This window comes from Cryptomeria japonica, chromosome 11 (assembly GCF_030272615.1).
Source record: "Cryptomeria japonica chromosome 11, Sugi_1.0, whole genome shotgun sequence".
In the NCBI taxonomy this organism is placed as follows: domain Eukaryota; kingdom Viridiplantae; phylum Streptophyta; class Pinopsida; order Cupressales; family Cupressaceae; genus Cryptomeria; species Cryptomeria japonica.
Window position 1 is genome coordinate 628,353,021 of NC_081415.1, and position 144,179 is coordinate 628,497,199.

The 144,179-nt window shown below is 37.2% G+C and overlaps 1 protein-coding gene across 2 annotated transcripts; it reads left to right on the forward strand.

Annotated features, from left to right (window-relative positions):
* The first annotated feature begins 12,651 nt into the window (after positions 1 to 12,651).
* On the forward strand, positions 12,652 to 113,755 carry LOC131063147 (mediator of RNA polymerase II transcription subunit 15a). Of its 2 annotated transcripts, none has more exons than XM_057996917.2 (11): positions 12,652 to 12,757; positions 31,879 to 31,990; positions 32,563 to 32,683; positions 32,885 to 34,027; positions 40,340 to 40,410; positions 40,778 to 40,852; positions 41,142 to 42,536; positions 85,640 to 85,984; positions 112,656 to 112,850; positions 113,139 to 113,227; positions 113,345 to 113,755. In XM_057996917.2, the coding sequence occupies exons 2-11, from the start codon at positions 31,880 to 31,882 to the stop codon at positions 113,547 to 113,549; spliced, it is 3,750 nt and encodes a 1,249-aa protein (XP_057852900.2). In that variant the 5' UTR covers positions 12,652 to 12,757; position 31,879; the 3' UTR covers positions 113,550 to 113,755. The 2 variants fall into 2 exon arrangements, with proteins under 2 accessions (XP_057852900.2, XP_057852899.2); XM_057996916.2 differs by lacking the exon at positions 12,652 to 12,757 and adding an exon at positions 12,784 to 13,108.
* Positions 113,756 to 144,179: the final 30,424 nt, after the last annotated feature.

Below are 144,179 nucleotides of genomic sequence, written 5' to 3' on the forward strand. Positions count from 1 at the left end.
TTCTATATCATGTGGTCAGGAGTTCTCAGCTTTTGTTCTTTTGGCAACTGTTTTATTTTCACCCGATGTCGCGATGGGTGATATGAGGGTCCTTTTCGATAAGGGTTTCAATGGTGACATGAGGGAAAAAGGGTGTTTGGTTGAAAGGCCATGTTTTGTCAAACTCCAATTGAGGTGGGACCTCCATGCCATGTCATCCATAGGGCCTAGTTACAAAAGGAACATCATTGTTTCACAATGATAATTTTATAAAGGGATTTCAAAGCCGTGAAATGGTGATGGCTTTTTCCATTTCACGAAGAACATAGGTGCTGACTTTTCAACCCCCATGAAGCGGCAAAAGAGAAAAGTGGACCCGACTTACCACATGGTACATCTAGGGTCATGGATTTTCACTTAAAGGGGTGATCAACGACAACATTTTAAACTTCAATTGAGCCCTTTGGAGGGCTATGTGGTGACATCTCACACGTCCATCTTCATGCTACCTCCATAATCAAACGACCATGATTCAAATCTCAAAGACTCGTTTGCATTTAAATCTTCTGTGCGGCGTAGTTGCCGATCAAGCAGTCAAATCCATTTTTTGGCTCAGTCGATGCCCCCAATCCAATTCAGATTTTTCATCCAATCGTCAGATTCTTTCAATATTACTCTAGATGGAACCTTGAGGCTGATTTTTTATGCCACCCATGCTCATTCAATACGGATTGAGGACTGTTGTGCCTGCAAATGCCATCCCAATGCATTCAATTGCAAAGATTTCCTCTTTTCTATAGGGATTTTGCTTTTCCAGAGGCAGTTGACATTCTCAAAACCTGCTTTCCATATGCCATCAGGTCAGTCGATATGATCTTCTTCTCCTCTTTTCTATTTAGTAACCTAACCCTGGTAGGGTTAGGATTTCTAGATTTAGTTCATTTTGAGTTATGCCTTAGCTATAAAGGAAATTTTTTTGTATCTTTCAAAAGGATCTTCTTCTTTTCTTATCAATAGAATACTTGTTTTCATGATTTGTAAAAGTTACCTTGCCTCTACATGAGTAAAATTTGCCTATCTTGTCTTATTCAGTTTTCACAATTTGTTTAATTCTTACCTTCATGTGTGAATGCATCCCCTTTTGGTTGTCTTAGGTTACATGTGACCGTGTTATTCTCCTCTTTGGATTTCATCTGTGAACTAAGTGTAGTTCATCTTGTTATTCATAAGAATCCTAACCTTCACATTTCCTTAAGTGATAGATTTGGATAGAATTTGTGCATACCTAGGGCAATTCTATTGATGTTTTTATGCAGATATAGATAGGAAGATCAAATTTTCAATCTAGGTGTGAACCTTTTTTCCTCTTTCAAGCATCCCTCTTTCTCCATTTTCCATATCAAACCAATAGAATAGATATTCAGTGTTGGGTTAGTCCAACACGTGCACTCGGATTGGAAAGGAAGCCGACCTTCTTTGGAGACTCAACCTCACTTTTGCAAGTCCCACACCTGGAAGGTTGTTTCCATATTTCACAAGGTTGATGATCAAGGTTAATCATCACAGGGTGCAAATTTTGTGACAACAAAACTCTAGTTCAAGTCTCCAATTTATAGAGATTTGTGAGGATTAATACCACCATGGTATCACCAAACAATAGGCTACAAAACCACCTTGAAAAAGTCACGTGTATCTCCTTGAAATGAGTCAATAACACCCAAAAATAGCCTCTTATAGATTCTCTTACAACTATCATAAGCCATCTCCCATGCATGGGCACGTGCATAAGGATTCTATCATAAATATCAATAATGATTGTCATAACCATCATAGATTCTCTTACAATCCCTTATCAGTGTCCAACCACCTCAAAATAGAAGCTTTCAAAAGGTGTCACCTAGATATTTTGTCCTTTTCCCCAAAGACAAATGGTAAAAGTAACTTTGCCTTTACATGGTCTCTTTCACCACAGTTGGTTAAATGGTTTAACCTCTTATGGGTAATTACAAAAGATATTAGGAAAATAATGAATTAAATGATTTACAAGGTTGATGACACCTAAATCCTAAAATTTTCCCACTTGACATCATACATTGTAAATTACCCCATAGAGATACAAAAATACCAATGATCCAAGGCCATGGCCTTCCTACACCAAGAGAAATTATCTGTGGTCACTAGCTTTATGAGAGAATCTACAACATTATCCAAAGTGTCAACTTTTTCAATCAAGACTTGTCCACTCTCAACCATCTCTCACACAAAGTCATACTGAACATCAACATTTTTAGTATGAGCATGATACATAGGATTTTTGGCCAAACATATGACACTTTGACTATCACATCCAATCCTCATTGTCCTGCAATCAAAACCAATACCATCACCAAATCTCTATAGCCAAACCACCTCCTTAGAGGCATGTGTAGTGGTCATATACTTTGCCTCAGTGGTCGATAATGCAACTATAGGTCATATTTTCCTCATCCAACTCATTGCTCCTCCAAACAAAATAAACACATAGCCACTCGTGGACCTTCGACTATCCAAGTCACCTGCTCAATATGCATCAACAAAACCCTATATGTCCAATGACTTATCCACATCATTAGTATATTAATAAACCAAATAGTAATCAAAAGTACCTCACAAGTATCTTAATACCTTTTAACAAAAGTCCAATGCTCTTTACCTGGGTTAGACATAAACATGCTTACAACTCCCATTGTTTGGGCTATATCTGGTCTAATACAAACCATTGCATACATTAAACTATCAATGACACTAGCATAAGGAACATTAGACAACTCTTCAATATCATCATTATAATTAAGACACATGTCTAAAATCAACTTAGTACCAATAAAAAATGGAATACTTACTAGCTTACATTCCTGCATTTTAAATCTCTACAAAATGGTGTCAACATACTTACTCTAACTTAACCAAAACTTTCTGTCAACCTAATCCCTGCTAGTTTCCATCCCAAGAATATATCTAGCAACCCCTGAATCCTTCATATCAAATGAGCTAAAAAATAAAATTTTGAGCTCTCTAATCATCATTGTGTTGTTACCAATAAACAACATATAATCAACATAGAAGACAATAATTTGTAACTAAGCATCAATGACCTTAATATAAACACAATGATCCTCTTTGCTTATAACATAACCCAACTTTCATGCAAAAGCATCAAACTTCTAGTACCACATGTCAAACCATAAAATGACCATTTTAACCTGCAAACCAAGTTTTATTTAAATCCTTTCTCAACAAAACCATCAGGTTGTCACATATAAATTTATTCTTCAAGATTCCCATGAAAGAAATAAATTTTAACATCCATTTTCTCTATCTCAATATCACAAGTAGCAGTAATAGATAATAAGAATCTAATAGAAGTTAGCTTAATAACATGAGATAATATTTCACCGAAATCAGCTCCATCTCTCTAGGAGTAGCCCTTGGCCACCAGTCTGGCCTTGTACCTCTCTAATTGACCATTTACTTTGAATTTGTTCTTCAATACCCACTTGCATCCAATGGGATTTCTTCATTTGGACAAAATAACAAGATCCCAGGTGTCACAACTATCCAAAGTTGTCATCTCCTCCTGCATGCCCTGCATCCAAGACTCACTTTCCTCGAAGGAGAGTGCTTCCTTGTAAGATCTAGATTCATCGTCAATACTTATATTCCTTTGTCTTGTGGACCTCCTCAAAGGTGGAGTAAGAGGTTCTTTGTCTTGTTCTTCTTCATTAATTTCAATTTCTTCTATTACAACAGATTCTTTAGAACTTTCACTTGAACTCTGTTCTTATTCTCCATCTTCTTGTCCATCTCTTTGTTCTTCCACATGTGCATCTTCTAGCTTAGTTTCAAAATGCATTGTCTCCAACTTTTCCTTTGGTTGTTCTTCATTTGAGTCAGCTCTAAGTTCCCTAAAAAATCACATCTCTAGAAAATATCATTTTACAAGTTAGAGGATTTTGAAGCTTATAACCTTTTATATTCTCACCATATCCTACACAGATGCATTTTTGAGCTTTTGGATCCAATTTAGATTGCTTCTCTTGAGGCACATGAACAAAAAACTCACAACCAAAGACCCTTAAAAGTGAAACTGAAGGCTTTTTACCCAACCACATCTTATAAGGTGTTTTATCAACAAGAGCTTTACAAGAAGATTTATTAATTAAATGAAAAGTAGCATCAATAGCTTCTACCCAAAAACATTTATCTAGCTTAGTGCTACTTAACATGGTCCTAGCTCTTTCCATTAATATACGGTTCATTCTTTTTGCTACCCCATTTTGTTGGGGAGTGTAAGGTGTAGTTTTTTGTCTAAGAATTCTTGCATGTTTGCAAAACTCATCAAATTCCCTAGAGCAATACTCAACCCCATGGTAAGATCTCAATTCTTTTATCTTATAATCTAATTAGTTTTCAATCAATGGCTTAAATTCATTAAACTTTGTGAAAACTTTAAATTTTGAATGCATAAAATAAATCCAAGTATATCTTGAGACATCATCAATGAAGGAAACATAATACTAAGATCTATTCAAAGGGCCAACATTTATTGGACCACATGCATCCGAATGAAAAATATCTCTAAAATTCTCTTAGATTTTAACTCCTTTAGGAAATGAAGATCTATTTTGTCTATCAAACACACAGTGCTCACATAAATCACTTTAACTAACAAAATAATCAGAAATATCCTCGACTAGTTTCTTATCTAGAATGGTCTTAAGGCCTTTTTCACCAATGTGACCCAATCTATGGTGCCACAACAGACATGCATTTTTAGTCCTAGTTACAAAAGCTAAATTACAAAGAGTGGAATCATGTAGCTTAAACAAAGTCCCTGTCTGAGATCCTTTAATAATTACCGGACTTTCTTTTACCAACCTACAACTAGGCTTATCAAATATCAAATGCATTCCAAAATCAGTCAACTTGGAAATCGAAAGTAAGCTTCTTGCAAGATCTGGAATATGAAACATTATTAATGGAAATAATTCTCCCATCACTAAAAAACAATTTTACCTTTCCTTTGCCAATAATCTTCATTGAGGTGTTATTATCAAGAAAAACTTCTCCTCCATCATATCCTTTATACTCAAAAAACCACTCCTTGCGAGGAGTCATATGGTAGGAAGCACCTAAATCAAAAAGCCAATCATCATTACTAATAAAGTTAGCTGAAATAAACAAAGCATCAGAATCATCATCATTTGAGGACTTATCCATGGAAGTATCAATGCCCTTTTTCTTGTTTCTACACTCCTTCACATGACCACAATTCAAACACTTTACTCTGCTCTTTCTAGGGGTCTTAGAACGTCCTTTTGACTTATCCTAGGCCTTCCTCGAACATGATATTGGGAGCCAACATTTATGGTTTTTCTCCTCATCTCTTTTGAAAGAAATATCAAAATCACATTGTCCATCTTAAGCTTTACACCACCACTACTTATGGCAACAATTAGATTTTCCCAAGAATTAGGCAAAGAGCAAAGTAGAAGAATACATTTATCTTCATCTTCAATACTAACATATATTGATGCAAGTTGACTTAAAATCAAATTAAAAGCATTCAAATGTTTAGCAATAGAATCACCATCCCTCATTTTCCCAAAATACAAATGTCTTTTTAGATAAGTCTTGCTAGACAAACTTTTAGTTTGATAGATATCACCTATTTTCCTCCACAACTTGTATGTACAATATCTTCCGTAGAGACATTTAGAAGGGCATAGTCCGTGAGACACAACCTAATGGTTCCCCATGCCTTCTTGTCTATTTTTTCCCACTCATTATCTATCATGGAAGAATCCTCTAGCTTCTTTTCTTTTAAAATTGGCAACCACTGATCTCTCTCTTCTAAGAGATCCTCAACTTTTAACTTCCACATCTCATAACTAGTGTCATTGAACTTCTTAATATCTTGATGAGAGGTGGAGGCCATGGTATACAACCTTTCTCAAATTTGCAAAATACCCACAAAACAAAAGCTCCCACTATAGCAAAAACCTTCAACTCTTATAGAGAAAGACATCCTTTCCTCAATAGAATTGTTAGCTTTGATACCAAATGTTGTAAAACAATGTGAAGAAAGCTTGCAATATGAACTTTAAATGAATATTATTGCAAATCTAAAACTAAAAATAAACCCTTAACAAAGTGATTGTAGAATCAAAACAAGAAGAAGAAAACCACAACACACGAAACACCAAAGGAGAAATACTTTTGGGAAAAAACTCCACCACTAAAAGAGAGGCAAGTATATTACTAATCACATGAAGATTACAACAACAATACACTTTTCTTGTAGACCTTTGTAAAATCCGACAACACTTCATTATCCTGGACACTAAGTTCAAGACTAAATGAATAACTCTAGCTCAAGTCCCTAATTTATAGAGATTTGTGAGGATGAATACCACCATGGTATCACCAAAAAATAGGCTAAAAAACACCTAGAAAAACTCATGTGAATCTCCTTGAAATGAGTCAAAAATACCCAAAAATAGCCTCTTACAGATGCTCTTACAACTGTCATAATGAATCTCTCATGCATGGGGACTTGCGTAGGATTCTATCATAAATATCAATAATGACTATCATAATCATCATAGATGCTCTTACAACCCCTTACAAGTATCCAACTACCTCAAAATAGAAGCTTCCAAAAGGTGTCACCTAGTTATTTTGTCCTTTTCCCCAAAGACAAACGATAAAAGTAACTTCGCCTTTACATGGTCTCTTTCACCATTGTTGGTTAAACAATTTAACCTCTTATGGGTAAATTACAAAAGTTATTAAAAAAATATTAAATTAAAGGATTTACAAGGTTGATGGCACCTAAATCCTAACATACTTGTCAAATGGGTTCGTCCACTTTCATCCAATTTGGTCTACTTCATTAACTTATCATTCCCACTATACCATATCCTCCTCAAAAGGGACTCTTATCATGTTTCAAAAGAAATAGGTATCCCATTGCTAAAAAGATTTGTCAAAGAATGTATAATCAAGGAAAAGGGTTAGACCTACATGGATAAGGTATATCAAAATCCCTTTATATAAAATAAAATCCAAATGATCATGGCCTTGGCTACATAGATCACTCTCAAGATGTCGACATCCCTACCAAGTCTCACATTCCTCCATCTAAGTCCAAAGATACATATTCTCCATCCTTTAAATCCATTTTAGGTCCTTATACCCCAAAACTAAATCTTTCATCCCTTCCATGCATCTTAGGTCCTTGTATCCCTCCATCCACTATCCATATCACCCCTAGTTCACAATCCGCTTACCTTATCATAAAATAAGGTCAACAAAGGCACACATCCTTAAGAACTTTCCCATCATCCAAAATACCTCCATATCATTCCTATCCACCCATGTGTTAGGCCCAATATGGAAAGCTAATGTACTGAGAGGGGAGGGGTGAATCAGTACTCCAAAAATTTTCTTTAATAATAACCTTACTGTTATGCATAAACAGAATAGTGCAGTAACATAAAATAAAGTTAAAACAAACAGATAACAATCATACATGATTCACTCCATAACACATATATTTTGGTTACGTAGAAACTCTTGGTTAGAGAGAAAAACTACAGTGGGGATGGCACCCACAACTTCACTACTGCAATAATAAAGATTGCTCGGTTAGAGCTACATTTAGCTATTTCTGATAGCTTACCCTATTAGGAGTAACAAGATCTGTTAGATCTACCTTGCTAAAGGATTTTACAACATTAATCTGAATGTTGCACCTGGTTAGAGGCTTTACAATTTATAGACTTGGTTAGAGTCTTTTACCCTGTTAAAGGTTTCTCTTTCAACTTCACAATATCACAATAAAATCATTACAAATATCTGCAACTTTACATCTGAAATGTTATAGCAGATTCTATGTGCTCAGAATAAGATTACCTTGCTTATAGCATACCTCGGTAACCCAGATTGTAACTCGGTAAACCCTTCTGTTTACTCTGTTCTTCGATTGTTCTCTGATAACCTTCTCGGTGACTTCTCTGTGTCTCTATAACAGTCTTCCTTCATACATACATTCTCACACACACTTTTTTTACTCTCTTCCCATGCTATATAAATAGATCTCTTAAAGCGGTGATCTAATTCATTGCTTCGATCTTACAAACAAGATTCCTCGAATGAATAACTAAACAAAATATTTCATTGGTTAGATTGACCTTGCAATCATACACAATCTTCTAGTGCAATTTCCAATGTAATAACAGTTAGATGTGCCTCGATCTTGTAACATGTTTTCATGTGCATGTCCAGGTTCAATGTATCTGGTAACACATTTCACTCGGTGAATATCAACTCGATGTGTTAACTTTACTGCTCGGTAGCCATAAAAAGATACTCGGTAAACAACTCGGTGAACACTGCGTTCTGTGACTGCTTTCTTCTGTAACCGACTAGACTGTTCATACCGACTTCTCTGTGTGTACCGACTTCATGATTCGGTAATGCTAATCGACTAGAATATATAGTATGACTTTGAATATAAAAACTAATGGCAATTTGATAAGTAGTAACACCATGAACTCCAATGCTCTTGGAAGCAATTTGGATGCTAAGCATAAAATCCATAAGTCGACAAATCCACATACATCCAAGGATCAACATGTTCCACTTAAAAGACATGTAAAATAAAGCAAAATTTGATCTAAAAGCAAAAATAAATATCCAAATGGCCACCAAGGTCTATTAAGGAGAAAGGAAAATAAAAAACCATGTGGATTCCTAAGTCTCTCATAGAAGAAATACGTTACAAAGAATCACAAAGGAAAGTAAAATAAAAAACCATGTGGATTCCCAAGTTGCTCATAGAAGAACTACATCCTAAAGAAAAATCAAAATTGGTATCCAAGCTTCCTATTCAAAGGCTTCCTTCACTCCCCCATCTAAACATCTCCCAACTTTTAAATTTTTTTTGGGCCCCTATGTCCCAAAATCCACTATCTTAGATACCCCATCATCTCCTTCATCCATTTTGGTTCCTTATGTCCCAAAATCCACATCCAATTCGCCATCAAAATCTCAAAGCCTAAAATCTATTTTCCCTCCATTAGTCCATCACCCTTCAAGGTATGTGCCAAATTTGATCTTACCAACATTTCCATCCACCAATACACAAATCTTCCAACATCCCTTCCATTATCTAACACCTATTTCCATCCTTCCATTCCTCTCATCCAATTATTTGCACGACTCTTTACCTCATTTCAACCTATCATCCATTTCATCTCTCTTTACCGTCATTATACTAATGTCTTTGAGCATACCTTCAATAGTCATGGTCTATTGTAGAACATATTTTCAGGGGAACTATCCAAAGAATGAGATGCTTGAGTCCTTCCTCCATCTCTTATCATGCATCCATTATCTTTCAAAAAGTCAAAAAAAAAAGAAAAAAAGAAAAAAAAAAGTAAAGAGAAATAATCCATCTAATGGTGAAAACCACCTCTTGTGGTGCCTTGGGAGAGTACCATGATGAAAACTTGTCAAACAAGCGTCATGTGTAATCCATTTTCCTCTTGCAGTCTACTCTTGGGGGCACGTTTCATCCACGCTATCCTATACACCACATTCTTTGTTATCCCTCATTCACCTTACCTACATCCTATTCCTTTTTCCACATTTGATCTTGACAAGTTTAGGGATCTCCACAAGCATCATGCATCATATCTACTTCACCTTATCCATATCCTTTAGTCCATATCCATTATCTTATTTATTTGTTACTTATATCATCCATTGCCACCTTTGATCTTGCTTATCCTATCTATATCTTAGCTCCATCCAATCCATCCCTTGATCTTGATCAAAACTAAGGACATAAATGAACAATATATTTTCATAACCTTTTGATATGTCCATTCTTGTCGACCACATGCCATTCAAAGAACCTTGCCATCACCTTGCATTGCCATATCCAATCCTTTAGCTTGGATAAACATGTTATCCCATCATGAGATAGTCCTTGGAAACCAAATAAACCTTGATTCCATAATAAGTTGCTTCCATCCTTCACTTATTCATTTTCATCCCACTAGTTAATTCATCCATTGATAATGCCTTATGCCTTGCTAGACACTAGGGGCAAAGAAATATATCCTGCTTGAGAATAAATAATGATATATGTATTATAACTCAATCAATGATTTGGATAGCTTTCATGAATTTAAAAAACCCAAAAAATAAAAAAACTTTCCAAATCCAAAAATAAAGAAAACTTTCCAAATCCAAAAAGTCAAAATATTTTCAAAAATCCAAAATTCATAATAAACTATCTCTTGCTAAGAGCAACACTTTTAACAAGCACAATTAAAATATTAAAAAAATATTAAGCTTAACAAATCACGAATCAACAAACAAACTACCAAGCTAGACTATAACTTAATTGATCAATTGAGTAATCAACATCAGTAATCTTTACCAACTATCATTTGTCTTATATGAGTTGTTACATCCTCAAAATCAGACCTATCGCCTTATAGGAGATGTTTCATTCTCAAAATCAAACATTAACCTGTTGACCTATCATCTTATACGAGATGCTTTATTCCTAAAACCAGACACCATCATTATCATACTAGCAAAAACACTTAACTTTGGCAAGAAGATCTAAATGGTTGTTGACTTGTTTGGTCTAGTGAGTCTTATCTTATCTTTTATTTGATTTATCTTGTATCATGTTTATATGCTACTCGATGATATCCACAAGTGACTAAAGAAGTGAGGACGAATCATGATTTTTATCATTTGTTTGCAACACGTCTGTCTATACAAATGGATAACATCATCACCTTGGTCTTCCATACCTTGGTGCAAATTTATCCATTTGCAAAATAATAAGCTCAATGATGATATAGCACTATATTAAGCACAAGTCTTCATCATCCTCTCTATATCCCATATTTACTCTCATCCATAACTACTTCTATGACCATCAATTGACCATCTCCTTATTCATTTGCTTCTAGCTTTATCCCCCATCTTTCCTTTTGAGAGCACATGTGTGTTCTCCTAACCGACATGTCCTCTTAAGGGGGCATCATCCTACTATCTCATCATCCTTCCTCATCCTTCCCATGACTGGGGCATCGTGCTTCTAGTCCTAATCTCTTTCCTACCCACTATGTTTTAATCTTCTTTGAAACAATGTGATAAATTATTCTTTGAAACAATGCAATAAGCAAAACGTAGACACCTAAAAATGACCTTACTTAATTAAATAAAAAAGTATTATTTATTTAATTATTTTACCACTATTTTTTATTAATTAAATAAATATTTTATTTATTTAATTAATCTAGTCTATTGTTCCTCTATTAATTAAAATAAAAACTTTTAGTTGATTAATTCATTACCTTTTTCCTCTATTAATTAAATAAATACTTTTATTTGTTTAATTAATTCATTATCATTTTCTTTCTGATCTCATCCCTCCAACTTGTTCACATGGATCATGCTTTAAATTCACAGGCACGTGACAAGTGTTAAATTCCTTTTAACCACCTTTTCTTTTTCCTTATCTCCACATGACAATATGTATCTCTAAATTACCTACTCATTAATCTTATCCCTCCATTTCAAATTAACCTCTTAATCCTATTCACTCTTACCTACCACTCAATCTTATCCTTTTATTTTATCTACCCTTCAATCCTATTGATTCACTTTCATCTATGTGATCATGGCCATTCATCTTTTAACCTCTTAATCTGAACCCTTAATTCTTTTGGAGATTTCTATAAAAGAGGGGCTTCCTCCCATTTTCATCTATCAAGCAATCATTTGAGCACATACATTCTACCAAAATCATTATAAGATCATACATCATTACATCATCTTTGCATCATAGCTTACATCATCAAGCAACCGCCCTCCATTCTTTCATGACCTCTTGTGCATGTGGTCATAACCGAGAGCAACCACCCTCCATTCTTTCATGACCTCTTGTGCATGTGGTCATAACCGAGAGCAACCACCATCTATATAGAATCTTGGAGGATATGAGAACAATGGAGTTTGTAGATCTAGATCGGATTTACAAATAGATTCAAAATTCAATATTTACAATAATACAATCATATCTTAATAAAAATTTAATATTAATTAATATAATAATAATTTAATATTAATTACAATATAATATTTTTTAAATACAATAATAAACAAATATGATATCTTTCAACATACTTTACCTATATTCATAGTTTCCTATAACACACCAATCTTTTAAAATGATTTTTGACATATTAATTTTATAAAATTAAATTTTTTAATTAAAAATAAACAAAAATAAAATCTGATAATCGATAAAAAACCAATTTATTGATAACTACTTGTTGGTTTAGTATTCCATGTAACAAGTACTGATAAATAATAATAAAAAAATAAAATTATTAAAATATTATACCACAAAATAAATTCTACTACAAAAGGAATAATCTTGTTAACCATTACATAACATTTGTTAAAAAGATAAATAAAGATTAAAAAATGCATTGAAAGTCAAGCTTTCAATATTTAAAGTCCTTTCTAAAACATGCTAAAACAAAAGCCTTTAAATTATAAATTTAATAATACTAGCTGTTATAAAAGAGAATTTGGGTGGTAACTGCAGAGCCCATAAATACAAGAAACGTGCGAACATAGAGTGCCAGCTACTTACTGGGTCCCACCGCGCTCTACCGCGTCCAAAAAAAATATGGAAAAGGTAAAGGATCTCCGGTTCTCTGAGCTTTCATAGAAATCAACAGGTGTTAATTGACTGTTGTCAGGCACTTTAATTCTCCTTTCGTTTTTATGTTGCACCTGCTTTCTTCTTTCCAAAATTTGGAAAGGCTCGAAGAGAATTTTACAGAATTTCTACATTTGTACCCAATTCAATCCTGTGATACATATGTTTGTTTTCTATTCCCACAAATTTGTCCCAATTCATGCACAAGAACTTCAGCTGACAAAGGGCCCTGCAAATTACTTACGCAAACCAATACAATAATTCTCTCATGGAACACAGCAGCTGGAGTCTCGCCCCTAATGCCAGAAGCAAGATGGTTACAAAGATGTAATTCGTTTTAACTTTCATTCTTCTTTTTTCCTTGCCTTCTTTGGGCTGCATGTCGTTGTAGGAACTAGTTCTATTTACAACGTTTTTTTCCCTTTTCTGGGGAAGACCTTTTTCTGCATTTCAGAACTTCAGTTGCAATCATATGACATATATGGTTTCTTATGTTCAACCCACAGAATCAGATTATTCATTACTATACCCAACTTTAAGGAGTCAAGTCAAAACTGGAAGAATACCTCTGAATTTTGTTTTGAAGAATTAGGTCTTTGCCAAGAATTATTCAAAATGGTGTTTATTATGATATGGGAGTCCACAGAAATCAGAAAATGGAGGGGCTGGTTCTTGTTATACATTTACTAGCAGACTTGTTATCCTAAACTGTTATAAACACGATATTTTGAACGCTTCCTTTTCATATTAGCCGTCTCTAAATATATCCAGTTAGCAACAAGTTTAAAATTTGTCATTGTTTGTAAGATTAAAATAGAGGACAAGTGGGTGAGGGATAAAATTAGTGTAAGAATAGAGATAGTCCCATCTATGGAAGATTTATTAAGGAACTAGTTTATTGGAATCAAGGTTGAATTCTCATGGGTGAATTTCTGAGCAGACAGAAATTGGAAATTCCGTGGTCCACTAGGACGAGTCTCTATTATTTATCCCTTGCCCTTGTTTCCCTGTCCCCTTCTCCATGCTGTTCTTCTCTATATATGGTTTTAGAATTCTGGGGGTATTCTTAGGCTTACTGTTTTCATGGGACTTAGGTGATTGGAATATAGGTAATTTGCTCCGAGGATTTTAGTATTTCTTTAAGATTTATTCTTTGTAGGGGTTTGATTATTATAATTGGTCGATGCTCTGCTTTATTGCCAATCCTTTTGTCCGCATTGGTAAATTCTTACATCTGTATTGGTTGAGTTTCATCCACCTAAGCATAGAGAATCTTTGAGTGTTGAGCCAATGCAGTGTAATTCTTTTTGGTTTTAATAGAAGATACATACAGTGTTGAGGTTTAAGATTTATGAGTATTTTCTGTTCAAATTAATATTTTCAGCAATATATGTTCGTAGATTAGCATTACTCAGATCTGTTGTTCTAATTAGAGATTTTTGTTTAACTTACCATGCAGCTAGGTAGATTCCTGATTGCAGAATTTTCTTACCATGGTCTGAAAATTTAACAAGCACAGAAATAATGAGTGTGTGCTTCGTAGTTGAAGGTCTAACTGGTGTCTGGAAGATGTGTAATGGTTAAAACACAGGGTAAATTGAAAATGTTGTGTGCAAGTGTAGTGGAGAGAACAAGAGAGATGATGATTGTCGCTGGAATACGCGGAGGGAGGACAATGGAGATTGAATAAATTGATAGGCAGAAAGGAATGAGAAGGAATGTAGATCTCAGCAACTAGGCCTTTGGGAAACACTAGAAGACGTGTTTTGAGCAGAAAGAGAGCAATAGGCAAATAGTGATGAGAAGGGTGAGACAAAGGAAATGATGTTTATTGGGAATTTGGGAGTATTTTCAGCAATAGAACATGTGGAAGATGGCCAAGATGAATATTGAAACAAAGTTGCAGGTTTGCAGCAATGTATTCCAAGAGTAGAAAATAATCCCTGCAAACAGAGAGAGAGAGAGCGAGAGAGAGCGAGAGAGAGAGAGCTAGAAACCTCCTCAAAATGAGAGCCATGGTATGCTTATGTGATGTATAGGGCCAAATGTCCATTACTAAATGTAGGACATCATTAGGTTTAGCGTTTTGACCATTTGTGATTGCAAAATTTTGAATTTAGAAGGTGCAAAAGTATTATTGACAATAGCTTCCATATGCAAAAGTATCTTGAAAGAGTCAAGAGGCTAGATATCTTAGGTAGGTTTATGACAACCGAGATAGCCTAAATTGCTTGCGAATCGTACTAGTGACAGGTTTAGGCTGAGATATGGGGCAACTGAGTCCTGTGCATGTATGCAAGAATTTACACTAAAATGAGTTAAAAAATGTATGGTGAAGATTGTGAAGTAAGTAGATGATTGTTCACCATACAATCATAGAACTTGTGCCCACCAAACCAACATACAGAAGCGATTGTAGGGGGGATTACTAGGCAAGTAAATGAAAAGAACATGCAAATAAGGATAGCCCTTGCCACCGCCTTAAGATTTGGCTTGTCAAGAAGCTTGCACATGTAAGAATATAGAGGATGCATCCCTTATATGCTAAAAATAACTTGGCCTCTTCGTCAACAAAAATAAATGATGAATAAAGATGGCTGTACAAAGTACAAACCATAAATATGGCTTATGCATTATTATTTATTAGAAATACATTTCTCTCATTAGTTTAATAAATTATAAGCATTATGTGGGCCTTCAAAAATAGAGTGAAAAACCAGCTAAGAAAGCCCAAAGTCAAACATAGGGTGGTGAGTTGAGATTCAGAAGATCATCTAAACCATCCCAAGTCTCCTGCCTCTAACTAACCAGAGCTGAGAACAGGGGTTGATCAACTCCAACACTGGCTAAAAGATTGGCAACCTTATTCCATTCACCAAAATAGTGAATAAAACAAATATCCTTGAAGGACTTGCAGACCATAGTTGCATTATACTTAATGGCAATGGCATGACAAACTGAAAGTATAAATGGAATTTAATTACATCGTTTAAAATGAAATGAAACCAACACAGCAAATGAAGAAACACTAAAGTGTTCATAAAAAATGGGAAAAAAACTGCAATTGTTATTTCATGCCACAAAGAGTGATTAAAAAGAGAAACAAATTGCAAACATCAATTATAAGACATAAATGAAGATTCAATGTTACTAGTTTCCCTCGAATTCTCCTTATTGGTTTTTCAGTCATAGAGTATTACGTGGTCATATACAAAAAAATGGAGAATACAAATAGTCTCTAAGGTAGAGTAGCCAGAAGCTCCTTTGTCCCTCCATGGGCACACGTATCCCCCAGAGTAGCCGGAAACTCCTTTGTTCCTCCCTGGGCACGCGTATCCCCGTATTTGTTCCCGTATTCAAAACAAATACGTATCCGATACAGCCCGGATACACATTGAATAATGTACCCACATGTGCCCAAAAACCCTTGATTTCCAACCATGCTAGATACTACGTGATTTGGTTTTTTTAAAAATTGACGGAAATCTTTCTAGATTTAATTTTAAAAAACTTAATTCATGCACTTGTAAAAAAAAAAATTGGTATAAACAAAACCTACACCCAATGAGAAAGACAAATGAAATATTTTTGTATTTGAGTGACCCATCTTTTGGGTTATCTTCCAATGCAACTCTACTATTTTTGCATATTATAAAATGTTAAATCAAGTTGTCATTATTTATGTAGCAATTATGTGTCTGTATTGCTTTTGAAGTAATGAAAATCTCCTCAAATAACTTAGAAAACTGTGTTAAATATATGTGTATGTGTTTTTTTATGAATGACGTATCCAGCCGTATCCATATTGGGGGTCTTAAAAAATGGCCGTATCCATATCCGATACCGTATCCGTGTCCATGCAACTTTGGCATCCCTGCATCCGTTCCCGTTTCCGAAAGGGATACGTATCTGATACACCCAGATACACATCTAATATTGTACCCATGCGTGCCCAAAAAACCTTGATTTCCAACCATGCTAGATACTATGTAATTTGAATTTTTTTTTAAATTTGACTTAAATCTTCTTAAATTTAATTTTTAAAAACTTCATTCATGCATTTTTATTTAAAAAAAAATGGTATTAACAAAACCTACACCAAATGAGAAAGACAAATGAAATGTCTTTCTATTTCAGTGACCCATTTTTTGGGTTATCTTCCAATGCAACTTTACTATTTTTTCATATTGTAAAATGTTAAATCAACTTATCGTTATTTATGTCGCAATTATGTGCCTATATTGGTTTTGAAGTAATGAAAATCTCCTCGAATAACTTAGAAAATTGTGTTAAATATATGTGTATGTGTTTTTATGAATGACGTATCCAGCCGTATCCATATTGGGGGTCTTAAAAAATGGCCGTATCCGTATCCAATATTGTATCCGTATTTGTATCCGTATTTGTGTCCATGCAACTTTGCACTAAGGCAGCCATGACTAGAGATGTGAAACAGAAGTTATTAGAATATTTAACTATATTTTAGTCACCTATATATCGTTCCTTGTTTAAGGGTCATTTAGCTTTTTAGTTTTTAGCTCGTTAAGTGTAAACTATTGCTTCTTTATTAAAGATGCATAGTTAGCTTTTAAGCTTTATTTAGCGTTTAGTTTTTTAGTCTTTTACTTTAACGATTTGTTCTTTTTATAGAACATCGTCTTGTAAACTCTATATATATGTTTGTATATCATTTAATTAATTCACCCAATTATTTTTTATGGTATCAGAGCATGAAAATTAAAAAAATTTCGAAAGGTTTATTTTGTTAAAAATTTCGGAAGTTTTTCCTGGGTGTGCTAGGGTTTGCTGTTAGGAAGGTTTTTTTTGCAGGTCTGGCGCATAATACTTTTGCAGATTTTCTTGAGCTGAGGGTTTCCACACGATTTTTTCTGCGGATTTTGCGTTTTTATTCTGCAGGGTTTTAATCCACCATGAAAAATAATTGGATGAATTAATTGAACGATATACAAACGTATATATAGAGTTTACAAGACGATGTTCTATAAAAAGAACAAATCGTTAAAGTAAAAGACTAAAAAGGTAAACACTAAATAAAGCTTAAAAGCTAATTAAATAAAAGCTAACTATGCGACTTTAATACAAAAGCAATAGTTTACACTTAACGAGCTAAAAACTAAAAAACTAAATGACCATTAAACAAGGAACTAAATATAGGTGACTAAAATATAATTAAATATTCTAATAGTTTTTGGTTTCTTTCAGGAAAAATTCAAGGTTCAAATTTGCAGGAAATTTAATTTCTGGGTTTCTCCCAAACCTTGAAATTCGTGCATTGGGATTCGTGCCAAGAATTCCACTCCAGGGTTTCATTTTTTTTCATGCAACTGCTTCTATTTCGATTTTTTAATCAGATTCTTTTGTCTCTTGCTTTCACTCAGTTGACCTCGTTCAACCTCGATTTCTGTGATGGCATCTTTGACCAACATCATGTTGGAACATAGTCAGAAGTTCAATGGCTGCAACTACAACACTTGGAAACAACGCATGTTGACCATTTTTGAGTATCGTTGCCTTGATCATATTGTTTTGGGCAAGAAATCTCGTCCTACAACAGGTGATGATCAAGACAAACATGATGTAAAGAATCAAGAGGCTGTCATGCTTATCAAACTCTTAGTCACAGATGATCAACTCCATCAGGTGCCTTCAAGTAAAACAGCTAAAGAAATCTAGGATCTCTTGAAGGATCTTCATGAAACGTCCGACAAGAGCCGAGCTTTCTTTCTGAAGAATATGCTGTTTTCCATCATGATAGATGAGAAGTCATCTATCTAGGCACATCTTACGAAGATCAAGGACATTCGTGACTGGTTGGAAGCTATAGGCCGAACCATGGTGGAAGAGGATATGGTAGTGATCACGCTAAAAAGCCTTCCCAGATCCTACGAGCACTTCATTGATATGCTCAATATCTCATCTACTAGTGTTGATCTGAAGTTTCTTGATCTTTGCAACAAGCTTCTACAACAGGATTGATGGAAGTAGCGCTAGTTGGTCCATTGAACAGGCTTTCACAGCCTCAGCTTCGCATAAGAACAAGGGTAAAGCTTCGTCCTTCCAGCAGAAAGGACAAGGTGCATCTAAAATGTGCGATTTTTGTGGCTGGCTTTCTCTGCGATTTTATTTGGTCCCAGTTGTGTGCGGCTAGGGTTTTTTTGAACCGCGCTTTTCCTAAATTCTGAGATTTTTTTGGGTCGCGGTTGTGCTTGAACCTAGGGTTTTTTACCCTATTTTTTTTACGTTTTTTTTTATTAAAAAAATCCTCCTTTTTTTTTCAAACAAAAAATCAGAGGTATTTTTTTCTGATTACTTTCAGGAGAAATTCAGGGTTCAAATTTGCAAAAAAATTAATTTTTGGGTTTCTCCCAAACCTCGAAATTCATGCATTTGGATTCGTGCCAATAATTCCACTCCAGGGTTTCAATTTTTTTCATGTAGCTGCTTCTATTCTGATTTTTTAATTAGATTCTTTTGTCTCTTGCTTTCACTCAGTTGACCTCATTCAACCTCGATTTTCGTGATGGCATCTTTGACCAACATCATGTTGGAACACAGTCAGAAGTTCAACGACCGCAACTACAACACCTGGAAACAGCGTATGTTGACCATTTTTGAGTATCGTTGCCTTGATTAGATTGTTTTGGGCAAGGAATCTCATCCTACAATAGCAAGTGATGATCAAGACAAACATGATGTAAAGAATCGAGAGGTTGTCATGCTTATCAAACTCTTAGTCACAGATGATCAACTCCCTCAGGTGCCTTTAGGTAAAACAACTAAAGAGATCTGGGATCTCTTGAAGGATCTTCATGAAACGTCTGACAAGAGTTGAGCTTTCTTTCTGAAGAATATGGTGTTTTCTATCATGATGGATGAGAAGTCATCTATGCAAGCACATCTTACAAAGATCAAGGACATCCGGGACTAGTTGGAAGCTATAGGCCGAACCATGGTGGAAGAGGATATGTTAGTGATCACGCTGAAAAGCCTTCCCAGATCCTACGAGCACTTCATTGATACACTCAATATCTCATCTATTAGTGTTGATATGAAGTTTCTTGATCTCTGCAACAAGCTTCTACAACAGGATCGATGGAAGCAGTGCTAGTTTGTCCACTGAACAGGGTTTCATAACCTTAGCTTTGCATAAGAACAAGGGTAAAGCTCTGTCCTTTCAATAGAAAGGACAAGGTCAAGGTCAACCTCAGTAGTCTTCAAAGAAGAAGAGCTTACAGTGTTCCTACTGTCATATCTATGGCCATTTGGTGAAAGATTGCAGGAAATTGATAGCATCCCAGCAATCCAAACAAGGAGGGTCCAAGCAGAAAGCCAATTCTGCCACGCATCTTGATCCAAAGGAATCTGCCTTCTATGCGTTCATGGCCCAAACCTCATCTGATGATATTTAATCATCAACCTGGTACATTGACTCTGGAGCCTCTCGGAATTTCACACATCATTGGGATTGGTTTACCGAGTACTTGCCTTTCACTGATTTAGTGATCTTTGGTGGAGACGAATAGTATACTATTGTCGGCAAGGGCAACAATCAGATTTCATCTGGTGGGAGGGACTTGATATTCCTCAATGTATACTTTGTACCTGGTATGAAGCTCAATCTACTGCCAGTTAGTCAGATTATGCAAAATTCACCACAACCGGATGTCGTCTTCGGGTTGCACAAGTGCAACATTGTTGATAGGGAGACTCGTACTACTGTTGCAATTGGCATTGAGGATCAAGGTCTTTATAGACTTGTTGATTCTACTAGTTCTCAGGAGCTCGCCATGGCATCTAGGAGTACTGCCATCAACACTCTTTGGCATCAACGACATGGACACCTGAATGTTCACTATCTCTCTCAATTGGTTCGAGAGGATCTAGTTGGAGGATTACCTGAGATTCAAACTCAGATTCATGGAGTTTGCGGAGCGTGTCAAGCTGGAAAGCAGCATAGGACTCTGTTTTCAGATGGAGATGCTTGGAGAGCATCCAAGGTCTTGCAGCTCGTTCATGTGGATATCTGTGGTCCCATGAACACTCCATTAGTCACTGGATGCAGGTATTTTCTATTATTTGTTGATGATTTCAGCAGGTGCATGTGGGTGTATTTTCTTATGCAAAAATCAGAGGTGTTCACCATGTTTCAGAAGTTTAAGGCCTTAGTGGAAAAAGAGTTTGGCTGTTAGATAGTCACTCTTTGGTCTGACAATGGAGTGGAATTTTGTTCTATAGAGTTCACCAACTTCTGTGCATCACATGGTATTAAGCATCAGCTTACCACACCTTACACCCCTTAGCAGAACGGTGTTGTTGAGCGCAAGAACCGTACAGTCATTGAGATGGCTCGGTCTATGTTGGAGCATAGAAATGTTCCAAAACACTTTTGGGTGGAAGCAGTCTTCACTGTAGTCTACCTTCTGAATCGGTCTCCCACAAAGGCCGTTAAGAAGATGACTCCAGAGGAAGCTTGGTCTGGCAGGATGCCCAAAATCAGTCATTTGAAAGTTTTTGGCTCTACAACTTATGTTTGGATTCTAGATGCCAAGCACACCAAACTGGATCCAAAGAGTCAAAAATTGATGTTCACTAGCTATAGTGACAACCACAAGGCATATCGGCTGATTGATATAGACACTAATCGCCTCATATTCAGTCGAGATGTAGTATTTGATGAAGCAAGAGGGCCTTTTCAGCCTTCCTCTCCTGATTTGAGCATTGAGGATCAGCCTCCAAAGGCTCCAAGTATGGGTGTTCGCCTTCCCTTAGCTCCACCTGATGGGAGGGATTTAGTTGACTCTACAGTTGTGGGGTTTCCTAGGCATGACATTGCACCACCTGACTTTCCTCAGGACCTTCCGGATTCACATCTAGAGGAGCTTGCTCCAGATATTCCAGGTAATCTTCTTCATCTTGCAACAGATGTTGGTACTTCTACTCTCTGGCCTAAGTGGTGGGCCAAGACCATTGGTGATCTTCATAATGATGAGCTCATTGAGGGTAGATCATCTAGAGGCAAGAACAAGCAAAACACAGTTAATTTTGCTCTTATGGCCAACATTCATAGTATTTATGAGCCTCAGACATATACAGAGGTTAAAGGTGTACCTGAGTGGGAACAGGCTATGGCAGCTGAGCAACATAGTCTTCTGAAAAACAACACTTGGGTATTGTCAGATCTTCCTCTAGGGAAGAAGTCCATTGGCTGCCAATGGGTGTTTAAAGTCAAGTATAAAGCTGATGGAACCCTTGATAAGTACAAAGCTCGGTTAGTAACAAAAGGGTTTTCACAGAAGGAGGGCATCGACTATGAGGAGACATTTGCTCCCACAGCCAAGATGAGTACCATTCGGCTTGTCCTCGCTCTCTCAGCTTAGTTTGGATGGAAAGTCCATCAAATGGACGTCAAGTGTGCCTTTCTCGATGGTGATTTGCAGGAAGAAGTCTACATGACGCAACCTCCAGGTTTCAAGGTTGCCGGCAAGGAACACGTGGTATGTAGACTAGTCAAAGCACTCTATGGCCTCAAACAGGCTCCTTGTGCATGGTATATAAAAATTGATAAGTACTTGATTGATCAAGGCTTTCAGAGGAGTCCTTTAGATCCCAATTTGTATGTCAAACATACTAGTGATGATATTCTATTTCTAGTAGTCTATGTTGATGATCTCATCATTACTGGCAGTGCAGCACATTTGATCATGCAGGTCAAACAAAATTTGTGTAAGCATTTTGATATGACAGATTTGGTACTTCTCCATTATTGTCTCGGTGTAGAGGTTTGGCAGACTGATAGCCACATATTCATTTCTTAGTCAAAGTATGCCAAGAGCCTACTGGATAAGTTTCGAATGCAAGATTGCAAACTTGCATCTACACCTATGGAGATAGGGCTGAAATTATCAGCCAAATCAGATTCACTTGTAGTGGATGAGTCTTCATTCAGGCAACTAGTGGACAGCCTCATCTATCTCACCGCACTAGACCTGACATCAGTTATGCTGTGAGTATATTTCTCGCTTCATGTCAGCCCCAAAAGTTGAATGTTGGGTTGCAGCGAAGCGTGTGCTAAGATATGTGAAGGGCACTCCTGATTTTGGCATTTTGTACAGCAGAAGCAAAGATCCTAGGCTGGTTGGTTTCATAGACTTAGATTGGCAGGTTGTGTTGATGACAAAAAGTCAACTTCTGGGTATGTTTTCAGCTTGGGTACATGTGCAGTCACATGGACCAGCAAGAAACAACAGGCAATAGCTCTTTCCTTGTGCGAAGAAGAGTATCGGGGAACTGTTAAGGCAACATGTGAGGGAATTTGGCTACGTAGGTTGCTTGCAGACATGCAAATGTCTCAACCAAGACCTACTCCCTTGTTTTGTGATAATCAAGGGGTTCTGAAATTAGCCAAAAATCCAGTCTTCCATGAGCAGACAAAGCATGTGGAGCTTCATTGTCATTTCATCCACTAGCATGTTGAAGATGGATCATTGATACTGCAGTACATTCCTACAGAAGATCAGACTGCAGATATCCTCACCAAGTCTCTGAGCCCGACAAAGTTTCTCAAATTTAGAGGGTAGCTTGGTGTGATAGATAGAATGACCATTAAGGGAGGGTATTAGAATATTTAATTATATTTTAGTCACCTGTATTTAGTTCCTTGTTTAATGGTCATTTAGCTTTTTAGTTTTTACCTTGTTAAGTGTAAACTATTGCTTCTTTATTAAAGATGCATAGTTAGCTTTTATTTAATTAGCTTTTAAGCTTTATTTAGCGTTTAGCTTTTTAGTCTTTTACTTTAACAATTTGTTTTTTTATAGAACATCGTCTTGTAAACTCTATATATACGTTTGTATATTGTTCAATTAATTTATCCAATTATTTTTCAGAAGTCAATGCCCCTGTTTCCTACAACCTTTTGCTGCACATGAGCACATTCACGATCATTCGTAACCTCATTAAAGATATCCAAATTCTCTTTATTAAATGAAGGCTTCTCCTAATTGGCTGTGATTCATTCTAAATTGTGATCAGGTTTAAGTTCAGAAAACTACATGTTGAAAAGCCCCACCTCTGGCATGTTGCTACTATAAAATACATGAAATGAGGGTTTGAAGGAGCAATGCTCAATGTATGCTACTGTGCCCTAGTTTGATGATCTAAAATGTCTAGTTTGGTGTTATTGTTTTCTTGGGAAAGTCTGAAGAATTGTTTGACTGCTGTCTGAATGTGAAAAAATGACAAAAAAATGAATTTTCAGGGGTTTATATGAACCAACCCACTTCCATTTTGAAAAACCCAATGGTTTTTTAATTAAACATGTTTTGACTCACATCTTTTTCACATCCTCCCTTTTTTGCCAGTTTGACCCATTTGACCTAGTTTTGACTGTCATTGACTGCTTTATTGGTCAAACCAGGCATTCTGGTTTTACTGGCACGAGAAAGTTGCAGGTGCTGGATGCCTACAGTGCCTAGTTTTGCTTCTATGGTGCAGATGGCCAAAGCCTCACCCAATAAACTTATATTTTTCCAATTTGGACATAACATTTTGCTCAAAACCCTAGAATAACTACTGATGAATGACTAGGCTTTTTGCAGCCCAAGTCTGAGGCCCAAAGTTGCATGGACACGGATACAGATACAAATACGGATACAGTATTGGATATGGATACGGCCATTTTTTAAGACCTCCAATATGGATATGGCTGGATACGTCATTCATAAAAAACACACACATATATTTAACAAAATTTACTAAGTTATTTGAGGAGATTTTCATTATTTCAAAACCAATACAAACACATAATTGCGACATAAATAACGATAAGTTGATTTAACATTTTACAATATGAAAAAATAGTAGAGTTGCATTGGGAGATAACCCAAAAAATGGGTCACTGAAATAGAAAAACATTTCATTTGGTGTAGGTTTTGTTAATACCATTTAAAAAAAAAATATAACCAATGAATGAAGTTTTTAAAAACTAAATTTAAGAAGATTTATGTCGAATTTAAAAAAAAATCAAATCACATAGTATCTAGCATGGTTGGAAATCAAGGGTTTTTGGGCACGCGTGGGTACAATATTCGATGTGTATCTGGGTGTATCAGATACGTATCCGTTTCGGAAACGGGAACGGATACGGGGATACGTGTGCCCATGGAGGGACAAAGGAGTTTCCGGCTACTCTGCTGAGGCCAGAGAGAGGCCTTTGATTACTGCTGTCCTTTCACAAACGCCTTCTTCCTCTCTAGTTGATCCATGATTACCTCTAGAGGCACCATCAAAAATTTAATGGACATTATTTAACTACTTTCTTGTGTATCATCCCATTAATGGGGGAGTGTAGAGGAATATTATTGTCATGTAAATAATATAATGATGCAGGATATTGAAATAATTTTTTTCCCTTTATTAAATAGTAAGGGATCTATAGGAACTCTCACCCAAAAACAGAAGTAGTCATTCATTAATGGAATAAGAAAGCATGATGACAAAAAAGGGCTATAATATCTCCAAACTAACAAAAACCTAAAAATTGCCAATGGCTCAACCAAAAAAAATGGCTAACTGTCAAAACCGACATATAGCCCATTTTATCAATGAAATTGGGTAAATGCCACCTTCTGTGTTGGACTCTTTTGGAAAGGATCAAGTTTCTACAACGACAAATACAAAAAGGGCAGTATCAATGTATCATGAAAATATATGTTATTAGTAGATACAGTTGGGCCTGCCAATAAATGTGAGGAATATGGAGCGTACTAGTATACCTAGTACTATTGACCTTAAAATTAAAAAATGTGTAGTTTCTTGAATCTTGGCACCTGAGTTCCTGGAAAGGTTACCAACAGCAAAATTATTAGGACACTAACTGAAACCCTCTATAATTGCTATATATCAGAGTAGTTGGATACACCCATGCCCTTCCCTGGGTACGCATAATGCTATATCGGATATGGATATGGCTTGGATAACATATTTACACGTGTCCATAAAATACTAATTTTCCAGCTGTGTCAGATATAGTGTGATTTGATTATTAAAAAGTTTGACATGAACCTATCAAACTTAATTTAAAAAACTTCATTTGTACAATTTGTATTTTGTTTTTCTGTTTTTTTGTGAAATTTTATACTCTAATAAATGTGTATGTGCTTTTTATGAACGTCGTATCCAGCCGTATCCATATTAGAGGTTTTCAGGAGCCTTAAGAAATGTCTGTATCCGTTTTGAATACCGTATACATATTTGTATCCATATCCGTGCCCATGCAACTTGGCTATAAATCCCTAGACAGAAAGCTCATGTATAATAAGAAATATTGAACTGAACCATAAAAACAGAAAATCATAAGTTGTGAGTGCTTATGAAAATCTTTTTTGTTATGTGAAATGAATCATAAAAATGTTTTCTACTAGGAACAATTTATTTACTTAGAGATTTTATAAAGATCGGAACTGCAGCATGTACATATCATTTTTAAGTACTAGAATGGCCAGCATTAATGACCCTTAATATTTAAGAATGTGCAGTTTCTTGTCATCTGAGTTGCTGTATTGGGTACCGACTGCAAATTATCCTAACTGAAAATCACTATAATTGCTATTAATAGCTGGACAGAAAACTTGTGTATAATAAGAAATATTTTAACTGAACTGTAAAAACATAATATCATATGTTGTGAGTGCTTTAGCAATCTTTTTTCTAATGTCATGAGAATAAAAAAATCGTTTTTTGCCACGAACAAATTTTTTACTTGGAGATTATAAAAAGATCAGAACTGTAGTTGCTGTAAATATCTTTTTCAAGTACTAGAGTACGTAGTAGCAAGGATCTTGTAATAAAAAACTTTGTAGTTTCTTGGCACCTGAGTTCCTGGATAGGGTACTGACTGCAAAAATTAGGATCTAAACTGAAATCCAGGACAGAAATCTTGTATATAATAAAAATGTTAAAACTGAACCGTAAAAACAAAAAAATCATAAGTTGTGAGTGCTTGTAGTAATCTTTGTTTCCTTATGTCAAAAGAATAAAAAAAATGCTTTCTGCTATGAACAATTTATTTACTTGGAGATTTTGAAAGCACCAGAAATGTAGCAGTGTATATCATTTCCAAACAACATATGGAAGAGTGAACTTTCATGAGCAGGTATCGATGAAAACACAGGCCAAAGGAAGTCTCTAGATGCAGTATGTTGCAGGCTGCAGCCCTGGCCAACTCATTATCTTCATAGACTTGCGCACATAATTTATTTCTGAAGAACATACCTTACTCGAACATTTGATGGCTTAGTCTTTATTTATATTTAATAGCTTCGATTTAGGTCTTTTGTGGCGTTGCCCTATGATCCTACGCAAACACCTAAGATTTTATTTATATTCAATAGGTTCTGCTTTAGCTGTTTTGTCCTTCAGAATTTCTTACAATAAATGTATCTGAATCAGAAGAATAGATAAGATAATAACTGCCCTTTGCAACCTTCGACAATTCTTTTTCTAACTTCTACTTTCTTCTTTTCTTTTTTGGTTTTCTGTTTTCTTGAAGTCTATTTTGTATATTGGCTCTAATTAGCGTTGCAAATCTTTCTGGGTCCCCTCGATCTATTTATGGTCAGTATTGAGTATTAATAAATAAATTGAACTAATTCAATGAGTGAGGCCCCACTGAGATGCTATTAGATACGCAAGGTACTGATAACTAGTACTGAAGTGGATCATATCCAACCAACTAATAGGTTGTTTTGACTTTTCGTTGCAGGGCGAACAAAACTGAGCTATAAAGTATTTTAGATTATGCTCAACCAAGAGTGCTGATATGAGTTAAGATGTAGCATAATGATATAATTCAGTATTATTTTAGTTCTACATTGGTGACATTGGGTTACAACTTTTGCTGTAAACAACAACATCTTCAAGTAACATGAGATGACAAAATGGGTCACGACATATTCTACTTGCTTCTTTTCTTTTTTGGTTTTCTGTTTTCTTGAAGTCTATTTTGTATATTGGCTCTAATTAGCATTGTAAATCTTTCTGGGTCCCATTGATCTATTTATGGTCAGTATTGAGTATTAATACATAAATTGAACTAAATCAATTAGTGGGGCCCCACTGAGATGCTATTAGATACACAAGGTACTGATAACTATTGCTGAAGTGGATCATATCCAACCAACTAATAGGTTGTTTTCGTTGCAGGGTGAACAAAACTGAGCTATAAAGTATTTTAGATTATGCTCAACCAAGAGTGCTGATATGAGTTAAGATGTAGCATAATGATATAATTCAGTAGTATTCTAGTTCTACATTGGTGACATTGGGTTACAGCTTTGCTGTAAACAACAACATCTGCAAGCATCATGAGATAACAAAATGGGTCATGACATAAGATCACTTTTGAAAGAGGAATGCCATTCTACATAACATGCCAACTAAGTGAAATAAAGAATTTGATTGGTTTCCATTGTTTAGCTGGATGACAAGACTATTAAGAGCACAAAATTTTGTTGTTGAAGAGAAGTAACTTACATTTGAACTGGCTGATGATTCGTTAAAGTTTCACATTTGGATTTTTTTTTAACAGTATGCCATATACCTTAGCAATAGTTGTTAGGCTTAGTGTCATTATTTAAGTATTGCTTTGTCATTATCTATGATTAATGAAGACTGAGGTCATATGATAAGAGTTAGTCGTAGGTTAATTAGTATTTTCTTCCCCATTGAGTAAATAGTGAGCGAAACCCTCAATGACATATTTTTCAATCTTTTTGTGTTAGTACCATTGGATTGTAGTCAGATTTGCAGGTACATTTCATCATTTGTGAGCATTCTTTTGTATTCTATCATTTAGTACTTTTTGCTTTTGTTTTTCTGATGATTTACTTAGGAAAGAACAAGTGGTATTAAAGCTTTGGTCGGTCTTCTAGTTGCCATTTTCTAAAAATGCCAAGGTAGATTTATCGAAGAAATAGCTGAGAGTTTGTGACAAAACAGGAACCAATGAGATTGCTTGTAGATTTGTTATCTTTTGGGAAAAAAGTCAATGAATTCAGTGTCAGAAGATGATGTTAACCCTTGGGATGACTCTGACTTCATAGAGAGAAAGCTGGAGGAGTAGGCAGAAGGAAGCCAATAAAAATCCTCTTTTAAGTTTTAACATGTCGATGAAGATCTTGCAATATAACTTTTGGAAAGAAGTGGAGGTCCAAACATGGTGGAGTAAGATTCATTTAGCACTCTAGTGCAACTTATAACGTTGAGGAGAAACTAAATGTGGCTGCCCACTCATGGGGAGATAGATGGCCTGACCCAAATCCTAGGGATAGGTTTACATAGTTTCCTGAGGCTTTGACTCTAAAGGGCAGACCAAATCAAAGACAAGCCATTTCACACCTAGCTCATACATTTTTTATTGAAATATTATTATAGAGGAATATACACGAGTCTATTAAATCTTGTATTTGAAGGTTATACTACCAGGACATGTAGTGCTCGATATCTACATATCCAACTTGTGGTTAGAAATCTGAAAAGGATATTTAACAGAAGAAATTGTGAAACTGAAAATGCTATTTCTATGGCTAGGAAATCAGAAATCCATAAAGATGTTATAAGAAGAAATATTTTAAGCTTTGAGAAGAAGGGAAATACTGTTGGTAGAAAATTTTAGGAAAGGGAGAAGATTGTTTTTTCGTCAAAATACCCTAGCCATCCAATTGTTACAAGTCCAAGTGCCAATTGTCAAATCAACACTATAAATATTCCACCCCATGGAGTAAGCGTCGTGTATTTAACCCCAATTTTTTTATGTGGCTGAAGATGTGTCCTTCAGAGCTTCAAATTTCCGGGAAAATAACATTCTTCTGGCTAAGGTGATGCCGAGTGTGAAACAAAAATTCAGTCTCTTCCACTCGTTGAAGCAGGGGACTTTTTAGTATCCCATTCTGCAATGAAAAGTTTGGACTATCTTGACACCTTCAAGTTTTTTGCATTGTAAGGAATAATTTGGTTTTGGTCATGTTTGACCTTGGTAGCACCTTTAACATTCTAGATTAGAAACAAGTTGCAGGTTGGGTCTCCATCTAGACTTTTTTGAGTATTTTCCCGTATGGGTTTTATTTCATTGGAGCCTTGAATGCCTAGTAGTGGTACACAATGTGGAGCTTACAGTGATTATTTATACCCTTAGAGGATAAGTTCATGTTGCTGATATTGGAGGAGCACATGTATTGGGTGTACAGTGGTTGTATTCTCTGGAAAATTATTCCATCAAAAACCTATATACTATTAAATCCTTATGCCTGAGGAAATTAAGAACAATTGATTCAAGCCAAATGAATACAATTCTAAAGAAAGGTCATTTCGGATTTATGGCTCACTCGTATGTTAGGAATTTGATCATTCTGATCCACTGGCAAGCTACAAAAATTCAGAATTTCTTTGCATGTACAAGTTAGTGTTCCAAGATCTACCAAAGTGTTTATGACAAATAAAGACAGTGAATAAATTGTTGGAAGGGTATTTGAATATATATGGAGGCGATACATCAATTAAGCAGGTACAATGGCTATATCTAATTGAGTATCAATATAACACCACATACAACTCTGTTCTAAAGATTTCTCTATTCAAGGCATCAGATGGCTACTTAATCAAATTAACCATGGACTTACTACTTCAAGGTTGAAAGGTTCTTGTAGCAATAGAAACATCAGAAGAAATGTTGGACATAATAGTTGAAGAAAAATTTGGCCATGTGGTAAATCGGATGAAGCATTAGGAAGATCAACATAGGACAGAACAAAGGTTTGAAGTAGGAGACATGGTGTTTGTATAATTGTCGCCTTACAATTAAATGACCCTGAAGGAGAAAGGGAGGCAGAAGCTTTAACTTTAGACATATGGACCATACATAATTTGGGAAAAGGTTGAAGAAGTAGCTAAATAGGGAGGTGGCGGCAGAGATACCACAGACTGAAATCCCAACTATAGATGAATACACAAAGTTGGTGTCAGATCTTGAAGTTATAGTGGACATTGGAGAAGAGGTAAAGGTGCTTCGAATAGGGCATTCCAAGTTTGGAAAATCAAGTAGAAGGGATTAGGAGCGTGCAAAAAAAATTGTAAGACAGCCAAGAAATAAAAGAAAGCTCTCAATCTCATGTATGGGTTTTGTTAAGTTGTATTGTTTGGTGTGTTGGTTGGGGTTATATTTTTTCATTTGGTGGTAGTGGGGTCCGTTTTAACATCTTTACCACTTATATGCAAAGTGTAATTATCCGTTTTGTTCATTCCTAATTTTTTGCCATTTCTACTTTTTGTCTTTTACTAGTTTGTGTCTTTATTAGCTTTAGGGACAAAACACTTTAAGTGGGGTGGCATCTTGTTTAATTAAGTATTGCTATATGTTTTAGTCCCTAGCCTTAGTGTTATTATTCAAGCAATGTTTTGTCTATCTACGATTAATAAAGAATTATATCATGTGTTAAGAGTAAGTCATTGGTGAATTAGAGTTTCCTTACCATTGACTATAGAATGAGGAAAAACCCTAAAAGATATGTCTTGAAATATAGCGAGGCAAACAATTCCTATACAGATATGACCTGAAGCATTCTAAATAAGATATCTCATCCGTCTTATTTTGTTAATGCATATACAAAGAGTTGCCATTGTGCGAGTACTCTTGTGTTGCTGCTGGATCTGCAGGTGCTCCCATTCTTTGCTATTTTCGTCCTGTTATTCAATACTTTCTGCATCTGATTTTCCTGCAATTCATTAAGGGACACAGCACACTGTTTAACTGGTGGGTGCATATATATGATTAATGTTAAATATTGAATTGAAAATGTGTGTGTTTTGTGAATTCATTTTCTTGATGTATTCATCATTTCTAGATGCCTGGCTATATGACATTTTAGTCCTTTCTATGCTAGCAATTCCCCTCGCTTGTTTTCTCTTGCAAAGATTTGTTGCCTCAAGCAAATATATTATTGCATTCTTTTTGGCAAAAGTGCTTGCAGCTGGCTTGTTTGTCAGTGGAAATTAGTTAAGGTTGTGTGGATATTTATGTGCAGAATGGATACTCTTCAAAAACACATGCCTGACAGAGGTCCTGAAGGCATGGATGATCTGAAAAAGATTGCTTTGCGGTTTGAAGAGAAGATTTACTCTGCTGCTGCAGACCAGGTGTGTTTCTTCTGTTCCAGTATATCTAAAATTTTTTCATGAGTTTTCTGTGGAATGTATATTCCAGTTTGAGAATTTGTCAAAGTTTACTGTAATCAAGATTGCAGTGTTTTTTAATGCTTGTGTTTCTTTCTGATAGCTGCAGCCAATATCTTACATTTTTTGTTTCCTTAAAGCTTTCCTGCTGATAATTAACACAGTATGTTTATATCTCCATGTTTTAGTCACCATTTTAAAAAGAAGTTAAAATAACGAGTCTATAAAAGATGACACATTTCAAGTAGTTTAAAAATACAGGAAGACAAATGATAGAATTTAGGAAGCGACCAATTTATATATATATCATATAACATAAACTTTATATTCCCTTATCAATAATGTGATTAAATTTATCCTGATTTCAAGCTTAAAGCCCCCTCAACCTTAATCCCATGTTAACCATCTGACTGAATCTAATTTAATTTGAATGTTAATTCAGCAAGTCCCCAATATAATAATTGAGCTAGATAATCATGATGGATATTTCATTATCATATGCATGTGTTTATGTGCTAATATATTTAATTCTGCAGCAAGATTATCTACGGAGAATTTCTACAAAGATGATATCGTTGGAAACAAAAAGCCAGGTTTCTCAAGGGAATACTTTGCCAATTATTTCTGCTGGTAGCAGCCAGAAGCCTCTGGATCCTGGTGTGAACTCTCACAAAATGCTAATATTTAATCACTAATGGTTCTACCAGTTAACATGTCCTAAGATTTCTGTACCATTACTCTGATGTCTGTAACAAAATGCACAGTTTCATGTGTTAACATCAATATTTCACTGAGGGATTCAATTGACATTATAGCGTTTTTTTTTCTGCTCTTTTGAATATTTCAACATTGTGGCAGGACCTATGATATCATCACAGCTGCGAAACCCATCACAAACATTAGCAAATGATTTTCCACTGACTGGTCAATCTCAATTGCAACAGCAGCTACAACAAAATCTTCCAAACAGCATGAGTGCAGGTGGAATGCAGAGTGCAGCTCCCTTGTCATCTGCCATGTCTCCAGTTTCAAGCTTATCTCAAAGTACAGGTGGACAGTGTTTTGGCACTCAAAATGCAATACTCAATTCCACAGGCCAAGGTTTAGCTCAAAATGCTCTTCTTGCAAATGCTCAGAGGCAGATGCAAACAAGGCAACAGCAACATCAGCAGCAAGTGATTCAACAACAACAGTCACAGGTCCAACAGCAACTCTTACAGCAGAAACAACATGCTATTTTGAAACAGAGGCTTCAACAACAGTCACAACATGGACCATCAATGCTTCTGCAGAAGCAGCAACATTTTCAGCAGCCACAGCAACAATTTCAGCATCAACAGCAACATATTCAGAACCAACAACTTGTGCAACAAAATCAGCTCCCAACTTCACAACAGTCTATCCTGCAACAAGTACAACCACCATCTCTTCAATCAACTCAACAATCACTCATGCAGCATTCTCAGTCATCTGTTTTACAATCTGCTCAACAAACAGTCCAACAACAAACTCAACCATCCTCTTTACAACAAACTTCTTCGTCCCTCCTACAGAAGCACCAGCAACCTGTTGTCAGACATCAGCAGCCACAACAAGCTGTTACACAACAACCATCTATTCTTCAGCAACAACCACCTTCCCTTACTAATGTTTCAGATATGCAGCAGCAGCAGCAGCAACAACAACTACAGCAGCTTCTGCAAGCCAAGAATGCTCAACATCAACAAACACAGCAAGCATCATCATCCTTGTTACCATCACAGTCAGAGCAGTTGCAGCAACAGACACAACAGCAGCAACTCCTCTCCAAGCTCCAACCTCAACCTCAGCAATTGCAACAGCAGCAACCAGTGCTATTGCAGCCAAATCTGACACAGCAGGAACTTCAGCCAAGGCTTCACAGTTCTTCTGTTTTATTGCAGCAGCAGCAACAAAATTCTATTGAACAGCAAAAGCAGTTGTTACAGTTTCAATCCCGTATGATGTCAGATGCTGCTACAAGTAATTTCATTTACCTATCATTTTGCATCTCATATGTATATTTTATTCCTCGTTAAAGCATACTATAGACATGCTAATTTTATCGCACTATTGCAAGATTAATTTAATTTACTAAGAATTAAAGATACACTATTAAGAATCAAATATCCAATGTACAGAATAATGCTGAAATATAACCAAAATGCACAGCACGTTTGAGGTAGGTTTGCACGATGTGGTATTTGTAAAGATTGAATGATTCCAAGAGATATCCCACTGTTTGCCACATACGGTAAACGATTAAATGCAGAAAGTAAATGCACAGAACATAATGGAAATATATTAAATAACCAGTCTCTATATTAATTCAACAGTCCATGTACATCAAGTGCTTATAACATTACACCCAAATACCACTCTCATGATGATACTTCGAAGGAAAGGTATGCAATATATAATCCCTGAAGGGGTGCGACCAACTGTCGCGTCCAACTGCCCTTCGGGACGACCAACTAACTGCCGAAACTCATAATTACTGACGACAACATAACATAATACGACAACATGACATAATGATTATTCCCGGCAACACCCACTATGAGAGCCAAATCTACAATTCCATCCAATCTTAGAACTTAATTGATCTGATCTACGATATGTAATCCATGGTGTTTTACAATAATAAATGCGTTTATATATAGCTTCCTTTTCTACAATATCAGGCTTCTGTTATCCATTATAATAATTATTTATAGGGCCAATTTTTTCCAAAACAGACATGTTTCTCACAGTTTCACTATTCTTTAACCTCCAATACATCATAAAATCCGTAGCGACAAAAATCAAGACAACTGTAGGATCACTGGAAGATGGGCTATAGAACGAACAAGCAAACAAGCTGTTATGATGGGGTGCACTACTACACACTAGGAAGATCAATGTAAATGCAACAAAAGGGGTAGATCTGGGGTTTGGAAGGATGTGGTTCCAACTTACAACAATTATTCTTTTCTATAACATTTACAAATAATACTTCAAAAATAGTATATCTGAAGTAATCAGATCTGATTAACACTTTTTCTATTTTTTCATTAATTGGAGAAGTGTTAGAAAATGCACTTATAATGATTTTCTTATTTCCTATGAAGTATGGATTATAGGAGCATCTCTCAAGGTCAAGGTTGATTTGGTAAACCAAAAGTATAAATGGAATTCAATTACTTGAGTTTTAATTAGGAAAGACTTCAACTAAAAAATGCAAAATTATTCATAGAAATAAAGAAAGTGTTTCTTAATGCCAAATAAAGTGCATGGTGATAGAAAGTGAAGCAAAATAAGAGTTTAAGACACGAAATATGGAAGTTGTTTTTCTTTATGCCCAATAATGTGCATGAAGATAGAAAGTAAAGCAAAATAAGAGTTTAAGTCATGAAATGTGGAATTTATTCATTTATATCTGACTACAATGGATACATAATCTCTAAGTTTGAAGTTCAAACCTAGAATATCAATTACAACTTAGTAAATTACAATTTATAATTTAATATTGCAAAGGCTATGGTCCATTGGGATCACCTTTTGGCTTATACTTTGCCCTTAATCCACAAATCCAGAATGAAACAAGGGCAAAATATAGTTAGAGATATAATCTTCACTCAAGAATAAAATGAGATAAGCCTGTTTTGTAAACCTGCAACCAGATTAGACAACAATGTAGATACAACTCATGAAATACTTCCAATTCTAGGGTTATATATATATATATATATGTATGTATGTATGCTACAAATCTCAATGATTACACGGAAGTTCAAACATAGCGAGGGTTGTGTTGGGAGACATGATGAGGTGTTGTTGACACTTGATTGTACACATATATATATATATTAAATCTCAATGATTACATGGAAGTTCAAACATAGCGAGGGTTGTGTTGGGAGACATGATGAGGTATTGTTGACACTTGATTGTAGTCATTCTCATCAAATACCTCCTTCAGGATGGTGGCATTTTCACCCACACCCCCTCTCAGTAGTAAAACTTGTCTTCTACATATACTTGACACCACTTCAATGTAATGTACTTGTCCTTTACCCAAGCATCTATGCTCAGGAGTTGATGTCTCTCTACAAGAGAAACATAACTCCCTTGTGAAAAATGATTTTCTTGCCAATTCTGATGCAAACTGTAGCTGATAAATGGTTTCTTCCTTTCTGTCTCAGGGTTTTTAAGATCTGAAAATGGAATAATGGGTCCACTGGATAGGAAAATTCAAACTTAAATAGTCTGCTCAAGCCTAGTTCTGTTACCCTTTGTTTAACACAAAAGTCCAGATCACTAAAGCTGTTGCAACCTAAAATTGATCAGGCAGAGTTTACTAAAGGACTTGACAACTTTTATATGTCTTAGGCCCAGAAAATTTGTGGCAAAGCCACTCAAAAGGTACACCAGCATATGATCTCAGATTGCTTTTAGATCTGGGTGCACATCAGTTAACCTTTTGCTCACGTTGGTGGATAATATAGGTGGTTAAACCTACCGAAAAGTGCGCTTCATTGTTGATTGGCCCTTACAACTTGGGTGCAAATTAGTAACATATTTTCCACTTGTTAGTTACTTCACTTGGGCAGAAGAGACTATTGACATTGACAACCAACTTGGGTGCAAATTAGTAAAATATTATGGCAGAAGATGCACCTAGGAGGAGATTCATATGACTTTACCCAAAAGTGGGGATTTGGGTAGAGAATACCATTGGATCAACTATCCAAACATGTGCAGGCAGAAATTAATTAATGGATTTTCCATCAAAAGCACATATCAACTCCACTTAGGTCACACTCCCATTCTTGGGTGAAGAATCAAGTGGAACTTGCCATAACTATCACCACTTTGCTTTTAGTCTCCTTTCATTGCTGCAGTCATCATCAATTAGGAACCTCATCATTTTTAGTGCAACCTTGAACATCTTGCAACAATTAACCAAAAACCAGACCAAGACATGACATCCCTACAACCTGACAGGGGAAAGACTACAAGTGGTCCGACTTGACATGCAAATGGTGATTAATCGATGATAAGAACAGATTCAAAGTAAAATAAACATTGAGTTTGATATGGGTACCAGAAATATTTTTCCTGTTTTTGTTTATCAATGGTTAGGATAACTTAATTCCTTTTTTCTGCATGTTCTAATTTTTCTTTTAATTTTTACTTTCTCAACAAGGTAAGTCTATTTTCAATCGTCCATTGCGATCATATGGCATGTTTTTATTATTCTGTACTAGATCATCTGGGGATTAAGTTTTATTATTAAAAATAATATTTGTCTGGCTTTATTAATCGTTTGTAGACTTATTGATCTCTTTCTGGCATACATAGCCTTACTGTGTTCTCTATTTGGCTAAGAAAGCTTGTTTTATCACATCTCAACCAAGCTGTAAACTATTTTTCCACGGAATGGAGTTTTGGCACCAAATATAATTTTACCTAAGTTATTGGTTAGCCGTAGTCAGAAGTCCTAAGAACTGATGTTTTTTAAATCTATACTATCATCATCTTTAGAGTCCTAGAAAATAAAATATCTTTATGATCATAATTCATATAAAAACTAAGATTTCAAGAAAACATGCCTTTAATATGTCATCTTCCTACCAGAAATCTGAATAAGACGAAACATTTAGGCACGTATCTCTTAACATTTCCTTCACAATGCAAATAATGATAGTTTGTCTCCATACCTAGTTTGTGAGACATGAAGAATCTTTTTGTGAGGTCACTTTGCTTTCAATGCTGCATAGAATTTTTATTGAGAATCACTTTTTTCTAACACTTAACCCAATAGTTAGATTCATAAACATGTTAATAATAAACAGATTATTATACACATTCATATTACATATTCATTACATGTTACACATCACATATTAATATTCTTATTAATATTAAATATTCATTAATATTCTTATTAACATTCCGTATCCATATTACATATTCTTATTAATTTTACATATTTATTAGTAAACATGATTGATGGCTTTAATACAATATTCCTTATTTAATTACAAAGTATGAATAGGCAGATCACCATTGTCATCAAACATACTCTAATTCCAAGAACATCGAAGTTTGAAGAAACTAATCAAATTGAACAATACTAACAGTTGCTAATGGAATGGTTTTTCTAACCAACTTTATCAATGAAAAGAAATGGATTAAATAATCAGTTATGCTTTATTATGAAGGGGCATGATTAGAGTAGTGATTATTAGGAGACAAGAGACATGTCTCTTAAGTCGCCTTTTCCCAACGTATATGAGACAGTTCCAATCCTTTCAAAAAGCATGGGAAAAGGAAGATAAGAAAACAAGAGAGGAGCATGAGAGGAATTGCCAAGGTCTGTGGTAAGGAAAAAAGTACCGAAGAAAATACCCGTGTCTGCCAGTAAGGGGAAAAGAGCGGTCAGAACCAGTCAAAGGTACGTATAAGCATGAGTTTTCTGAGTTAGCATTAGAGTATATATCAGCCAGTATAATATACATATTTGAATCCAGATCTGTGCACTAATGACTATAAATTAAATAGAGATATTCTTAATCAAGTCAATGACAGTTAATATCATATTAAGTAAATGGATAAATTATATCCACTTATTCAAACCACATTAAAATAACAATACTGTTAAATATAACATATAAAATATATATGTGCACATAATCTCAGAAATACATAATACAATCAGATCCAGATTATACAGATTATGGTAATACTGTAAATTCATTTAATAAAAAGAATAACAGACTGGTTATAATGAGATAATGACAATAAGGGGTTAATACTGATGCAAAGTAACACTAACAGAAAACTTTGATGATAATCCAATACACAGCACTATTGTAATGTAATGTAAAATGGTAATCATGTCAGAAATAACTGATTATCATAATGTGATGAATTGAATAAATATAATAAATGATTCATTGTAAATGAGGGACTCTCATAAGTACGCCACTCCATAGTGGATGCCTAACACCTGCCACATGGAGCCAAGAGGGGTGAAGCACCTGCTCTTGGGCTTAAGAGGGAGGGTAGTTGTGATGAGGGGGAACGGCGATAGAACACCTCGCTGGGTATGCCACTCCATGATGGATGCCTAACACCTGCCATATGGAGCCAAGGGGGATATGGGTATTCTGCCCTTGGGCCTGGGAGGGATGGTTTCTTGGACACCCTATCCAACTAATGGACTAAAGGAATTGATTAGTAAATGATTTACAAACTGACTTAATATAACAATTTGATCTAATCTAGGAAATATAATAATCTGATTATATTCAACAAATATAATTCTAACAGTCATTAATATAGCAGGTTCGATATCATTTAATATAATTCATATTTTTAGTTTAAGTATTATTTCATATATGTTATCCAATTTTGTTGCAGGAAAACAGTATACTAAGGTACAGCTATAAAACCCAATTACTTATTTATAGATTTGGCCAAATTTAGGTTAATTTGAAGTATAACTAATTAGGGGACATTACAGTGCTAGATAACAACTACATTTTCATTTGATTTTTCTAAATTTTTTCAGCAAAATAATTTCATATCTGCAGACCCTTACTTCACCCACTCAAAACTGAAATCCAAGTTTTGATACTACTTGTTAAGAACAATATATCTAATAACAATAAACCAAAATAAAACCAAAATGCACAATACAAGAGGTATGATAGGTGTTGACATTCCCTAGTTTTTAATATATTTAGAAAGAGAAATACCCCTCCAGATGAGTACCTCAATTGGGAGACTTTACCTCATTTTTTGGATAGAGACAAGTCCTTGTTCAGAATGCTGGTATTAGTTTAGAGATACACATGGTTTTGAGACTTACGCAGAAGTTTTTCTCAAAGGTGAGGCAAGGGACTGCTGGGATATTTTTGAGGGAGCTGTCAAGTTCACTTGGGAAGAAGCTGAAGTAGACTTAGAAGATAAAGAACATCCAGTAGGAGAACATAAAGATGAGAAACACAGAAAATAACTTCAAGCTGTAGATATAGAAGTGAGAACATCTTTGGATCTCGTAACAGAAGATATTTTGTTGTGATTACCTAAAGAATTTTTTTTTGAACTTTAGGCTATTTCAATTTCTAAGTATTTTGGTTGTTAGGGCAATTGGTATGATATGCGTCTCATATCGTGCATATATTTTATTCTTCAGCAGTAATGTTTATATGGGATATATGATATCTTAACATATGCACTTGGATTACACATTGTATTATAAGATTTAACGCAGTCTAATATATCTGGAAACTGTGGTATTTCCAGCAAATATGGAGTCATTAGCTCAAACAGGACAAACAACTGTTGTTGAGATGCAGGAGAGGATTTATCAGAGGGTAAAATTTCTATATTCTATTTGTTGTCAGACTTTTAAATGTTTTTTTGAAACTCCAAAGCTTTACATTCCTTGATGAAATATGGTTTGATATTCTGTAGAAATGATTCTTCCTGTATGTTGATACTTAGTTGCTTATATTATAGATAAAATGACAATTTTTCATTTTCCCTGTATTGATCCCGTGTCTCAGTTTGCAACCTGATACTGTAGCATTGGCATTCATGAATCATACATACAAACAGATGCCTTGACAGCCCTTAAATGATTGGAATTTTATTTATCACTGTTTGAATTACCCTGATCAATTATGAGCTTAACAGAAGACATCTAATATTATGAAAAAGACTGAATTTTTTTTCTTGCAGATGCAAGTTCTCAAGGAAATGTATCTTCCGGAATTACAAGAGTTGTACCAAAAGCTTCATATGAGATCTCAGCAGGTGTGTTTATGTTTCTCCCTAATTGGTTCCTTGTTCCTTCATCTAATTTTTTCAAATGGAATAGTAGCCAAACTCGGATACAATCATGTAAGATGCACAGAGGGTGAAGTCATCTAGCTTAACAACATTGCAGATGCCTATTGTAATGAATTTCCGAACATGGTGACTAGTTGCTATATTTCAGCCATCAGAATACTCCTGTAGCATCTTATAAAGACACATTAATGGTTATGATAGTTCTACATTCCATTAATTTTGCATGATTTCTCACAAACTGTTTTGTTGGCAGGCTATGCCTCGTGATCAATTGGCTAAGCTTCAGCAGTACAAAGATTCGGTGAATGGTTTCATTCGAATTATTCAACATCCAAGGGGCAGTATTCTAGCAACAACAAAAGAAGAAAAGGTAGATGCCTTTGAGCTGAAAATTAAAACCATACTAAGCCAAGCTAGGTTAAGAAGACCTGCATTGCAACAAGAAGGACAACAGCAAATTCCACCTCAGACAGGAATTCAGGTGCAACCTATTCAGCAGTCGCAACTTCAAATATCTCAGATGCAACAAGAGAAGCATGTTAACCATCTCCAACAGATGAATTCACAGGTTCCAATGACATCAATGCAATCAAACACTGTGCCACCTATTCAGCACAGTTCCTCACAAATGATGCTTCAGTCTGGTCTTCAAACATCACAACAAAATATCCAAACTGCAATGCAATCTGTGGGCAATCTAAATTCAACACAGGGATCTGGTTTAGGCACCTTTCAGCAGAGTTCAGTTAGCTCCCTTCAACATAATAATAATAATAATAGTTATACTCTTCAGCAAAACAATTCCGCGATTCAGCAGAATAGCATCAACTCCGTGCAGCAGAGTGGGATCAGCACTTTACAAAACAATATAAATCCTGTACAATCGAATGTCAATGCTTTAAATCACCAAGCAATGAAACAAGAGATGTTACAAGTACAGCGGAAGATTATTCTAGCACAACAGCAGCAACAACAACAGCAGCCACTGCATCAAAGTCAACAGTTTCGGCAACAACATTTACAGCAGTTACAGCAGAAGCACCAACAAGCTGCTCATCTGCAGGCTCAGTTCCAGGCACAACAAATGCCACAACTTCCACAAATTAATGATATGAGCAATGATGTAAACTTAAAGCTAAAACAGACTGCCACTGTTAAGCAAACATTAATGCAGCAAAATCATTCATTAGCTCAGCGTACAGTTTATCAACAACAGCAGCAGCTGCTGCAGTTTAAGACAGGGACATCACTTTCTGTCTCTTCATCACCACTCCTCTCGACTGCTTCTCCTCAAGTCTCCCAGCAATCCTCTCCACAAATAGGTCAGCAAAATTTAGTCACATCATCAGTTCAAGTTCAGCCTGCTAAAGTTGGAACTCCCTTGCAGCAGATGACCTCAGAAGATGCTGAAAAACAATCGTCAGCACTTTCTTCAATTTCAAATGTTGGATGTGGTCAGGGAGTTCAGCAGACAGCTACTGCAATAGCTATTGGTGCACCAGGAATTTCTGCTTCACCTTTATTAGATGGTTTTTCGCCTACCCATCCTCACAATGTTGTCAACCCGGAGCAAACCATTTCAGCTGGGCTTCTTATCGAAGACAAGTCAAGTACAGAGGAACCCCCTTTTGAGCGCTTGATAAAAGTGGTTTGTATTACTTAAACTTCAACTTAGTGTTGGAAAGGATAGAGGTGGCCTTTGTCTAGCTGCTTATTGAAATTGGTCAAGATGGGCAACTTAAATGACAGTCTGTTCATTGTTACTGGTTAGGAAGTTTCAATTATGCTATTAGTTGGGCATTTGCAATCTTTAGTTTCAGGGGATTTTGTCCCAAAATAATAGAAGTGCATATACATCAGTCACATCCCTTAACTTTTCGGTTGGGTTTATCTTAATGCCCTTTTTTTGTTTGGAAACAATTAAATAAAGATCAAACTGTTATATCTACTAAAGCTTGGATTTGCCAATGTAATACTAATAACTAAAGCTCCTATCAACTTGAGCTTGTGTTTTCAGATTAAAAATTTTTCCCTCTATATTTGTTTTACAAACATGAAATAAACTGTTTGCTTTGTTTTTCTTTCATTTTTCTACAAATGTATAACCATGCTTAAATATTTTGAAAGAGGTAGGTTTTCTATATCTTTTTTTCTTTGTTTTTTAATTTTATTTATAATGTGTTGTTTATAGTTCAAGCTCCACAGGCCAAACTAAAGTTAAAAAGTTTTGTGTTGTCCTTATGGAAGTATGTTGATATGATACCACTGTTTCCAAGTGGTGTGGAGTATATTTGGATTTGCCAATGGTGTGATGCTAAATATTTAAGGTAACATAGTTGAGAGAAAACCCATTTATGCCATCAAAGCAAATGGTAGCATATATTAAGGAGCAAGTGCAAGTAGATGAACTAATATGCCATAGAGAAAATCATTTTTTAGCCAAAAAGAAGATCAAAAGGAATGAAGCCCCCATGCCCCCATCCAATCCCAATTTTGTGGTAGAGAGCCACACGTTTTTGGCCACTCCTAAGAGTGACGAACCTACAAATAAATAAAAGACCAAAAGGTCCTTTGGAAATTACATTTCAAAATGAGACTCAAAACATTCTTGATCAACACACAACAAGATGTATTGATGCAAATAGGTGAGCTTTCAATGCTGTTCACTCACCATATTGTAAAGAAATGCAAGGCAAAATTAATGAGATTCCAAAAAGGTACAATGGCTCCTTATTAGACAAAGAAGTCAAACTTGTAGAAGATTCGTTGAAGCCCATAAGGGATTCATGAGTCAAGACAATAGTGTCATTGTTTCCAATGGCCCCTGATCAATGTCATAGCAATGTCCCCTAAAAATGAAATGTTTTTGAGAGTTGTAGATTTGGAGGGGCAAATTAAGGATGGCCAATTTATTACTAATATTCTTATTGCAGCCATTGAGGAAGTGAGATCCATAACATTGTTCAAGTCATAAAAAACAATGCAAAAAATTATGGAGCTATTGGATTGTTGGTCAAATGATACTATTTACACATCCTCTGGACACCTTGTGTAGTCCACTCTCACATTCTTAAGTTACAAAAGATTGAAAATAAAAGTGATTGAATCAAAGAGTTGTATTTAGAGACTAAGGAGATCCAAATGTTTACCACCAACCACCACATGTTACAAGGCATAGTTAGATCATTATCAAAAATTTTATATTTTAGTTTCACTTTAGTTACTTGATTTAATGTCGTAAATCACATCCTATACTATTTCACATTACATATGCCTTCCATTAGTTACAATTAAGATACTTATGCTTTTTATCCATAATCTTGATCTAAAATATTCCTTGTTGCCACGCAGGCCCAAATTATTGATCGTTAGGTCCATTTTTTGCCTAGATGAATGCGCCCTGTGCAGATGTTCATCGCTACACACTAGAATCCTGCAAAACCCCGTGACTGTGCTAACCTTTCGGACATTACACTTGCCGCGTTTCAGCAATTTAATGCCTCTACCAACCTGCACCAATGTCGGAAATTGTCTAACTTTGCTACATTGTCTTTAAACCTCTTACTTTTGCCTCCGATTCCAACTTTTGAACTTCATTCTTGCTTGCATTCTACCATTCTTGAACAACATTCTTGCACTCACAGGTCTCTAATATTCATACCAGCACTCTTGTTCAACTTTACACACTACTTTCTTTGCCACAGTGATATCTTAAAGCTTTATTGCAATTATAGGAAGAACATCACTGTAACCTTGGAGATCATTGCTACTTCCTTGTTGCACTTGCAGGCTGCTCAACCTCATCTGCTTAGGGAATGGTATATCTTTGAGGTTTATTAAGTATATTATCTTGTTGTCTTGATAGCATATTGTTCATTCCATCTTTTATGTCTATTGTCGGTATCTCTGTCTTGGTTGTCTTTGGAGGTGGAAACACCAAAGTGGGGATTGACTGCGGCAAGCCCCTAGACAGCCACCGCAACCCATCTTTTTGGTATTGTTTGTAGGTGTTGGGGAGTCTTTGTGTTATTCAGTGATCTCATACCTTTCCTCATCATTTCAATAGTTTAGTTTCATTTTCAACTTTCCTTTCAATTATTTAAATTTATTGTTTAGTTGTAGTTTATTGTTCCTCAAATTTGGGATGCTGTACATGCCATTCTGTGTTTCCTATGGCATTCTTTACTCCCTGCCTGAATGGGATGCTAGCGTGGCGAAACGTCCTAGACAAAGAGTCAACCAAGCTGTTTGAGAGACCTTTGTGGTTTGTACTTTCGGTTTTATTTGAAGGTCACAATTATATTCGTATTTATTTGAGTGGAGGGATGGAATTTGAGCTCCCGAAGGATTTGATTATCCTTCGTAACGGTTCATTTTTCCCACTACACTTGATTTTTTTTTTTAACTTAGTTACTTAAGTCGTAATTTGATTCTAGATCCTAATTCTTCTTTAAAGTTTTCTTTTATTTTTTAATAAATTGTTGAGGATGAGACCCTTTCGAGAGGCACTCTCTAGCATGGTAATTAGCCAAACTTGGTGTGGAGACAAAGAAACACTAAGAAGACAACAAATATCAAGTGGATGATCCTAAATGACTCTTGATGGGATTGTGTGGAGTATTGTTGATGTGTTTTTTATGACACTCACCAACACAATAAATTATTAAGTATCCTATCCACTCTTGAACAAGGAAACCTCAAATGCTAAATAATGTGATCAAGTAAGGCTACTCCAAGGTTTCTTTAGTCAAGTCTTGACAATGGAAATGGATAGACTCAATGAAATGATGTGATATGTTAGTATCACAAAGGGACTTATGTTTTGCTGGAACGTGGAACACTTAACTAACTCCTCAAACAAAGAAAGATCAAAAAGGGGAAAGGGTTGAGAGAAACTAATTTAACACCCAAGGACAATGATGATAATGGATGATGTTAGGATAGACGAATTCCTTATGGAACTACTTTCTACTTGACAAGAGATAGCTCACAACGCTATAGAAAGAATGCAATCTCCTAAGCTAGTGAAATTTTTTCACATTGTAAACATCCATCCAAATACCCAATATTGGCGTAACTTGAACAAATATCCACAATCGAACTTAGCCACAATAACAAGGTTCAGGCTAACCATGCAAAACAACTTGCAATCAACAAGATATAAATGGTATAAACCAAAGGAATCATCAGATATCTTTACATGCATTCACCATGATCAATGAACTTCAATTAACTTTGAGAAGTAACAAGAAACAATGCATAATGTAGAAACACAACACATAAATCCACCATATCTTCAATGAAAATCATGTATTAATTTCAACATAGTCTTGGCAAACAAGTTCAAGCTTCCTCCTCCTACTCTACCTTTATTCAGCTCCACTCTATTCTTAACTTCTGTTAACCTCCCAGTTTCTAATTATTAACCCTTACAAATGAAAGGGCAAAACCTTTTATAGACATCCCAATTACAATTCAAGGGCTAGGATTGATTTAAATCAATGGCCAAGATTTAACAATAAAACCCTAATTAGGGCTAGTTACAACTAACTCCTCTTTATCTAATGAGAAAATTATAACATTTTGGGCACATGTCCTTCCCTTGAATTTGGACCAATGAGAAATGAGGTTAGGTATATTCAAGAATATTTGATATAGTGCCACATGTCACTTGCTCCTCCTTTCAATGAAATAGGTTTAGTGCACTTGGACTTGTTGACATGGCATCACCTAATTGGTTGACGATGATCTGGCACCACCTCAGCATAGATATCTCTTGATACTCAACATCATCCTTCCCTTTTGACGAATTGTGATGGTTCATATTCCCAAATTGCATCATCTTGATGATCAAGTTTCTAACTTTGCTTAACTCTTCTGAAACTATCTTGTTTCCTTGATCACATTTCACTTTTCCATCTTGGCATTCGGGAATTTCTCTCTTTGTGATTCATTTCCATCCTTATGTTTGGGAATCTTGAATTACCTCTTTCTTAAACATCTTAGAATGTCTCTCCATTCTTTGTTATTCCATTCCTTACTTTTGGAATCTTGAAACATTTCTTCGCCTTGGAATGTAGACCTTGTCCTGGAATTCCCTTGATGTAGAGCTCCTTTCTTTGAATTGTTGAGTTCCTTGGTGTAATTCCTGCCTTCCTTATAGTGTGATCCTTGCCTTGATACCATCATCCTCTTGATATTTTGGATACCCTTAACCTTGATCTTTGATTTCCAAAGGAAATCCAAGGTTGTCATGAATTCTTCCTTTTACAGCAATCCTGCCCATTCCTTTGGTGATTTTCTTGGAATTTTCTTGAAATTGTTTATCTTTTCTTTGATTTTTTTCTCCTTGTTTGTATGTTGCCATAGAGTCCTTTGTTGTATCTTCATCTTCTCCATCAATGTCTTGATCTTTGAACTAGCATCCCAACTTCATCCTTGTTGTGTCTTGAACTTGAATTCCTTCCTTGAAGTGTGGATATTGATGTGTAAGTCCTTCTTCATGATGTTGAGTTCTCCCTGTTGTTGTTGAACCTTTCATCTGCATGGTTGAGCCCTCTTCATCCTTCCATCCACTTCCTTGCAATCATTCGTTGTATCAGACCTGAAAAGACAAAGGAAATACCTTAGATTATAATCACGAATGAAAAGTAATGTTAGCAAAATGCAAGGGGATCATGATGATAAAAAATGGAATTCAAATGCTTGCAATCCTATTAATGTTGAAGATCTATAAAGAATATGCATGACAATCCTTTCTCCAAATATTATGAAATGAATCAGAATGTCACTACCAATTCGCCAATCATGATCATGATGATAAAAAATGGAATTCAAATGCTTGCAATCCTATTAATGTTGAAGATCTATAAAGAATATGCATGACAATCCTTTCTCCAAATATTATGAAATGAATCAGAATGTCACTACCAATTCACCAATCATGCATCTCAAACCCGTCCGAACCTGAAACTGATATTTCTGGATGTACAATTCTGGAAATGACATACTGATGTTTCAAGTTTGTAAATGCATAAATGGTGAAGGACTTTTTCAGGTCTGCTTGCCATCAACTTCCTCCTCTCTTAAAATTTGCCTTTCCCTTTAGGTCTAGGTCTGAAAATGTCCTAATCTGCCCTTTTCACCAGGTATGCTAAAATGCACTTCAGATGTGCCTTAATTCTGATCTTGATTTACTTCATATCTACCTTATTTGCACTCCAGGTCTGCTTATAGTTTGTTGGAAATGTTTTGAATGAATTGATGTTTGAAATGGAGTTCATTGACCCTCATGAGGTCAGCCTAATTGAAATTTAAATTGTTTTTTCCTTTTACCTTATAAGGCTGACTTGCTATTCTTTTTGTCAATGGTGGCTCATCCCTTAGGCTGACTTGCAACATGTTACCAAACCAACTCGTGGGTGGAATTGAGGAAGGGGAAGGCAATCAATTTAGAGCAGAATTGTATGTAGGAGAGGAAATTCTGCCCTCCATCCTCTTAACCCTGGCTGACTTGCTATGTTTTTTATCATCTAATGGGTGCGATTTAGAGGTGGTCAAGAAAATTTGTTTGAGCTGGGCCGGATTGCAAAGTAGAGAGAAGATTTGCAAGGTGAGTAGGAAATTTGCAAGGTGTGAATGCAATTCCTCATCTTGAGCGCATTTCTTATGTTAGGAAATTACTTCTTGAAGAGCACAAATTAGAGATAGGGAAGAAATTTACTAAGTGCAATTTCATATTCTTCAAGGAAATAAGCGCATTTTCACTATAGACAGGAAATCTTGAAGTGGGATTTGACATATGACAAGAAATTATGGGCTTGATTTCACCTTTGACAAGGAATTTGTAATGTTTTGAAAGGAGATTTTAAGTGCACTTGAGATACTAAGAGGAAATTTCCTTCTTAAGGGTTTTCACAAAATCTTCTCTATTTTCTTATACTGTCAAGGTGGGATTATCCTACATTTTTCCTTGTCAAGATTGTCACATCCTTAAGATTTTCCACCATTTTCCACACTTAGCATTTTAACTCGACAATTTTCCTAACAACTTGATGCAGGAGCATCCCTGGTTCATAGCAATCTTGTATCAACCAAAAACATTTTCTTTTTTGTTTGTAGTTTCAGTTTTTCTTTTTGTGTGTCCCGGTTCTGGCACATCGGTTTCCTGTGGAGTTGGATTCTTCTTGAAGACTTGATCACCCTGCTTGCTTTCTAACCGCATCTCATTTGGATCACTTTTCGACAAGTTATCGCTATCGGTTTTCCTCGATAGTTTCTTGTTACCGGTTGCTTGAGACCTATTTTGGTGATCTATCGGAATCCATTCCGATGCTTGCGGAGCCTTGGACGTTGATCTCGATGTTTCTTGACGTGTGGCTGACCTTCTACGTTTCATCCTTTGGGATTTTCCGAAGGCCGACCTCATTCATTTCTGCACGTTAGGGTTTTGATCCTTTTGGGCCGACCTGATCCTTTGGATCAATATATATATATATATTTGTAATCATGCTTTGCAATGTAATCAATCAATTCGGAGAAAAGAGTATCAGATAGATAGTGCTTAGAAGATAGATCTTTCGATTCAAGGTCCCTATGAGACCTATTCTACTAGGCTTGTGTGCCGGTATGTTGTAACCCGGTTGTTGCCAGTTGGATGTATTTGACTTTCATGCAATAAAACAATATGTTCTGCATTTGCCTCCATCATATATGTGTGTTTCCATTGTGTTAACTCTTGCTGACTGGTTTGGACTGATCTCTTCAAGGTCCCTCCTCGCCAGTGGCTGCTTCAAGTGGTATCAGAGCGAAGTTTGTTCCGGAGGTTGCGTGTCCTGATTTTTGTTGTAGGGTGGCGGATTGCGGATCTGAATTGCAATTGCAGAGGACTAGTGTGAATCGATGGCGCAAAGAGGAACTAGGAATGGTGGAGTGCGTGGGAATGCAGACCCCTCTATAATGGAGATGTTGCGAGGAATAGCAGCCCGGTTAGAAGCTGTGGAGACAGCCCAGAGAAGAGGGCGACATGTTGAGGATGTGAGCGAAGATGAAGGAGAAGAAGCTCCGGCAGAACAAGTAAACCTACTGATAGTTGATCCAGAGGAGGAAAGGTTTTTAAGGGTTTTGAGTAGGGCGAACACTAAACCTCATTTTACCCCACTAGAATATGATGGGAAGTTAGATTCAGATGAATTATTGGATTGGACCTGGGAGATGGAGAAATATTTTGATTTTGAAAATACTGCAAAAGAGAGGAAGGTGAAGTATGCCTGTACCCGATTGAAGGGTCATGCATCTCTTTGGTGGGAGCACTTGCAAGTTGATAGGCAAAGAAGAGGTAAAGAAAAGATTAAGACATGGGATAGGATGATTGCTAAGTTAAAATCAAAGTTTGTCATGACAAATTATCAAGTAGATCTGTTCCGGAAGTTGCAGAACCTGAGACATAAGGAATCTAGTGTGAAGGAGTACACCGAAACATTTTACAAGTTGAACATCAGATCCGGACATGATGATGAAATTGAACAAATTGCAAGATATTTGAACGGATTGCGGATGTCTATACAAGATGAACTCAGTATGATCAAATTAGAGAGTGTTGAAGAGGCTTATCAGTATGCAATAAAGGTTGAAGAGAAATTGAATAAAAGGCATGAGCAGAGACAGAGAGGTAGAGGTGGAAGGTTTACCGGAGGAAGAGGAACCAGTACGGATCAGAACAAGGACAAGGAAGTAAGCAAAGAAGGTAGTTCATACCGGAAGGATGATAGAAATTTCTACCCGAGGAGAGAACCGGATGGTTACCGGAATGAGAACTTTGGAAGGCAAGACAAAAGGACATTCAAAAGAACTTGTTTTAAATATGGAGGAGAAGGACACTGTGCATTTGAATGTAAGAAGTTAGAAACTACCGGAAGAGCGGCAGTGGTGGAAGAGAACCCCACCGGATCAAACAATAAACCGAAAGATGGAGAACTGTTGATGATGAGGAGAGCTTTGTATCATACCAGAGAAGATAAAGAACCCTTACAGAGGAAGAACCTGTTCAAGACCAGATGTAAGGTATCCGGTAAGTGTTGTAAAGTTGTTATTGATAGTGGTAGTTCGGATAATCTTGTTTCAGAAGAGATGGTGAATAAGTTGAAATTGGAGAGATTGAAACACCCTAAGCCTTACCAGATAGTATGGATTCAGGATGAACATAAGTTGTTAGTAAGTGAACAGTGCTTAGTAAAATTGAAAATTGGGAATTATCATGATGAAGTTTTGTGTGATATTATGCCTATGGACAGCTGTCATCTTTTGTTGGGAAAACCTTGGTAGTTTGATAGACAAGCAATACATGATGGAAGGAAGAATACATACACTATTGTGGCCAATGGGATGAAGCAAACCTTGTTGCCTTTGGAGGAACCTTTGAAGAATGAAGTCTGTACAAATACCAGAGTCTGTCTTGTAGATGGAAGGAAGTTCATAGATGGACTGAGACATGAGAATGTATGTTTTGCCTTAATTCCTAAGAGGACTGAGAGACCGGAACCGGAAGGAGAACACCCAACAGAGATAAGAGATTTGCTGACAGAATATGAGGACATAATTTCAGATAATGTACCTGATGGATTGCCACCTGTTAGAAGTATTAGTCATTGCATGGACTTAGTTCCCAAAGCCAGTTTGCCAAACAAAGCTGCACACCGGTTAACACCGATAGAGAATGAAGAACTGAAGAACTGATAGAGGTTGAGAGAAGAAAAGTTACAGATCAATATCAAGAAGTGCACTTTCATGAAGGATGAGTTAGTCTATTGGGCTTTGTGATATCTGTGGATGGTTTGAAGATGGACCCTGAGAAAGTGAAAGCCATTGTTGAGTGGCCTACACTAGAAAGCATTGGAGAGGTAAGATCATTTCATGGATTGGCTAGTTTTTACCGGAAGTTTATCAGAAATTTCAGTTCAGTCTGTAATCCTATGATTGAGACCATGAGGGGAGATAGGAAGGAATTCAAGTGGACCATTGGAGCAAACAAAAGTTTCGAGTTGTTGAAGCAGAAAGTGACTGAGCAGCCTGTGTTGTTCATCGGATTTCAATAAGGTATTTCAAGTGGATTGTGATGCAAGTGGAACAGCAATAGGAGCAGTTTTGAGTCAAGAAGGGAGAGCAATAGCATATTTCAGTGAGAAATTGAATGATGCCTGGAAGAGATATTCAGTATATGATTAGGAATTTTATGCCATAATTCAAGCCTTGAAGAAATGGAGACATTACTTGCTGCCTAAGGAGTTTGTGTTGTATACAGATCATCAAGCTTTGCAATATTTGAGCAGTCAGAGTAAGTTGAATCAGGGACATATGAGGTGGGTAGAGTTCTTGTAGAGTTACACCTTTGTGTTGAAACATAGAAGTGGGATATCTAACAAAGTTGCTGATGCATTGAGTAGGTGAAGGAATTTGCTGACAGAGATAAGAGTGACAGTATTAGGTTTGGAAGATTTGAAGACCTTGTATGATGAAGACCCGGATTTCAGAGAACCTTGGAAAGCTTGTAGAGAACCGGTTATGGTTGATAGGAGCAAATGGTTGGATTACTTCATTCAGGATGGAATGTTATTTAAGGGAGTTCAGTTGTGCATACCTAAAAGTTCCATGAGAGAGAACCTGATAAAAGAGAAGCATAGTGGAGGTTTAGCTGGACACTTTGGCATTGATAAAACAGTTGCATTGGTAAGTGAGCAGTACTTTTGGCCCCAGATTCATAAAGATGTTAAGAGATATGTACAGAGTTGTAGAGTTTGCCAAGTTGCAAACGGTAGTAGTCAGAATGCGGGATTGTATAAACCTTTGACAGTACCGGTTAGACCTTGGGAGGATATAAGCATGGATTTCATACTAGGATTGCCTAAGACAGCGAGGGAATGATTCAATATTTGTGGTAGTGGATAGATTTTCAAAGATGGCTCATTTCATTCCTTGTAAGAAGACATCAAATGCATTGCATATAGCAGACCTATTTTTTAAGGAAGTGGTAAGATTGCATGGATTACCTAAGAGCATAGTTTCAGACAGAGACACTAAGTTTGTTGGCTATTTTTGGAGAACACTTCGGAAGAAGATGAAGACAGATTTGAATTTCAGTTCTACTTTTCACCCACAGACTGATGGACAAACAAAAGTAGTTAACCGGAGTTTGGGAAACTTGTTGAGATGTTTAGTAGGAGATAAAACTGGAAGTTGGGATTTGATCCTTGCACAAGCAGAGTTTGCCTATAACAATTCACTGAATAGAAGTACCGGAAAAACACCTTTTGAGATTGTTACTGGAGTGCATCCTAAAGGAATAGCAGAATTGAGAGACATTAGCAATGAAGACCGGAAGAGTTTAGAAGCAGAAGAATTTGCAGAGCACATGGCAACATTGCACATTCAGGTTAAACAACATTTGGAAGATATGAATAGCAAATACAAGGAGAAGGCAGATGAGAAGAGGAGACATAAGGAATTTAAAGTTGGCAATGAAGTAATGGTCTATTTGAGAAAAGAGAGATTCTCGGTTGGAACTTATAATAAGTTGCAGATGAAGAAGTTTGGACCTTGTAAGATCTTGAGAAAGTTCAGTTTTGTAAATGCATATGAAGTGGAGCTACCGGTAGTCTAATTATTTCACCTATATTCAACATTGCAGATCTTCATGAGTACCATGAAAACCAAATTCAGTGAGGACAATATTGTAGACTTGGAGAAACACTTTATCCGGAAGAAACTAGATCAGATTGAAGAGATTTTGGACAGTAGGATCGAGCATAGTACCCGAAGTAGTCAGTACAAAGAATACCTTGTGAAGTGGAAGAACAGACCAGTGGAAGACTCACCTTGGATTTATCAGGCAAAGGTAGACCGCCTTGGTTTTCCTCTAACCCCAGCAAAGCGAGAGGCTCACTTTCTATTAACCCCGGATGTTTGATGCAGGAGCATCCCCGGTTCATAGCAATCTTGCATCAACCAAAAACATTTTCTTTTCTGTTTGTAGTTTCTGTTTTTCTTTTAGTGTGTCCCAGTTTTGGAACACCGGTTTCTCATGGAGTTGGATTCTTCTTGAAGACTTGATCACCCTGCTTGCTTTCTAATCGCATCTCATTTGGATCACTTTCCGGCAAGTTATTGCTACCGGTTTTCCTCGATAGTTTCTTGTTACCGGTTGCTTGAGACCTATTCAGGTGATCTATCGAAACCCATTCCGATGCTTGTGGAGCCTTGGACGTTGATCTTGATGTTTCTTGACGTGTGGCCGACCTTCTATGTTTCATCCTTTGGGATTTTCTGGAGGTCGACCTCATTCATTTCTGCACGTTAGGGTTTTGATCCTTTTGGGCCGACCTGATCCTTTGGATCAATATATATATTTGTAATCATGCTTTGCAATGTAATCAATCAATTCGGAGAAAAGAGTATCAGATAGATAGTGCTTAGAAGATAGATCTTTCGATTCAAGGTCCCTATGAGACCTATTCTATCAGGCCTGTGTGCCGGTATGTTGTAACCCGGTTGTTGCCGGTTGGATGTATTTGACTTTCATGCAATAAAACAATATGTTCTGCATTTGCCTCCACCATATCTGTGTGTTTCTGTTGTGTTAACTTTTGCTGACCGGTTTGGACTGATCTCTTCGAGGTCCCTCCTCGCCGGTGGCTACTTCACAACTTGTCTTGATGACATTAACAACTTTCACTTGACAACATTGACAACATTTTTACAACTTTTCTTGCACTTTGACAACATTTAACAACTTAGTCAACATTGTGAATTTACATACTTGAATTCCAGACTTGACATTGGTTCATGGATTCCGGACTTGAAATTTGAATTCCTAACTCAATTTCCCCTTTACTGACTGACAAGACATCACCCTCTTAAAAGCTAGGAGACAAAACTATTGCCAAGCTATGCAAGACTAAGTAACCTAAGCAAAAACACCTATGCTAACGTCACAAGTATCTGTGTAGCTTCACTAAGCACATTTTGAGTATGATTCATTATACTAACATGGACAAACCTTGTGAAAGATATATGATGGCATCGACTTAGTAATTGAGAAGATAAAGACCACTATAAATGAGAAAGAGCAAGACCCTAAAGAGATTTTTTCAAATAAGTGCAGACTATTATTGAAGAATGATGAAACACAATGATGACTCCACTACATCTTCTGGCCTTTGTATTTTGTTCAAAATACTATAGTGCTGAATTCTTTATGTGCCAACAAGAATTGCCCCATATAAAACTTTTGAAGTCATTGAAAGGTGCAAGACAGCATTACATAGACTCTTCTTTGATCTGATTTGCAATAAATTATCACAAGTGAGTCTACTGATTTTGCACACTCAAATGGTTAAAATATTGAGGCTCTTCATGATAAGTTCAAGAAGGATGCTCACAATAGTGGTACTTCCATGGACAACAATTTCAACACCTACAATCTTGTTAAAGTTTTTAGCAACACAGAAATAATCTGTAACAAAATACACAGAAATTATCGTGGGAAAACCCTCCACTTGAGGGTGAAAAACCCAGCCCACTAAAAAATGAACTTTATTATATTTTTGAAAAATGAATACAACTGATGATAGTCTCAGATTACTATCAATCACAATAATATAAGATTGATTCTCTACAAATCAATCATAACGATGAAGTCATATGATACATCTCACATACAATTTGTAAACCTTCATAAGACTGAACTTTGAATGCAGAAAAACACATAGTATATTTAATCTGACAGATGCAATCACAATCTTCTTGACGAATGAGAGAAGCCGATCATAAATCTATAAAATTGCCGAAGAAGAGCAAGCATGAAAAGAAAGAACGATGAATATAAAGTATCGGGAATGCCAGTAAGGAGACACACGAAGGAAGAGGGAAAGGCACGAACAGTTACATCTGCACTGACAGCCACCTATACACCGACAACCACAGATATACTGGCAGCCACATCATCTTCACCGACAGTCACAACAACATGAAGGGTCACCATCAGTCATCAAAGCGATCAAGACAAGAAACCAGAAGCTATTGAACCGATACAAGAAGAGATAAATAAGGAACATTGCAATGAAAATCTCTCTCACAGCTACAATACTTCAACACTCCCTCTTAGCAAGAGAGAGATTATTCATATGTCTTCACATTACAAGAACACATAGCTGCAATCAAAAGAATGTCAACAAAATCTCATCACAGATTTTTTCAAATATAAAATTGTTATCTCAGCATAACAATATTCACCATAGCTACTCCTAGAGGGTGGATCAAGGGATTTCACCTTGAACTTCTCTCGCAGAGAACTCATTAATCAAGGGATTTCACCTCGAACTTCTCTCGTAGAGAAGAACTCATTAATCAAGGGATTTCACTTCGAACTTCTCTCGCAGAGAAGAACTCATTAATCAAGGGATTGCACCTCGAACTTCTCCCTCATAGAGAAGAACTCATTATTTCACCTCAAATTTCTCCATCACAGAGAAAAATGCTTTAACCAAATCTTCATGACGAGGTAGCTCCCTTTGAAGCTGAAATGTCAAGCTCCATCTGAAGATGAAATGTCATGCTTCCTTTGAAGCTGAAATGTCAAGCTCCCTCTGAAGCTGAAATGTCACGCTTCCTCTGAAGCTGAAATCAATCTTTTGACCTCCTTGTCCAAGGTTACTTCTGACAATATGTTAGACTTCCTCTGAATGTTGATTCTTCCTCTGCGAAGAAATGCAAGCAATCTTCCTTCCTTGAATGCAATCTCCGATTTGTCCTTTTATAATTTTGCTCAGCAATGGAATTTCCATTCACTTGGATTGATCACACTGAAGCACCTAGTGATGATCTGATGGTTGTGTGTCCTTTGGCCCTCGCCATCACTCATCATCAATCCACAATATCTGCCCCGTGCATGGTTTAAGCATCATTTGAAGAACTGTCTTTAATACCATCCACAACAAAGTGATGGACCAACCACATAAATGCGACATAAATCCACCTGTAGCAGGGTGTGCTAGAATGCTAAGCTGTAGTGCCCATCCTACGACAAAAGCACAGGATCTACCTTCAAGCGGTTAGGCTCTATAGGAGGAACCCGCTCTGATACCATGTTAAAGTTTTTAACAACACAAAAATAATCTGTAACAAAATACACATAAATTATCCTAGGAAAACCTTCCACTTGAGGGTGAAAAACCCAACCCACTCAAAAATGAACTTTATTATATCTTTGAAAAATGAATACAACTGATGATAGGCTCAGATTACTATCAATCACAATAATATAAGATTGATTCTCTACAAATCAATCATAACGATGAAGTCAAATGATACATCTCACACACAATCTGTAAACCTTCATAAGACTGTGAACTCTGAATGCAGAAAAACTCATAATATATTTAATTTGACAGATGCAATCACAATCTTCTTGATGAATGAGAGAAGCCGATCATAAATCTATAAAATTGCCGAAGAAGAGCAAGCATGAAAAGAAAGAATGATGAATATAAAGTATCGGGAATGCCAGTAAGGAGACACATGAAGGAAGAGGGAAAGGCATGCATAGTTACATCTGCACCGACAACCACCTATACACCGACAACCGCATCATCTTCACCGACAATCACAACAACATGAAGGGTCACCATCAGTGATCTCAAAACAAGAAACCGGAAGCTATTGAACCGATACAAGAAGAGATAAATAAGGAACAATGCAATGAAAATCTCTCTTGCAGCTACAATACTTCAACAAATCCCTCACAATCAAATTTTTATTACAAGTAAGATATTATAAATTTTTACTTTTTAATCTTTAAAGATTCATTTATAGTTTTTTTGAAAAAATATTTTTTAATATATATCTCTATCTCTTTACTTTATCTTCATAGGTTGTCAGTTTATCTATATCTCAGAGAAATCAGAGCACATATTCTTTCATCCGCTTAGTAAAGCGTAATAAATTCCACTTAAAAAGAGCAGAGAACTTAGCGTGTGTGCATTCCTGACTCGCATCTCGATTCACATGAAGAACATGGCTATAAAGAAGGTGTCATAAAATTGTGGGATATGGAGCCACAATATATTGACTTGGATGTTTTCACTTTTGAACATATGGCACTTGATGATTCAAAAAGTGAGCACACTTTTAGTGGAAGTGGCAATGGCACTGCTTATGGTTCTTCAAATGTTCCTACATCATCTAATGTCAATGATGATAAAATTGGGGATTTAAAAAATCCATGACATTGAAAACTAATTGTTGAACTTGATATTATTATTTTAATATTGAACTTGAAGTTTGAACAATGAATATTTAATTATTTTTGTAACATGCAATAACCTATGCAAATTAAAATTTACAACGTTTACATCTTTGAAGCATAAAAGAAAGAAAAACTTGCAACTTTTTTTATTTATTTTTATTTTTGTTTACAACATTGAATTGAAACTTGAATTGAACAAAGATCTAAGCTATGAGTGTAATGATCCCCCTTAAATTGTTTTTGATTTTCCCAAATTACAATCAACGCAACACTCGTTAGGGTTAGGAAATGAAAACCAAATACTGTTGAAAGTAACCCTTCCACTTTCTGATCACCGAGAGCCCAATTTGGGAGGGTGAGAGCATACAGTGTTGAGGGGATCGTTAGATGCCAATAATTGAAATTGATTACAATACTTGGGCGGCAAGCCAGCTCCTTTTGCTTATACAATGAGATATTGAAAACAATGCAATCACTTGGTGGTAAACCAGCCAAGGACAAGCCAAGGAACTGAAGAATGCAATCACTCAACCGCTTGTGCAGCAAGAGGACTAGAAATGGAAATTACTATCAACTCCACCGCTTATTCAGCGGAAGGACAACATTACAATCAACTCAACCACTTATGCAGCGGGAGGACTATATTACAAATTGCAGATATAGGCGGCAAGCCAGCCTCTTCCATTTATGTAGTGGGAACAATGAGAAATCTAAGAGGATAGCTGTTAGTACTATTAATCAGCTTTACAATTCATTACAAAGATTTCAAAATTTATGAAATATTGCTAGTCTAAGATAGGTGGCCAAGCCACCTCTTCCACTCAGATGGTGGGACAGCAGAAAGCCAAAATGTTGCTATTAGTACTACTAACCAGCATTACAATGAATATAGAATTCATTTCACTTCACCTCCTAGGCAAGGTTCACCCAATGCAAATTTCACCACAAAATCGCCACTTTGGATAAATAATAGTTTATAACATAAGTGTAAAGTGGGCGCTCAAAAATGACTTTAGAGGAATAATATAACTTAGGCACAAAATCGCCCCATTCACTTTTAAGTTATATTTTTTGATTAAAATACCATGTCGAACCCTTAAGTTAGAACACCAATTATGCCTAGGCCAAAGATAATTAAAGTATTTTATTAAAAAAAATACTTTTTCCCTTCCAAATACTGATTACTGCCAAAAAGCGCTGAGACTAAGTCAATTGACTTGAACAACTGAACCTGCCAAAAATAGAATTGTTAGATATTCATATAGTACTTACTAAAAATAGTAAGTCTAGGAAACTTCACCAGAAAGACTGTTCTTCGAACCCTGTGGCTCAACTTGAGAAACCCAGAAAAACTTAGTAATCATGACAACTAACATCAACTAACTAAAAATAGTAAGTTTTGCAAACTCCTATGAACTGATTGCATGTCACACCTCTGTGAAGCTTACAAAAAACCCAGAAGGAAATCTCAATTCATTTGCCAAACTCCAACCAGAACATCCCTGAAAACTGCGAGGAGTCCTCCTAGAAAATAGGAAACCCTAATTTTCCACATCCAATTAGCCTACGGGTCTCTGAGATTGGCTAAAGTTACTGACTTGCTTACTGCTGAGAGGGGGATATTACAATGAGCAAAATTAGTAGATACAATTGAAAACTTTAACATTTCAAATTAAATGATAAGAAGGGTTTTGAAGATACATTATTCCAGATGCCAATTTTTTGAACCTTCGTAACTTTACTATCAGACCAATGAGGGGGGAAAGTATCATTAGGGTGCTTTTCTATCCAACCACGGACTTACTAGTCCCCCGTGCCATATCCAACTGGATTAGCTTGACCCTTCATAGGGAGGTAACAGGAAGTTGATCTCGTGCCATCTGAGGCTGGTGTATAATCCTACACAGATCCCTAGTCGGTTATACACCATAGGCTACCCCTAACTAGTATGTCCTCTGACTGGGTTGTGTATTTGGATTAACAAACTGGTTAACGCTTACATAAGTAACATCACCTTGATTGAAGGTTTTAATGTAATTGCAATCACGCTAATTCATGAAGTCATTGTTCAACACCCTACTCGGTTGGATTAAATTCTTGAAGGTATCCAAGTCATCATATTTGTCTCTATGCTAATTTCATACTGACTCTATGAAGCTCATTGGCTGACATAATTGTTTAGATCCAAGTATCACATGTTGGTCAACAAACTTGAGGTGTCTTATATGCTTATGGTGTAACCTATCTTTGTCAAAACCCTAGATTAATTAAAATGCGGAGTTCATACTTGTGCCCTTGAGCTAGCAATCTGCTCTCTCACGAGTACAAGAATGAATCCATGCTTACTGGATATGTGGAAATCACCGTCCCTCTTTTAATGAGCCAATGTTTTGTACAAATTTACCAGTCTTAAATTACAATAGCCGAATAGTTCATATTTCACAGAGTCCTTATACTGTTTATACATGAGAAGTAGCCCATACTTGGCCTTTATTAGCTGGTAGTTGCCATTGATTTGCATATGGTTTCAACCCCTCATGGCTGCAACTTGAAGGTATCGGTTCTTTCCTAAGAACTTAATTAGTGGATGTCCACTTGTCAATCACTTGGATTTCAATCACAAAGTATATATTTTGAGTTTGAACATTATTTGTCCATTCAGTATCATAGCTTATTCGAAAATTAAGATTCAACCTTACTGATTTTAATGTATTCTTTTTCCCCTCTGGATTCACTATTTCATGGTCTAAGTCTGAAAAATATTATCTTAGTGGGAAAAAGATAAGGTAGGCAACATGGTATCTAACCCTCATGTTTATACCAAATTTCAATATTCAACATGAATTATGAATTAGAGCTGTCACTGTTCCATTCCGGAAAACTTAATATTAATCATTTGTACTTTTAAGGAACACCATCGAGATTCCCTTATGTCTAACTAACCCTTTTCATACTAAGGATTGATTAAGCATTATCCAAAAGTGAGGGTTGCTTACTAGTTAACTTTGGTTCGGTGAGCTTCAGAACTGATATAAATTTTCAATAATCATTTAACAACAGAATTTATTTTACAAATGTAATTAGTGATATGTCTCTCTCTTGGCACTTCTGTGGTTTTGACTTGTCTCAGTCACATTCCATGAACTTCACTTATTACCCTTCTCGACTGTAACTAAGGGTTCTAGGGCATAGGTCTTGTAACAAGTAAGTTTTAACTTATAGTTGTCTATATCTATACTCACATGGTGACTCATTGCTACACAATAATGTTACATGATTTTTGTTAACAACACTAATTCTCATATGAGGTTTCTGTTTTATCCTTCTCATAAATCATTGCATAAAGTATTAGAAAATATAACTCACCCCTAGATCAGGAAAGGTAAAATGGTTTAAGAGCCGCCAGCTTCCCATGTACTCTTTAAGTTTTGAATGAATATCATGCAGGACATGTCTTTGCTGTCATTGTAATATTTGAGTGTTTTTTTTTATAATTGAAATGCTAACTTCATTACCGATACTGTTGTTTTGCTCTTACCCATTTTTCTTTACTAAGCAAGGGTTTAGTTTCATTCACATGCTAGTGAAGGTTAATCTCAGTTTGAATAATTAGCCTCACAGCTGTAATATTTTTCTGTTTTGGTTAATTCCGAGACAACTTAAAATGAGAAGATGAATTCTCCATAGTACAAGTTTTCCTGGTATGCATACCCTCAATTCTGAGTGGTATTATTTTGCATACCCTTTACCAATTATGCTCACCAAAATTTTCCGGTTATAATCCACACACACACACACACACACACATATTTACATATGTATATACATCTATACACAAACATGTAGTTTCAGACTTGAACTTGCCATACCGTAATTACACAGCTATACAGTAAATGCATAGCCATACCGTAAATTACTCAGTATGTAATATTTTCTCTACTGATAAGAGTTACTCTCAGCTGTTCACTATAAGCACAAAGTATTATATTTTTCCAGCTATCAAGAATTCCTCTCTGTCATAAATTATTATGCCCTGTGTTTTATAATTCTTAGCTATCAAGAATGTACTCACAACTATACCTGATAATGTCTAGTGTATATTATCTTTTATAACAAAAGAATTATATACAACTAGACATTATGCTGTACAAAGTGGGTAAGGATTTCTCCCACAAAAATAAATACGAAAACCTACAGCATTTTGAGTAATTCACAGGGTTCAAGAATTTTACTTTTCTTTTAAACAAACCATAAGAATGCTGCTACAACTGCATTAGTATAAACACACGTATCTTTTCATTTAACTAATTCTTCTACAATTCTATCTCAGGGAAGATAATAATAATGCACAAAGTATTATAGCATGACCTGGTAAATTTGATGAGACCCAACTTGATTGTGTTCCCTGTGTAATGCTTCCACTTCCGTGAACCCCCTCTGAGCTTCTATGAGGAAGAATAACCTTCCAGAATAGTAGCCGTTCTGCTAAATGAAGAAAAACGATAGTATTTGTAGAGCTCGAACCTTTCCAAACTCTCCACCGTTGGTATATTCTGTATTGCTTTCCTAGCAAGAAGTTTTTAAAACTTCCCCAAAACTTACGATAAGGGATGATTGTATATCATTTTCCCTAATTTCATTGCGTTTCTACCAATTTCATTACCAAGAATGATCATGCCAAAGATGCTATCCAACTCACACAAAGATCACGCCAAAATCCTTTTCTTCCGGGAGAAGCTAATGGTCACGCAAAAAGCCTTCTTCTTCTTTAGAATCATCTAGAAGAATGGCCCAAAACATTTTACCTTCTTGTTTAATGCCCGATGAAATCATATGTATATCGAGCTGAAGCATACAACAATGTTGCCTTTAATTTTTTTTATTTAAATAGATACAACCATTTGATATATGACTTATGCCGTTGCCTTCATAGAAAGTCTTAATAAACTAAAATAAGGTAGGTTTTCAAGGTAAGCTTTTATTCATATAAATAAAAGTATATATATACATTCAGAGTTAAGGATAAATTAAATTAGACTTGCTCAACTCTCCACCGTTGGTATATTCTGTATTGCTTTCCTAGCAAGAAGTTTTTAAAACTTCCCCAAAACTTACGATAAGGGATGATTGTATATCATTTTCCCTAATTTCATTGCGTTTCTACCAATTTCATTACCAAGAATGATCATGCCAAAGATGCTATCCAACTCACACAAAGATCACGCCAAAATCCTTTTCTTCCGGGAGAAGCTAATGGTCACGCAAAAAGCCTTCTTCTTCTTTAGAATCATCTAGAAGAATCGCCCAAAACATTTTGCCTTCTTGTTTAATGCCCAATGAAATCATATGTATATCGAGCTGAAGCATACAACAATGTTGCCTTTAATTTTTTTTATTTAAATAGATACAACCATTTGATATATGACTTATGCCGTTGCCTTCATAGAAAGTCTTAATAAACTAAAATAAGGTAGGTTTTCAAAGTAAGCTTTTATTCATATAAATAAAAGTATATATATACATTCAGAGTTAAGGATAAATTAAATTAGACTTGCTCAAAACTCATGGCTCTTGATAATGCATTTTATAAAAGACCATATCAAAAATTGGTCAAAATATTTATTACAATAAAATGGGGTGAGAATTTATATTTATATTTACTTATATAAATTATATTAACGCACGAGCGATAACAACGATTAAATTTTCACAATATAATAATAATAAATTAACTTAGAATCCAATCTATGACTTAGAGTTGTGAAACCTTAAAACTCCTATTCAGACTAGATTAGGGTCACTGGACACAACCGATTGACGAAAAACTTGGTCAACATGAAACGACTTGACTCAACTTATGGTTAGAGTTTTCAGATGCCATGAGTTCTTTTTCATTACCTCTCGACCTGAGGATACTTCCCCTCCCTTCTTGGAGGACGATGAACTCCTGCACACACTTGGCTAGTTCAAACAATTAGCCTAAAATCTTGTCATAACCTTGACATTTCAAAAATATTATCAACAAAAGTAAAACATCTTAAATGTCATCATGTTAAATATCAAAACATCAATTTAAAAGTTGTGAGTCATCATTTCATTGTGCTGAGCACAAATACCATCTAGGGCATCATCACTCAATTGAAACATGAACATCTAGGGTATCATCACTCAATTATAACATGAAACACCTAGGGCACGATTAACATCGTGTAAATATAGCATAAAACAACTAGGGCACATATGGGATGTAACAATTTTTATCATTTATGTTTTAAATGGCATTTGGATTTATGGTGGTTTTGCCTTTTCTAATCATATTTTCTGCTTTTGTATATATATGAATCCAACCCCAAAAAAGAATTCCTCAATCATCTAATGTCAATGATGATGATAAAAAATTAATGATTTAGAAAATCTATTTGACGCTGAAAACTAGTTGTTGAACTTGATATTATTATTGTATTATCATTTAGAAAATCTATGTCTGCTGAAAATTCCTACTTTTAGAATATGTGTCTGTGTGTTTTGTATGGACAAACCCAAACAAAAAAAAAGTGCTCGATCCTCAAGCCGAAACCAGAATCCATACGAAAACCAGTAACTTAGTTAATACTAAACAAATTCTATTGTCCACCCACATTCCAACCTCAAAGATAAAAATATTTCTATACAAAGGAAATAGTTGATTGTTTACAAGAACAGAGGACACTGAAACTGGCCTTGCAACCAAAACCATTATCAGATGGTCCCTTATAGCTGTTTTACTTTTTTGTTATCTTGGAAAATGCATTACCCAACCCTAAAATATCTAGTGCTCCACGGGCGTTGGGGACGGGGGGATGAGGGGGACGTGTTTCCGGGACGGGGGGACCAAGGGCCTAAATTTGGGGACGGCGAGGGGACGGTGGGGGGGACGGCGGTGGGGGGGCGGCGGGGTGGTGGTGCTCATATATATACATATAGTACTTGAAAAACTAGTTTTGAAAAGATGTATAACAGTATAAGAATTAGATTTCAAATGAAACTATAGGAAATACCAAGATTACTTAGATTAGTAATACTAATTGCTAAATGCTAAATAAAATTTGACAAATGAAATTGTCAAATTGGAGATTTCTCATTTCTATCATATGAATATCGAAAAAGGAAAACGAAAATACGAATATCTGATGCCATTGCTTCTTCTAGCTTCTATCACGCTTGCAATCACTTTTCTCACCCCTTCAATCAATCTTCTTCAAGTATTTCCTCCTCTTCAAGTTGCTGGAAAAAAAATCAGTTTTCCAAAATGAGAGTGAAATCCAAAATAAACATGCTTTTGTGTTGTTTTGGGGGGTAGGGTGGGGCCCACGTCCAATTAGGGTTACCCCTTAACCCCCCCCAAAAGGCACATGTTTTAAAAAAACTTAAAAAAGTGTCTTTTTTGGCGTGGGAACGCGGGAGACGCCCATACGTCTCCCAGGAGACGCCTAGACGTCTCCACGTCTCTCTGGGAGACTGTTGACGTGTATTTTGTACACTGCCTAACACAGAATAAAATACCCAAGGGTACCTTATCCTCTCTTGAATAAAGCCTCTGATTGCTGAAGATGTCGCGAAGAAGGATCAATCAGGGTGACTTCAAGGTTCTGTAATGTAGGGTCTCTACGTGTGGATAAGCACCAGTGGTCGTTGTGAATGCTGTTTCATCAAGGGGCCTTACGTTTCCGTTCAGGAACAGATTTTCCCAAAAACTAACAAGTTCTCAAAAAGATCAAAAGGTAGGGTTTGCAAGAGATGAATCCTAATCTAATCCTAAGAATGACTCAATGTAGGCTAGACTTGGTAAGATTCGACCAATTTCAGTATTGCCAAGGAATTACAACTCTACTGAGATTGATGCGATCTTCTAAGGTGATTATTGATTTTCAAATCATCAAAAATCATAGACACTACCATGAAGGTACATATCAATAATTCAATGATGATTGAAGGTTTAAGCAATCCAAATATCTCCAGTTGACCACACAAGGCGTCCTTACAATCAGTAAGAAGCTAGTGGTTTGGAATATGAATCTCACCAAAGATCAAGCTCAACACTTAGTCCTTCAAATTTAAACACTACTTCGACTGAGAATGATTCAAGAAAGTAAACAACCATGAAGATAACCATGAGAATTGCAATAAAACACCATAACTTCAATATTTTATTGATCTCAAAGTCAACATAGACAACAATTGCTTGAAATTCTTTCTTCAATGCTCAATCTTGCTACAAAATAACTTTCTTCTCTCCAAAAGCTCTAATTCTAATTCTAATATCTCATTTCTAATAACAAAATGAAAATGAATGAGGGTATATATAGCATCCTCAATTACAATGAACGACCCAGATCAAAAGAAGATCAACGGCTGAGATTTTGACACCTAAACCCTAATTAGGGTTTTATTACAAAAGTTCCCCTTTTATTGAACAATATTAAATGCATAGCCAAATATTTAATTGGCACAAAAATCTAGGAAACATAGACCAACGATAATTAAGGCGCCACATCATCTATAACAACCTTTCTTCTAGAACCTTGTTCCCTTTCCAATGCTCCTTCTTAGCATATGCAGTGAATCTGGACACGATTCCTTCAATCTCAGCAATAGGAATCTCAGGAAGATTCCTCATTCGTTCCTCTAAGTGGATGACCTGATCGAAAGCCTTGAGAAGAGCTATGTCCCATCCAGGCTCGAGTTCCTTGATTTTCTCAATCAGGAGCATAGTGGCGAACATTTGATCTCTTTGCTCATCTGTGATAACATTCTCATCTTTGCAAAAGATGACCTTGACCTTCTCCTCCAACTCTTGAAGATTCACATCTGTCTCATCTTCAATCCTCCTGCCAAGAATAGAACATAACACCTCAAACACCTTGTCTTGAATCGGATGAATGACCTCCTCAACTTGATTGTATTTGGTACTAATGTCTTCAAAAAGAACTTCCTTCATCTGAAGTAGAGTTGACCACTAAAGTAAATTATGAGCTCCTCCATCCATTATCTTTTCTTGTGCTAAGATCTTCCTTGGTGTTTGCCTGATTACTTGCAGAACAGGAATGATAACATCTCTAGTGTGGGCAAAGGCGGCTACTGTTATCATTAGGTTGTGAATGATCTCAAGGACCTGGATAGCTCGATGGGTGGTCTGCATCATTCTTGTTGCGAACTCAATGGCAATGGTATGGGATTTGTCAATCCAAGAGCTCATAAGCTGAACCAAGCTCTTAACTCTTTCTGCCTCGCCAACTGATTCAAGGGGAAGTGCTTGCACAGGAGATACTGTTGGATCCTGACGTCCCAAAGGCTGATTGAGATGGCTAAAGTAGCCTCTCCAAGCACCGACCTCTCGTTCAAGCTTTCTATTCTTTTCCATTTCTTCTCTAAGCTTGTCTTTAAGTGCTTCAAATGAATCAGTTGCCTCATCCAGTGTCTGCTCGGCTGTGAGTGGACCAAGTTCAAAGGTCTCTACATCATACTCTTCTGCAAGGATTTCACCTTCATACTTGTCTACTGCCGGTGTAGCTATCTGCAACTTCTTGGACCCTGTCTCATCTCTGATCATCTTGGACATCTTGGTAGCCTTCCTTCTCTTTGTCACTTCGTGAGAATTTCCAACAAGGCTTTCTAAATCAATTACATTATCTTCATCTTCGATCACAATCGCCCTCGTTAGCCTCTCCTTTAACCAGTCTGGAATGGCGGACCTTGTCTCTCTAACTTGTATTTCTTTAGGCACTGATCCCTCTTCTCGGAGAGGAGATGTCACTTCATCATCATTCTTGTCTTCATGTAGCTCATTGACTTGGGGAGATTGACTTGATGAGCGTTGAGGTGCCTGCCTTTCTTCATGCTTATCATTCTGAACCATCGATTCCATAGATTCCTCAACTTCAAGTACCCTCCTCTCTTGTCCTTGACTTGTCCTTTTTTCATGTTGGGAAGATGTGCTAGATGAGTGACCTCGATGGGCCTCTTGCTTCTTCTTGGAGGGTTCCCTTTTCTCAGGTCTTTCTTTCCTTTTCGCGCTTCTAGGATGAGGATTGCCTTCACTTACGCATCTAGGGTGAGGATTGTCTTCATTTGTGCTCCTAGGATGAGGATTGCCTTCGCTTGTGCTTGCTCCTCCTTCCCCTGGCCTTTCCTCCAAAGTAAAAGTCATCGATGTGTTCTGTTCTCTCAACTTTTGATGTTGTATATCCACCCATCTGCGAGTACAAGACAAAATCGGAGCCATCAAAGTTCTCAAGTCTGTAATTTCAGGTTCATTCCAATCTATCTTCACTGTTTTGTCCTCTCGGTCATAAGATGATTGGAGATGTCTGCCACTGTCCTGGGCTTGATCACCCACTCTGTAAATTTTGCATTTCCTGATGAGATCTAAAGGTAATCTGGAATGTATCTTTCTTTTCACCTCTAAATCACTTGAGAGATTCATCAAAAAGTCCTCTATCTGAAATTCGTGCTTGTATTTTCTACCAACTGTTTCTTCTACATATCCATAAGGATCAAAATTCTCTCTCAAGGCAAAGAATGAAAATGAATATAAGGCCAATTCCTTCTCTGCATCATCCATGGCTAGAGCATTAGGACATACCTCAACTGAATTCCCTAGTATGATAGGCACAGGAATTCCATTTCCATGCCTGTGTCTGAATGCCTTTGCATAAGCCGCCAACTGCCTAGTCACCTCCAGTAACACTATTCTGTCTGTCGGATATCTTGGCAACATATATGGAGGTGAAGGACACCCATGAACTCTAATATATGTAAACTTCTGGAATTGGATAAACCAAGCACCATACCTCTTTACAATCTCCTGTGCATCCTGAGATATCCGATTGTGAATCCCACCCTGCAATGTCCTGGTGATGTTCATTGTGAAGGTATCATTAACTAACTTGTAGTTACTTCCAGGTGGGTGATGCAAATGAACATAAGATTCACAAACTCTGACTTCCCCCGGTCCTCTTCCGATCACTCCTCTGTGAGGTAGTCCTGCATATTCAAAACTCCTGATCAAGGCATATATGATGTATGAACTCATGTGGAAGGACTTGGTAGCCTTCAGTCTTCTCAACTGCACGTCCAAGCAATGGCTAATAATTCTAGCCCAATGAATTGTTCCTTTTCCTTGAACTATCACTTGGATGAAGTAGAACATCCAGTTCTCAAAATAGAAGGCTTGAGGAGCCCCTGTAACTCGATTGAGTAAGGTTATCAAATCTCTGTATTCTTCCTGGAAGTCGATCCTATGTGGTGTGTTTGGAATCTTGCTCAGGCGAGGACGACTTTTGAGTAACCAATTCTTATTGATGATGCTTAAGCAGGTGTCTGGATCATCTTCGTACATGGATCTAGCTCCTTCCAAGCTTTTGTAAATCATATCTTTATGTTCTGGCAGATGGAGAGCTTCACTGATAGCCTCCTCTGAAAGGTAAGCCAAAGTGTTTCCTTCTTTGGACACGATTGATCTGGATTGTGGGTCATAATGGCGGGCACACTCGATCATCAGCTCAGGACACTGGACTGCTGGAGGGAAGCCGGCCGCCTTGATAATGCCACTTTCAATTACTCTTCTTGTGACAGGTGATGGCTTTCCAATGTAAGGGACCTCTCGAAACTTCTTCACATTGAAGTTTCCCAAGTTGGTATCTCCAATGTTGCTCCATTTTGACACGATCTTGGTCTCCACTTCTTCATTCCTTTGATCTTCCTTCATGAGAGCTGGACGACTAGTGGATGCTCCTGTCTTCGGGGTCGCCATCTTGATACCTACACAACATTTCATAATGAGCAATATACTTTGCAACGTAGAAATATAGACTGGATTTAAGTTTTAAATTTAGGAAACTTCATGATAAATCTTTGAATTATCATTTCCTAAATATGACTATGCAATTGGAAATTCAAAATTTCAAAATTTGAACAAGGGAGATCTCGCCATACCTCTTCTTGAGAACTAACTCTAAAAATGATGCAAAATTAAGAAATTCGCTAGGCAAAATGAAGATCAAAGTCCTCTAGCAAATGCGCCTCCATCAACTTCACCACCTTTTGGTCTTCAACGCCTTGAGGAAAACTCGCTCCACCTCTAGCCTCCAACAAAGTTCGCACTCCTTCTTAGACCAGATTTCGCACCTCTATTGCTTCTCCAAATCGCATTTGAATAAATGATTGAATGATGGATTAAAATGCTTCAAAATACCTCTCCTATATAGGCGCTCACTATTGCAATTGCCCATAGGCCGACTTGAAAATAGGCCAAAATAAATAAAAATTAAATAAGAGAAGAGGCCGACTTTGCAAAAAACATTAAAATAATATTCCCAAGCGCTCCATTTTTAAATTTAATTTAATAATAATTAATTTTAAATGCCTTTGTAATTAAAATTTCGATTTTTTAAAGGCTTAAATTAATTATTAAATGCCCATGCGCTCTTATTAATTGCCAATTTAATTAAAATATTCCAAGTTTTAGCGAATTTGGCATTTAATGCAATTTGAAGGATATTGGCGCCTAAGCATGGGAAAAATAAGGGAGATCAAACAACATCGCTCTGGTCCCTTGGAGAGGGACAGGAGCGCCCATGCATTTTGGCCTTGTATTTCTTGCTTTTCATGTTCAAAGTCTTATCTTGGACGTCCAAAATGGCATTTTCATTTGGAATCTTGAGTTTGATTTATTCCATCTTTGGAAGGAGTGCACTTTAAAACACTTTCGCCCTGGTCCCTTGGTGAGGGACAAGAGCGATCTTACCTTTGTCCTTGGTCCTTGTCTTTTCCAATCGCCAATTCATGCTGCAAGGCAATCAATGATCTCCTTTGTTCGTTCTATGCATGTTCATCTTGCTTTCTTAAGACAAAATGAGTTCCTCTTAAGATTTTCGCCTTGGTCCTCCAGTGAAGGACAGGAGCGATTTTTGTATTTGTGCCCAAGATTGTCGATTCTTGGAGTCAATTCCTTGTTCATCGTCCTTCGAAAGACATTTTTGACTTTGCATATCCTTGCCTTGACGTGGTTTTGGAAGGGAATGGTTCTTTTTATGAAAATCGCCTTGGTCCTTGAGTGAAGGACAAGAGCGCCTTTTAGTTCTTGGTACAAACCCTTGATCGTGTCATCTTTAAATCACTTTCTGAACGTAGAATATCACTCCGCCTTCCATCTTGAGTCTTTGAAATGAAAGTGGCATTCTAAAATTAGGCATACTTGAAGATTTCGCTCTGGTCCCTTGGTGAGGGATAGGAGCGCCTTAGCCATTTTCATCAAGTCTTGTGGTCTTTGCAACTTTGTCCTTCCTTGTAGCGCTTTAAATATCATCGCCATCTTGTGCCTTGGCCTGGATTCGTCTAAATTTAGAGGGGAAGACATGATAATGTGTTTTTCGCCCTGGTCCCTGGGTGAGGGACAGGAGCGCCTTGGCCATTATAGGCTCCACTTGTGTTTCGCAATCTTTCAAAATTATCTTCAATGGAGTGATTACGCCTTCCTTCACTCATCTCAAACGTAAAACTTGCTTTTCCTTTGCCAAAAACTTGTCTCTTGAGAAAATCGCTCTGGTCCCTGGGTGAGGGACAGGAGCTTCCTTTGAAAATCGCTCTGGTCCCTTGGAGAGGGACAGGAGCGCTTTGGTTACTTAGGTTGATTTTCTCCATTGTGGCCCATTCAAGTTATATTCAACGAGCAAAATATACTTTCCTTGTCCTCCTCAAATCGCGAAATCACTTAAATCTTGCAAGGATAAGGCAAACTTGGAATTCAAGCTCCGGTCCTTCAGTGAGGGACAGGAGCGCCTTTATCTTTCTAGGCCAAAAGTTCAACCTTTCATTGCTAACGACTAAGTCTGGATACTCCATTATGCTCGCTTCATCTTTCCTTGCGTCCTTGATGCTCCAGTTTGATCAACCAAGACCCAAAATGATCAAAACAAGCCATTTCGCCTTGGTCCTTCAGTGAAGGACAGGAGCGATTTTTGCCTTAAACCTTAAAAACTTGTCATTTTTGAGTCTTCAAAATCTTCAAAATCTTCAATTCACGTTCGATCATATCCCCTGGCGACCCTGCACAAAAACATTGAGACAAGTCAATAACCAAGATGCACAAAACATCATTTTCGCCTTGGTCCCTGGGAGAGGGACAGGAGCGAATTTACCTCTATAAGTCAAAATATCCAAAATTTAGGTTTTCAGTCACTTCACAAGGCATAATTAGGTCATTTCTAAGGCTAGGAATCAGTTATCAAGCCATCGAAAATTTGGCCAAAAATTACCCTGATAAAAAAAATGCACAATTCCATCATTAAAATGCTAACACTTAGACCAAATTTGAATTTGCCCTCAAAATCTTGACTGGACCTAACCTGAGACATACTTAACCTTCCTGACAGGCTCATCTTATTTCAAAATTTGCAACCCTCAGGAGAATGCTCAATAACCTTCAAAATTTGACTGGACTCGGCCTGAAAATATCCAATAGAAACCCCTAAGGCTTAACCCTAGTCCAGACGACTCATTCACTCACTCAAAACCCTAAGAGTAGAGAGAAGAACAGGCAAAACAAAAGCAAAAGAGGGGGTCCCCATTTTAATGGGGCGATGTGTGAAATGGTCACAACAGAGACGCGGAGACGCGGGGACGTCTCCACGTCCCGGCGGCGTTTGGGTGGCGGTGGTGGGACGGCGAGGGACGTCGCGTCCCCGTCCCCCCGTCCCCGAGACGTCTCTGACGGGGGGACGCGCCCAAAAGGGGGGGGGACGCGTCCCCGTGGAACACTGAAAATATCTCAAATGGGTGAGATTGGAGATACCATATAGGAATCTAAAATTTATGCTGAAAATCGATAGTGATAATAGCCCCTCATTCAGAAATGTAAAGAAGTCCGTATGAGCTCCTTCAGGTTTTAATTCAATAGGTAAGTTCAGGCCATATACATAGACTGCCAAACAAAGTGAAATTATAACTGGCATTATAGTTTCATATAGCAGCTCCAGGAATGGCATGTCAGTTTTAATTTATTGATAGTTTATTGAAGTATCAACAAAACCATGCTTTCTTAGCTAATTTGTTTATATTCATTTTTAAAATATCTTTATGATTATTCATTGGAAAGCTATTGTTTTCCTTAACCTTTGCTAAGAAATGCTGACATGGACGAGGCATAGCCCTTAGAACTGCTAAGAATTATGAAAGTATAAATTGGTGTGCTTACCTATGTGTACCATTTTCCAATCATAAATCTGCTATGTTCCACCAAGTTTCCTGATGCAGGGATGGGGGGATGGGGGGCTAAAGTTTGGGGATGGCAGGGGGATGGCGGTGGTGGGGCAGCGAGCGAGTGCTGCTGACTTACATATGGTACTTGAAAAATTAGTTATAAAAATGTAAACTGTACAAGGAATAAGTAAACACATTGCAATGATTGCATTGAACTTTGAACATTAAGTTATAAATACAAAGATTGTGTTGAAGCATCTTAAAAGGATCTAACCCTGTTAAGTTTATAGTCTCAGACGAAAGAGAAAATCGCACAGTAACTATCGTACTGATTGCATATTTGTTACGATCTTACTGATTGCGTATTAGTTAGCAGACTTAACTAACAATACTTAGACATAAACAAACATTCGAATTACACCTAAGTTGTTGATGCCGATGTTGGGTAGGATCGTGACTCCACACAGGGGTCACGACCCTATGTGGAACCACGATGGTTCCACATAGGATCGTGCCTCCCTGTGGAGGCACGATCGTGGTTCCACATAGGGTCGTGACCCCTGTGTGGAGTCACGATCCAATATGTGAATGATATATAGATGCCAAACATGTTCCCTGCAGATGTTAAGAAAAGATAACAGAGCATAGGCGACCAGTATACGGATAAATATGAAACTCCATACTGACATTGCCAAAGGTTCATTTTATTACATACAGTAAATAAAATCACTGCAGAGATCAGTCACAGATATATGTAATTTGCAAACCAACAGAGGCAATTCGATAGAAGAATAAAATCGAATTAACAACATACAGAGATCAGAGAACTGATTAATAAAACTATTCTAACAGTCTGTTTAACATTTACAAACCCTAAAGACAGTAAAAGCTCTAATTACCCCTATCATTTCAGCTTAAGGTATGGAAATAATAGTATAAATCTATTTCAGTATCATTGTCATGAAAAGCATGTTTATATGTGTAATGACCACCGTAGATGATCTTTTATTTTTTAACAAGGATAAGAACCATCCAAATTGAAACAATGCTACTGTGCTATTAAGTACTGATAACGATTACAAGCTGATACAAATGTTGGTACAGGGCAGTACATTGAAAAGACACTTGTAGATTTCCTGAATCGCACAAAACTAGCACCCAATAGAAAATACCTTGAAACGTTAGCTGAAATGATCACTATAGGTAGGTGTTGATGTGTTTTTATGCACCTCAAACATAGAATAAAATACCAAGGTATTCTATCCTCTCTTGAACAAAGAAACCTCCTATGCTATGCAAGGTGATCAAATGAGATGACTCCAAGGTTTACAATGCGAACTATGTGACTTAAATGTTGTGGATAGACTCAGTGATATATGATGTGATTTTGCTGGAATCACAAGGGGATTTATGTTTATGAACTCTACTGGAACGTGGGCTCTATACTATTTGCTTAGGAAATAAAGACAAAAAAGATAAGGGTTGAGAAATCTAATCTAATTATAAGAACAATGATAACGATGGATGAAACTTAGACAAATTCCCTCAAATCAAGCTTTGCTACGCCATGGTGACAACAGCTACACAAAGTTGATGCAATCTTCTAAGGAAATGGAAGATTTTCACATCGTGAATGCATCACTCAAGTACCCAATACTGTTGCATCTTGAACAAGTATCCACAATCGAACCTAGCGCAATGATTAGGCTCAAGATATCTTTACACTGTAGCTTACAATCAGCTAACCACTAAAAGTATGAACCGAGGAATTCATCATAATATCTTCATAAACATCCACCATGATGAATGACCTCTAATTAATCTTGAGAAGCAACAAGGAACCATGCAAAATGTAGAAACACAACTTATACATCCACCATAACTTTAATGAAAGTATTGAATTGATTTCAACATAACTTAGCAACAATTTCAAGTTTGCTCCTCCTACTCTACTCTAATTGCTATCTGCTATCTAACAATTGCTAACTTTTGTCTATTAACCTTTACAATGAATGGCTCGGATTGATTTTCAAATCAACGACCAATATTTAACAATAAAACCCTAATTAGGGTTAGTTACAATTAGCTCCCTCTTGACCAATAAGATCATTACGTTGCCTTGATTACATCTTTCTAGGTGAAGGACCAATAGGAAATAAGGTTAGGTACATTAAACAATATTCAATGTAGTGCCACATGTCACATGTGTGATTGTCCTTCTTGGATGAGCCAGGTTGATTGGGTTGATGATGATTGCATGCCAATTCAACATGCACAACTTGTAGATCATCACAAAGAAGTGTTTGTGACTGAACAATATCTCTTGATACTCAACATTTCCAACTGCTCGAGGCGATGATGATGGGACATATTCCCAAATTGTATCATCTTTGAATGATCAAGTCCTTAGCTTTGATTAACTCTTTTGAAACTATCTCTCCTCCTTGATCATCACTTTTCCATCTTCATGTTTGGGAATATTCTTTCTCTTGTGATGCACTTCCATCCTTTTTACTCTGGAATTTTGACTTATTTCCTTCCTTAACTCTCTTTGATCTTGAAATCGCCTACCTTGGACTTGGATTCAATGGATGTAATTCCTGACTTCATGATGTGGAATCCCTTGTGATTCTTTGCATCTCATCCTCACGTTTGGGAATTCCATCCTTGTTTTCTCCTTGATGATGTTTAATCCTTCGTCTTGGGCTTAGATTCCCTTTGCACATGATGTCCTTGACTGGGATTACCTTTGTAGTTCCAACCGTGATCTTGGATTTTCAGAGGAAATTCAAGATTGTTGCAACATTTCCCTCCTCATGTTGATTTTTTCCAATTCTTTGTTGAGATGTTCTTGCCTTGAAATTTTTCAAACTACATGTTGCATTTTCAAAATTGTGATGACATTTCTCTTTGTCTTCATCATTGAAAAGTGACTCTTGTGTTTGCTTTGAAATGTAGACTTTGTTGAATACTTGATTCTTCATATCACTTTGAATGTTCATCTTTCTTAGCTCGAACCTTGATAATGCATTGTTGAGTCTTGATCCATCATTCCTTGCTTACTTTCTTGCAATGATTCAATAACTTGGAGCGCATATTCATAGTAGTCAAGAAATTTTATCCTAATAAGTGGGAGTAATTGTAGTATGGGAGAAAAATTTCCTTGACACAAATCCATGGTAGCAAGGAAATTGATGCCTAGTGCAAATTGCACTTTGACGACAAAATTTCAACCTTTGAGGAGAAATTGAATGTTATCTTGTCTTCATCTCCATTCATCACTCAATCTCCCAAACAATTCCCTCTTGGAACTTTGATTTGTTGTCTTGATCATTCTCTATACGTCCTTGAACATTGATCTTAGCCACCCCTCATGGATTAGGGTGAAATTGCAAGACAAAGGTGAATTAGCACCCATCTTGGGCGGGATTGCAGGAGGGTCTTGTAAATAACACCCATACTTAAGCAATTTGCTTGTTAGAGCGCAATCTCTACCCTGTTAAGGATTTCTCTCTTGGGTGGACTTTACGCATGAAAGGAAATGTATTCCTTGGGCAGAATTGCACATGGAAGGTGAAATAGTGCCCTTTGTAAAATTCCTCATTGTGATTCCCTTCATGTTGCAATACTTCCATTAAGTTTTTGATATTATGGTACAAATCCATCATGATTAGGAAATTTTGATGCTTGGAGTGCACATTTCCACCTTTGATAGGAAATTTCCATGCTAGAGCGCTAATTCATTATGGTTTGGAAATTTCATTGAAAGATGAACACAATTTCTAGCTTGTTTGGAAATTTTGTTGCCTTGGAAGAAAATTTCCACTTGCACCTTGAGTGCATTTTGGATGAGGATAGGACATCTTCATGTTTGGAAATGGAAATCTTGAGTGGAATTCTACCAAGTAAAGGAAGTTCTTGAGCACTAATTCATCATAGAGAGGAAGTTAACTTGTATTTCATGACTTGTAAGTTGATTTCCTCATTTTGAACATTTTTCCTCACTTCACTCTCCTAGACGACCCTTTGGCAACATCGACAACTTTTTACATTTTGACAAAGACTTCCACATTCAAACTCTGGATTTCCATACCTCAAGCATGGACTTCGAAATAATCATTATTGCAATTCTAGACCTTGAAAGGGCAAATTCAACTTATGCAACAGACCTTGACCTAGAAGCGGATTTCCCTCCTCAAACATGGATTTTGTCTTTGAGATTCAATCCTTGATAAATTTCCTCATTCCACATCTCAACCTAGGGATTCTTGACCTAACTTACCTATTCCACACTTGAACATATCCCTACCAAGGATGAAATCCACACTTACTACATGGATTGAACAATGTTTAACCATCCAGATTGACAAGACATCATCTCTCCCTAAGAGCTAAGAGACTAAGAAACCCAAGAATGTTGCCAAACTTAAACTAAGAAGCGAAAAAGAGGGGTCCCCGTTTGCAATGGGGCAATGTGTGAAAACGTCACAACAATAGGGAACACACATTTTGATTTAAATTATTGTATACGAGAATACAGGTTTGACACAATTGGAAAATATGGTGTAGGTCTGAAACATCACTATTGTAGGTCCAAACATCCCCTTAAAGCCTCCGAAAACTCACTCTATGCAACCATGTTTGCCACCAAGCAATGCCAAACAGCTTGAGATAGACTCAACGATACCAAACAGTCTTAAAACTTTGCAAGTTAGTTTGCAAGCGTTTCTGACACAAGAAACTTTTGATAAATGTCTCCTTGGTGAGAAATGTCTTGGAGACAACTAAGGAAACTTGGTGGCATTGAAGGGATGGTAGAGGGACATTCCCCAAGTGTTCCTACATCTCGGGGATGTCCTCGTTGTTGATGTGTTTTTTATGCACCTCGAACACAGAATACCAAAGTATTTTATCCTCTTTTGAACAAAATCACCTCAGATGCTAAATATCTGATCAACTAAGATGATTCCAAGGTTTATAATATCAGTTTTTGACATGTGGATAACTCAATGGCGATTGTGATTTTGCTGTTTACACAAAGGGACTTAATTGTTCTTGAAGATTTAAACTTATCATGAATGGAAATAGATTTGTCGATAGTTTCAAATGACTTAAGATTTTGCAAATGAGTTCTTGATCTACTTCTAACAAAGATTTTAAAATAAAATGCAAAAGGAAAAGGGTTTAGAAGTTCTATTCTAATCCTATTCTAAGCCTAGAATGCAAGAGATAGCGAATGATTCAATGAAATTCAACTAAGCTAGGTATTGTCATCAAAGAACAACTCAACACAGGCTTAGTGCAATCATCTAAGGTAATTAATAGATGTTCAAATTCATACTAACAACACCAACATTGACATCATCAATTCGATGCATAACAATGAGCAAGCACAAATTGAAGTTAAGTTCAAATTTGATTCTAGTTGACCATGCAAGGCAAACTTACAATCAGCAAGAAGCTAGTGGTGTGGAGAAAATGAATTTCATATGAATGCACTCAACAATTTGTTTCGTTCAACTACAAATACTTAAAACAAATTCTAATCTAAATTTTGGAGTTATGAGAACCACACAATGCTTCAAAATCTCAATAAAGTCACCAAATTTCAATGATCAAATTCAATTTAGCAGCATATAGGTGACAATTCTAAAAAATCACTCTCTTACAAATGAGAGGCAAAGGGGTTTATATAGAGTCTCAAACCAAAATGGATGGCTAGAATCAAAGGCTGAGATCATGCCAACGTTGCCCTAATTAGGGTTTACATCAAAAAGTGGAATAAAAAATGGAGTCCAATGGGATGACGCCTAGTTATCAAGTAGGGAATCTTCCAGAAGATTCCAGTCTACATCCCTCTCTCTAGCTGCATACTCAACGAATCTAGCGAAGACTGAGTTGAGTTCCTCCATCGTAACATTTGGTAGACCTTCCTGCTGCAAATCGGTCACATCCAAGGCATTTGAGCAAGCATCGAAAATGCTCTCCCAATCCGACATAAGCTTCTGCAAGTTGTTGATGTGAGTCATGAGAGAAATCAAATTGTCCAACTAATTCTTCCTTATGGATTCTAATTGTTTGAAATAAATAAACTTCATTTTCTGTTTCAATTCTTTCAAATTCAAAGTATTGAAAGTGTGGACATCTTGTCCCAATAACTCTTCAATAGATGCGAGGATCTTGGATCATATCTCTTGAATTGATCCCTCCATATCCATGCACTCCTGCTTCGCATGCTCAAACACTGACTTCCTCATAGACAAGGAACAATACCACCATGGAAATCATACACATTGCCATCTTGAACAACTCCCTCTTGGATCAATGTGGACATAGGAATCCGCTTCAACACCTTGAGGCGAGAAATAGTCTTTTCTTGCGCTAGTTGGAAATCTTCCCACACTCCCTCCAAGTGTTGCATCCTAAATATGAGCATCATTGTCTTATCATATGCTTGAACGAACCAAGCTAGGAAATCATCCGCTTGCCTTGATATATCCTTTGTACATTTATCAACCTCCTGGTAAGTATTCCTCATTGCCTCATGAATGTTGGGTGATCAATGAGCAATAGCAATAGGCAAAACAAAGGTAGGATCCTTGTGCCTTAGGGAATTCAACCATTCAATATACTCCTTGAGTCTTATGGTCTCAATCTCTAAAAACTCTTTCTTTTCTTCAACCTTGTTTAACCACGCCTCAATTGCCTTGGCGGTATCATTCAGCTCTTGAAACTCTTGCTGCTTCATAGTAGGCCCAAGGTCAATTGTGGTAACTTGATAATCCATAAGAGTAATTACATCTCTAGTGTGATCACTTGTCAAGACAGCCACTTGTGCAATGCGTGTTCCTGTATCATGTCTAGTAATCCTAGAGAACTTCTTCACCTTCTTCTTCTCTTTTTCCTTGCCAATCCGGGGTAGGAAGTCATTAATATCTTTAGTGGGCTATGCCTCTATCACTTTCTTCTTCTCTATGTTGCTCAACAACCAATTAGGAATCGTAGAGAATTCCTTCCCATCTTCGAGTTGTTGATCTTCATCAAGTCCTCTCAAGGCTGAAATAACCTCATCATCTATTTTTTCCTTAGACAAATCCACCACGTCATTGCCCAAATGGACCTCAAGCTGAATTGTGGGAGATCCTGGTTGCTCTTTATCATCTTCATGTGGTGCCGATTGTGCTGATGCATGCATATTTTGATCAGTCTCCGGTAGGATTTCCGTGTCGGAACCTTGCTCAGATTCATTGTCCTCTGTCATATCATTCTCCTTCACAAATGAGGAACTCATGGTAGATTGGAGAGTGTTAGACTTGTGCTTCTCATGCCTTGATTCATGGCTAACAATCTCGTTGCCCTTTGTCTGTGATCCTCCAAGCATACCTTTCCTTCTCATTATGTGTTCTTACATTGCTTATTGTCCTTTTTTCATCATTGAGAGAGGACTTCTTATCTTCTCATAGGTTAAGGTGGTCTTTTGTTTTTTTAGTTCATTTATCTGCTTATCCACCCATTCTCTGGAGCAATCACTCACATCTCTCATCAAAATGCTCAAATCTACAAACTCAGGTTGAGACCAATTGAGTGACGGGATAGGCTTGTCCTTCTCCTTTGCATATTGCGGATGGATATGATCCCCATCATCTTTCACCTGATCTAGAATAGAGAAGAAGTTAGCATGAAGTCCACTGACATCCGAGACCACATCTTCCTCCTAACTTCGAGCTCATCCATAAGATTAGCCCGATAATCCTCGATGTCAATCCCGTGTGTAAAGTTCTCTCCCTTAGTAGTTCAGATTCTTTGAAATGGATCAAATTGATGCTTGGCTCTATAAATTCCAAGATGAAAGAACTCAAGTTCTTCATTAGCCGTTTCTATTGTTTCTGCGGTGGGGCATACCTCCATCATCTTCCCAAGTGTGATAGGAAAAGTAATCCCTTGCCCGTGCTTCCCCTTCTAGATGCAATCAAACTTTGAGAGTTGCCTCACTACCTCAAGTAACACCATCTTGTTTGTGGGATAACTAGGAAGCTTGTATGGTTCGGAAGTGAATCCTTAGGTATGTGAAGGTAGGAAACTGAATATACCATGATCCGTACTTCTCAGTAAGTGACATTGACTCCTTGGATAATCGTTTATGTATCCTGCCTTGCCGCAACTGTGTGATTTACATGGTGAAAGCATCGTTCACCTTTCTATATTGTTCTATCTCATGCAGGTAGAGTTGTGGATAACACTCATACACCTTGTATTGTCCTGACCTGCTTCCAACTTCGCCCTTGCATATCAATCCTTTGTAAACTATTTGCCTTGCTAGCATGTAGACTATGTAGGAAGTCATGTAATAAGTCCTAGTCCTTTCCAAACTCCTCAACTGGATGTCCAAGTTGTCACTTATAATCTTTGCCCAGTTGATCATAACCATTTAGCTATCTCTTTAATAAAGTAGAAGATCCATGTTTCAAATAGCACTCCCTAAGGTACTGCCATGACTCGGTTGAGTAGAAATATCAAATCGCTGTACTCCTCTTTGAAGTCTGAACATAGGAGTCTATTGGGTAACTTAGAGTGGTGACGCCTTGTCTCAAGGATCCACTCGTTATTGATAACTGTCAAACATGACTCCGATTGGGCTTCCTCCTTGGTTCTCTCTTGTATGTCTTGATATCTAGGGATTCTAAATGCCTCCCCAATTGACTCTTCAGTTAGGTATGCAAGCATCGGCCCCTTAGGTGTTTTGATCGTCCTGGTTTATGGATCATAGTGCCTTGCACACTCAACCATGAGCTCATTGCACTATATAGATGGTGGAAAGCCAACTACGTGGTAGATTCCACTCTTCATGATGTTGACCGCCAAGGAAGATGGTAGATGATTCTTTGATCCATACAATCTCTGCTTCATCCTCCTCATATCCAAGTACTCTATGTTTGTATCTCCAATTCTCTTCCATTTGGAAGATATCTGCGACTCCGAATAATATCCTTCTTGTACATTCTTCAATTGAGTCTTCCTCGCAGCTATCCCCGCCTTAGACATAGCACTTGTACGAAGCTGGAAGTCAATAACATGTAAAATAACTCAAATAATTAATTTTCAGAATTATCCTAAGTCCTGATTTTGAATGATTTTCATGTTTAAAATCAGAAATTTAACACTTCATAACATGAATTTTGGAAATAATGGAAATTTAGATCATAATGCGGGCATTTCACCCTCTAAAAACCTGAGTTTCAGACTAAAAAGAAGTCTGATTTCAATGTCTAAGTCTAAAAACTCCTCTCAATACTCAGAAAATGAAGCAGTTTGATGCCTAAAATGTTGTCTTAGTTCTGATTTTCTGAGTACAAAGTCTGAAAATGCCTCTGCAAACTGTGCTTTAATGGCTGAAACCCTCACAATCCTGGCTCACTTCACACACTTGGAGCGATCTGCTTTCAATCAATCTGAAAATCTTCACGTTTTTCCCTGGATCAGCAGCTGGGAATGACGTCTTGCATGGGAATGATAGCTGGAAACAATGACATGCATAGGAAAAGGTGGCTGGAAATGTGTCTCAGATCTTCAATCAGCAATGGTGCCTCCTTTCTCAGCCCTAGCGACCTCCAATGGTGAGGCAATTGATGCCTCAAACAAAATCTCACCTCACTTTTGGCAATGGCGTACTTCTAACTTGCTCTTCCAGCCCTTCAAATATCAAATCAGTCAATAATAATAAAATAGTTGCTGGACTGTCTTTTATTCACTTTTTCGCCTTTCGTTTTTCACCATGGCATGCATGTGGGATAAAAATATACTGTAATTGCCCAATTGGAAAATTGCACCATATAGGGACACTCCAATTTAACTTCATTTCATCCGCATTTTGTCCACCAAATGCAATGGTGGAGAATCAATGCTCATTGGGATTCACTTGCCATTAAAATCGCCTTCATTTTGCCTTTGAGGATTCATCTAATCATGCAAGGGGAAAATCGAACCCCATCCGGACATTAAGATTTCATTATTAACTCACTTTTCTTCACATATTTTCCCCAAGTGGAAAATCGATCTTCGTTTGGACTTACCAATTTGATCAAATCTTTGTAAAATGCCCTCAAGTGGAGATTCACCCCTCACCGGGATTCAATTTCCCAATAAAATCTATCAAAACTCATCATTATTCCTCTAGGGGAAATTCAATGTCCATCAGGACACATTAACTTCATCATTTCTTCACATTTTGTCCCAAGTGGAGAATCGACCTCCGTTAGGACACTCAAATTCATTACTATTTTGCTTCATTTCAATTATTTTCCCTCTTGTGGAAAATCGAACCTCATCAGGACGCTCAATTTGTGCTTAAACTTGGTCATTTTACCCCTTAGTGGAAAAACGTGGGTCATCGAGACTCACCTTCTTTATGCATTTTTGCTCTTGTAGGCCTAGTGGAAAAATGACCTCCATAGGGACACCACCTTTGTCTTGAGTGGAAATTCCCGAGTCATTGGGATTCTCCACAAAATCATTTACAAACTAAGTCCATGAGTTGAAAAATGCACCTCATTGGGACTATGTCCATTTTCATCATTAAAATATCACTTTCTTACTCAAGGAGTGGAAATTCATGCTCCATCAGGACTTTCATCATTTTTATCTCTATAATTGAGTGGAAAACTGTCTCCCATCGGGACTTTTCACTTTACACTTTAATTACTTGGTGGAAAAACATTTTCCATTGGAACTTTTGATGATTTTCACATTGTAAAAGTCCAATCTTACTAATTTTAACCATTTCGCTCAGTGGAAATTCTATTTCCATCGGGACTTTTAACATTTTGTCAAGATTTGAGGGATGGAAAATAGAAGTCCATCAAAACTTTGTGCATTTTTAACTTATTTTACCTCCTAGGAGTGGAAAAACAACTCCTATAGGGACTTTTGTTACTTGTGCACACAAATCACACCAATTTGCAACATTTTAAACACATTATGCTCACATTTTGATGGCTAGCTGCAACCTCAACACTTAGAAAAAAATTTAGGATCACCTTTAACATTTTGACATTTTTAAACACTTTGATCCTATTGACATCAAAACTCAAAATTTAACATTGCTTACATATTGAAGACCTTTGAACATGATCATATCAAAATTAGACTTGGGCACGAAAGCTCAAAATTGCCACCTAACTGCCCAAAACCCTAAACTAACAAAAACTGGAAAGCAAGAAAGAGGGGGTCCCCGTTTGCAATGGGACGATGTGTGAAAAGTTCACAATACCCGTCTCAAAAACTCCTGCATTTTCAGGGGGGACACATCCCCATGGAACATTGGGTCAAAAAAATGAAAACAATTTACCTCTTTGCAAAAATATTCTTCTATGATCTTCTTGGCTGTTAATAGACACTTGCAAGAAGGAATGGCATTGCAACCATTGTAGAACCTTCAAAGATCAACAATCAACTCTCTCTTTCTTGAATGACAAGAAAAAATGAAAGTTTAACCTTTCGGAATGGAATTCGTTTTTTCACTTTTTGCAATAGAACTGAGCTCAAATGAACATGTCCTTGTGTTTGGAATGCTTTAAAAGCTTTTGGGGCTTGAAATCTGTTTTAGGGTGCCCAGATCAATCAAAGTAGGAAAAAGTAAATAAAAAACCAATTTAAAAATAAATGTAGTGGAATTGATAGATTCACCCAGGGTTTTGCTTAAGGCCCCCCAGATTCATCTTTTTCGCTTGGGTTCGTCCCAAATGAATCCAATTCTCTTTCGTCATGTCTTGCTCATATCTTAAGGTTGATTGGACTGGATCATGAATCTGGCCAGTCCGCAGGCGGATCCGGTAACACAAAACATTAATGATCTTGATCACATAACCCTATATCTGAAGAAATTTGAAACTGTGAATTTGTTTGTTTACGAGTCACACACCACTTTTTTATCAGCTTCAATAGGTACATAACTGTCTGGCCTAGTTTGAAAATTAGTTTCCTAATACCAGCTTGATATACAATGCACAAGGTGAAATTATAATCCCATTATGCTTTTACTGGGTTTGTTTATTTAAGTTATGGTTTAATAATTGAGCATCCTTACCCCAGGGGTCATAAAATATATTTTCAAGGGGATTATTAAATGTGAGTGATTTTTACTTTATCAATCGAGTTTGCATTGAGATGTACCTACGATGGTAATCTATCTAATATTCCATTTTGTTTCTGAATTTTTTCAGATAAATAAAATGTCGCATAAGGCCCTAGCTTCTGCTGTGAATGACATAGGCTCAGTAGTAAGCTTGATGGATAGGATGGCTGGATCTGCACCAGGAAATGGTTCCAGAGCTGCTGTTGGGGAGGATCTCGCTGCTATGACAAAGTGTCGTTTGCAAGCAAGAAACCTAATGTCTCAGGATGGCAATGCTGCAACAAAGAAAATGAAGCGCCATATGAATTCCATTCCTCTAAGTACTGTATCTTCAGGTGGAACTGTAACCAACAGTTTCCAACAATACAATAACGAAGAGTCACTAGAGATAAAGTCAACAGCAACTTCCAGAATAAAGAGGCCAAGATTGGAGGTATGGCATATCCTAATGCATATAAAAGTCATCTTGCTCACTTGTAAGTTTATAATTGGAAATGAATATTAATTTTGTGTCTTGTCTATTTTCTAACCTGCCTTTTCTTGCCCTTAAACTCCACTGTGATTTTTGGCAATTTATCACTTAGATTCAGCTTAGGTATGCCTTTTAATGGAAAACAATTTTATTGACAAATATTTTGTGGTTTCAGATTTGTCCATCTTCCATTGTTTGGTTACGGTGCTCTTTGACTCAAAGGAATGAACAGATAAAGGCATCTCAATAGTGCAGATTACAAGGCATATTCAGATACCAATATAGGAACCCTGAAAATGCATTTCCTGCCTAAAAACTGTTGTGACCATTTCACACATCGCCCCATCAAAATGGGGACCCCCTCTTTTTTTGGCTCAAGTCTTAGTCTCTTAGTCTAATATCTCCCTCTCGCAGGTGAAATGAGTGAGCTTGTAGCTTCTAGATATCATGAAAAGTCAAGTCATCTTGAGTTCAATTGAAGAGTGTGAGAGACTGCTAGATAGGGAAACTTCAAGTGCCCCTCCCAAAGCGAATTTCACTCTTATTCCCTCAAGTCGAAGGAGAAGTCATATTCGAGATGAGTTTTGAGGTCTTATAGTAAGACATGAGGTCCAACCCAAAGTGCGTCCAACCCAAAGTGCGTTTTCAAGCTACTTCAAGTGCTCCTTTTGAGGAGCAAAATTCACTTCAAACTCCCTTAGTTGAGAGCTAAGTTGTTCCATGAGCCTAGTTTCGAAAAGGCTGAATGAATGGAATGAAGCAAGGTGAGCGAGCAAACACTAAGTGTTGAGTTTCAATCCACTTCATGTGCACCCATCTTGGAGCGAACTTCATGTGCATAGCCTTTGGAGCGAACTTCATGTGCACCTCTTGTGGAGTGAACTTCATGTGCCTCTTCCTCAAAGTGAAAATCCCTCCTAAGACTTCATGTTGAGCGTGGTATGATGCATTAGAGTTGAGTGAGTGAGTGAAGGGGAGTTTAGTTTGATTTGAAATTCACTTCAGGCTCACGACTTCAGGAGAGAACTTCAGCTGCATGACCTCAAGAGCGAACTTCAGCTGCATGACCTCGGGAGCGAACTTCAGGAGCATGACCTTTGGAGCGAATTTACCTTAGAAGCCTTGTCTAAGTGCGAATTAGAGCGTTTGATTTGCATGATTTTGATTTGAAGATCACTTCAAGTGCTCCTTCTTTGGAGCGAAGTTTACTTCATGTGCTCTTTAATAGGAGTGAATTTTTCCTTTTAGTCCTTCGTGAGGTAAGTTTGACACGTTTTGTGAATGAAGGTTTGAAAAACCTAAGGATTGAATTGATGAAACAATGAAGTGATTGAGGGCGAGTTCAATTTTGACTTGAAATTCAACTTCAAGTGCATGCCTTCAAGAGCGAACTTCATGTGCTTGTCTTCAAGAGCGAACTTCATGTGCTATCTACAAGAACGAATTTCAAATGCATAGGTTCGGGTGCTCTTAAATGAGAGCGAATTTTCTTCATTTGCCCAAGAGAAGGTGTGAGATTGATTACCTTAAGCTGATTTGATGTTTGGAAAGAGTAATCTTGAGTTAAGAAGATGAAAGGTGAGATTTGAAAGTAACTTCATGTGCACCCAAATCAGAGCGAACTTCATGTGCACCCAAATCAGAGCGAACTTCATGTGCATGAGAAATGGAGCGAACTTCATGTGCATCTAAAGTGGAGCGAACTTCATGTGCTTGTCTTCAAGAGAAAACTTCATGTGCTGTCTTCAAGAATGAATTTCAAATGCATAGGTTTGGGTGCTCCTAAATGAGAGCGAATTTCCTTCATTTGCCCAAGAGAGGGTGTGAGATTGATTACCTTGAGCCGATTTGATGTTTGGAAAGAGTAATCTTGAGTTAAGAAGATGAAAGGCGAGATTTGAAAGTAACTTCATGTGCACCCAAATCAGAGCGAACTTCATGTGCACCCAACCAAATCAGAGCGAACTTCATGTGCATGAGAAATGGAGCAAACTTCATGTGCACCTAAAGTGGAGCGAACTTCATGTGCATGAGAAATGGAGCAAACTTCATGTGCACCTAAAGTGGAGCGAACTTCATGTGCATGAGAAATGGAGCAAACTTCATGTGCACCTAAAGTGGAGCGAACTTCATGTGCATGACATTTAGAGCGAACTTCATGTGCATTGGTTTAGGAGCGAACTTCATATGATCCTTGTTGAAAGCGAAATCCCTCATGTTTAAATGCATTTTCATGCCTATCAAAGGGTAATTCAAACATTAATTTGGCGCCAAAAATAAAATTTGAATTTAAATGAAAATGTGTTTAATTGTATCAAGTCGGCCAGGAAGGGTAAAACAAACTTAATTTTATTAAGTCAGGTCGGCCTACATAGGAAAAGACACAACCTTTCCTTAATCGCCTATAAGAAGCTATTCAAGCATTCATTTCAAACATCAAATCAAAACAAATTTCTCTCTCTCTTGAGCGAATTTCACAAGCAGACAGCAAACTTCATTAAGATCAGTGAATTCAATCAGCATTAAGGGCGAATTTAAGCATTGAGTTTACAGATTCAGTAGCGAACTACATCCTCCAACAGCAACATCCATCAACAAGATAGCGAAATTCGATCATGAAGGTGCAGACCCACTGATTCAGGAGGGTAATTTCATCATTAAGCAACAAAGTTCATTTGAAGAGCAGCGAATTCAGTCACAAAAAGGAAGATTCAAGGTGCATATCCAGCAATCTAGAGGAGCGAATTCTATCATTGAGCTGAGAAACTCACTAGGAGACAGCGAATCTGCTCAGGAAGGAGATATAGTCACAGCAAGGTACATCAGCATCACACCAAATTTAAGTGAATTCACCCTTCACAAGGCGAAATTATACAGTTACAGTACTAGCAGTCACCTTGTTGATCAGATTTAAGGTTAAATCTCAAGAGGATCAGAGGTAAATGTTGTGTTTTGACTGATAGAGGATCAGGTATAGGTCTGATTGAAGTCAAATATTAATCTTTTCATTACTGCTAATTCATCTAAAAGATGCAGATGGGTGTAAAATCAGTCTTATGTAACATTTAATATTAGATTCATTGGAATGTAAGATTGATTTAAGTCGATATTGTGGGCTATTCATTATCATTCTCATTAGCAAATAGGTTTAATTACATCAATATCTTGCCTATCTTTCACCATTATCCTAATTTATACCTCTCTTATAGGTGTGGGATGGCGGCACCTAAACCAACTGGAACTGTGAATTGTCAAGCACTCATCAAAGAAGACTCGAGGAGTGGTACATTAGAAACAAAGATCACTTCTCATTGGAGCAGAATAAGAGACACCAATCTCGGGAAAATTGGACACCAAGAAGTCCTGGAGCCCGTTGTACATGAGTGAGCCTATTTGCTACAGCGAAGAAGATGATCGATAGAAGGATTATAAATGCAGCTGGTTTCCCTCCTACGGTGCGATGCTATGAGTTAATTGTTGAATGTGCTCAACACTATGATTCCCCTTCATGAAGAATAGTGGCGAAGGATGGAAGAGTACTTGCATATCTCTCGGAGACAGCAATTAGTGAAGGATTTCATCCACCTGAGCCTAAGGACATGATCTACGTAAGTGTGGAAGGAGCTAAGTCTGCCCATGATGATGATCCAGAAGCTTGTTCAAGGATCATCGACAAGTTTTGGTTGTCAAAGAGTAGAGGTGCTAAGAGCAGATGGCCTAGCAGGTTACATAGAGTGGACTATAAAGATGAATTCAAAGATTTCATCACTCTACTTCATCGTGTGGTTGGTGCACCTGAGGCTGCATATTTCGAGGACTGGATGTTCTACTTCATAGAGACAGTTACTCATGACAAGAATGCAATCAATTGGGTGAGCCTCATCAGCAACAGTATCGACGTGCAACTGGGAAGACTAATGCGCACAAGGACATTCTACATGAGCTCCTATGTTATATACTCTCTTGCAAGGAATTACAAGTATCTTGGACTGATGTATAGAGGCATAGTCAGAAGAGGACCAGGAGAAATAAAAGTTCATGAGTGTTATACACAGCTTCATCATTCGACTAAACAACACTATAGAAGAGTGAATGATGCATTCACTATGCACATCACAAGGTCGCTTCAAGGTGCACTTCATCAAAGACTCTCCAAAAGCACAAGCGTTGGTTCAACAGTATGGTGCATGGTTCATCCAATTCCCAAAGTTCACCTACATCAAAATTCAAGGATGTTCTCCTCCCTACATGTGGCCACTCTACCTGACAATCAGAATAGTGCTACTGGAGGTGGTGAGACAGTTAGTGGCATATGTCAAGGCATATAGGCACAAGCATGGGACCAGTATCTCTTTTCCTATTTCACTTGAAGATTCTATTGAAGCATGTCCTTCCCTTCAAGCAAATAGAGAACACCGAAAGAGAGTTAGCCCTCTATTCACTCAAGCCATTCACTCCTAGAGATCACTTTAATCCATATGACAATGTAAAAGGAATTTTGGGAAAGAAGTATGGACACCAATGACAGTTAGAAGACTATTGGATGAACATTCAAGATGATGTAAAACTGAAGAAAAAGATGTATTCAAGGCTACCTCTCGATTTCATCAGGAAGTGTAAGTTGTTTAGCATTGCTGATCAAGTACAGGATAGCGGCAAATATCTCCAATCAGCCTATGCCAAAGAAAGAAAGGAAATCCAGATTAATTGGGTTGACTTGGAAGTCACGGATTTGAAGGAGCTAATGAAACAAGTCTTGGAATACACTCGCATATGGATAGACATTCAACATCAGAAATTGAAAGAGCAAAATATAACAATTCTATTTCACTCAGAAGCAAGGAAAGACAATGAAGATGATGCAAGCGTGAGTGGAAGTGCTTCTCATCCATCTCACTCAAGAGGTTCGAAGAGGAAAGATGATCATGGAGAAAAGGAGTCATCAAGGAAGAAGCATAAATCAAATTCTAGTCATCCTTCCTCCAGGCGTGAAGAAGAGTTCGATCAAGATGAAAGACACAAAGAACAGAGGGTGGATAAGGAATTGAGTCAAGGAGCAAATGAATCAATGGAATCCACAGTACACAATGATAAAGGCAAAGAGAAGTCATTACAAGAACAAGAGGATCTCACTCCTCACATTCAAGAGATCAATGAAGATGAAGAAGAAGACAATGATGAGACCACATCACCACCTAGAGATGAGTAGATGCTTGAAGAAACACAAGTTGAAGAAGGGAGATCATCTATTCTTGAATAGCTTAAGGAAAGGCTAGCCAGAGAGGTGATAGTAGTTGATGAAGAACCACCATATGACTTAGAGAGCCTTCTAAGTCGGACTCGAGAAGTCACTGAGAAAAAAAAAAGATACCAAGATGTCTAAGGTGATCAGAGATGATTCGGGTTCTCGGAAGTTGCAAATAGCTACTCCAATGGTTGACAAGTATGAAGATGAAATCACAACAGATGAGTATGGTATGGAGACTATTGATTTGGGTCCATTCACCTCCGAGCAAGCCATTGGTGATGCAAATGATTCATTAAAGGTAGTTAATGACATGCTTAGAGTGGAAGTAGAGAAGAATAAAAGGTTAGAGAAGGAGATAAGTGCATGGAGAAGCTACTTCCAACAATTCCAAGAGCCATTGAGACAACAGAGTTCAACAACTACACCACCACCCTTGCTTCCTGCGGAATCAGTTGATCATATGGAGAAGATAAGGCATTCAACACAATTGTTGGACACATGGATAGAAGACTCTTATACCAAAGTTAGCAAGTTTATGAAGGGTATAATGAAGACACTTGATACAATCATAAAAGTCCTTGGAAGGACTCATGTCCTCATAGAAGCCTTTGAAGCATTTGCTCATACTAGAGATGTCATCATTCTAGTATTGCAAGTAATAAGGAAAACACCTAGGGAAGTTTTAACAAGAGAGAAAATAAGAAGAGAAGGATCTACGCCCAACTTTCTACATTGGAGTAGTCTACTTCGCACAAAGAAGATCATTTTTGAGGAGATTGGAAACAAGGGCAGTCAAGTTCAAGATGATATGCATCATATTCATGATAAGATAGTAGAAGTGGCACAGATTGTCTTGGAGAGGAAGATCGATCATGGGATGATTATAGAAGCCGGAGAATTGGAGGAAAGAATAAAAGTTATCTTTCATGGGATTGATGTAATGATCACCAAAAGGCAATTGGATGATATGCTTGCACTCGTAGTAGTATTAGCTAGCAAGATACAAGAGCTCGAATCTGAATGGGAGAATGCTATCATTAAAGCCTTTGAAGAAGTCATGCACATGGAAGAACAATTGAAGATTCTACTAGAAGTTCTGATGATTGAGATAGAGGGCATAACGACCAGATTCATTGAATATGCCAAAAGGGAAAGGGAGAAAGGAAATAAGATTCTAGAAGACAGTTTGTCATGATCCTACTTGGCAAATCATTTTCTCATTGGAGGATGCTTCCTCAATTTCCGTGCCAGCACATGTTATTCTCTCATTGGTTGATTTCATGATGTTTATCTAGATAGGGTTCCATTTGTATCAAACCCTAATTAGGGTTTAGGTGGCAAAATCATGGCCCTTGATCTTCATTTGATCTTGGCCCTTCATTGTATTTGGGAGTATTATATAAACTCCACTCATTTCATTTGTAAAGAGTTAGATATCAGAGAGAGTTAGAGACATTAGATAATAGTCATTAGAGTTCAAGAGTGATAAGAGGACTTGAAGAATTGTTGTTACTTTGCTTTTGGATTAATAAAACATTGAAGTTATGGTGTTTCTATTCAATCCTTGAAGCTTCTTGCATGGTTTTTTCATCCTCATGTCAATCTTTGATATTAGTTTAAGTATTTAGATTGAATGATGGAATGTTGTACTTGATATTGTGAAGCTACTAATCCATACCAGTAGCCTCTTGCTGATTGTAAGTGCACCTTGCATGGTCCACTGGAATCATTGAAAGTGCTTAAGTTCAATTGTTGCTTAATCAAGGATATACATTCAAGTGATGGTGTCTATGCTTGGTAACGATTTGAAAATCTTCAAATGTCCTTAGAAGATTGCACTAGTTTTGGTGGAGTTGTTCTTGTATGGCAATACTAAGAGTAGTGGAGTTTCACTTAAATTGTCCTTCACCCATTCATTCCTAGGATAGCTTAGTACCTCTCAACTCTCATCTTTTGCAATTTTTTGATAAACATCTCGTAGTAGTAGGAAAGAACTTCATTGCATATCATCCGCAAAACACTTCATAAAGTCTCCTCATGCAAAAGGCCCCTTGATGAAACAACAATCACAACGATCACTCGTGCTTATCCACATGTCAAGACCTGACATTTATAAACCTTGGAGTTATCTCAAGTGATCCTTAAGCTAATCTTCAGCATTTGAGTAACTTTGTTCAAGAGAGGTTAAGATACTTTTGGGTATTTTATTTTGTGTTTGCATGTGCCTAAAAAACACATCAACAAAAACCCCTTGTCACCTATTTTGCAAACTCCTTGTACCTTATTTTCCTAAGCCTTCAATCCCCTATTTCCCTATTTAAAGAAAACCTAAACTTTTTAATTAAAAAAAACTAAAGTGAAACATATTATTTAAGATAATTCTTATTGTTTCACTTACCTTGAACATCTCCTATTTCAAAAATATTTTGAATATGCCTTGTGATGTGGTGGTTGGTGATGAACACTTGTTTGATCCAATCAATTTTGTTGCCAACCTTTTATAATATAAGGTTGAGGGAGTAGAAAACACAAGTTGTCCAAAAGATGTGTGAGTAATGCTCCTCAACCAATAAACTAGCTCTACAACTTTTGTTGTAAGTGAACAACGTTTGGAGGCCACACTTCCTAAATGGTTGTGAGAATGATGTTAGCTATAAATGCCCAATCTTTCACTTCCCCTCACAATCCACTACCTCAAAAACATTGCTCCTTTAGGGTGCATTAATAACATTGATCAATGGCATATTTCGTGTCCTTTCATCCATTAGAAATGGACACCTATGTCTTAGTCCATGAATCCGTTATGGGCTTCAATAAATCCTCTACAAAATTCTCACCTCCTTTTCTAACAAGGTGCTACACACCTTAAACTCGGGCCACTATATCTTTTTGGAGCCTCATTACATGTTTTCACCATTTGTTGCCAATATGGTGAGAGAATAACATTGAAAGACCGTCCATTTGCATGGATGCTTCTTGGAATGTGTTGATTGGCAATCTTGCAAGATTCATTGCAAAATGCCATTTCCAATAGTCCTTTTGATCTCTTATGTGAAGGTTGTGGTTTGCTCTTCAATCCTAACAAAAAATTGGTGGCTCTCTATAAGTGGAGGATAAGATGGTGATGGAGGAGGCCTCATTCCTTGAGACCCATTATTTAACAAAGGATAATTTGATTTATAGCCTACTGCTTGATCTGCTTTTTCCTTCTCATTAATATTGTCAAATATCTATGATTTTCACAATGCACAACACTAAGACAAATTCAAGAACACATCTAATAATTAATAATTCGATATCAATGTCATTTTGTCAAGTCATAAATGTTAAATAATAAATATAAATCAATATGGTCTAAACTTTATAGTAGTGCAATTGTACATGGAAAATCAATACATATCAATAATCACATTTCCCTTCATCAAGATCATTAATGTTATTAGTTGGTTTGTTAGAACCATAGATAGAATACTCCCAGAGTACTTGGTGAATTTTGAAAAACTTGCCAGTTTTTTTGCTCGGCGAGTATTGACGCCATTAATTCATACAAAAAACTTGCAAAGTTTTTGGGAAAAACTCGTAGAATTTTTGGGTTTGGTGAGTTTTTCGCAAAAACTTGACGAGTCTCTAGCAAAAACTCGGCTGCATAAAAAAAGAGAGGCCCAAACATGTCAAAAAACTATCTAATTTTTTTTTTCAAGTCGGTCTCATCTCTTCATCAGAATATATACATGAAATATAACATTTAAGTATGTCCTTTAAGTTATATTTGATGTATATATTGGTAGGATTTTTGAGAGTTGTTTCAAATCTTTAGGAGTTATAATGCAAATTCGAGGTTTTAGAAGATCTTTTAAATTTTCAGACTTATTCCAATTTTAGTAATCAGTAGGTTTCTATCAGCATTCTTTCACTCTCTCTATCTCACCCACTTTATCTGCCCCGAATTTTAGACCTATCTATCTCCCTATCACCCTTCCTCTATCCCCTCTCCCTACCACTCTCTATCTCACTCTCTCCTCTCTCCCCCAAGATCTAGACTTATCACTCTATCCCTCACTCTCTCACCCTCAAACCCCCGTGAGTGGTGCTACCCTCAACCTCATTTTGGCGAGGTGGTGGAGCCACATCAGACTCCTAGGACCAGGCCCTCTAGTTCTATCTCTCCCTTGGTTTTCATTAGAGCTGGGAAGAGGAAGATGTAAAATGTTTTGATTTAGTATTTACTTTTAGTTTTACAAAAACAATATGCTATTTCATTTTGTTTTAGTCTATCAGCCATCAACATTCCACAAGAGGATGCCATTTTGTACCCAATTTGCATTTAAATCAATCAAATATATTTAGAATCAGCTTGTTTCTTTTGTGTACTCATTTATTGAATCATTAGATGCATCTCCTCATTGAATTTTGCAAAAAATATGCATTTCTAAATAAATTTAAGCAATTTTTAAAGTTGCCGAGTTTTCACCAAGTGTTTTTTTTGGGCTTTGGTGAGTTTTTGCTTTTGGCGAGTAGCTCAACTATGAACAACAAGCAAACTTGATGTCACTTACATTAGCTTCAATATTGAAGTCATGTAGTAGCTTCTTGCTCCTCATCCTTGTTTGAGACTAAGGAATTTTGTTTAACAAAAGCATCTAAGTCAAGATACCTAGGGCTTGATCCCAATTCCTCATCATTCTCTTCCTTTTACTTGATTTGCTTATCTAAGAGAAGGTACAAGTTGGAATGCACATATATCATCTTTTGTTCCTTTTCAGATCTAGCTGGTTGCGCTTGATTGAGTGGATAAAGGAATATATGCTCTAGTTCCACTTAGTCGAAGAGGAACAAAAGTAAGAACATTTAAGACAAAGTCAATATAAAATTCAAGATTAAAGTTGGCAAAGAAAAGTAAGAACCATAAAAAATTAAAAGTGCATACTTGTAGCTAATAATATCCCTGGCTATGGAGGCATCACCATGTATGAGTGTCCTTGTACTTGTCTTGAAAAATGCAAAACTTGTGACTTTTTGAAGCTGGACAATATCCAAGTTCATCATGACCATGTCTACATTTGAATCAAGGAAGAATCTAGTGAATAGTACCTTATACCTATGCTAACTTCAATGACTCTATATGATTGGGACCCTTGTGGGCAAAGAAGGTATGTTTGTGCTATAATACTTATTCATCCATGAGAATATGTAGATTTGGATTAGGGAAGAATCTAGTGAATGGTGCCTTGTACCTTTATAGACTTGAATGTCTTCTCCATATGGTTGGGACCCTCGTGGGCAAAGAATGTATGTTTGTGCTATAACACTTATAGGTCATAGTAAATGCTAGAAGATGCAAGGGGTTGGTCGTTTTGTTCCATTGCTCAATTGTAGTTTTTTGTGTTTTTTTAAAAATGTTGTTGATGGGTTTTTCTCCTTAGGTGCTATTACACCCAATATTTTTGTTCATGGAGTCAAATCCATCATATAGTTTACCATGGCTGGTCTACATTGGTGAACTTGATCATATTCATGATGGGATCAATGAAACTCAATAGATATTGTTTACAAGCTCACCAATAATCTTCTCCGATGCTTTGACCTTTGGGTTCAATGTTTATTAGCTTGCATCTTGTTGTGACCTTTTCACACATCGCCCCATTGCAAATGGGGATCCCCCCTGTTTTTCTTTTTAGGGTTTTGCCTTGGCGTCGCAATTGCTAATCACCAGTCTTTTTATGGGGAGTTAGAGTTTTTAGGTGGTCATCAAGTCAATTATCGGAAAAGTGTTCGGACACCATCAAAGTGCTTAGAGAACCCAAAGGACAAAAAACGCAATTGCTTGAAGTCAATTTTGACAACCTTTTTATTTTTAGAGAGTTTACTTTTTTTTGCTTTTTCCTATTTTTTTTAGGAAGTTTTGTTTTGGCACTTTGGGACCAATCCCCTAATTGGCTATTTTTAGAAAGTTTTTCCTATTTTTAAGGGATTCTCACTTTGGAAAGGGGGCTCTAGGGTTTGGTCGGTCTATTCAAAGTCATGGGGTTTCTGGGTTTCAAAAGCAAAATCTTGTGTCTCCGGGATGAAAAACAAAGGGAAAATCTCATCCAAATTCAAATTTATCCGGAAAAGCAGTTGAGGAAATTTGCCATCATGGGGAAGAAAAATTATTTCCAAACTCCTACCCAAGCGAGGAAAATAATTTTCTAACTCCTACACATGGTGAGGAAAAGATTTCACCAAGTCCGTCATGAAGAGGAAAAGTTTTCATTAACTCCGCCTTGGGTGAGGAAAAGAATTTGCTAAGTCCGATTTGCAAGAGGAAGAAATTTGGTAAAGTCTGCCAATATGAGGAAAAGTTTTGATCAAGTCCGCCCAGCCTGCCACAGTGAGGAAAAGTTTTTACCAACTTCGCATTATTCAAGGAAAAGAATCCATGAAGTCCGCCACAACTAGGAAAGGAATTCACAAACTTCGACTTGGACCAGGAAAGAAAGTTACAAAGTCCGCCTGGGCAAGGAAAACATTTTGTGAAGTCTGATCTGCATTAGGAAAATATTTCACCAGCTCCGCCATGGTAAAGGAAAGAAGTTTGCAAAGTCCGATACTTGAAGGGAAAAGAAATCTTGAACTCCGATTTGACTTGGAAACAAAATAGCAAGTGTAACCTGCCAAGAGATTTACAAAAGGAGACTAGGAAAAATCTTTATGAAGTCCAATTTGAGAGAGCAAAAGATTCCATCAAAACTGATTTTAGAAAGAAATGCTGAGTTCGATTTTGGAAAGAAAAGGGATATAATTCGATTCATAAGTTCAACTGAAATAAAATTAGAAACTTGCCATGAAGACTGAATTCAACAAGGAAACAAGACAATTTAATAATTGACCAAGTTTGATGAATTTGGAGAAAATGGAAACAAATCATAATCAAATTTGGAAGGAGGGATTGGATTTCTAAATGAAGTTCGGATTTCTTGAGAAGGTTTTTGCTTATAACTCAGTTATTCATTCATTCAAATATCTCACATTTGTTGCAGACCAAGGCATTTTGAAGGTTTCCAAGATATTTCAAAAGTTTCTAAGGCATTGAAGAGGAAGCAAACTGAAGTTTTTCAGACTCAAATAAAGATTTTCTCATCTCATTTTCAAGGTGATGGGTATTTTGGTTCAATTCCTACTTTTTGATGAAGGTTCAAAGCATTTTTATAGAGATTTTGTTTTTCTTTTTAAGTTTTGGAGAAAGTTTTCAAGGGACTTGGTCTTTTTTTATTCAATTTCAGAATTTGGGTCTGATTTTTACATTAATTTTCAGATTTTGGGACGGAGCTTTTATCCAAGTTCAAGTTTCTTGTGGACCAATCTCAGTTCAAATTTTCAAATCAGACCAAGTTTTTCAAAATTTTACTAAGTCTTTCTTCAATTTCAAGATTCTTTTCACACTTGCAGCTTGTTGGTTATCTAAAGTGTTGAGGAATTGAAGTGAAAAAGGGACCCAAATCAGAACTCATAAATGACACAAAAACTTCGAGTTTACACTCAAAGTTAGAATCCCAACTTAATCTCTTTTTGGTTTTGCAGAGTGTAGATGACAGCGGAGGCGGGATTGTCAAGAAAAACACAAATGAAGTTCCAAGTGAACAAAGATTCTGCACCTGAATAAAAAATAATCAAAATGGAAGAAGGTTGGTGATACCAACCTTGGGCACATCAACCTCAGAGAGTTCAAAAAGAGAATGCATGGACAAGATGGACAATTGCCTACATCCATTGCACGGAAGAATTCTTCTCCAAATTCAAGGCACTTGAAAGATTTTCAAGGCATCAAGAAAGAAAAGTCCTTAGACTTGGTGAAAATAGAGAAAAAAATTTCGGACTTTTTGGAGGATTTCATCTACAATCCCAGACCTATTGAAGCAATTAGAGCAACTTCTTGAAGGATTTCATCTCCCGAAGAATTAGAGACAAGCTCCCAATGAGAATGAGATGGTGACAAGAAGAGTATTCCAAACAAATTTCCATACTTAGACAATTTCTTGACACAAATTGGAGAATTCAGAGAGGAAATCCAAAGGAATAACATTAGTCCAGTTCAAGCAGGAGGAATTTCAATGCAAACAGGAAAGAAAATTTTAATAACTTCAAGTACAGCCATTTTCTCCAAGGGGAGACTTCTAGACCTCAAAGATTCAAATGCAAGTGAGAAGAAGAGATCAAAATCTCGAAAGGAATCCAAGATCAAAGCTAGGAAGAAGTAAGCACAAAGGACAAAGTCGTCGGCAAGGAAAGATATTCTAAGGCAATTACGTGGAAGAAGAACAAAGTAATCAAGGAGAACATCCAACTTGCTGAGGTGGCGCCTCGTCATCTTCCAGCCAATTAGATTGTTCCAAGTCAACATGTCCAAGTTCAATGAACTTGACTTATCCACGAAAGCTTCTAGAAGGCACACTCCACAATGCAACAACATTCTATTTTATTATTGGTTTATATTTAGCAGAAGGACAAGTGTCCCCAAATATAATTTTCTCATTGGTCGAGAGGTAGTTAGTTGTAACAAACCCTAATTAGGGTTTTATTTTGTAATCTCGACCGTTGATTTGAAATCAATCCTAGCCATTGAATTGTAATTGAAGAGCCTATAAATTGAGCTCACCCCTCATTTGTAAAACATGCGAGCATGTTGCAAAAGCATGTTGAGATAAGCAAATTGTTGCTTACGACTGCCAAAGTAATAAGTAATGCATTGTTCGAATTGATGGTGATTACTTCTCTTATTTTGGAGTTTGCATGGTTCTTATCCCTCATCATAGTTTAGATTTTATTTCATGTATGTTAGACGAATGCAAGATCTGATAAGTATTGATTTATGGTGAATCTTCTGCTCATACTTTTGATGAACAAATGATTTTTGTTCATTGTGTAAAGTTAGTCTGAGCTTACTTTGCGAATGCTTAACTTCTGTTTGGATAAATATTGTTTGATTTGATGGTAGTTATTCATGACGTGAAAATCATAAGCACGCCCCTTGAAGATTGCACCCACTTTGTGTAGTTGTCCTAGCGTGGTGAAGCAAAGTGTGGTTATTGGTTTTACCAAGTCAATATTGTCTCTTGACTTCTTAGGAATAGATTAGAAATTCTAAACCTTTATCTCTTTTTCAGTTTTCTTTAAGTCCATGATCCAAGACCCAATCGATAGAGCTTCATTGTCTAGACCTTCATTGTGAATTGAACGAGCCAAGTGTAAGTCCCTTTGTGTACTACTAGCATATCGCAAAGCCCATTGAGCTTATCCACATGTCAAGACTTGACAAAAGAAACCTTGGAATTGCCATATGATCTTCTCGCAATCTTAGCATATGCGGTGATTTTATTCAGGAGAGGATAGAGTGTCTTTGAACATTTTATTTTGTGTTGGTGGGTAATAAAACGCACACCAATTGTTGATTATCATGGAACTCAATGCTTATCACTTCTTAATAAATCATCTTAAGATGATTGTGTGAGGTGAATCAATTCTTGGTAACCTCATATGATGTTAAAAAAATTAGAACAACTTAAAAAAGTAATTGATGTAAGAAATAACGTGAAATTATAAAATTGGAAAATGTGATGGAGATCTTAAGGGACATATCTCACTGTTGTGATGTATTCACACATCGCCCCATTGCAAATGGGGACCCCCACTTTTTTCTTTCTGGGGTTAGCCCTTTTGGTTTTGTTGTTAGTCATTTTAGTGTCTTAGCCTTTGCATTGAAGGGATTGAGTTAGGTGGATCTCCTCAAGAGGTCAGGTCAATTGAGTGATTAGGGGTTATTTAGATCGTTCCTAGGGTGTTTTTTGTGTACTATCTGGTCGCACTTCAAGTTGCTAAATCAAACCTTGGTTGAATGCATAATGTCCTCCTAGGTCCCATCCCTTACATCAAGGATAGAGTGAATTTGCCTTAAGAAGTCTGGAATGTCATCCTGATCCTCAAATGTCCTGAAATTTGGCTAAGTCTAGAATGTCATCCTGATCCTGAAATTGTCTAGAATGTCATCTTGATCCTGAAATTTGACTAAGTCTGGAAAATTGAAGAATCCTCCAAAAACTAGATTTTGCATTATAACTTATGGAGGTCCGAAACCACTCTCAAACATCCTGACAATATATATGGAATATAACTTAAAGTATAAGCTTATACTTAAATGTTATATTCCATATATGAATCCTGACGGAGAGACTAACATGTCAAATTTCGCTCCTGACCCTTGCAAAGGGTCTAGAGCGAAATTTCACAGAGGAACTAAGATTTCGCCTAAGTCATTCATTGGTTAGATTGATTTGCAAGGATATGGAAGGAAATGCATCAAAAGGTTGAGTCTAAGGCAAAGTCAAGACAATTTCAAGGTGAATTAAGCCCATAATAGGAATTTCGCTCCTGACCCTTCCAAAGGGTCCAGAGAGAAATTCTCCATAAGACATTCTACCTTGACCCAAGCTAAGAACTAAGTCATTCCCAGGCATTAGTGAGGGCAAAGCACTTGTTTGGATGAAGAAATATGGGAGATGAAGTTAGGATTAGAGCCTAAGGGTGAATTTCGCTCCCGACCCTTCCAAAGGGTCTAGAGCGAAATTCATATAAGATCCTATTTTCTTCACAAAATCTTGAAGTGAATGTCGATTTAAGCTGGATGATGATAGGGGGAGGTCTAAGAAGTTATATCCAAGCCAAGGAAGGGAGAAGAAGGGTAAGACATGAGCTCAAGGAAGAATTTCGCTCCTGACCCTTCCAAAGGGTCCAGAGCGAAATTCACATAACCTTTATTTTCTTCCTTGTTATGGCCAAGTTTTGGATTTCTAATCCATGGTTGGAAAGACTTTGATGCATTCTTACCTTTGAAAGGTGAATTGAGGCGATGGAATAGTGAAAATCAACCCAAGATAGGAATTTCGCTCCTGACCCTTCTAGAGGGTTGAGAGCAAAATCCTCAATTTGACCCTCTATTTTGCCTAAGACGTTGAAAAGACCTTGTTTTGAGCTAGGTGGATGGCAAATGGACTTGATTGTGGTGAGGAGAGGTGAGTTCGATCAAATTTGAAGGAAAATTGAATGGAAGAAGTGAGAAATCAACCTAGAATGGAAATTTCGCTCCTGACCCTTCCAAAGGGTCCAGAGCGAAATTCCCCATAAACACTATTTTCTTCCTTGTTTAGACTAAAAGCCTTGTTCCTTGGACATAGTGGGGGTAAATGGACATGTTCTTGCCTTAGGAAGTGAATGAAAGCATTGAAAAGTGAGGATTTTGTCCAAGATTGGGAATTTCGCTCCCGACCCTTCCAAAGGGTCCAGAGCAAAATTCTCCGTAAACCTCATTTTCTTCCTTGTTTAGACCAACATCTTAGTTTCTTGGGCATATTTGGAAGTGGATTGACATGTTTTTGCCTTAGGAAATGATTAGAAGTGAAGGAGTGAAGGATTTTGTCCTAAATCATGAATTTCGCTCCTGACCCTTCTAAAGGGTCCAGAGCGAAATTCTTAAAACCTCTATTTTGCTCCCAATTTTGCATCAAGCCTAGTGTTGATTGAGATCAAAAAAGATCCTTAGGCATGCATTTGAGTAAGTTGTGGTCGCAAAATGTGAAGAATTTGTCCTAAAATGCAAATTTCGCTCCAAACCCTTCCAAAGGGTCTAGAGCGAAATTCCTAGGAGGTCTAATATTTTGCCTAGGTCCTTGAGCAAAACCTATTCCTTGGCAATTTTGGAGGTGAATGACTTGATCTTGGTAAGGTAATGTTGAAAATGAGGTCTAATTGAGCAACTTTGCAAATTTCGCTCCTGACCCTTCCAAAGGGTCCAGAACGAAATTCTTATAGGGCCTGTCCCTGGGGAGGATCCTAAGCGAATTCCATTTTGATGCCTTCATGTTAATGATTTAAGGTAAAAAATGCTATGGTCGGGATAAATATCATGTGTACTTAATTTATCTTTTGGTTTGTTTTGCAGATGGAAGAAGATCAGGACAAGGACGATCTTTTCTAAGCCCATCATCATCAAGGACGTTCCAAAGGCATGGAGGAGGACTCAAGATGCTTCTAAAGCGTTGGAAGACTTCAAGTGTTCGAGGAGTTCCAGGCTATCCACAAAAGACTCCATTCTACCACACAAAAGACCCACATGATGACAAAGAAGAATGACCTTACCAACATGTTCTTCAAGGCGAGACATGCTACCAGAGAAAGAACACTTGACAGTGAGGAAGCCTCATCAAGTACATGGAAGTCAAGAAGGTACATCATTCTGTGCATCAAGGACAGAGGATGATCAACCAAGATACAAATGTTAGACAAGGTGGCATCCCAGTCACTTTTCCTCCAGTCGGATTGGTCCACCTCAGCATGTCCAGATTCAATGTACCTAATTTATCAGGGATGGGACAAATTTCAGTGTACCTACCCCTACTTCCTATTGGTCACACTCATTGAATGTAATTCTCTCATTGGCTAAGGAAGTTTGTTATAACAAACCCTAATTAGGGTTTCTATCTTGTAATCCTAGCCATTGGTTCTAAGTCAATCAAAGCCATCAATTTGTAAAGGGCTCTCTATATAAAGCCCCAACTCTTCATTTGTAAAGGTTAATAGTTAGGAGTTAGCAAAAGAGAGAGTCAATAATTAGTAGCTAAATAGTAGATAGCATTTTAGAGTAGAGTAGAAAGAGAAGGCAAAGATTGTTATCAATACATTGTTGCAAAAGACATGTAAAATTCATTGAAGGAATGATGAATTCTATGTGTCGTTTCTACAATTTGCATGGCCTCTATACTTCTCAAATTTAATTTCATTTTATTAGATGAATGGAAGAAATTTGTATGATCAATGGTGAAATTTGTATATCGATACTACTAGCGGTTTGTTGATTGCAAACTTGCCTTGCGTAGTCAACTGGAATCATTCAACTTAAGCTTAATTTCAATTATTGCTTCTTCGTTGATATGCATCAACCTGACGGTGTCTATGCTTGTAGCAGTGATCTGAACATCATAAAGCTATTCTTAGAAGATCACACTAACCTTGTGGAGATGATCATAGCATATCAAAGCAAGACTTAGTTAGAGTTTCATCAAAGGTCATCCATTGCTCCTACATTTTTAGTGTTAGAATTAGATTCCTCTCCAACACTTATCCTTTTTTCCCTTTTTTAAAATCAAGGATCAGTAAAGACCCATGTTCCAGTGATATCTAAAGTAAATCAGATGCTCAGGGCATTCGAATGTAGGTCCCCTTGTGATTCCAGGATAATCACATCAGACCAAATCTTCAGAACCTACATATTAGAACCTTGGAGTTGCCTCGCTTGATGCTTAGGCGAAATCTTTAGCATTCGAGGAAACTTTGTTCAAGAGAGGATAAGATACCTTTGTATTTGATTCTGTGTTCGCATGTGCATGAAAAACACATCAACACTCACGAGGGTATGGGGGAGAGATAGAGAGAGAGAGATAGAGATAGAGAGAGAGAGGTCTAGAGTTCAAGGGAGATAAAAATATTAAAATAATATTTATTTATTCTATAATGGTCATCTTAGTTGTCGTCTTAGTTGTCATCTTTAGTTCTTTTTTTAGGGTCTTAGAGTTAGTAGGTAGTGTTGATGTGTTTTTTGGACACAATCTAACTTAGAATAAAATACCCAAAAGTATCTTACCCTCTCTTGAATAAAGTCTCTTAAATGCTGAAGATTTGCAAAAGAATCACTTGAGATAACTCCAAGGTTCTTAAATGTCGGGTCAGGACGTGTGGATAAGCTGATTGGTTTGATGTGATTGCTGGTAATCCATGGGGACTTACGTTGAATAGTTGAATCGTTGGAACTTATATCCTAACTACTTGCTTGTAGAATAAAAAAGGGCAAAAGGTATAGGGTTTAGGGAGTCTAATCTAATCCTAAGAATGCAAGAGATAATGAATGGTTGAGTGAAATTCAACTAAGCTCTGCTTCGCCATCAAAGAACAACTCCACAAAGCTAGTGTGATCTTCTAAGGAGAGCAAAATGATGTTCAAATCACTACCAACAGCATAAGCATCATCAAGACGATGCATATCCATTAGGCAAGTAGCAATTGAAGTTAAGCTCATATAATTCTAGTTGACCACGCAAGGCACCCTTACAGTGAGCAAGGGGCTAGTGGTGTGGAGAAACAAATCTCATTATTAATCATTCACAACTTCTTTCATCCATCTAATTATCGTTAGCTATCATGAAGATCCAACAAGAAACCATGCACTTTGTAAAGAAACAACATATTCCACCATAACTTCAATGAAAAGGAAGTTTATTTACAACTTGGGCAACAATTTCTACCTTCTCCTCTTACTCTACTCTAGCTACTGTCTATTCACTGCTACTCTACTATTCCTCTATTCTATTCTATTAACCTTGACAAATGAAGAGCTTGAGCTTTATATAGAGAGCTCATTTTACAATGAATGGCTTGGATTGATTTGAGATCAATGGTCGAGATTTTACAATGAAACCCTAGTTAGGGTTTGTTACAACAAACTTTATTTTGGCCAATGAAATAATTACATTTAGGTTCAATACTGAATGTGAATCAATAGAAAACAGGGGTAGGTGCCTTGAAGTTTGTGCCTCCATATGATGAGCTTGGTTCATTGAATCCGGACGTGCTGATGTGAAACTCCTTGATTTGGTGAGTGGTGACTAGGACGCCACCTCAACTTGCACTTTGTAGACTGGATTCATCATCATGAATGAGTATTGAATAACATTTCTTGATACTCAACATTATCCAGCTTCAGCAGCGATGATGATGATCTTCTAACTTTGATTAACTCTTCTGAAACTATCCTCTTGAATGTCTCAATCATGGAGGTGCAAGGTGTAGATGTTGACTTCCTCTTAATTTTGGATCTTGTGACTGCCTTGGAATGAACCCTTGATGTCATAGCTGCTTCTTCACTCTTTTGAAACTCTTTCTTTGTGACGCTGTTGATTCTTTCATCAACGTTCTTGTATAAGTGAATGTTTCTTGTGTAGTTACCTTCTTGGTATCCTTGTTTTTGCCTATGAGGTCCTCTTGAAGATGTCTTCCTTGTATCTTGACCTTGATGTTGAAATTTTCTCCTTGAGATACTTGTTCCGATCTTCCTCCAACCTGGTCCCTTTGATTTCTTTCTTTACCTGCTGCAAAACAAACAAATGGGCATCAAACACACATGATATATAACCTTTACATACTCCCATTTTTACATGATCTCCTATTTTATGTTTTGCAGGTCTGATATGTGTTTCTATAGGGGAGGACGCTCCTTTGGATAACTGAATTCGCTGTCCTTGTGATGGAGTTCGCTAATGACGTGCTTCCTTGTAGATTAAATTCGCTATTGATATTGATTGGATTCCTTGCCTTGCTGATCAAAGTCACTAGTGAAGTTGATGGGGAGTGCTGATCTGCTGATCAAGTTCGCTCTAGGAGAAAGGATTGCTTCGAATTAGTGACTAAATGATTGCTTTGAATAAGATTACGTTTATTCCTTTAGAGCAGCCAACTTGAACATTTTCCTTTTGAATTTGGATTATGTTTGGCACCAAATGTGTTTTAATTGAGCAAATTCGCTTCTAAAGGGGAGCAAAGAAAGGACTTTTTGCTCCTACAGTAGAGCAATGGAACAAGAATTCGCTCAGCTTTCAAGGCAATGGAAACATAATTCGCTTGAACTTGTGAGCAATGGAAGCATATTGATAACCACTTAGCTAAATTCTAACCTGTTATGTCTCAAAATCGCCATCTCTCCCATGTGAAATGCTTAAAATTATCATCAAAATTGCCTTGGGAAGATTTTTGCTCTCAAAGAAGGGAAATGGAAGGCAATTTCGCTCCAATCAAGGAGCAATGGAAGTAATCATTTAGTCAAAATTTCAATCAGTATCTCCACTTTATCAACCCAACTCTAGGTTCTAGTCATTCGTGGGTGAAAATAGCTCAAAATAACCTCAAGAATTGTCTTGAAATCAACTTCGCTCCTGTTCATGAGCAAAGGAAGAGCATTTCGCTCTCAAAAGGAGGCAATGGAACAAGAATTTGCTCCTAGAGAGGAGCAAAGGAAATTTTTTGATACTCAACCAAATGTTTGTTCTTCATTCATCAACTCATCTCTTGAATTTTCATATTCAAGAGTTGTCAAATTTCCTTCACCAAATATCTTGAAGATGATTTCGCTCTGAGATTGGAGCAATAGAAGTGAAATTCACTCCTAATGAGGAGCAATGGAAGGTTATTTCGCTCCTAGAGAGGGGTAATGGAAAATCTCTCACACTTGTTCAAATTTTCCTTTTCATCAACTCAAGTTTGAGTAATTTGTCATCTATGCAAGTGGAGGCATCAAATCAACTTAAGGGAAAGCTCTATAAGCAATTTCGCTCTCAAATTCAGGCAAAGGAACACAAATTTGCTCCCAACAAGGAGCAATGGAAGGGATTTATGCTCTGAAAGGAGAGCAATGAAAGTGTTTTTGCTCCTGTGAAGGAGCATTGGAAGTGATCCTAATTTGTCATCTTCCCTCCATTCCTTAGTCAAAATTATGATGCATTTGCTTCTTTCCATGATCAAAATGATGTTGAAGGTACTTAAACTTGCTTCTTATCCTCAAACATGTTCAAGAAGTTAAAATCGCTCCAAGATGAGGGCAATGGAAGAGGATTTTGCTCCTAAGAGGGAGCAAAGGAAGAGGTATTTGCTCCTAAGAGGGAGCAAAGGAAGATGCATTTGCTCCTAGAAGGGAGCAAAGGAAGACGTACTCACTCCTAAGGAGGAGCAAAGGAAGATGTATTCGCTCCTGTGAATGAGAAAAGGAAGACGTATTTGTTCTTGAGGGAGCAACATGTACTTAGTCAAATTTTGCCCTTTCAACTTGCAATTGACCTTCCTTACCTACTATGCTCAAATTGACATCACTCGACCTCTTTTCAACCCAAGGAGGGAGAAATGACTCTACCATTGCCTAGCCACTTGAGAAAGTGCACTTCCTCAAACGAAAGGCTAATAGCAAAAGACCTTACTACTACCAATAGCTAAGCTAAGACAACTAACCTAAAAAGCGAAAAAGTGGGGGTCCCCATTTGCAATTGGGTGACGTGTGAATATGTCACAACATGTAGTCTTTATTTTTAGCGTTATTTGTAATTCTAGTTAACGATTGTTTCTTTTTGGAAACATCGTCTTGTAAGCTCTATTTAAGGAGCCTTCGTCTCCTTTGTTAATACATTGAATACATCGATTATTTGAACAATTAATTTTTCATGGTATCAGAGCGGGTCGATGGGATTTTTTAGGATTTGGCGTTTGGCGAATTTTTTAATAAAAGTTCATAAGCCTCCTACATGGAATATTTTCAGAAATTTTTTTTTAAAGATTTTTTTTTATGAAAAAATTTGATTGCTGATTGGAGGGTTTGTGTGCGAAGTTTTTTTTTTGTAGGTTTATGGGCATTTGTTTTCGTGGGTCTGTTCTTGACCAAAAAAAGAGCATTTTTTCGAAAGTATCGCACAATTTTTTTAGCAAAAGTCACAATTGGTTTTGTCTGAAAAACAAGGGTTTTTTTTTTTCAGCAAAAATCACGAGGGGTTCCGTCTTAGTTTCTTGCGTGCGATTTGCATATCTTCGACGAGGTTTTCTTTTATGCGATTTCTTCTTGTGACGGGATGATTTGTGGGCGATTTTTTCTCGAAGACACATTTTAGTGCAACGTTTGCCACGGGCTTCTTTTCCCGCATGTTTTTTGAGATGTATTTTTTTCTGGTTTTGCATTTTTTCCACGTGAAGGGTTTTTCCCTTCGTGGGTTTGCTATGTTTGAGCATTTGAGAGTTGTAGATTGGTTCTTTATTTCTTTCTGCACTCCACGACTTGATTTTCTCAATTGCGCGACCTTATTTTTGCGTCTTCCAAATCCACATCTGGGTTTTCTGCTATGGTATAAAATCAGGATTGCTTCTTGCAATTTGAAGTTCTCATTCCAACTTGCAACAGGTTTTTATAATTTATCTTAAAAAAATCATTTCGGGTTTTATAATTTTTCTCCAAAAAAATAAAAATTATTTTGGGTTTTTTATAATGTTTTGTCCACAAAATTATTTGAGGGTTTTATAATTTTTTCCTCAAAAATTATTTTTTGGGTTTTTTATAATTTTTTCCTCAAAAATTATTTTTTGGGTTTTATAATTTTTTCCTCAAAAATTATTTGTATAGGTTTTTAGGATTTTTTTCCTCAAAAATTGTTTTTGGGTTTTCACGATTTTTTCCTAAAAATTGTTCAAGGGTTTTCACAATTTTTTCTTGAAAAATTGTTCATGGGTTTTGATCGATTTTTCTCCTCAAAAATCATATATCATATGTAATTCGCGATATTCGCGTGGGATTTTGTTATTCTTGGGTTTTACTGTTTTTTCTACAAAAACGTGATTTGTGAACTCAATTTCCAGGGTTTGATAGTTTTTTCCACAAAAATCGTGCTATCTTGTAGTTTGTTTTGGGTCACACCTGGAGTTGCTGGGGCGACCATCTGCAAACGTGGTATCTTGTAGTCTGTTCTGGAGTTTTTGGAGCAAATAGTGCTTAGTACTCATCTGCAAAAGTTTTTGCGGTTTTTGAGAAAATTGTATATGTTGCTCTTTAGAGCGTTGGCCAATTTTTCCTTGTTAGGTGGCAATTAGGAATAATGCTATTAGTTATGTTTTAATAATACTTTTGTAATGAGTCGGCCGTGTGGGTTCCCAGTGTCAGTTGTGACAGTTGGCACCTCGACTAACTGTCAAGCAGTATATATTGCCATGAAAGGGAACCTTGGCGGTATTAATGATCATGTACTAAACTTTCTAGAATGCAATAAAGGAAAAATTTTTCTGCCATAATATCGTGACTGTTATTCATGTTCTATGTACATTGAATTCTTTGGTTATATGGTTGCATACACTGAAACTATCTGTTTGTTTCGTAAAGTTAGAACATATTCATTGTAGGGAGCAAACATTTTGGCGTCATTGCCAATTCAAATTTCGGAGATCAATATGGCGGCAGGTGGTAACCACTAATGGGCTGACCATTTGAACAACAGTTGATAGTCATTGAAGGTGATACACACAAAGAGGTCACGTAGGCAAAAGTATGGGAGGATCAACTAACGGAGGATTTCGTTGAGGGAAAACTCGCCGTACACTCCTGTACGGATTAGAGACTGGCAGAGCCAATTGGAGGTGTATGGTTCCGTACACGCTAGGGGGTGGAGCAGCCGTACGGACGTAAGTGTCGAAGAAATCCGTACGAAGCCAATTTCCATACCAATACATAGTAAGGAAGAATTTTCGTACGGTTCTGTACGGAAATCGCAAAACAAGGATCAGGGGGAATTGTCATATGGCTCCGTACGAAAATTTCAATCGAGGGAGCAGGATAGTTGTTCGTATGGTTCCATACGAATAGGTTGACGAGGTTAACTCTGACATCGTATAGACCGGGTGGAGCCAATGAACATTCAAATCTATACAATAGCCATCTGTACCAATTTCTGTACAACCCGCACAAGGTCGATCATCCGGCAGAATTAAATTCGTACAGATCACAGGGGAGAGAAATCGGTACCAGACGCGAGGGCCTGCACAACAGAATTGAGTGCATCTGTACAAAGTTTCAAGAAATCCGTAGAGAGATAATCTAGGAGGGAAGTTCGTACGGCCAAGGAAGGACAGTTTTGACAGTTGACAGCATGTTGCAGAATTCAGTTAATTGGGGAACGGTTAGGGTAACGGTCCTGATAGCGATTGTACATTCAGTAGGAGAATTGAACAAGGACAAAAAATTGATCGAAGTATGACACGATTGAGTTTTGGAAACCTCAGTGATGGAAGCAACGTGATACATGCAAGAACCATGGCCACACCAGGAAGCAGCAAGGGGAAAAAAGTTTGGACACGAGTGCAGAGGGATGAACACGTGACTGTGCAGTCCCTGACATGGGAAGGCTTGAATGGCAGCGATTACAGAGTGTGGTGGGACGAGACGGATGATGCCTATGTCATCAAGAAGAATTTAAAGACAATAGGGGTTGATAAGATTCTGGCCATGCCCGGCTTCAACATCAAAGATTTTGAACCTATTCTGAAGGGAATGGTGGCAGGTTACGACAGGCATACACAGATCGATGGTGAAGTATGGCGAGTGCCATCTTACCATCTCTTACTCTGTTGCCGAGTTCGCTAGGATATTTGGAATTCCAAACCAGGGAAGCCCTGTGGTCAAGAGGAAGATGACAATGGAGCAAAAACAACAACTGGTCCGATTGGTTTGCCGCGGGGACTTGACATAGGGAGAGCAGGACAGCATTTGGAAATCTAGAAGTGGCTACGGTGTGAAGAGAACATTTTTGGCAAATGCAGAATGGCGATGCATTATGGATATTAATAATTTCTTAGAAATTGCAAAATTCAATTACAAAATGTATCAAACAAGTCTAAAAAACCATGAGGAAATGTTTTCTATTAAATTTGATTATTCAATACATATGGATTATAAAATTACATCATCATGCAAACCCAGATAGTGGATACAATAGCTAGCTGCTAACTGATAATTATTATGAACTAAATTCATAGGAAAAGAGAAAAGTTCCAATGCCACTAATTTTTCACCATGACCTCACCGAGTTTTGGCAAGTACAACCAAAAATTCTGACGAGTTTTGGCCTGCCTCAGCAGACTTGTGAGTTAAACCTGCAAATACTGGTGCATTTAAAAAACTCACAAGTACTTGGCAACTTGGCAAGTACTCGCAGGGTTTATGAACTATGGTTTGCATGACTTTAGTTGTGGCATTATTCTTGTTCTAATTTTCTAACTTTGAGTTGTAAATACTATTTAGAATAGCCACATCATCTTCAACTTTGACTGCGATGAGAGGAGGAGAATATTTTTAAACTCATGCCAACTCCTTTATTATTTTAAGTAAATTTTTCATCAGTGAGAACTGAAATCTATTTCTTTGCAGGATTTGTTCATAAGGAGAAAATTATCGTTATTCTTGTTATGTATTTCTTTCTAGTTCTAGTGGGAGCCTTACTCTATTTTTGCTTACAGTAAATACTAACAATTTAATTTAAAGAATCTTTTGTTTATAAAAGCTGATTTTGGCAAGTTATATATACTTTACCAACATGCTTGGAAACAAAATTATTCCTCCATATTCCTTGAATACATTTAGAAACATAGACGATCTGAAGGTACACAACCTTGGAGAAAACTTTCATGCCGGGTTGAATTATTATATAACATTTCTTGAAACCATTGATAATACATCTTCCATTTCAAGTACTTTTGTTTTTATTGTACTTTCTGTTTCTGTTTCTGCAGATGAGCCATGTTCTCCAAGATGAATTACAAGAAATATATCAACAATTGATCGATACTGCAGTTGAGATCAGTGAAGATGATGATGATGCTGCTGCACTTGCAGCTGAAGGGAGAGATGGGGTTGTGCTAAAATGTTATTATAATGCAAAAGCATTGAGCCCAAACATGAAACCATGCTATAGATTGTCTCAAATGGTGAGCCTTGCTTCGAATAATTAAGAAATTTTTAATGTATCTTGTGTCACTCCGCTCAAGCATAAGGGTGACCTTTTTGTAATCCTTTCATCTCCTACAAATTGTTTTTAGAGCAGGCTGTCCTTCCAGAACTTAAAACAATATTTTTTACAAGTGGTCTGTTTTTATTTTACCATTCTAGTTGTAATTCTTATTTTATTTGTCACTATTCAATTAGAAATAAGTCTCAACTTTAATTGCATTTATGTTATCTTTTAATTTTATTTCTTGTTTTTTCATTCCTTGCAGACACCTATTTCGCCACTTTGTCTACTCATTCCAGTAGATTATCCAAATAGCTCTCCTGTACTTCTGGACAAAGCTCCCACTGGATCATGGTGAGTAAATTGTGATTGGAACAACTTTTTTTAAAGCTATCCATAGTTCCTTGGTGCTTATTTTTTTGTGATCTAACAATGATCTAAGTCTATCTAATCATGTTGGTAATGTGACAGTAAGGAATATGTGGATCTCTCATCTAAAGCAAGAGCAAAGTTCCATGCAGCTGTGCGGACCCTCCCACAACCAATGTCAATATTGTCACTGGCAAGAACCTGGGATGTGAGTGCTCGGAGCACAGTAGTTGAATATGCTCAACAAAGTGGAGGAGGGAGTTTCAGCTCATGTTTTGGTACATGGGAAAGTTGTACAAATGCTTGAGAATTCTTCATTTAATTGTTATAAAGTATATTTTTATGTATCATATATATAAGTGATTGTAATCCTCATGTCTTTCAAAATGATCATCTAGTTGATATTATAGCCTGGTTTAAAATGCATGGAAGGAAACAGCAAGACAATTAACTGTTTTCGGGGAAATGTGAAATGATTATAACCAACCTAATGTGATATGGTACTGTTGAACATGGTTTGCTTGTTACACGGTTCACAGCAACTGATTGTTATGGTTGTATGCAAAAAATTATCCCAGCCATTGTCAACAAAGAGAATCTGATATCACATTTCTAAGCAACTGAGATTATGACATCAAATCTAGTTTAATGCAGAGACAATATTTGATAAAATCAAGAATTGAAGGAGAAAATTTTGCATTTCAAAGGTGTCCCATATGTACAATATGATCAGAATGAGTTGAATTTGACCAGTGGGAACAGGTATAATAAAAATTAAGAGTGAAGCTTTGCTGTTACAATTTCAATTGAGCAAACTTTGGTTCAGAGATGTTGACCATATTCAGTTTTGTTATTTTGTATGTATGGCTATTTACATTTGCAACATGCTTTTCGAAGTCCTTTACAAATATGACCATTTTACCATTTGTTCTTGAAAGTTTATTAATTTGTTGATATTGAATATTTTGAACTATATGACTATATGCTCATATTTACTTCCAACCTAACATCAGGGAGATATCATTGTGTTAGAGATCATTAGTAACCATGTTACGTTAATTGGTACAATAAGGTGTGAGAATTTATTGAAAATAGCCAAGATCAAGAGCTCAATGAATAGCACAATAAAGAGACAATATTTGATAAGAATAGACTGTATTCTAATCAAGGTGCAAAATAAGATCAACTGGATCATTGAGAATTACATACAATGTAGATAAGCCTGCTTATAAAGGCAAGGCTAGGAGGCAAGAGAGCACACAAAGATGACATGTGGCTCAATGAGATGCAACGGTAGGTAGGAGAAATAGTAAAATATTCCACATGAGGTGGATCACCCACCGAAGGTGCACCAAAGGTGAAATTATCATCTCATAATAAGTGGATACGATAAAGTAACAACAATATCACACCATAAAAGGTGAAATTTTTTTTACATACACTCCCGATGTATGCACATCCCTAAGTGTCTTATGCAAATTATGATGTTATGCATTTACCTAATTCAACTTAAATAAGATGTAATTATATGCTATATGAATAAATAATTACACGAACACCCCCCCTTAGGTGCAACTTAGAGGAAAAGTTAACAATGCAAGATGGGTTCCGACTATTAGGCCATGTTAGGTACCCATGTACATATGAGATGCAATCAAATCAATGCAAATAAATCTCTCACAAACGGAGAGCGGGAGAAAACCACGTGGGAAAAAATTCCCCTCCAAAAGAGAAATGAATATATACAAGAGAACTCTCAAAGAAGTATGTGGAGGACAAAACCCCGTGTGAGGAAAAAGTCCCCCTCATATGAGAGAAGAAGAGAGACCAAGTAGGCCCCCCTCAATGTAAAATATGCACCAATGGTAGAAGCTTGAAGTTGAGTGAAGAAATTGCTCCATGAACGTCGAACAACGTTCTTCCCCTTGGGAAGAAACAAAACCAAAGGTGTATCCATGAAGTCTCCCCAATCATGAAGGGAAGATGTAGGAAAAAAACTCATGATGAATGGAGTCTCTCAAAACTGTTCAAGTGTCTCCATGTTGATGCCGAAAGTTACCCCCTCCAAAGGTGGTGTATTGATCCATATTGCTGAAAAAGGCACTCCAAGATCTAGTAGAGATGAATGTAGAACAAGATCCAAAGACTCACATGTCTCCTTTAAGGATAAAGAAACCTCCTCCAAGTGCTGTACATAAGAATCCACAATCATATCAACCTCAAAAGAATAATCATGTAGAGAATGAACAAGAGGGTTAGAGTGTTCCCTCGCAACAAGTGAAGAAGGATGATCTTCATCAAAGAAAAGATGAATATCATCAATGATGTCTCCCAAATCGGCAATGTAGGACTCCACAAACAAACTTGCAATGTTTGTCAAGTAGGTATCTGTTGTGACCATTTCACACATCGCCCCATTGCAAATGGGGACCCCTACTTTTTTGCTTTTTAGGGTTTGTTTTCTAGGTCTTTTAGGGTTTTGTCTATTAGCCTTTGCGTTTTGAGTGTCGCCAAGGGGATCACCTGGATAGCAGGTTCTGTTCAAGTTAGGTCAAGATTGGTGAGTGATGAAGTCTGGAATGTCTTGAAATTTGGCTAAGTCTGAGAGTCTTGATCCTGAAATTTGGCTAAGTCTAGAAAGTCCTGATCCTGAAATTTGGTTAAGTCTGTAAAGTCCTGATCCTGAAATTTGACTAAGTTTGGAAACTGAAAAAACCTCCAAAAACTAGATTTTACAATATGACTCCTGGAGGTCAGAAACCACTCTCAAACATCCTAAAAGTATATATGGAATATAACTTAAAGTATAAGAAAGAAGAAAGATAGAAGGAAATGTCACTTACACATAAATGTTATATTCCATAAAAATTATCCTGACGGAGAGTTCAAAAAGTCAAATTTTGCTCCTGACCCTTAGAGAGGGCCCACAACGAGATTTTCAAATATGCATTATTCTTGCAAGATCAAAGTGATTTCATGATTGGAGGGGATGGAGGAAGGTAAGGTCTATCTGTTGAATATAATTTGGAGGATCAACACGAGGAAATCAACCCAAAATGAAAAAAATTGCTACGGACCCCCACTGAAGGCCCACAACGAGAAATCGCTCCGGACCCTCAGAGAGGGCCCACAGCGAGAAACCTAAAATGGGAAGTTTTCATCCAAGTTTGAGGAAAGCTAAGGTTAGGCATGGGTTAGAAACGATGTTTGAAAAGCCTTGAAGTGAAAAGAAATTGTTGAGAATCAATATTTTGCAGGCAATTACAAAAATCGCTACGGACCCTCAGAGAGGGCCCATAGCGATTTTCCAGTTTTCTCTCCTTGGTTTGAAGAATTGAGATAAAATCTTGCTTGGATAGGAGGAGAACGTGATGTGTCATGCCTTGGAGGTGATTTGAAGATTAAAAGATGAAGAAATTTGCCTAGAACCAAAAAATCGCTATGGACCCTCACTGAAGGCCCACAGTGAGATTTTCAAAAAATGTATGTTTTTTTCAAAATGGTGCTAAGGTAAGGTTTGGACAAGGAGAAAAGACCTCCAAGAGCAGGATGAATGTTATTTTGCATTTAAAACTTGATGATTTTGGTTAGAAAATGAAAAATCGCTCCTGACCCTCAGTGAAGGCCCACAACGAAAAATCACTACGGACCCTCAAAGAGGGCCTCTAGCGATATTGTTGAAAATCCCTATTTTACCTTACAACAACAAAGCGAATTAGGTTGGAGTGGATTAAGGGAAGGCATTGCCAAATGATGAATGAAGTTTTAATGAAAAATGATGAAGAATCAAACCTAAATTGCAAAAATCGCTGCGGACCCTCAGAGAGGGCCCACAGCGAGAAACTTCAAAATCACACATTTTCTCCAAAATTGGGTTGAGCTAAGTTTGCAATTCAGTGAAAGGACCTAGTTGAAATGTCTTGAAGAAATTTTGGAGGTGGAAAAGTGCTAAAATTGAGCAAAAAATGAAAAATCGCTCTTGACCTTCACTGAAGGTCCAGGGCGAAATTGGTGATATCCTTCATTTTTTATTGAGCGTTGATATTCCTTAAAATTCACCAAGTTGCTAACTTTTAGGCCTTTGGAAAGGCTAAATCAAATTCGCATTAAATTAAAGGCATTTTAATTTAATAAATTAATTTTTAGGCCTTAAAATAATAAAAAAATCCACTTTGGAGGCATTAAAATTAATTTTCAAATTTTAAATAAAGGTGGACGCTCAAATGCATTTATTTGCTTTTACAAGCAAGTCGGCCTTCTTTTGAGGGGGATTTTATTTCATTTTTATTTCCCTTTTGGCAAGTCAGCCTTGGAGGGAATCAAGGTGAGCGCTCTATATATGGGTGATGCTTTGTTCAAGTTTAATCATTCATTCATCCTTTCCTAAGTGCGAAATTGGAGAGCTATTTGAGGAGCGAAATCCAGAGGTTGAAGTGCGAATTGGAGGTGCGAAATCTAGCTAGAGTGGAGCGAATTTCTTTCAAGTGTTGAAGGCTGGAAGGAAGTGGAGTTTATTCTTTTAAGGCTAAAGGAGGCACATTTTATCCAAGGGAGAACTTTGATCTACACTTTGCCTAGCGAAATTCATCTATTTTTACATCATTTCTTAGAGTTTAATACTCAAGAGGAGGTATGGTAAAATCATCTTGACACCCTTGTTTAAGGTTTGATTTTTGGACATTTGTTTTGGAAAAGTTTAAGTGTTGCATGGTTGATTAGGAAATGATAACTCTAGATTTATCATGAGGTTTCCTAATTAAAATCTTAAATCTTCCTTTTAAGTCTAATTTCTACACTTCAAGATATATTACTAATTTTGAAATGTTGTTTAGGTATCAAGATGGCGACTCCAAAGCCCGAAGGATCTACAAGTCGGAAGGCTCTCATCAAAGAAGATCAAACAAGGATAAGGGCGACCTCCTCCATTCTAGCATCGATGAGGACGACCTTCTTCGGTCAAGCATCATCAGGAATAACTTCTTCCAGTCCAGCATTTCAAGGCGAGGTACATCAATCATCCTGCACATCAAAGACAAAAGAAGTTAAAGCAAGAGTTTGTTGAAGAAGCAGATAGTTTCAGAAGAGTTAATTAAAGCTAGCTTCTCAGCAACATCAAATTCTCATCAACTAAGTGTCAGACGAGGTGGCATCCCAGTCATCACTTCTCCAATCGGATTGGTCCACCTCAGCATGTCCAGATTCAATGTACCTAACTCATGGGAGGTGGCACAAACTTCTATGTACCTACCCCAGCTATCTATTGGTCGAATTTTCCGGAGAAGACATGTGTCCTAAAAATGTAATTTTATCATTGGTCAAGCATTAAATGCTATGTAATGGTTGTAACAAACCCTAATTAGGGTTTTCATTGTTGAATCTTGGCCATTGATCTCAAATGGATCTGAGCCATCGAATTGTATTATGGGCACTATATAAGCCCTGACTCTTCATTTTGTAAAGGCATATAGAGTTAGAGAGAAGTTAGTGAATAGAGAGTTGTTAGAAGGTGATTAGCCAGTTGATAGAATAGCAATTAGAGTAGAGTAGAGAGAGAAGGCAAAGATTGTTGCCAAGATGTTGTAAAAGACTTGTAACTTCATTGAAGAGATGGTGAAGTTTATGGGTCGATTCGACAATTTGCATGGTCTCTATACTTCTCATATTTGATTTCATGTTATTAGATGAGTGGAAGAAATGTGCTTGATTGATGGTGGAATTCATATATCCATACTACTAGCAGTTTGTTGATTGCAGACTTGCCTTGTGTAGTCAACTGGAATCATTCAGCTTAAGCTTAACTTCAACTGTCGCTTCTTCATTGATATGCATCAGCCTGATGGTGTCTATGCCTGTAGTGATGATCTGAACATCGTAAAGCTTTCCTTCGAAGATCGCACTAACCTTGTGGAGATGGTCCTGGGATGTCAAAACAAGACTTAGTTAGAATTTCATCAAAGATCATTCATTGCTCCGACATTCCTTAGTATCAGAATTAGATCATTTCCCCACCTTCGTCCTTTTTCCTTTTTTTTTCAAAGTCCAAGCCGGTAAAATCTTGTGATTCCAGCAAATTAGACGTTTAGGTCGCCAAGTGTAAGTCCCCTTGTGATTCCAGGAAATCACATCATACCACATAGAGCTTATCCACACGTAGAGATCCTACATACAAAGAACCTTGAAGTCATCCCGATTGATCCTTTTCGCGATATCTTCAGCATTCGGAGACTTTATTTAAGAGAGGATAAGGTACCTTTAGGTATTTTATTTTGTGTTTGGTCGTGTACAAAATACACGTCAACAGTATCCCAATGAACTGAAGCTGGAAGACAAGATATATCTTGCCCCATTGAATCACAAGAAGGCAAAACTGTCCTATCATCTGCATCATCAGGTGCAATAGATGATTTGATTCAAGGAGAGGAGATGGAATGCAAGACTCAAGAACAGTGTCACATGTGAGAATCCCTAAATTCAAGTACCCAAAGTTCTCAAAATTTAAATCATCGTAAGAAGTGTGATCATGATGTGAAGAATCAAGATCATCAAAATGTGAAAAAGAGTACATTGAGTTGCATGATCCATCACCCTAGTTGCAAGGATAGCTCTACTGTCCAAGTCTCTAATGATAACTGAATCAAGTGTGAACTCCATAGTTCTCCTTGTTGCCCCATTAGTGATCTGATAGATGGAAAGAAGATTATTTGTCAAATGAGGTACACACAACACATCATTGAAGGAGTTATCCCCAATGGCAATAGATCCTTTTCCAATCACATTCATTTAAGTATGATTGCCCATGAAAATTGGTGGCATGTGGCAACACTCAAATAAAAAGAACATAGATTGCGAAGATGCCATATGATGAGAAGTCATCTCCCTGAGTCTAGAAGCCATCTCCCTAAATCATGACTTGTAGTAGCACAAAAAGCTTGTCCTTTAGTGTGATTCTTTCCCTTATCAATTTCCTTTTCTTTGGAGGATGAAGGAGAAGCTGAAGTAGACATTCTAGAAGGTAAATTAATTTTGTTTTTCTCAAGAAGATGCTTCAACTCATCAATATTGTTCTTGTAACAATAGTGTTCATCATGTCCTGACTTCTTGCAATATGCACAAAAATGTTTCTCCTTAAATGATTTCCCCTTACATAAGGATGAGGATGTAGAATCACTTTGTTGTGGAGAGGGTGATGGTGTTTTCTCTTGTTGTGGCTTTGGCTTAGAGTGCTTCTGCTTCTTGTTGGAGCCCTTTCCTTTTTTCTCTTGATTAGCCACCAAAGCTATGGACTTTGAAGACTTGAGAATCCCCATTTGCCTCAACTTATCCTGCTCAAGAATCAACAATTCTGTCAATGTAGAAAAAGATGGAGCCTAGTATGAACTGCTTGTCAATCTTCGAGTATGGAAGCTAGAGACAAAGGCTACATATTCTGATGGAAGCTTGTGCATAAAATTGAAAACCAATTGATCATCATCCTTGGTTATACCACAATCCTAAAGTTGTGCTCTAAGCTCATTAGCTTTGGTTACACAATCCTCAATGAAATCAAAATTCTTGGGATCAAGGCTAGAGAGTTGATTATCAAGCATGTACACTTTAACCTTATCAACTTTGCCATACGAGGAAGCAAATTTGTCCCAAGCGTCTTTGATTGTTGTACATTTTTCAATATGGAAGATGAGATCTTTTGAAACATATTTCCTTAAACTACCAATAGCCATAGAGTTTTTAAGAAGCCAGTCTGCTTGAGTATTAGAATCAACTTTAGGATATGTAGGTGCTGTTATTGTTCCATCAACATATTGTATCAAACTTTTTTCCATTAACTTGCTCCAAGCATCAATTTTCCAAGAAGCATAGTTATGTGCAGTTAACAAAGGAAACTTAGGTGAAACCATGATGAAATAAAAGAGCACAAGATCACAAGACAAGATCACAAGAGAGACTCCCCCCCACGCAAAAAAAGAAAGATAATTTTGGCACTTTATGTGTAGTGCGTATACAATGGACCACTTGCAATCAATGACAAAGTGGACTTCTGATTTGTGTTTAACAACTGCCACAATTAGGCTCTTATAGACTCAAATAAAAAATATAAATGATCTCCAAACAATTACAAGTATCAAATGGGTCAAAAGTGACCTAATACTGAAAGTACAATGTCCACTCAAAATCATTGCAAACCGATAGTAGATTATGAAAGTAAATAAAAATTATGCACTTAAAAAAAAATGGCATTTGAAAAGGAAGTCGTATGAGCTCGAATAGAGCCTTTGAAGTTGCAAAAACGAGGATTGGACATGTACAATCACCAAAAACTGAAAATTGTGAAAAACTTGTCCACCAAAATTAGAAAATAGAAACACCACCGCGAAGAGCACGAAAAATTAGCCCAAATAAAAAAAATTTCACCAAAAAAGGAGCAAAATTAAGCAGGTTATGATCCTCTGAAGTTTGCCTTCAAAATTAAAAAGTTCATTGGAGAGGGGCTGAATATTTTTTTAAAAATGTGCTGACACAGGCCGACATCGACACTTTACGAGTTTAAAATTGATGGTCGTATGACTGATGAAAAAATGTCGCAACTCCTTTGCATGGCTGTTCGTACGGTACGAAAAATATGATATGGACGAATCAGACAATGACATGTGGTGTATGGACTGAAGACATGGCGCTTACGTGGCAAAACACGTGGCATACATGACTGAATTCCGTATGATGATGTGGCTTGCTGACGTGTCAGATCCATACGATGACTGTGTAGGTGACTGAGATGTTGACTGAGCGGACCGTGTGGCAGATAAGTCAGGGATGAGGTGTCTGTCTGTATAGCTGAGTTAGATCAACGTGGCCGACTAGAGTGTTGACTGTGAAGGTTCGAATGAATGAATATCCACCATGTGTCCTTGACTAATGGATGTTGACTTGACACGGGCAAATGAAGACACGCCACGTGGCGCTGTCGCACTAGCTGCGTGGATGAATGAAGTGCCACCATGTGGCAATAACGGCTACCGAGGGCTTGGTGGGAGAGGTCTCGGGCGTTAGTGCGACAAGGGTTGCCAAAGCGCAGCAACGGGCGGAGAAAGCGAGGCGGGGCCCAAAGTGGTGGAGCAGTAGACCCGTCGCGACCGGAGGTGAAGCCAATGGTGGCCCGATCGGAGAGGAGAGCTACTGTTGGAGATGGAGCAGAGGACAGTCACTGTGGCCAAGTAGATTAGAAGTTTCCTGTGGAAAAGGGAGGCAGGTCCCCCTCTGCAAACAATAAATGAAATAGTATGGTGTCGTTGGGGGGGGGGGGGGGGCGGGTGTGAAACACCCCATAAAAAAAATAAATTGATTTTTACAATAAAAAAATCTACAAATTTAATAATATAGAAAATAAATATTTCTCAAAAATTTTATGTATATATATTTTTAATAAATCCATACTGTACCGCCCAAATTGGGCAAAATTTTTCTCCAAAATAGGCCGAATTTATACTCAAAAGTTATGGAAACAACCTCTTGGATGCAATGGTGAGGCCGAAATTGCCATAAGACGCCTCCGAAATGAACATCTCCCCAGATCTGAAAATGAAAGTTCCAAAATCTCTCCAAAAAAAACTAATCAATGAAGCCCCAATGGCTCTGATACCATGTGAGAATTTGTTGAAAATAGCCAAGATCAAGAGCTCAATGAATAGCACAATAGAGAGACAAAATATTTGATAAGAATGGACCGTATTCTAATCAAGATGCAAAATAAGATCAATTGGATCATTAAGAATTACTTATAATGTAGACAAGTCTTCTTATAAAGGCAAGGCTAAGAGAAAAGAGAACACACAAAGATGACATGTGGCTCAATGAGATGCAAGGGTAGGTAGGAGAAATAGTAAAATATTCCACATGAGGTGGATCACCCACCAAAGGTGGAATTATCATCCCAAAATAAGTGGATATGATAAAGTAACAACAATATCACACCATAAAAGGTGGAATTTCTCCTACATGCACACTCCCAATGTATGCACATCCCTAAGTGTCTCATATGCAAACTACGATGTTATGCATTTACTTGTCAACTTAAGTAAGGTCTAATTATATCCTATATGAATAAATAATTACACCAACACAAGGGTAGCAACATGGCCCTCACCTATATAAGTGCAAGAAGGAATAGGAAATGATGGAATCCTGGTTTGAACAAGTCATTACCAGATAGGCTACATATACTTAATTTGAACTTCTGCTTATGTTAAAGTATTATTCTATTACAATGTTTATAGGGTGAGTGAACCTTTACAAAATTGATCCCATAAATTCACAATTGCAATCATTTCCCACACCTCCTGGGAGACGAGTGTAATTTGAAACATAAAGAAAATATACACCCTTTGATAACCAAATCTACTTAGTTGTGAAATCAGGGTCCAACTCATCACATTGACCACATACTGAGAAGATGCAACTTGAACAATAGTATTCAAACAAAATTTCCCTACAAATCCAAACATAAAACCAAAACAACCAGTACTGATAAGAATGAAGTCCACAGTAGATAGAGAGCAGAGAATATGGCACTTTGACAGGTATGGTGGGTTTTGTCTCAATTATTGCACTTTTCTTGCTTTCAGAACCGCATTGAATGTAACCCTCAACTCTACTGCTTGGCATTCCTCTAAAGGTGTAGCATTATGGGTGAATTTAAGCTCATTACTAAAACGCCAGATGATGTGAATAGTGAATATGGTAGGTTGTTCCTTTGAACTTAAGCTCATGTGAGTTTATCTCTATGAAAATTCCTAAGAACACGTAATGTTCTTGTAGCTTGCTTTCTCTTTTTGGATGTTACTTGGGTCATAGATAAGCCTTTGTGAGAGGTGGTGAAATTCACTCTATTGCCAACTTTTTTGAGTAGGGAAGTAGGTAATTGACCACATCCATGTAAGTAAATAGGTCCAAGACCGAAGGTGATATTAGGAGTGTGGAGTCAAGCATTACAGCTAAGGGGCTCATCCAAAATTTGAAGGACGAAGAGAATCATAAGTAGTGCCCCAAAATGGAAAATAAGTAGGGGCTCATCCAAAACTTAAATGCCACTACGACACATGTGAGAGACTAAATATTTTTCCTAACAATTAGAGGGCATTCGAGTCCACCCTTTCCATGTTCCTTGGAGACATAACAATTATTTCTCAACAACATTAAATAAAACTATTATAACTTGTCTAAGGTTTGCAAGGTGAATGTCTCCTAATCCCAACATCAATAGCTAATATTGAGGTCCAAGCATAGGGCACCAAGGAGAGCTCAATCTGATAGCTATGGTCATTGGTCACATAGATGTGGTCAGTTACCTACTTCCCTACTCAAAAAAATTGGCCAATAGAGTGAATTTTGCCACCTCTCACAAAGACTTATCTAAGACCCAAGTCACATTTGAAAAGAGAAAGCAAGCTACAAGCACATCACATGTTCTTAGGAATTTCCATAGACAAACTCACATGAGCTAAGGTTCAAAGGAACAACCTACCATATTTACTATTTTCAATGTAATAAATGGATGAGTGCCTACTTATGGGAATCTCCATCTTCGACCAAGGGGTGTACTAGAAGTTCTTAAAGAAACTTTCATTCCATTATGATGACGTGAATCGTGAATATGGTAGGTTGTGTAGACACTTAAAAATAATTATTTTAATTATTTTTAATTCCTCGCATAATTAATTAATTAATTATGTTAATTCAAATTCCTCTCAATATTAATTAAATATAATTAATATTGTCACTATAGCATATGATTGATTTATTAATAAATCAATCCCTTTATTTATTCTTCTAAAAAAATCAAATCCTCACAAATCTTCCTCTTAGCTAATTAATTTCAATTAATTAGTTAACCTACATGATTCCTACAAATCATCTTCTTAATTCATTCTTCTAGAAACTCCCTAAACTCACTTAACATTATTCTTCTAATTTTTTATTCTCTCCACTCATTCTCTCTCCTAGTCAAATTCTCCTACAAATATTAATCCCACCTAACATTTCCTCTAATCCCCCTCCTAATGAGTCGTTAATGGTTAATCATCATGATTAGCCACAAAGTCAACTGTTTGTCCTTTTCATCTAGCCACTAGCTTTAAATGCTCTTTTCCTAGGTGAATGTAAGATTTTCGAAATCACACATTCCTCTAGGCATCCCCTCTCCCAAGGAATTTTTAATTCCTTTTTATTCCTCCAATCCCCATGATATCCTTTTTTGGAGAATTTTTAATTCCTCCAATGCATCTTGTGGAGTGTGGAGATACGAAATGCCTTTAAGGCATATTTCTTGGTCTCCACACCCTCTCTTGGACCTTGTGTGAGCTCACAAGTAAATCTTAGCCCTTCATCTCGAATTCATTCTAGCCATCCGTTTTCCTCTCCTCTTCCTATAAAATAGGGCTCCATCCCTTCATTCAAAACATCTTGAAATCCAGTAAATTTATGCTGCCCTTTTGAGCCCAGAAAATCATCTTGGCAACTTGATCATCTCATCCTTATCATTTTTCAAATCCATTCCATTTGTGCACAACATTGGAGAGCCATCCACATCCAACAATCAAAGGAGCACATCTAGTGGAGCATTATCAAGGGGCGCCTTCACTTCATCAAGCTCAATCCGAAGAAGGTAAAATAGCAAGGTGAAATGGTCTTTTAATGATATTTTAGCATTCTGCATGTTTATTTCGTTATGTTTTGATCATTTGACCTTTAAATCTGTTTTCCCCTCTTCATTTTGGCACGCCGGGTGGGACCCACGTCCCTAAGAACTAACATTTTTAAAAAAAGTTTTGTGAGTTGTGAAACGCAGGTTCCAGAATAGCGCGACTGCAAAAAAAAAAAATAATCTTTTTTGCAGGTTCCAGAATAGCGGCTCTGCATTTCTACGCGACAACTCCTTATTCTTTTACTTTTCTATTTATTTTCTGTTTCTGTTATCTGTTCTATTTATTTATAATCTGTGTGAAAATAGGAGAGTATGCTCTTGTCTATATAGACAATCAGAAATCCGGACCTTTGACACTTTTCTATTTTGTTTAGTGCGACTGTATGTTCTGACCGCAAGAAAGTGTGAAAATAGGAGAGTATGCTCTTGTCTATCTAGACAATCAGAAATCCAGATTTTTGACACTTTTCTAACTGTTTAGTGCGACTGTCTGCTCTGTTAATATGTTTGAAATTTGTTACGTGCTAATAGTAGTCTGCATTTTCTTTTCATTTTGTGTTATCTGTTCTGTTTAATCATAATATGTCTAACCATAGGAAAGTGTGAAAGTAGGAGAGTATGCTCTTGTCTATCTAGACAATCAGAAATCCAGACCTTTGACATTTTTTTTATTCTGTTTAAGTGAGACTGTCAGCTCTGTTAAATCTAGGGTTTCTGTTTGTTCTGTTAAATCCAAGGTTTCTGTTTGCTCTGTTAATCTATGGTTTCTATTTGCTTTGTTAAATCTAGGGTTTCTGTTTGCTCTGCTAAATCTAGGGTTTAAAAAAAAAATAAAAAAAAAAAAGAAAAAAAGAAAAAATTTTCTATTTTTTTGCCATATATTTTTTTTATCTTGACTCCATTTTCCTCCAAACTTCACCAGATTCTCCGCATTGCCATTTTCCACATTTTTTTCTTTGGGGGCCTTATCCCAAAAATCCACTTTTTGAAGCCTAAATCCCATATTTCTTTATTTTTAGGGTTTGCCATAACTTCTTCCCCTTTTATCCAATCACCTCCAAATTTTTCCCATATTATCCATCTCCAACTTTTGCTTCTTTGCCCCTCTTTGACAAATTTTCCCATTCCTTCATCTCTCCTCCAAAATCTCCATTTTTCGCTTGCCTATCCCTTGGAAAGTGGCAAAAACCTAGTCAAACCCCATTTACCCATCAAAGCTTTCTTCAAATCCACATTTGTCATTAGTAAAATTTTTTTTATTCATGTTTTTCTATTCATTCCCAAAAAATAAAAAAAATTAATATTTTTGTCATTTTGTTGTTTTTTGCAGGACGCTTGTTGAAGACTATTTTTCCAAACTAATCAAATTGTTTTGCAAGATGCTTGTTGAAGACTCCATTTTTTTCAAACTACTAATCAAGTTGTTTTGCAGAATGCTTGTTGAAGACTCCATTTTTCAAAACTACTAATCAAGTTGTTTTGCAGGTTGCCTAGTTGATCCAACCAAATCTTGTGCATTTATTTAAACTAGGCACCTAGATATTAATTAAAATGGAATGAACCATTGTCTTATGTGTCTTTAAGAAAAGCGTAAAGGTAGGAAAGTATGCTCTCGTCTTACTAGACGATCAGAAATCCAGACCCTCCAACCTTTTCTTGTTTGATTGTGTGTTTACCTCTAGCGGGCCTGCCTTCCCAGCTTGCTCTTTGTGAAGGTAAGAGGGGAACGACCCAAGTGAGTACACTTAGACTTGAGGTTTCCAACTCAATATAATAAATAGGCCATTGACTACGAAAGGGTTAATGGTTGGGGCTATATGAGAGTTCACTCTCACATTGGGTGCTTAGTAAGATCATAGAGATCTCAATCACGCTTGCGTGACTACTAAGTTCTTGGTGCTTCATTGGGCTATAGGCCTCAATTGCGCTTGCGCAACTTCGAAGGGTAGCTCATAATGGGAAGACTTACTAAACACCTTGTTCATAGTGGCCAAAAACTTCTAGTCATTGGTGCAGGAGGTCGGACCTCTGAAGCGGCCCATATTCTTACGGCCCTTAGTAGAGACACAAAGTTCGCCATGAGGAGTTTTCATGGGAATTGATGCTTGGCTGCCCCGAGAAGTGAGTGCCGTGGAGGGGAGCCAGTGGGGTCAAGCATCTAAGTGTTTGCTTTGGGTAAGAGTAGATGGGAAACCAATTGGGATTCAATGACTATTGTCCTTGCCAGCCTTAAGAATGTTGTATATGAGCATGAGTGTCTTTGATATAATATGCATTTGATCACTATGTTTGCTTTGTTTGATACATACTTGCCAAGAGAAGACTAAAAACACATCACTATCCCCAAACACTTTGCAAAAACACTTGTCAAGACACAAACAATTGTCCAAATCATTACCCACACCAAGTCCAAAAAAAAAATTGCGTCAAAGCTCTGTCCATCCCATATTTCATAAGCCTAAGAGAGAAGCTAAGAGTCCGTCATCTCCATCAACATTCAAGTTTGTCCTTTGAAACACCAACTATCGTCCAAATCAGGGTGGTCGTATCCCTTCATACAACTTGCCATTTGAATCGATCCTTCAGGTTCATACCAAAGACAACCTAGTTATCAAATTTCTTCTAAACCATCACTACTATACCTCCTCCATCAATCATCCTCAAATTTCCTAAGTCCTTTCATCACAAATTTCTTAAGTCCTTTCATCACAAATATCGTGTATGGTCGCAACTCGATCCCAAAAGAAAAAGATGGCTGAACAACAATATGGCATGCCGGACATTGATGTCCTATATGAAGATCCCACGCAAGATCATACACAAAGTGGGCAACCTAGCGATCAAGATCAAAGTTAAAATCTTGACATGGTTAACCAAGATGAACTTTGTCCAGAAGTGCAAACTTTCCTAGTGGATTCTTATAACCAAGAGATGATGGAAAAATTTATTAAACACAATCCTACTGCACTTCTGAAAACTCTCCTTGAACATGAAGCTCAACTTCCGCTTGAATTTAATAGATCTGCTCTCACCCAACAACCACAAGGAGACCTCGCTCCCACACAAAGTGCTGCACCTACTATTCAAACTCAATCAATTGCATCCCCATCAATCATCCAGGCTCAATCAATGCCACCAGCGGTACCTCCTACCGTGGTCTCCATCCCACCTTCTTCCTCCTTACCATCCGTACCACTATCAAATCCGATCTCATCCATTCTCCAACAAATTTCTATACCACTTCCTTCCATTCAACCATAAATTTCTATTTCACAAACTTCCCTTCCTCCCAACAATGTCGCAAATTTTATCCGGGCCGTATTCAATCCCATCACAACAATTGGCGGACCGCAACCAACTGTCCCTCAAACCCCAGCGACATCGGTCATCACATCCCACGTTCCCACCTCCTCATCATATCAATATATTGGTGGTGGTGCACCTTCTTTGGTTCATTCAATTCTTGGGGCAAATACAATTCATCAATATCAAAGTCCACAACAAGACCTCATCAAGACATGAAAAATATCATCAAGGACATGAAACAAAGGACTAATGAAAGGAAAACTTACTCATTCGAAGAGTTTTGCCCTTGTCCTTATGATCCATCTATATCAGTTGCACCATATCCCCCGGAATTTGAGATTCCTAAATTCACCAAGTATGAAGGCAAAGGAGACCCCCGCAATCATGTTTGAGAATTCCACATCTTATGCCAGGAAGTCTCCTATAGTGACTTTTATCTTCGCATAATCTTTCCCAAGAGTCTCACGGGAGATGCCCTGGCATGGTTCTCATCTTTACCACGAGGTTCCATTGTCTCTTTTTCAGACTTGACAGAAACATTTGTGGCCCACTATGCATACAACATGGGTAATGATGTTTATGTGATGGAGCTATGTAATACAAAACAAAGGCCCGAAGAAACCTTTGCCAATTTCCTACAAAGATGGCGACATCTTATCATTCTAGTGGGACATGCCAGAACAACATCAAATTGAACTATTCCAAAAGAACTTGGTGCCTGAACTTTCAAGACCCTTAATATCCCAATGCATCAAATCCTTCCAAAAATTGACCGATAAGGGCATCGCCCTCGAACGTGTCTTGTTGGAAGAAGGAACCTTGAAACATTACCAGAAGTCGACACAAAGTTCTTCCTCTTATCATAACGACAAGCCAAAATTCTGGTCCAAGAACAAAAACGTGGTCAATGGTGGTGTAACTGATGCAAAGCAGGTCCAAACCGTGGCCGCTCCCCCAAAATCCACCACCAATAATCATCAATTCAACAATCAAAATAATCAAAATCAATCCCAAAAACCTCACAACAATGTCTCAATCCAGGGACGACCACCTCGATCGAATAACAGGACTTCAAGAGATTTCACTCCTCTGGCTGAGCCTATTGAAATGGTGTTTCAGAAACTTGTCCAAGAAGGTGCAGTGGTTTTTCCAATCACTCGCCCATTTGACCCCAATCAACCTAAACCAAGATGGTATAATGAAAACGAGTATTGTGAATACCATCGTATCAAGGGACATGATACATGCAAGTGTATGAAATTGAAGATCTACATACAAAATCTCATTGATAGAGGTGAGATTGAAGTAGCAAATGCAAAACTGGTAATAACAATAACAAACTCAAAATGTACCAAGAACCCTTCCTGAATCATGATAAAGGAAAAGGCTCATCATATGACGCAATGGGTTATGACTACGCTAATCACATAACCAACTTTGATTTTTTAGTAGGTCGCATTGAACCTGCAGACAATCATGTCAATGTCATAACCATCCAAGGAGTCAATCCTCCTTCTTCCCAAAGTAGATCAAATCCTGGTAGGATAGTCATTCAGGGCGCCACGCCTTCCACCTCCCATTTCCAGAATGACTGCAATGCAACTACACGCCGAGGAAGGGTCACCATCCAAGGAGTCCCTCCCCCACCAAACCCCTCACCCATGTCTTCCACCCGCTGATATGACCTCCTTGATCAACTTGGGAAGACACCAGCACAGATCTCCATTTTAGAACTTCTCAAGACTTCCCCGATCCATAAAGAAATTTTGGAACAAGCCCTTCTCCAATCACGTGTTCTAGATAACATCAACGCCACCCAATTCCAAGCCCTCATTGGAAACCTTGCTGCCCAACAACACATTGTATTTAACTCCAAAGATGCTCCTGCAGATGAAGACCATAACAAACCTTTGCACATCGAAGCTCTTATTGACAAGCACAAGGTCAAACGTATCCTAATAGATGGTGGATCCAGGCTTAATCTGTGTACATACAAATTAATAAAACAATTGAGACTTTCTGAGGATCTGATAGACACATCAGGAAGGATCATAATAAAGGCATATGATGATGCAGAAAGAATTTCAAAGGGCATGGTCATCTTACCTCTTCAAGTGGGCCCCATTACAATTGAAACCCCTTGCCAAGTACTAGATCTTGACCTCCCCTACAACATTCTCCTCGGGAGGCCATGGATTCATTCCTTGCAGGCCGTACCCTCCACCTATCACCAATGCATCAAATTCCCCTATAACGGAAGAGTGATCACTATCAAAGGTGATCCCCAACCTTTTCAATATTGCAAACTATTAGAGGGGAAGCATCTGTATCATTGCCCACTAAATAGACTCTCGCCAACACCTCCATCTGACACATCAAATGTTGCCTCCACATCATCCCAACCAGATAATCAAATCAAGATCTTGGACAATGGCTATGGAGAATACAAATTGGAGGATGTCTTATTAATAGGCAACCTCCCTCTCTCTCCTAAGTCATTTGGCAAACCAATAGAGATAAAAAAGGACCCAAAACCAGTCATGCAATGCCAAAACACCACCTTCCAGCAATGGGGCCCACTCGATAACGAGAGCCTCGAAGCAGATATCTCTTCATGGCTGTACCAAGAAGAAGATGAAGATCCAACAAGAATATCCAAAGAAATGTACCCAAAAGCATCTGCCATAGTTGAAAAAATGGGTTACAAAGGACACGGCCTGGGACCAGAGAAGAAAGGAAGAAAAACACCCATAAATCCTATCTCCTACATATACAATAGAGGCTTGGGGTACACCCCGGTGCCTAAGATTACTATCTCTGGTGCCCCTTCTAGTCCTTCTTCAGATATCGAAAGCGCTGACGAAGAGGAATTCCATGAAATGCCTTATGAATATGAGAAAGATATCTTCTTGGACGCTTACATCAATACCATCACCCCTGTAACCCCTCCCACTTCACATGAGCTACATCTTGTCCATCTTGAACTCATTGACTGGGGCCAACGAGACAAACCCACTTTAGATATCTGTGCCGATGATAATGCTCTCATTGCTCTCCTAATAGCGCAAAATATGGAAGATTGTAGGAGAATCGAGGGTATTCAACTACACGAAAAGGGATACTTTGGTAGTCAAGTCAATGCCCTTAGCCACAAAAAAGATAATAAAAGAAAAAGATATGATTCCCTAGGTGAAAACCCCCCTGAGGTGCCTTTGGATGAACACGAAATAAAAACAAAGGGCGTATCTGAAAGTGAAAACCTAGAAAAGGCACTTGACGATGAGGGATTTGACCTCCCTACCATTGGTTACCTTCCACAAGACAAATCAAATTTGTTGATAGAAGAAACAAACAACATCAACATGGGCACCAAGGTCATTTCGAAAAATGTGCTCATTGCCAAATCCCTCACAGAAATCGAGAAACAAGACTTAATCAACTTCCTTACAGAGGTAAAAATCAATTTTGCATGGTCCTATTCCGATATGCCAGGGTTGGACCCTGCCTTGGTGGTTCACAATCTCACCGTCCGCCTAGATGCAAAACCTATAAAACAAAAAATGCACAAAATGCACCCACATATTGCACTCCTGGTCAAGGCAGAACTCCAAAAGTTGTTAGACGCAAAATTTATCAAACCAATAGATTATGCTGAATGGGTCACCAACATTGTACCTGTTGGCAAACCTGCTGGGGGCATCCACATCTGCACAGATTTCCGAGATTTAAATATAGCTTGTCCTAAAGATGATTTCCCGCTCCCTAATATAGACATGATTGTGGACCTTACAACAGGACATGAAATGTTATCGCTAATGGATGGGTTTTCTGGATACAACCAAATCAGGATAGCAGATGAGGATTAGCATAAAACTGCATTCACAACACAATGGGGTACCTTCTGTTACCAGGTCATGCCTTTTGGCCTGAAAAATGTTGGAGCTACGTATCAACGGACAATGACAACAATTTTTCATGACCTCTTGCACAAAATTATGGAGGACTACATGGATGATCTGCTAGGAAAATCTAAGACAAGACAAGAACACATCCCCATTCTAAAATAGATCTTCGAAAGATTGGAAAAATACAAGCTGCGCCTAAATCCCAAAAAGTGTGTGTTTGGCATCACATCGGGAAAACTACTGGGATTCATTGTTTCCCGCAGAGGCATCGAGATTGATCCCACAAAGGTAAAAGCTATTATGGAAATGCCTCTGCCAAAAACTCTCAGACAACTGTGCAGTCTCCAAGGAAAACTCTAGTTTGTCAGGCATTTCATTTCACAGCTAGTAGACAAGTACCATCCATTTGCACACCTGTTGCGTAAATATACAAAATTTAAATGGGATTGCCTATATCAAAAGGCCTTTGAGAAATTAAAAGAATATCTAGTATCACCTCCCGTATTGATGCCTCCTGCTTCTGGAAAACCCCTTATTTTGTATATATGTGCTATTGCAGTGGCATTGGGGGCATTATTGGCGCAAATAGATGATCAAGGGAAGGAACACGCCATTTACTACATCAGTCGGACGTTGGTAGGATATGAACTCAATTACACCCCCATTGAAAGAGCATGTTTGGCATTAGTGTTCAACACACAGAAACTACGACACTATATGCTAAATAATAAGACAAAATTAATTGCTAAAATTGATCCACTTAAATATCTCTTGTCCAAAGCTGCTCTCATTGGCAGAACCGCCAAATGGGTCATGCTCTTAAGCGAGTTTGACATTGAATATGTGGACAAAAAGGCAATCAAGGGACAAGTCATTGCAGATCGATTGGCTGAAGCTCCACTTCCAGGCGACCATCCTCTTCTCACAGAATTACCAGATGAGTTCATTATGATTATTACCACATCCTCCACATGGAAATTGTATTTTGATGGCTCCTACACTCAAAATGGATCAGGGGCATGAATATTATTGGTCACACCTCAAGGAGATGGCATCCCCAAATCATACAAGATAGCCTTTGCATGTACCAATAACATAGCATAATACGAGGCCCTCATCATAGGTTTACGCTTAGCTATCCACTGGAAAATAAAGGAATTACAAGTCTATGGCGATTCCCAACTCATCATAAAACAAGTGAATGATGAATACTAGACAAAAGATGATAAAATCCTCCCTACCGTACCATGGTTGAAGATCTTAAGCAACATTTCACGACAATCAAGTTTGACCAAATCCCACGAACAAACAACAGGGCTGCAGATGCAATGGCCACCATTGGCTCCCTCCTTCAAATGCTAGCACACAGTCACAAGTGCGAGTTCTTGGTTGAACAATTGTTTATACTGGCATATGACCTACCAGAGTCTGAAATGGTGTGTGTTCTTGTTGGTCCTGAGTCCCCTTAGTACCAAGAAATCTTCGCTTTCCTCAAAGACAACACCATTCCCCCACACGTCACCAAAACCCAACATCAAACCTTCATCCGCCAATGTGCCCGTTACACCATCCTTGTAGACACCTTGTTCAGAAGGCATTTTGATGGTTCCCTCCTAAGGTGTTTAGATAAACAAGAAGCAGAATGGGCATTACGCGAAGTACACGAGGGTATTTATGGGGCACACTCAAGTGGACTCACATTGGCTAAAAAACTTTTGAGAACAGGATACTATTGGCCTAAAATGGAAGAAGATGCATACAATTATGTGAAGAAATACATCCCTTGCCAACAACATGGTGACAAGAATCATGCACTATCACAAGAATTGTAGCCATTCATTACACCATGGCCCTTCTCACAGTGGGGGCTCGATCTCATTGGGAAAATCCACCCTTCATCTTCCAATGGATATAAATTCATTATCACCTCCACCGAATACTTCACCAAGTGGATAGAGGCTATCCCTCTTACTTTCACCACCGGCAAGCAAATATCCAAATTCATCCTGAACTACCTAATCTACCGATATGGCATCCCAAAAGTTATCATCACAGATAATGGTAAACAATTTAAGAACCAGGATGTCAAAGAACTCTGCCAAAAATTCAACATCCAACACCGCTTCTCCACTCCATATTACCCCCAAGGCAATGGCCAAGCTGAGGCTTCTAATAAAACCCTAGTAAAAATCCTCAAAAAGATAGTCAATGAAGCAGGTCATGATTGGCACCTCCAAATCCATCCTGCATTGTGGGCCTACCACACCTCCATCCGCACCCCCACAAGTGCCACTCCTTATTCCCTAGTATTTGGTTCCGAAGCCATCCTTCCCCTTGAGATCGAGATCCCCTCTCTAAGGGTATCGCTGCAAAACATCTTATCAGAGGAAGAATATAGAATTGTCCGCTTACGAGAGCTAGAATTGTTAGATGAAAGACACCTCAAGGCCTTGAATCATCTTCGAGTATATCAAAATCGTCTGCGCATGAGTTATCATAAAAAAAGTCAGAACCCGAGAATTCCAAGTTGGTGATCTTGTCCTCATGGAAAATCAGAAAAATCTACAAGAAAAAGAAAAGAAAGGCAAGTTCAAGCCTAATTGGCTTGGACCATATGTAATCACAGTGAAATATGGATTAGGAGCTTATCAGTTGGCTACTCTTGAAGGCGATCCTTTGGATGATCCAATGAATATCATGCATCTCAAAAGATTTTATGCTTAGTCCTCAGAAAGTCATAAATTGTCAAAAAAAAAAAATCAAGAAAAAATTTAAAAAAATAAAAAATGAGAAAAAGATCTTGAAAAAATCATCACTTTGGTGAAAACCTGGCAAACAGGCACCTTATGACACAAAAAAATTAAAAAATCAAAAAAAAGAAAAAAAAAAAACAATTCATCCATTAGTGAAAACCACTTGGTGGCGCTATGGACAAGTACCTTGGTGAAAACCTCTGTGCAGACGCCAAGGTAAATAACCGGATCCACTGTCTATCATGTTGATACTACAAATCATCTGCCATCCAGCCCACCCATGCGCAACATTCTTTCTTTTCTGCCTCCCAATAAAACATGCATATGATGATGAAGTCTTCGCCTGAGTCATGAACAAGGAATGTCCCATTGAAACTAAGATTTTATGCTTCTGTGTGTAAGCTTCAAGAAGTCTTGAGAAACAATCCCAAGTCCATCCTAGTTCTACTCTTGGCAAGAGGTATCATGTGGTCGCAAGGAAGAGACTTGTTAGATTTTGTTAGATCTTTTCATATAGGCTTGCATCTTTTGCCCTACGATTGCCACTATTTACGACTGCCTGGGTTCTTCCATATCTAGGTACGTTATGATAGGTGCATACTGGGGCATATTTCATAGTATGGCATGTTTTGGATCCTTCTTGTATAAATCGACAACCTGGTACTAGTGTTTATCAACACTTACCTTCTCATGTACAAGAGGTATCGGTGTGTTTGAGGGTTTCCTTGCATGAATCCACAACTCTGTATTAGTGTTTCTTAATACTTGCATTGTTGTGTGCAAGAAATTCCCGTTTGTCTACAGAGTCAGTCCACGCCCTGCATTTCTCATGGCATCCTGATTTCTATAATCAATGGTGCAAGTCACTCAGGGCAACATCAAACTAGGTTGGCTCTCCACATTTGTTGTGCACAAAATCTCACCATCATTCCATCAAATCCTAAACTCAATAATCCCATGGAGTTCTCACTTGCCCCCATTTTCCTCTGCGGTCTCGCATCTCGTATTCTTCTTTCCAAATACCTCATGACTGCTTCATATTTGTTCCTCATCTATCCCTTCCACCTTAATTTTTCTTCCTCTATTTTTTTTTCTCACATAATCAATTTTGATTTTGATTCATGTCTTATACATGATGTATCCTTCCTGAAACCAGACGCTCTGATCATGTCTTGTACAGGATGAATCCTTGCTGAAACCAGATGTTGTGATCTGATCATGTCTTATACAGGATGAATCCTTCTTGAAACTAGATGTTGTGTCTTATACAGGATGTATCCTTCCTGAAACCAGACACTCCGATCATGTCTTATACTAGATGAATCCTTCCTGAAACCAGACGTTGTGACCGATCATGTCTTATACAAGATGAATCCTCCTGAAGCCAGACATTGTGATCTGATCATGTCTTATACAAGATGAATCCTTCCTGAAACCAGACACTCCGATCATGTCTTATACAAGATGAATCCTTCCTAAAACCAGACGTTGTGATCTGATCATGTCTTATACAGGATGAATCCTTCCTGAAACCAGAGATTGTGATCAGTCATGTCTTATACAGGATGTATCCTTCCTGAAACCAGACACTCTGATCATGTCTTATACAGGATGAATCCTTCCTGAAGCTAGACGCTGTGATTAGTCATGTCTTATATAGGATGTATCCTTCCTGAAACCAGACACTCCGATCATGTCTTATACAGGATGAATCCTTCCTGAAACTAGATATTGTGATCAATCATGTTTTATACAGGATGAATCCTTCCTGAAACCAGACGCTTTGATCATCTTTGTCTTATACAAGATGAATTCTTCTTGAAACCAGACTGAATCTAGATCTTATCAATCGAATCAAATCAAATCTATCGAGATATCAATTTTGCAAAACTCCAAAGATCAAATACCTCAATTGATCTCTCGAGGGGGCATCACCATACCATAATCTATCAATCAAGAGCCGGGGCATCCTATCAAACCAATATCAACATCAAAACAAGATTATTCTTTGAATCAATGTGTCATCACACCTCGCTTCAAAGAGGGGCAAAATGTAGACACTTAAAAATAATTATTTTAATCATTTTTAATTCCTCGCATAATTAATTAATTAATTATGTTAATTCAAATTCCTCTCAATATTAATTAAAAATAATTAATATTGTCACTATAGCATATGATTGATTTATTTAATAAATCAATCCCTTTCTTTATTCTTCTAAAAAAATCAAATCCTCACAAATCTTCCTCTTAGCTAATTAATTTCAATTAATTAGTTAACCTACATGATTCCTACAAATCATCTTCTTAATTCATTCTTCTAGAAACTCCCTAAACTCACTTAACATTATTCTTCTAATTTTTTATTCTCTCCACTTATTCTCTCTCCTAGTCAAATTCTCCTACAAATATTAATCCCACCTAACATTTCCTCTAATCCCCCTCCTAATGAGTCGTTAATAGTTAATCATCATGATTAGCCACAAAGTCAACTCTTTTTCCTTTTCATCCAGCCACTAGCTTTAAATGCTCTTTTCCTAGGTGAATGTAAGATTTTCGAAATCACACATTCCTCTAGGCATCCCCTCTCCCAAGGAATTTTTAATTCCTTTTTATTCCTCCAATCCCCATGATATCCTTTTTTGGAGAATTTTTAATTCCTCCAATGCATCTTGTGGAGTGTGGAGATATGAAATGCCTTTAAGGCATATTTCTTGGTCTCCACACCCTCTCTTGGACCTTGTGTGAGCTTACAAGTAAATCTTAGCCCTTCATCTCGAATTCATCCTAGCCATCCGTTTTCCTCTCCTCTTCCTATAAAATAGGGCTCCATCCATTCATTCAAAACATCTTGAAATCCAGTAAATTTATGCTGCCCTTTTGAGCCCAGGAAATCATCTTGGCAACTTGATCATCTCATCCTTATCATTTTTCAAATCCATTCTATTTGTGCACAATATTGGAGAGCCATCCACATCTAGCAATCAAAGGAGCACATCAAGTGGAGCATTATCAAGGGGCGCCTTCACTTCATCAAGCTCAATCCGAAGGAGAAGGTAAAATAGCAAGGTGAAATGGTCTTTTAATGATATTTTAACATTCTGCATGTTTATTTCGTTATGTTTTGATCATTTGACCTTCAAATCTATTTTCCCATCTTCAGGTTGTTCATTTGAACTTAGGCTCATGTGAGTTTATGTCTATGAAAATTCCTAAGAACACATAATGTTATTGTAGCTGGCTTTCTCTTTTTGGATGTTACTTGGGGCATACATAAGCCTTTATGAGAGGCGGTGAAATTCACTCTATTGGCCAACTTTTTTGAGTAGGGAAGTAGGTAAGTGACCACATCCATGTAACCAATGATCATAGCTATCAGATTGAGCTCTCCTTGGTGCCCTATGCTTGGACCTCAATATTAGCTACTGATGTTGGGATTAGGAGACATTCACCTTGCAAACCTTAGACAAGTTATAACGGTTTTATTAATGAGAAATAATTGTTATGTCTCTAAGGAACACGAAGAGGGTGGACTTGGATGCCCTTTAGTTGTTAGAAAAAATATTTATTTTCTCACATGTGATTGTAGTGGCATTTAAGTTTTCATGTTACTTTTGGGGAGATACCAAAATTCAGATAAAGATTGAAATGCTAAGCAGGTGTAAGTGCATTTTCTATTGTTGGATCTTATGATAGATTCAATCAAACTTCTCATAGTGTCTAGGATTTGGATCTTGGTTAATTTGATTGTTATGACATCATCTATGTCATTGATGATGCAGGTGGATGTAATGTGATAAGAGGAGTCACATACTATTCAAGGTATTTTGTTGTTTTGGTGAGGTGTGAGATATCACATGAGGATTTGGATGCCTAATTTGGGGTGTGGTATTGACCATTTGTTTTGGAATAACATTCATGACATCTTGGATTCATCTCTCCTATATATTAGTTCCTTGAGATGGTAGCAAGATCATGTTATTTTACAGGTCATTGGAATCCTATTATGTCACCCAAGTTAATGTTATGGTTTGCACTTAGTTTATGGTTGATATCTATTTCAATTTATGCCCTATCATTTATATTGAATTTGGCTATATTAAAATCAACGTATCTCATTGTATTGTGATAGAGATCACAACTAGTTCATCTTGGTTAGAAATACAAATGACACATGCTTTGAGCTTGGAAAATTAAAGATGGAGAATCTCTTGGAGGAAAGAGATCAATGCATTGCTATAAAAAGTGAAACCAAATTAGAAAAGATGCTAGATGAAGAATGGTCAAAAGTTGATAAGAAAAATTATGGCACCATTTGGTTATATTTATCTAAGCTTGTTTTATTGATTGTTTCTAATCAAGATACTACATATAAATGGTGGAATACAATATGAGAGATATATCAAACAAAGAGTCTTGACTACACACACACACACACACACACACACTTGGTTGTAGAAAACTTAAATGCTTTTAATCTAATATTGATTTAGTTATACCTAATTGATGTGAAAATAGTCAAGAGGAAGATTGTAATGTACTCTTTCTAGCACATGTTGTATGAGGTTGTCGTTAGCCTATTTCTTCATGGTCTCGTAGGCTAACCAAGATATTTAAGGGATCTTGAGGATATTTGACTTAGATAGTTTTAGTTGTAGGCAATTCTGAGGTGTTTTGGTATGTTTTTGGGTTACTTACTATTTATAGTAAGTCAATTGGGTTAGGTTAGGATTATCAGTTATTCATGATTAGTATCTAGTCAATGAAAAATTGTTGATATCGACTTGCGCTTTTAATAATCATTTGTGATTATTTATTTATTTATCAAAAAACTAAGTTATAAAGTTAAATTAAAATATTAAATTTATTAATGTAGGAACTTAAGTTAAAGGAAAAATTATTTAAAAATTAAAAGTTCCCTTTCACTTAAAATACTTGGAGACTTGAATATGAAAAAGGGAAGTATATCTATTTATCCCACATTGGTCGAAAAATGTGTGACCTCTCCCTGGGAAGTTATAAAATACTCTTAAGAGTTCATTTTGAGTATGTGTGGTTTATTATTTTCTCTTGGAGAACTTGGGAGATTTGGCTTTCAGTAGGTTTGAGGATAGAAACCCTCAAGCTTGGAGGTAATGGATGAAAACCCATTGTCAGTTGGAGATACCATTTAGGCATCTCACTTGTGTTTCACAATTTGGAAAATGAAGGTACTTCTATTGTAAATCTGGAGGTTCAGTTTGGTGCTTGTCCTAAGGTAAATTTGATTGCATCATTCCAATATTCATTTTTGAATTTGAATTGAAGAGGTTAAAGATTGTACTTGTAACTAGACTTCTGTGAATCAAACTGCCTATGCTGGTAATGCTGGTATATCTATTTGGGTGAGTTTAAGGGTGTCATACAAGTTTGTGAATGCCTAGGACAGATGAACTAGTCTGGAAATAATCTACAACAAGTCGTACATGTCTGAAAAAAATCTATAGTAGGGCTGTACAGATTTGAAAGTGTTAAGTAGGTGGGGGGGGGTGTCATACAAGTCTGCAACCATCTAGGGAGCGCCATACATGCTTGGAAGGTGTTGTATATCATCTAGAAGCTCCCTTGGGTGAGATGTCAAGGGTTTTGAAGGGACAATATTGTTATTGATGCACTTAGAGCTCAACATCTTGACTGGAGCAACGATACATGGTATGCCATTTCATTTTAATTGATTGAACAAGTATAGAAGATCTGATGTTAAAAGGTATTTGCTAATGAAATACTGAGACCCTTCATTCTTAGCATTTTCGCTCATCTAGTTTGCCTGAAACTACTTGTAAACACAATAAGATTGAAGTGAAGCTAAGATTAAGGGAAGCCATTGTCATTTTCAGATTTGTCTTGCGATTCTTTAGAACATTATTATATCATTTATGAGTTGAATGATTTTCCTCAATTAGTATATGTTGTTATCTATATGTGTTGTGCCCTTTATGATTGAAAAAATAATATCAATCAAACAATAAACTTAGAAAATTGAACTTCAAGATGAATACATGTCAAGTGTTTGACAAAATGTCAAACAACCCAAACTAAAAAATTAAGAGCAAAGGGACAGGGGTTCTTACAGTGGTATCAGAGTAGGTGTATCCTGCCATCTTGAAAGTTAATCAGGAAGATGAAGACTTATGAAGAGCTACTAGAAGGTCTTCAGTACTTGCGTGAGAACTCTGGTTGGTGTAAATCCATCTTCAAAAAGAAATTAGAAGTTAATGAAAATACCTCTTCTAGTGAAAAATTTTGGGGTGTCGGTAAGAATGAACTACGGAGACAAAGTCCTTGTTTTTCTTGTAAAGGGCCATGGGAGCCTAATCACCAATGTGCAGGTGGAAATGTGTAAGGAAGATTGTCCAAGTGCTACCAATATTTCTATTCCATCCTTCCAGGAGGTTCGGAAAGAGGAAATCATGGTTGAAGTTAATTCTCCTTGTGTTCCTACCAACACAAAAGAAGTTCAGGTGAATGAGGAGTCCAACACAAATTTGTTTTAGAATGATCAGTTGAACAAGGAAGTTGATTTTAAGGGTAAATTTGACTCTCCATCTACTAGTGAATAAAAGAACATTCAATCTAAAGATTTTTTAGTCAAGAAAGTAATGCCTAGCGATAAAGAGGATTGATTCCAACATAATGAATCGACTCTTGCTTTAGGTAATAGTTGCATGAGCCTCTTTGTGGGTAATTTGAGATTATACTTGACAATCCCGAAAAGGTAATGGCTTCTTTTGATGATTCCATAAATCATGCTATTGCTGCCCCATTTTCTCTGCATGAAAAGATTGGTTCACATCATCATGAAGGTGATTCTATGATTGGTTCTAACACTGTATTAGTCCTAAATCAACAAGAATACAAAGATGATATCATTGAAAATAACTTTTGTGATAGTCAAGTTCTTCAAAGTCCATCAACTACTTCTTCACATGAATAAGCTCATAAGCCTATCAAGTCACATAATTTGGTAAACCAATTGAAAGTTAACGAAGAAAAAATTATTGCAACATTAACCCATTTTGACAACACTCACAAGTTGATTGAAAATCACCTTTGGAAGGTTAAACTTGAGAGAAGGCAAAAGGGAAAGGAAGAAGAATCTTCCCATACTGATTTACAAGTGATCAAAGTAGCTATGGAGACTATGAAATCAAACTATTTGCACCTACTTTTAGATCGAGATCATCTCTTTGGTCTTGGTAAAATTTATTCTAATGCTTTGAGAAGGAAAGAAGAAGAAGTTGAACAACTTACTTGTGAGCTTATGGATGCTAAGGATACCTTGGAGACTACTCAAATGTCCCTACAGGAAGCAGAAAATCAGATTGATGAGCTTTGTTTGGAGCTGAATTGGGTACATTCTTCATCATCCAAATCAGGAAATCAATTTTCTATGGCAGCCTCCTCCAAAGAACAACAACTTACTACTATGACTATGGAGATCATACAAATTGTTGAAGGGATCGATGCACTTTGTAAGGATGAAGTGATGCACAATGACAAGGTAGTTGCTTTAACAAATTTTCTAAAGCAACTTTTAGAATGATGCTTTTGATGGACTAGTAGCTGATAATGAGCATCCAAATATGAAAAAAGGTGTGCATGAAGATAGCATTGAAAAAGATGAAGAGAATGAAGTTTCCCTAAATGGGAACAACAATATATTGTCTTTTTATGTGCTTGATAATCAAAGGGTGATGAAAAATCCTTTTGTGAATGACATGGAATTGGAATATCATTTTACAAATGTTCAAGAAGATGGTTTTGTTGTCTCAAGCTACTTTCAAGGTATGCCATTCTACAACAAACTTGCTGTTTCTTATTTCATCAAGACACCATTGCTTGGCATTTTGGAGAGACACACGGTCTGTAAAGGTCTTATACTATTTAGTGGATTGTATATGCATTGGAGCCATTTACTTGAAGAACTATTGGTGGGAACTAATAGATGACCTCTTGAAAAGATAATGCAATTTGATAATGCATGGCTTATCAAAGGGAATGTTCCTTCAAGAGGCAATGTACAACAAAAGATAGGAGAATTTTCATATTTTCATATTTGGTTACCAACTTACTCATCAATGATTAATAGCTGTCCTATGAAGTTGATTGTGAAATTTTCAGATCCTGCAGTGACATTAACAACAAATTGTATGAATTTGTATGCACAAGGTAGTCTCTATAGCAACTGGGAGTTGGGTGTGGATGATAAATTATCAGTCCATGACAACAAAGGCACTCTT

Bases quoted from the DNA above. Each gene is read 5' to 3' on its own strand.
- LOC131063147 (XM_057996916.2), top strand. From the start codon at position 13,050: ATGGAACACAGCAGCTGGAGTCTCGCCCCTAATGCCAGAAGCAAGATG. The intron at 34,028-40,339 runs GTAATTTCATTT...TGGTATTTCCAG, and splicing joins GATGTCAGATGCTGCTACAA to CAAATATGGAGTCATTAGCT. The intron at 40,411-40,777 runs GTAAAATTTCTA...TTTTTCTTGCAG, and splicing joins AGGAGAGGATTTATCAGAGG to ATGCAAGTTCTCAAGGAAAT.